This window comes from Syngnathus typhle, linkage group LG2 (genome assembly GCF_033458585.1).
Source record: "Syngnathus typhle isolate RoL2023-S1 ecotype Sweden linkage group LG2, RoL_Styp_1.0, whole genome shotgun sequence".
Taxonomy (NCBI): domain Eukaryota; kingdom Metazoa; phylum Chordata; class Actinopteri; order Syngnathiformes; family Syngnathidae; genus Syngnathus; species Syngnathus typhle.
The window spans coordinates 2,180,470-2,316,326 of record NC_083739.1 but is presented as its reverse complement, the minus strand read 5'-3'; the positions used below and the strand labels follow the sequence as shown (position 1 = coordinate 2,316,326).

Below are 135,857 nucleotides of genomic sequence, written 5' to 3'. Positions count from 1 at the left end.
GAGAATAAAAAAATAAAGGATCTAAAAAGAAGAGGGAAATAAAGCCTCAATTTTTTTATCTATTCTGAGACGGGCTGTTGTTGAGTGAAAAATAGAATCCCGCCAAGCGCCGCAAATGCATGTGACTCACTCGCAACCAGTGTGGGAGACTTGAGAGATCTGGTTTTAATACCCAACTTTGGGGCCCATGAAGGCATCCAAGTTAGTCACAATCAAGCAAGTGTCACTATCGACCAACTCCATTTCAAATATGCTCATTAGTAATTATTGATGATACCCATGCTGGTAATCATTTTAAAATGTAATTAATGACACAAAGGTGGTCGTACTTTTTCTTTTAACTCGATTAGTGTTGGGATGAGTGGAAGGAATGGGAGTTTTTTCTTTTAAACAAACTGCTTAAATACTTGAGTAGTGAAAATATTGTTTGTCTCTACAGATGGATAACCAATTGAGGAGCGGGTGCTCGATAACCTACACATTCATAGAACAGAAATCTTTGGTAAGGTACTGTTTTTATTTTAGGTGGAGGCTTGTTGAAATGGGTATTTGACCAAATCAACATTACAATGTTTTTTTAATCCTAGCAGAGAAATATCAACATGTCAGTCCAGCAAATAAACACCCGTTGAAATAATTCAGCGATACTAATTTCATTAGCCAGAATAAATTTCCTCGATTCCAGGGATAGGGAAGTCTGGTCCCACGGGAGCTATATCCTGCCTGTTTTCCATGTCTTCCTACTGCAGTGCTTCTCAATTATTTTCTGTTACGCCCCCCACTAGCAAGAAGAAAACTATTCGCGCCCCCCCCTTCCCCACCGTGACTATCCTAACTTGTCTTGTAAGTCGTAAAATGTTGCACTTTCGCAAACGTCACAGAAGTAACAATGAGAGCGCCACTGCTCCCTGCTGTGAAGATGCGCAATTACACTTTATTCTAGTACTGCCCAAAAAAAAGCCTGTTCCCCAGGGTCACACGCGCCCCCCCAGGTATAGCAAGGGGGGCGCGCCCCACTATTTGAGAAGCACTGTCCTACTGCAACATCCAATTCAAATGATCAGGGTCGTTTCAGGTTTCGACAGAACTCGCTGATTGTTTGGATCAGGAGTGTTACAGCAGGAAGACAAATAAAACAGGCAGGATACAGCTCTTGTGGGATCAGGCTTCCCAACCCTTGCTCGATTCAGTCGAGAGATTGGAGACTCTCTTGAGAAAGTTCTTTACTCTGATTTCTATATCAATGTTGAATTGAGCAAAATAAAGTCATACTAGACATCTGTGTGGATGCGTCCTGTCCCGTCCCGTCCCGTCCTGTCCCGTCCTATTCCATCCTGTCCCGCCCCGTCCTGTCCTATCCCGTCCTGTCCCGTCCTATCCTGTTCGGTCTTATCCCGTCCTATCCTATCCTGTCATGACCGGTCCTATCCCATCCAATCCTGTCTTATCCTGTCCTGCCCGGCCTTATCCCATCCCATCCCATCCCATCCTATCCTGTCCCGTCCCATCCTATCCCGTCCTGTCCCGTCCTATCCTGTCCGGTCCTATCCTATCCTATCCTGTCATGTCCGGTCCTATCCCATCCAATCCTGTCTTATCCTGTCCTGCCCGGTCTTATCCCATCCCATCTTATCCTGTCCCGTCCCATCCCATCCTCTCCTATGCCGTCCCATCCTATCCTCTCCCGTCCTGTCCGGCCTTATCCTATCCCATCCCGTACCGTCCTGTCCCGTCCCGTCCCATCCCATCCCATCCCATCCCATCCTATCCTGTTCCGTCTGGTCGTATTCCATCCTATCCTATCCTACTGAGGCTGCAGATTAGTTGAGATTTAATCATCAGGCAACATTTGGTCTTGATTGCTTCAAGATGATTTTTTTTTTCTCATCCAACGAACAGACCTTATTTACACTCACTCCTGCGATTAAGCCCATCCTTGATTTTAATAGTCCTCCTCCCTGACAGTGTTTTTTCAATTCTCCACCTGCAGAGCAAGTGTTGCTTTGTGAAAGCTGCCTTACCCTGGATATTGGAGCTCCTCACCACCCACTTCAAATACAACAGGGGTTCCGTCAACTATCGCTACGTTCAGTCTTTGAGAGCTCTCATCCTCAACATCTACTCACAAAAATGTGTTCCTCAGATCAACGAGGAGGTTGAGGTGAGTAACACTAGAACATCCATCACAAAAAAAGCTTGGAGGAACCAATCTCAAGAACCATGCAATGTTTCCTGTTCCAGGACAAGCCCGAGAGTTTTGAAGTGCTTTATAGAGGGTCTCCCACAGAGGCGCTGCGGAGAGCTTCGAGGGTGCTCTCTGTTTATTTGGAGTTGGTAACAAAGAGCGACGCGCCGCTGGACTGGAATTGCCAGTACGAATACTCCAAGATGTTCGGCTCCAGCACGGAGCAACCGCGAGGGTCTTCCACGGAAGCCTGCACAGGTGGGATCATTGATCTTTTCGGGGCTTCTCCCATATTACTCGGAGATCACAGACTGTGTGTAATCTTCTACAGACAGTTATGTTACGAGGTCAGTGAAGGCCTCTCAGAGAAGACCACTGAGAGACCTGTACAAGCTCGGCTTCATCATCACCTCCATCTTCGGAGCACTACTGCTCATATTTACTCTCGTCTGTCTAATCACACAAAAGGTACCGGTGCTTCTCTTTTGCTAACCCAAATCATCTGATCCACTCCAATCGGCAACGTGACCCTCTCGTGCCTAGGCGTGTCGGTTGCGCTCGTTGACAAAGGCCTGTTGAGGAACGCGGCGGAGCAATTACACAGCGCATTCCATATGAAGGGCTTTTCGGAGACGGCTCATTGAAGATAACGCGTACCATGCTACAACAGAGCCCGAATGTACTTTGATCTTTTGCTAAAAGCGGAGAATCAGAACTTAGTCACGGTCTTACAAGATGTAATGGAAGCTGTGCAAGCTGTGTCACATCAAATGAAAGAAAATCCGCAGCTGCAGTCAATTTATATTTTGTTTTTTGTAGACGGGCGGCGAAGAACCAGAACACGTAATTACACTAAACGTTGCTAGTGTCAAATCATGCATTGGCTTGAAATACGGGATCTGGCTGCAGGGTAAAAAGACCCGAAATGTTCTCAGACATTTTATGGTCAAGGTGTAGGAGATTGCGCTGTTCAATTTGTCAAGTTGAGTAAGCTCTCGCGCTTGCTCTTATTGTTCCCTGGAGGGTTTTTGAAATCAGTCTTTTGCATTTGCGTTCTGCGTCTGGCAGTGTTGTTTTTGGCAGCCGTTTTAGTTTTCATCTTTTGAACAAAAAGCGCTTATTAGTCCCAGCCATCTCTATTTACTCCAGTTTTAGTCACATTTTTTGTTTAATTTATTATTTTTATTATTATTATATAATTTATTTATTTATTTCTATTTCAATTATTACTATTTTTAATGAATAATAATTTATTACATGAGATTTATAATGAGTCATAATAGTTCCAATAACGACCTCAACTATCAAACAAGCCAGACAAAAATTGGATTGCCAAAATAAAAAATCCATGTGATTTTTTATTTTGGCAATCATATTTTTAATCATAAAAAATCCATGTGATTTTTTATCTTGGCAATCATATTTTTGTCTGGCTTGTTTGATAGTTATTGGAACTATTATTACAGAAATTATGACTCATAAATCTCATGTGATAAATTATTATTACTTAAAAAAAAATAGTTTAAATAAAAATAAATACACTGATTTTTTTATCACTTTGTTGTTAAAAGTTGGTTCTTTTATACATGAACTACATAATGGAAAATGAAATATATTAAGAGCACATCATTTTGCACATATTTTGTCCATATTTAAAATATCATTCTTGTCATCCAGCGATCAAATTTTGTGTGCCCCCTCCTTCATTTCAACTATTGTTCGACAGCTTGGATTCATGAGTCAAAAATCATCTTAACTAACTTCATTCCGATATAATTAAGACCTCATCTCTGTTCATACTTCTTGCGAGGAATGTTGTCAAATTAGATTTACTTGATCCCATGGCCGCACATGGCAAGTGTTTACTGACACAAAAAAAAAATCAAATCCTCTCACTGTTGCCTGTTGATGACATGTGGCAGTTATTTTACAATAATAAAAGATTGAAAAATGAAAGAACATTCGGGGCATATTTTGGCTTGAATCCATCCTCCCAACTTCCACAATCCCATGTGCAGCCCTGCTTGAGTCTCTAATGAATGATGTTTGGAGCGAAAGTTCAACTTGGGACTCCCGTACGCAAACATATGGTCAGAATACACTTAAATGTGCTCCCAATAAATGATTGCAGCCTAATTACGAGTTCCCGTCTTTTATCGCTCAGCTTGGCTTGAAATCATCGGTGAGATCTGTGAGGTCTGACCAACGCTACCTTCAAAACTTTACAGCGGCATTGCCCAGAACAGCGTGGAAATCCAAACATATGGATCATTTTAGAATCTAAATAGAGCCAAAGAAACAACGGCTTTGACTCGCTCTGTTTTCCCATCAGCGAGCCTGTCTTTCCCAATGGGCTCACCCGGGCTGGAGCCCGGGGGCCAACAAGAATTACGCATGAATTAACTCCTTTTTGTCTCGACGACTTTCTTGGCATGAGTTAACCAGGTGATTTTGTGTTTCAATCAAAAGGTCTTTTTAGTTTGATAATATTCTGTTACGTATAGAACTTTCAAGATGAAGCCCGCTCCAGCTTCTGACCAGGATTCAATTCGACATTATTGTCATGTCTGGGCTGGGTTGTGGATCCAAGTGAAAAAAAAAAAAAAAAGGCAGACAGTGACCATTATTCTGCCATTTGTTTGTTTTTGAATGTGATTTTGCACATTTGTATCGAAACGATAACATTCCAAAGAGATGATACGAGACTTACAAACAACCGATTGATTTTGGGTTCCTCTCGATATTTTGCTTCATCAACAAGCCGCAAGAGAAACATCACCACCCGTGTTCGGTCATTATCTTTATAAAGGCTTGTTATTGTTGCCTGAGGGCTTGTTTGTTTTTTTATGTGTGTTTATGGCTCCACTAATGAACCTACAAAAGTAAATATTTTGCACCCCTCCTGCTGTAACGTTTATTTAGGTACGCTCGTGAGCTGTAATAAATAGAGGCATAACTTAGTGTCTTGCATAATTTCTAAATATTATATAGAGCTCACGCTCGATGAAAAATGGTGTGGTGGAAATCTGGCCAGTAGTCATAGCCCCTGATTTACATTGGATGAAAAGTGTCTACCACACCCTTGTTCAAGTTTTGATATGTATGAATACAAAACAAAAACTCGCCAAGATAATTCATCTTGAAATGTTTTCCACCATTGATGTGACTTATAAGTTGCAACTACTTCTATATATGCACACACACACACTAAATCTTGATAATGTGGGAAAATGTCTTCTGATTTGATGAAGCCAAAGTTAAAGATGATTTTGGCACTGCCACGGATTTTTGCAACCGGATGATCTAACTTGTTTATCTTTTTTTGTCCTCTGGCAGAAATATTGATTTATTTTCTCCCCGAGTTGAATTGCACAATTCATAGGTAACATTAATGGTGAGAAAAGTTATAAATGATTTGAACTGGGGGTGTGTAGACTTTTTTGACTTACCGTATGTTTGAATTTTGATGAGGTGGTTCTCTGCGTTGTATTGAAAGTCGTCGCATTCAACTAATGTTGTCCTTTTCGTCACAGAGAAGCCACGTTCGTCACAGATTGGCATCTTATATGACTTCTAGGTAAGAACACAATGCACAGTGCCTTGATTACATCCCCCCTTTTGCTTACCCCATTCATCTTGTCATTTCATTTGAAGCAGAGAGCAGCGAGGCACAGAGATGGAGCTACAATAATGTAAGTAGATATGACTCCTCCCATAAGACATTTACAGTGACCCCTCGCTACTTCGCGTTTGGTTTATCGCGGCTTCACTACATCGCAGATTTTTTTTTTCCAAATTAAAAAACTATTTAAAAGTCAAAATAAAACGAGGAAACGTGTCAAACCTTTAGGACAAATGTCCAAATGTTTGTTTACAAGTCCATTTTCGCGTGTTAGCACGATCGCGAATTAGCATCTTTCCGCTAACTCGTTAGCCTGCCCAGTACCGTATTTTACGGACTATAAGGCGCACCGGACTATAAGGCGCACCTTTAATGAATGGCCCATTTTAAAACTTTGTCCATATATAAGGCGCACCGGACTATAAGGCGCACCATTAATGCATCATGTCAGATTTTTAATCCAAATCAAATCATTCTCCATTTTATCTTTTTTATTTCAACTTCAGATGCAAGAAATGACTTTATAATCACCAATTAATGATCCATAGTCTTTTTGATTCATGACTCGTAGTCTTCAGCAGGCCACTTATGCTTGATTTCATGACACAATCCTTCCGGCTAGTTTGAATTTAGGAATTTAGTCCATATATAAGGCGCACTGGACTATAAGGCGCAGTGTCGGCTTTTGAGAAGATTTTAGGTTTTTAGGTGCGCCTTATAGTCCGGAAAATACGGTACTTCTTGTTGGTGACCGTACTTTGCGGATTTCACTTATCGCGGGTGGTTTTTGGAACCAATTATCCGCGATGAACGAGGGATTACCGTATATGCAAAGGTTTTATCTTAAACGAGTGGGAAAACATGAGTTTTACAATTTAATGTCGAGTTGTTAAAGTAGTTTGTGGGCATTTTTGACAAGACATTTTCTGTAATGAAGGAGTTGGAATGATGGCTGAGACACGTTCCAGTGCGTGAGAACCCACTGTCCTAATTTTCCTCTATGGATTTGATAGATTGTCTTAAATGTAATCGTCGGCTTTTATCCCTCCCGCTCCACCTACTTGGCGGCTTTTTCTTTACCAGCTCCATAAATCTTTTATTTCAGGGGTCTCAAGCTCCAGTCCTCGGGGCCGCATTCCTACATGTTTTCAAAGTTTCCCTCGTTAAACACACCTGATTCAAATTATCAGTTCATCCTCACGTTCTGCAGGAGCCTGATAATTGAATAGGGTGTGTTTAACGAGGGAAACTTGGAAAACATGTAGGAATGCGGCCCCCGAGGACTGGAGTTTGAGACCTCTGTTCTATTTGGTCTTTCCTGTTTCCTAGCTCCATTGCCAGCAACTAATTACCGTAATTTTCGGACTATAAGTCGTGTTTTTTTTCATAGTTTGGGTGGGGGGGCGACTTATACTCAGGAGCGACTTATATACATATACATGGTTTTTTTTTCACTTTTTTGGGCATTTTATGGCTGGTGCGACTTATACTCCGGTGCGATTTATAGTCCGGAAATTACGGTATGTTGATTTGTAATACGGATTTAACAACTGAAATATTGACTTTGAAAGCTGCTGATGAGACAAAGGAATTTACCACTGACCAAGCCTGATCCAAAAGCAACATGTCATTCTCTCAGACATTTGAGCCAAATACTTCAGAACAGTGGTCCCCAGCTACCGGGCCCAAGACCGAATGGCTGGCTGGCGGCCATTTTGGACCACGCTGCAGCAGACCACACAGTTAAAAGAATAATAATAATAAAACAAAACGCTTACGGTTTATTTACTACCCGAGGCTGAAAAGTATTTTATTTGGAAAAATTACTGGGTTCGATCGTATATGACGGACACTTGACGCATGACTAGATGCTAACTGTTTCTGTCGCTAAAGCACAAGCTAGAAAAAAAGAGTTTTAAAAAAAACAGGCACATTTGGAAAGTTTGAAAGGGGGAAAAAAAACAATAAAGAAAAGTGCATTTTCACCCACAATAGGGGAGGATAAAAGTTGAAAACGTTTGAAAGTATTAACGGGAATGTTACAGGAATGCTTTGGTTATGCACCTCACCCTCGTACATCAACGCAGAAGTATGTCTCTGGCAGAAATCATTTTCCAATACCTGAAGATCTTAAATAGTCAAACAGCGCAGGGCATGCGATGCTTCTTCAGTGTGATCTATAGCTGCCGGGTTGATTTATTTTTATTTTTTTGTATTTGCAGTGTTGCCAGCCCGCAGCGGCAGATCGAGCCCTCGTGAGGACCTGCGGTTGACTCACAAAGAACAAACATTTCATTGCAGTGAATCTGCCGTGCTGACTAATTTAACTGAACGTTTCCCTTTGACGGGGAACAATGACGGACATTTGTTGAAGAAAAAAAAAATACTGCGTATATTATGTGTATGCATCCTATCACAAATACATTTCAAGCCCACTAAAAGTATTTCTCCACTCCACATGTTGACTAACGTATCTCTGTTTATCGTCTAATCAATTGTTGTTCAAAAAAGTTATTTATTAGTTTCATTCTATACAATTTCTGTATAATAAATGCAAATCCATATTGTACATTTTATTTACAAATCCATCATGTCTATTTGGAATGAGAAGAACACATGATTCGCTTCACGCATTTTACAGCCTGATTTGACAAACCCTGGAGAACATTTCGTCTTTGGTTAGAAACACTTATTTGAAAATTAAAATTAAAAAAAAAGAGGTTTCTACCAGTTCCATACAACGAAAGCTCAGTTCTAAGGGCTTGACAGGATTTGGTAGGAAATTGTGTTTGTATATACAAGCATGAAATTTTACTAAATGGTGCAATGAGTGAAAATGACTGAAAGGCGGAATAGACGTGTTGTACAAGTGTTGCACTTGAATTCCCAAACGTTTTCTTGACTTGGTCTGTTTATTTATTTTTAAAAATGTGTCCACAAGGATTAGAATGAATCACTACGCGTCACAACTGAACTGGAACATTCTCACATATGTGTATGAGAGAGCAAAGGACGGCGATGGGAAAACACGCGTCTAGCGTCCAGCTTCTACAAAAAGCCAACACGTGCATTATAAAATATGATCTACAACACCACTTTATCACATTTGTCAATTTTCCAATACACAATCAATCACATCGCTCATCAACTTTCTCCTTTAACAGGCATATTTTATGATTTCTAAGGAGAAGCTGGGGAAATGGCCTCGATTAACCATGAATCACATTTTACTCATGTGCAACCAATGGACGTGATCAAATTATGGCATGTGATAGATACAAAGCAGCTACACCTAGGTGTACATAATCAAATAAAACCAGCCCAAATAAAAATCAAAATAATCAAAAGCGCACTGGTAGTCACTTTGAATAAAATAATTAAATGAATAAATAAACCGGTAGGAGACCCCGGGGACGACCCAGGACGCGCTGGAGAGACTATGTCTCTCAGCTGGCCTGGGAACGCCTTGGGATCCCCGGGATGAGCTAGATGAAGTGGCTGGGGAGAGGGAAGTCTGGGAGTCCCTCATGAAGCTGCTGCCCCCGCAACCCGACCCCGGATAAGCGGAAGAAGATGGATGGATGGATGGATGGATGGATGGATGGATGGATGGATGGATGGATGGATGGATGGATAAATAAATAAATAAATAAATAAATAAATAAATAAATAAATAAATAAATAAATAAATAAATAAATAAATAAATAAATAAATAAATAAATAAATAAATAAATAAATAAATAAATAAATAAATAAATACCTGCTACTAAGAGGTAAAATCAAAAATATATTTTTTCCACTTGCAGTGAAATTGGATGAAACTAGCCAAAAAAAGAATGAAAATAATCAAAAGCGCACTGGTAATCACTTTGAATTAAATAAATAAATAAGTAAATAAATCAATAAATAAATACCTGCAACTAAGAAACTAAATAATCTTTTTTCACTTGCAGTGAAATTGGATGAAAAGCTACTTCAGGAATTCTCTACGTACAAAGATAGAAACCTTTAGCAAACTACTGGTTAAACAAAAATGGAATGATTCAGTGCTTTTTTTTTTTTTCCAAGTGTGTATCATCCAGACCAAAAAAAAAAAAAAAGTCACATCCTCAATTTGACCTTTTTGTTTGACATGGTGCCACATGATGGAAGCAATGCTCACACACGCAAACAAGACGTAGGGCCGAGCCTGACCACAGTAAGAAAAAAAATGTCAGCACTCTTTGGTGATTTATTCATTGTGAATGACTTCTATGACTCATAAAGGATCCCCACTGTGCAGCCTGTATGAGACACTGGAGAATATACAGCTGCGGCATTTCCTGTTGTCGGATTCTGGAACGTTCCATTCAATGGATCAATAAGAGAAGCCCTGAAGGAATGTGCCTTGGTGAATCACTGACCCTGGTCCCGTTTAAGGACAAAGGTGGTGTTAACCACAAACTATTCCAAAAAAACGACTTTGCTCTTTTATGGTTTCTTAAATGTAGGTCAAACTCAAGTTCACATTAAGTGAACTTCCTTAAGTTTGAATATTTTTGTTATGTCAATAAACACTACATTATGGATAAAATCTTTCCAGGTCATGTCATTTTTAAGCTTATGAAAGGTAGTTGAGCAGGTAACTTGAGTGCCAAACAATTAACTGATTAATAATGAATGTCACTGATTAATTAAAGCCCTAAAAGCTACACACTAATGTTAATATTTCATATTAATTCATGAATACCTACAAGCAGATGTACGTATACTATATCCTATTAGTTTTTTAAGCAAGATAATAAATATTAATAAATAATAATAATAACTTGAGTTTATACAATACTATGAAGCTCTTCTTCATTTAGTTTTGATGTTTTTATCATAATAATAATAATAATAACTTGAGTTTATACAATACTATGAAGCTCTTTATTTAATCAAACCAAAGCTCAGCATGGAATTTTGATGTCTCTTGGTTTGGCTAAAAAAACAAAAACAAAGTAAGGACTTAAGAACAAAATGTTTTTGAAGCTCGACTTAGCTGGGAGTCATTAGTGGGAAAACATCAGGGAGCATCACGCAGCAATATTTGGACTCTCACTTGACAAACATTTTCTCTTTTCAGTGCTGTGTCTGTTTATGTATCTATTCTTTCTAGGCATGGAATTTAATGTTAATATTACCCCCTCCCCACCATAAAACATTTTCAACATGAATTATTTTTTTTATTATTATTTTTTTTTTAATCAAGCGGCCACTCATGTACGCAGTAGTCATGGCTTTCTGTGAATATGTAAGATTTGTGTTCCGTTTAAGGATGAAACCATTCAGGTATTGGAAACACACAGATTTAAAATGAAGTCAGGATTTTGTGAGTAAATTAAGATGAAATTTCTGTCATTTTGTTTTTTTGCTGGTGGGCTGAGATATTTCTTGCACAAAATGGTTGCCTTATCTCGAGTTTGGAAACAACATCTTACAAAACTAACCTTGAAGAGCAGGTTGGATTCGTAAAAATACTGGAATGTTAGACAATTTCGCCAAGTGTCATGCTGATATGATTCTGGATCACTCCGTGTAGTTCGAAGCAATATAGAGGAAAGGACGATTTCATTGGTTTGCACATTTTGCAAGCAGTCTGGAACAATAAAATATATCACAAATAATCAAGAAAAAATGTTCTTTGATAGAAGCCAAGCACTGGAGCTGTTTTCACAGACACTGGCACAAGCTAGCACCATTTACTTTAGCATCGTGCTTAGTTGTCTATTTACTGTTCTTGGTCTCGGTTTTGGTCAAATGAATGTTCCCCCAAAAATACGATACTTCTTGCGTGACTTATTGCGGTAATCCCTTTAGTGGAACAAAACATGGATTGTGAGTGGTCTATTTACTGTTCTTGGTCTGTTTTGCTTGGATAAACCTTTCCCCAAAATGCGCTACTTACATTCTGGAGTGATTTATTGCGGTAATCTCTTCAGTGGAACAAAGCATGGATGGTCAAATTGAGTTTTGTCATGTTCCAAGCCATAATGGTGGAAGAACTCTCCGAAATATTCATACCACATTTTTAGGAACAAAATTCACCTGCTGGGTAGCCAATAAATTCAAGTTCATTTGGATAAAGCTGCCTCATATCTCAAGTTTCTCTCCTGTCCACGTTTTGATATTTCTTGAGAACACACACCTGCAAATAAATATGCGATCATGCACAAAATTGGTCCATTTCCTGATTGCTGCACTGAACAGCACAGATAATGCCCCCTGCGACTCCTTCCATGTGTGCTTCCCTCATTGAAGTCGAAAAGCAGACCAATAAAATCTGGACCTGAAGCAGATGTGGAAATTTACAGGGTCCATGGACACGAAACATGGAAAGCTGGTACTGATCCAAACCTGGCCAAAAGAGATCTGCAAGAAGAATAGAAGCTGGAAGACGCCCGATTGAGTAGACAAGTACTATGTTCAAAAAGAAAAAACACTAATGCATCCCCATTTGTGAGGGGGCTTCCCTGGAGAGGATTAAGCACTCCAGCGATCTTCCTCACTGACCCCCATAGAATAAATAATGCGTATTAAAAGGGTCAGTGACTCTGTGCAAATTGAGATTTCACAGCTGTTGTTCCAATCCATCTTCTAATGACATAATCAAATCTCATACTGTATAAAGTACAAGGCCATTTTGACCCACACATACACATGCATACTTTTACAAAGAATTTTCAATCTCTCCTAAAACACTGGACCTATGATATGTTCTTAAAGGTCAAGACTGAGATGTGTTTTTATCAGAATATCTGTCAGAACTTTTCTTTTGGTCATCTGTTGCTCATTGTGAGATCGCATGACAACAAGATGCTAATTGATTTTCATCTCCTGTCATGAGCCAAGTCATTCATCAACACATCTATTTCAGCTTTGGTTAATAAAACTATTTGTTTCTAACCACAATAAAAAAGAAGGAAAAACATCTTTTTACGAACTAACATGCACACAATAAACATCTTCATTTTGAACATGAAATAAAGGGAAAAGACTTCATCTTAAATTGTAATCTATTTTGGGATGAGGCAAGTCACAAACTTCCTACTGAAGCTTAAAATCAAAACTCAAATTCACAGAAACATAGGTTCATCTCATGCATTAGATCCTTGAATTTTCTAGTTGTTTATATTTGTAAACCTACAATATGATTGTTGAGTTTTACCATTACAATAATACAATTAAAATATGTCAGGTAAAATAAAAAATATATATACATTTATTTATTGTCCGTGTAGTCTACAAACACTATTTCCAAAAAGTAGATCATTTATGTTTGGTAAAATCCAGAATTACTTTATTTTAAATAAAAACAATTATGTTATCTAAAAAAAAGAACACCCTGACTATTTTTTTAAACCAATATCCTTAAATCAATAAACACACCGTTGTATTTTTTTTTATCCTAGCAGAGTTGCTTGTTTGTTGAAAGTACCTTACAAAGTTTGAAAACAAGTCATCAGTAAACTGACTTTTAAACGTAACTTTTCAAATCAAGTCATCAGTAAATTGACAGTTACTTTTTTAGGATAACAGTGGCAACACTGACTACGTTTGACCACATCTGGTCGCAAATTTGTTTCTCAAAACCACTGATGCCAATTTAAATTATATGCAGATTAAGCACCCATGACTCATTCCACAAGTTCTTTTCTCTGGAAGCGTTTCTGGTCAATTAGTGCTCTATTTATAGCCTCGGCGTCAGGACCCATAACTCGGCGGAACTAAACATCGTGCAATTGTTTCACAACGGAAGTAAATACGCAGCGGACAGTTAAACGGAACGCACCAGCATTTGCAATCTGTTTTTATTGTTATTATTTCAATTATTTCCTTACTGGCATGTAATATATTCTACGGTATTCTTCCCCCCTGCCACATATTTCATTTTTGATAAGATGTTTGCCAAACCGTTTCGTGTTAAATCCAACATCGTAATGAAAGGATCCGACAGGTGAGTGACAGCGACAGACTGCTTGTTGCTAATCTCAACTGCGTGACCAAAAAAAGAGCGAAAAATCAGTTCATCACTCACCCTATTTGGGAAATGCATGACTAATCTGCTAACGATCTTTAGCATGAATTGTAAACTACTGGCTTCTCCCACACAACTAACCCTGTATTTAATTCAGGAGGAAGCTCAAGGCTGACATAGCAGCAGCCTTCCCCTCTCTGTCCTCTGATGAATTATCAGAGCTAGTCCCAAACAAAGAAGAATTCAATGTTGTGAAGATTTATACACACAAGGGAGACGCTGTGACAATATACGTCGGTCATAAAAACCCGCTCTTCTTCCAAATGGAAAAACAACTTTATCCCACAGGTGATTAAAAAGCCACAAGATGGAATGCTCAAAGTGATGGAGCTCCGTTAAAATGTGCATTTTCAATATTGTAATAGTCTATATGCTTTGGCGCTACCCGGCTGCCCTGCCTACATTCAGGACGTGGGCCCCTGTTCTTCACAAGTTGGTCGGAGGAGCTGGTAGGTTTCATTTTGAAGAGCTTTTTTGTTGTTGTTGTTGTTGAAGGTTCAACAAGTTACATCCATCTTCCTGCCCACAGATCTTATGCTTCCTGGTGTGGTAGTGTCTTTTGATGGACTCCCGGATGTAAAACGGGGTGACTCCTGTGCTGTCACACTTGTGAATAATAAGTATGTGTTTTTGGATTTGTTGGTTTTCTGTCGAGCTTATTTGACAGAACTTTATGATTTCAGAGCTCCTGTTGCAATTGGCACCGCTGCGGTTTCCAGTGCGGAAATGCAAAGTTTGGGCATGAAAGGAAGAGGAGTGTGTGTCTTGCACTCGTACATGGATCATCTCTGGTGAGCGGCTTCAAGCCACTGCTTCAGTGATTGCTGTCGGAATTCTGATCATTGATAGCATTGCTGATGGATTATTTCATCCCAAACGCAGTTTCGTGGTAATGCAATTGACTGGATTAAATACTCCGATAATTTAATTTTTTTTGTTGGATACATTTTAAATTGACGTCAGTTGTTTTAATTCAATCGGAGAGGAAATTGGAATTTTAACATGGGAATGTTTCAAATTTGCAAATCGAACGCAGCCATTGGCTGCATGATGGTTGGAACCTTTCATCGGTGGTTCACAAAGCTTTTATTTTTCTGGGCTGGGGTGAACACCCGAAGAGCTTTTTGAGTTGTTTTTACGACCAGTTCTTTTATTGCACTACTTTTTGACAAACCAAATATTTCACTCCCTGATCAAACATGAAATTAATGTTTTCACTTAAAAAAATGTAGCTAAAGATAACTGAATAAAGATGCTAGTATCTTGTTTGATCTCCCTTGCCCTGAATCCAAAACAAGATCAGGCAACAGATGTTGTTTTTCTGATTCTCGCTCTCCTTTGTTCTCTTGACACAACTCACTGTCATAAGACTGCAGGGTCTTCATGCTTGTTATGTAGGCATTATTAATTAATAAAGCTTCAAACATGCCTTTGGCCCCTGGTGGTTGGGAAAGTGCTTGTTTTGATATGCAGCAGAGCTGAGGACGCAGTTGGAATGAAAATAATCAATTTGTGACAAAATTGTAATCTTGATTAAAATTCGATTAATCGTGGAGCCGTAAGTCTGACTCTTTGCCGTACACAAATGAAACTCTTATCTCAAGGCAGCACTGCATTAATTTTATATTAAGTCACGTCTTATTTAATTTGTTATTCAGGGCTTTTGGAGAAAAGTCCAGTCCTCCCACGTTACGAGATGCCGAGGGTGGAGCACCTGATCTGAATGGTGACCAATGTCTGGCTGAGGAACAAGAAGAAGATGAGGAGGAGGAAGCTGAGCATCAAGCAAGCCAGCTGGTCAAAGATCAAGCCTGCCCTGCTGTTGCTGAGCAGGCGGAAGGAGAAGTTGAAAAGGCCAATGAGGAAGGGGAGCAGGCCCACCAAGATGAGAAGTCACCACAAGGTATCAGATTGAGGTCCAAAAAAAAAACTTCACTGCCCAGTGACTATAAAAACTCACGTGGGAGTCGGCTCACACCTGCTTTAAGCGCCTCTGAGTCAAACCAAATATAGGTCCGATGTTCTCGTGGGCTTTTCTAGTCCGTTTTGTGTTATTTGGAACTGTTGATCATTCCCATCTTTTGGAATGAAGATTCTCCGTTCTTGTTTTAACGCGCCTCATCCTCTTGCGAGATTTCATTCAAAATCAGAAAGCCGCTAATTGCTTGCAGGCCACGCTGTGAGGCACACAGAGCCGCTTCATGAGCACATGATCGAGTTTTGTCGCTCAAAGTGGATAATGCTATTTGCTAATGCACTGAAAGGGAGGGTGGGGGGGCAAATAATGTGACCCTTTTCGTGTTTTGTTTTCACAGAGGTCATGGATGCTTTGCTTTGGCAATGCTTCCTCCTGGCACTCAAAAGCAAGGTGAAGAAATCAGAGCTCCCTCTGCTGACAAGCACTTTTCTCCGCAACCACATGGTCTCCTGCTGGTAAAGAGCTCGTCATTAATCACAAAGTGCGAATTCTCTTACTTACTTTCCCCACATTTTTTTCTCTTCCTCCCAGCCCGAGTGGTAAACACTTAGATATCAAAAAATCCAGCTATAAAAAGGTATTTCCGAATGTGTCAGCTTACTGCACATGAGTCATTTTATGAGTCCACTTGAATCCCGCAAACATTTCCTCTTGCTCAAATCTTCAAAACAGCTTTCCAAGTTCCTCCACGTCATGCAGCAGCAGCACAGCCTCGTACGTGTGAAGGAACTGACGAAGGGCGTGGAGAGCATCGTAGAGGTGGACTGGAAAAGCCCAGAGTGAGCTTGCCAACTACAGACGCGCTCCACTCGGACCCCGGGAAAACCAACTTCAATTTGTCGCTTCTCCGCGTGTCACTCGTAGACTCCGCTTCTCCGCTCCCGTGGAGACGGAAGCGGTTCCACAAACGGAAGCACTGTATCATCCTCCCGAGATCACCGCTTTATACTCGGTGCCGGCCCGACTGCAGCCTCTTTTTCAGGACGCAAACAAAAGGTGTGTGCAAATGTGTGTTTTCACTGCCAGCCACCAATGTCAGGGAGCCTCCACGTGTTTTGCATTTCCTCGAATTAGGCCGTGACTCGGGCGGTCGGCCTGGGCGGCGCTGTGGTAGACCTTAACCTCACCACCAGCTCAGTGGCCTAGTGGTAGAGTGTCCGCCCTGAGGCTGGAAGGTTGTGGGTTCAAACCCCGGCCGGGTCATACCAAAGACTATAAAAATGGGACCCATTGCCTCCCTGCTTGGCACTCAGCATTAAGGGTTGGAATTGGGGGGTTAGATCACCAACTGATTCCCGAGCGCGGCACCGCTGCTGCTCACTGCTCCCCTCTCCCCCAGGGGATGGATTAAAATCACACGGGGATGGGTTAAATGCAGAGGACAAATTTCACCACACCCAGGTGTGTGTGTGACGATCATTGGGACTTTAATCTTTAATCTTTAATCTTTAACCTCCCCAAAACACTCAAGGGGGATAAAGTTACCACCGCAACCTCAATTATTTGATTTTTTTTGCGCAAGGTCTCTTAATCACTCCCCATTCCGTCGGATTTTAAGCGAAGCTCTCGGCAAGAGGTCAACACGATGATTGACGCTTCGAAGATCTCACCTTTTGTCTCTGACCCACAATGTTCTCTGGCGCTCCCACAGGAAAGGAGTGGCACTGCAGCCCACGGAGGTGAGAAGCATCGTCACGGAGTACGTGAAGAACAACGACCTGGTGGATGAAACCAATAAAAAGTAAGAAGCGCATCCAAAACTTTTCACGTCACACCATGCTGTTTATTTGATTTGAGCAAGTGAATGATCGAAAAGTATTTGCATTCCATTCCTTTAGTTAGCAGGCAAGAGTGAAACAAAACTTTTGTTCCTGGCAGTCCATAATAAACATTGGCAGAGTTGAGCCATAATAAGGCCACTGCTTGCTTTGGGGGTTCGGGTTCAGTGAAGGACAACAAAGTTCACGTCCCCGGGCCAAGTGATAATCGCTTCAATCGGATCAAATGCTACAATGTGACTCGGACTCTGAAGAGCCACTTGTGTTTTTTATCAGGCCACGTGTCTTTTGATTTCATGTGCCACCTAAATCGGCGCTACGAGATGATAGCGATTAGACCCAAGCCGGCCGGACATGTGCCCTGCATCCAGTTGAACGGCAGGCAATCATTTTTTTGCGGGTTTGTTATCTTCCAAACAGTTACGTGAGAATCAACCCAACCCTGTGCGACTGTCTGCTGGAGAAATCAGAGTACCAGGACGTGGAGACGCTCAAGTGGGACGAGCTTTTCAGCAGGTATTTTACATTGCTACAACTAAAGTCTCACATCCACAGTTTTTTTTTGTTTTTTTTTCCCCAAAGAAGACAAAGCAGGCCACATAACTGTCAGTAAAATGGCAGCAAGGTATTTTAGCCCAGCTGGGTGAAATGCCACACATTGCTGCCGTCACTATTTATTGTCCCATTATTAAGATGGGAGCAGTTTGCATTGTGAAACAAATGCATGTTTTTTTTGTTTGGGGTTTTACTAAAAACATCTCCCCTCTTAACTGTCTCTGAACCCATTTGTGGGTCTTCATTGACTTTGTTGATTTACAGTGATGCAGAACAGTCTACTTCTTTGGACAATGTTTTAAGATTTCTGCCACAAGAAAAAAAAAATTTGATTATCAACAGATCCAGAATCGGACGGACTTCCTGGATGGAAAGCTTACCACTATATTGGTTGCTGATTTTTCTTTTGGGTTTGTTTCAAATGAAAGTGAACAAAAAAAAAATTCACCTAGTTACGTAGAAATTCCAGGCAGCAACAGTTGCCCATTAGTTACACAAATATAGACTCATAAGACGGCCTTCTACTTCATGTAAGTTTTATTCATTCAGTCTCCTGCTTTTGTTGAGTTGAATTGCTGTGAACATTTTCGTCTCCGATTTTTGCTCACAAGACAAAGCGACAAAATCGACCGAGCGAGGGCTTGTATTTTCATTTCACTTTACAATGAAAAAATTAATCCCATATAGACAATCATTCACTTTACAATGAAAAAATTAATCCCATATTGACAATCATTCTTAAATCCTCTTAAACAAACAAGATCTGTAAGTAATAAAACAATTCTTGCTTGCCAGACTCTCTTAAGTGAAATTGCATTTGAACTAGAAAAAAATGTCTGTCAGCAGTGAATAATGCATATGAGATGAAAGTTCACAGCCTGAGCATATCATTTTAATTAAACTCTAGATAAAAAAAAAAAAAAAAAAAAAAGATCTACTCTGCTTCTGAATATGCGAATAAACAAAACATAAACCTCTCTTTCTTACAGAACCTTGGAGAGAATGCAGGAATGCTACCAAATCGCGTACCCTGGACAAACACCTCAAATAAAGAAGGGACATATTGAGCCCATTGATGTCTCTGTGGCTTCCCGAGGATCCAATAAGAAGGTGACCACCATCCTTGAGATTCCAGTTCATTGATACCCTTTCATTATGTCCACGCTTGAAATTCACTGTTGTCGTTTGCAACTGTGGTCAAGTTAAAATAGACTTGTTTTGGTCTTAGAATTTCCTCTTCCAATGCCTTCCCCTGGAGATTGAGTTTGACATCCGTGCTTTATGTTTTCGAAACACTTTCTCAGTCTACATTTTTGCTGCTCTCAGCTGTTTTTTTTTCGTTTTTGTTTTTTTTAATAAACTGTTTCCCTGATTGCTTTAACTCTGATGGTTTCCATGTGCTGCATATAGGTGACTGTAATAAAAAACCTGGAGGTATACGCTTTGGACCCTTCTGCCGTCGCCATTGCATTGCAGCGCAGAGTTCAAGCCAGTTCAGTCCTCCAGGCCGTCCCGGGGGCCAAAGACAAAGTCCTGGTCCAGATTCAAGGCAACCAGATTCAACAAGTTGGACATTTACTGCTAGGTTTGGAACATGTTCTACAGCTTATACAAGTGTTTTGTTCTTGTGTGTAAATAGTCTGGCTCATCTGTCATTTCAGATCATTATGGAATTCCTCGCAAGTACATCCAAGGATTAGAGAAAGCTTCGAAAGGTGGAAAGAAGTAGCAGGAGTTTAACGCTATACCTGATATACTGTCTCCATGGCTTACAAAGACGCCACACTGTATGTAAACATTCCTCTGGGCCTTTTGTGTACGGTCGTCTTTTCACAGGACTCGACATCGGCTGGTGCTCCGTTTACACATTTAGCGCCGTCTTAAAATCGGGCAGCAAGTCATCCCAAATGTCTTTCAAGTGTTTCATATCATGCGAACAGATTTTAGCCCCCCAAAATAATCAGTCATGTAATCAGTATTTCTGAAGGGGAGAACCATCACTATGTAAAATAAATATTTTGTCAACGTGGAATGTGTTTTGCATTTATCATGTCAGTCGGGGAGACGGTGGTGCCAAATAGAGGAGATGAGGGGAAAGCCGTGTCGGGAAATGTTCGCCCTAACTCAGCTTTTGGATAAGATAACTGGAGACGTGCTATACTGTAGCAAATCGTGACCCTGGGCCAATTTTTAAGACATGCCGTTTTTTTCCATGTATAATGCGCAAAATTTAACTAATTTATTGTCCTAAAATCTGGGGTGCGCATTATATATGGGTGCAATATATAGATATATATTTTTAATCCGGATATCATACGGAGGCCGCCATTACAGATGCGCTTTCTTCTCTGCTGTTCACTTCAAACACAATGCTCTCGTATCAGACGCTTGCACGATCGCCTGCTCGTTTGCTGTCACAATGTACCCTACACAAATCCGAAACATTTCTTCACTATCGAGTTTGCTAGCGTATGCGCAGTGATACTGGCCGGCAGAATAACATCCGGTTGTTCCCAAAGATGATCTTTTTTCTGAAATAATTTTACGTTTAGGGACTTAAGTAGGAGTCAAAATTTGGGTGCGTGTTATACATGGGTACAGGCTTTTTTCCAGCATCGACATGCCATTTTTAGGGTGCGTATTATACATGGGGGCGCATTATACATGGAAAAAAACGGTAACTCTAAGTTTTTAAACAATGCACTTGGCACTGGTTAGCGCGTCCATTCCTTTGTGGAGTTTGCATGTTCTCGCCTTGTGCCTGCGTTCATTTCATCCAGCTGCTCCGGTTTCCCCCCACATTCCATGCGTAGTAGGCCAATTGACCACTTCAAAGTCCCCCACACAGATTGAGTGGCTCTCAAAACAAGATGGATATGATCATGGAATGCATGTGGAACCTCGGGTCTTTATGAAAAATGATGACACTGATTAATGCTAAGAGTCTTAGGCTGTCTTGTATTAAGTGGTTCAGAATTATGTCACATGGAAACTAGGAGTGAATGTACGGAAGCCAGGACTGAGGGCCGTCTCAGATAACAGTACTTGGCACGCAGTTGAATTGTTAATCAAATTCAAAAGGATTCAAAATTGAGTCCAGATTCCGTATGCTCAAAAGAGAGTTGGGTTGGCGATTGCTGTACGAGGCGGCCATTTTGCATTCACATGATAGCAGCGTGTTTCTGAGATACTGGATGTAGGGATTTGTCAAACGATTTTATTTCTTTATTCCTATTACAATCTTACAAAAACAAGTGTAATCGCTTGTGTAGTTCCGATCATTTTCTCAAAGTTTGAAGGGTACCTAAGGGCTCAACATCACATGACCAAACCCGGACATCAGGTGAGGTCCTGTGATGTCATTTTCAGTTGATAGCTAGTGACAAACTGGCCACCACCTGAGATGGATGAAAACAGGTGGATTTTGCTGCATAATTCCAATTCCGCAAACGCAATATTTGGATATTTGTTGGTTTATTTTTTGTTTGTTTGTTGTATGGACTTATGTGGCACTTTAGAGTGTTATTTGTTTTGGATGTTGGAAATAAAGAAATCAATCAATCAATCAATATTAATCAGAATACTCTGTCAATACTAGTGGGAGCCCATGTATTATTGTCAAGAAATCTTTTGACGCGACTTCCCTTTTAAATGTTTTGTTGTTGCCTTTGGGCATTTCATTACCTGGCTACTTGTGCTTTACTTGCTGACAAACTATTTGCCCCCCCACCTATTTCTGGAATGATGGCTATGCCCCGTGAGGCTCATGAGTGTGAAAGCGTGGTCTTATGATGAGACTGGAATTTTATAGTGACTTGAAGATTTGGCAAACCTTGGTTGGGGTTGATACAAGGACTCCTTGAAGTGCATCATCAGCACAAGATCGCTCCTCCTGGCGGGCTTCGCTGGCGGCTGGTGGGGGCCTGTTTTGAAACAAGGAATGGAGAGAAGGAACAACATAAATGGAAAGAAAGGAAAGGAAAAGAGTAAACTTTTGATGACGATAACTGCCGAAAAGACATAGCCGAGCAGATTAGGTGAGTATGAATCAAAATTGTGTGAATGGTTTTCTGTCAGTCGACATCAAGTGGCAAAATGGCCGCCCCTGAGATAGATTTTGCTGCTTATATTTAGGCCAATGTCGGTTATTCAAGGTGCATTGGAAGACAGAAATTTTAGATTTTGATGAGAACTATGAGATGCAACGACTGTTAATCAGCTTCAAGTGCAGTACTGTACAGTAGTAGGGATGTGTCATCTTTGTCGCCATCTATCGACTACTTTATGACATTACAACCACCACACCGGGTGAAAAGGCTTGACCTGTCTTTTAGCGGCCATTTGATGTCTACTTAAAAGCTAGCTTTAGCTGTGATACATTTATGAACAACTTGAATGTGGAAAAAGAATGCCAAAGTGGCCCTTGCTTCCATTCTTTTTTTTATGAAGTCCTTAAAAGAAATTGTTTCGACACTGTTGATTTCATTTCATACACTCGTCACAACATGGCACTTCAAGTAAACTCAGCAGATGTTACCAGCCGAGCGATGTCATCATGCCGAGAGGATTTGACTCCTAAAATAGGATTACACCATTTGATGTTTTTCCTGATCAAAACTGCTTAAGCACTTTGATTAAAGACCAAAAAATATGAACTATTATGAATATTTTTAGGCTATAGTTATATCACAGCAAACGTGACATGGCGGAAAGATGGTGGAGCTAAAGTTGAAGGCCAATACAGCAACATATATTATTTATGGATAGCCACAAATAAAAAAAAATGCGTGGAAATTAAAATGTTAGGTCGTGGAAAGGTGCACGCCAAAATTTATGTTTGCTTACTGGACAGTATACACTAAAAAAAAAAAAGTACGTTATGTTTTTCAATACTCTTGTACTGTTTGATACAGACAAACTGGCAGTGATGGTTGGTCAGTAGAGGGCGCACTGGCAGTGGTCATCACGTTAAACACAGAGATCATAAAAATGAAAATATTTTGAAATATACGTAAGTGTATGATATATAGAAGCAGGATAAAACAAATATTTGGATAATGATTAGTATGTCGAATTGTTCATCTCTGTTGTCCGTATTAATGACGCACTTCCTTTCCACTTCCAAATTGTGCATCAAATTCCTGTGTCATTACTAGACTTGCAAATTGTCTTCACTTTTAGTAATATATATATATTTTTTAATATTTGACCAGTTTCTACTCATCTGATTTAAAAACGAGTTATTTGTCACTTTGTTTTGTCGCTTTTACTGTAATATGAGGAGCTCGTACATTTATTTGGGTTAACAGTCATCATGGCCCTCCGAAAGAATTTAATGCCAAAGCCCAGACACGCCCAGTCCACGTGTGTATTATTTTTAAAATGATGATGATATGAATAATCGTCTTCTGTGTTTAATTCATTGACCTCAAGTGTGCTATTTCCGGTTGTTTAGATAAGATCCAGATGTTCAATGACCGGCATGCATCCATAGAAATTTTTTTTTTTCTCAAATAGCAGCTCACCAACAACATACCATGGTGTCAATAATGATGATTTTTTTTCATCCCAAGGAGAAACTTAATACCGTACAATCCTCCCATGCAGACTCCCCAATAAACTGACTAAACTTGAACCCCAAGACAAACATGCTTACTGTCAAGATTAGTAACAAGATATCAGGTGGCATCACTACACACATGGGCACACCACAAGGATCCGTCCTCAGCCCCATCCTCTTCCCACGTTTGCAGAGGCTGGGTTCAAATACATTACATTTACTCCTTTACATGTACTCAAATAACTTTTGGGATATCTAAAACTATCCTAGAGAACAGTAAACAAATAGCGGATTTTCCAAGTTCTCGCACAATAATTAACCTTGAATGACTTGCATATTCATTACAAGTGGGACTGATTGCAATTTAATGACTATTTTCATCATGATGGGAACGACTGATTAGTCTTTAATGAGTATTTGAGAGATATTTTTTTAAACATCCCCAAACTGGAATACAAATGAATTATTCATACTAACAGTCACATTGTTTCAGAAAAGATGGCCAAAAGATGATAAAAGAGCCTAATGTGGTAATCATGTGTAATTCGAATAAACCAAGCACGGAAACTTGTCTTTGGGTGTCCTGCTTGGGGCTGAAGTCTTTACACAACAATATCTCGAAAGAGTCATAAATCTTCCTTTTTATTAGAGTGCTGCCAATAATGAAAAACAGCATTTTGACATGCTGCAGTCTTAAGACTTAAACGGTCAGTCCTGGTTTATAGGCGTATTGAAAATACATTTTGGTTTTCACTCTGGTTTGAATCCATGTGGCAAGCACATGTGCCTCATGGGTCACAAAAGGATCCGGCTTTCAATCTCAAATTTAGCTCGTGTGTGTGTGTCTTTGGCACATTCCAAACACTCACAGGCGTGAATATCAAATGGGCTACTTAGACGTTGGAGTGGCTCAGAAGGTTTTGTGCTTCCCTGGATGTAAGACGTGCGTGGTCCCCCAGTACCACTGGTAAAGAAAATTGTAGCCCCCTCCAGCAACAAAATTTTGAATTCATGAACAAAAATCAAGTGCAAATGAAGTGGAACAATATTTACAATTATTTGTCATTTCTTTTCTGTGAATTCAGGGATCGCTTTAATGCCGAAGGAGCCCCCAATAAACGAAAGATTCTTTGTTTTGCACCTGTCCACATTTTCGTCCTCTTTAGAACTGAGTCAAAGTGTCAGCTGTAATTGGCAGCTACCGCAAACATTTAAAATGATCATAAACACAAAATGAGCAATTATATACATATATATATCTATATATGTATATATAGATATATATACACATACACGTACATATACATATACAACATACACACTGTATATTTTTTAAATTATATATATATAATTTAAAAAAATATATATATATAATATATAAATATATATATTTTTTTTTCTCTTACCCATTAAACATCTTTTTTAGGTGTGACATTGCAGTTTAATGTCTGCAAGCCGCCAGAGGAGCTGGATGATCATCTGAAAGCAGAGTCTACGTTTGATCACAAAAAAAAAAAAAAAAGTGGATTCCAGCCCAATGCTCCATGGCCTTAATCTGCAGGATTAGCACATCGGAAACTTCCCTGCCGTGTTTTTATTGTCTTTATGCCGTCGCCTTCGTGTGAGTCAAAGGTCTTACATGGCTTGCTTATTGCAATTGTACGATTCTACGCCGCATGTGTTGCAAATGCCTCGGAAGCGGCACAGGTGGGCTCGATGGCATGAACGGCAACGTCCTGAGCCACATGTGCCGCAGACGAGTTAAGAGCTAAAGCGGCTTGGCCCAGTTGAACACGGATCTCGGGCTCTCTGCCAATCAAAGGCCAGCCAATAACCCACTCTGGCTGACACGCTGAAGAGAAGCTTGGCCACACGCATGGTTGATGTACTTTACAGCTGTAAATGTTGCAGACAGAACCCCGACTTTAGTGCTATCAAACCGCTTTAGAATAATTACCTCGCTGCAAAAACTCTTTTGGCTTCGTACGTTCTTCTGGATGAAACAAAAACACAAACACACCCCAAAGTCTTCCCATGGATGAACAATATTTTTTATTTATTGGTCTACAAGGGTTTCATTCCTCAACAGGGAAGTATTTTCCGGGAAAAACAATCTTTCTCTGGCAAGTTGTTAAGATGAGCAGGAGTGGAAAAGAAAGTGAAAGATTAGACCCGTCACCTGTTGTACTCTTTCAATGGAATGCTCAAAGATGCTTCTGTGATGATAGCGTTACGTTGCACCCTTCTAATTGGTAAAGAGCCAAGTGTGTAGAAGGCGAGATGAAAAGTCACAAAAACACGTTCAATGGTAGCAAGTTGTTCCACTCCAGTCCTGTAGGCGGCAGCGATGCTGTTGCAACTCTAAGCAAAGCCGAGGTTTTTTTTCAACGATAAAGATTAGAGGCGCAAACAATTAAATGATTCAAATAAAATTTTGGAAAACAACCACAATGTTTGCCTATTTTCTCATTTGAGTCATTCATCATTTGTTGGCGCATTTTTCCCATTGCAAATTTGAGATTGTCATGTTTCTGAATAAAGGGATGGAAATTAAAATGTGTTTTTTTTTAAATTCAATTTAGCGATGAGTCGACAAAATCATTAACAGCTACAAGCTGATTAACGATACTGTCAGGTTTTAGGATTTATTTTTTTTTCTTTCCCTGTGCCGCTCTATTTTACCGTAAATTCCGGACTATAAGCCGCGACTTTTTTCCAAAATTTTGAACCCTGCGGCTTATAGTCAGGTGCGGCTTATATAAGGATTTTTTTCGTGATTTTTGTGATGACTTGATCACTTTTATACACTGCGGTATCTTGAAGAAAAAAACAACAACAACAAAATACTACTTCTCTGGTTCTTCTATATCAAACAAATTTGTTTTAGGTTCATTTACCTGACATGTTTCGGCGGAATCTTCCGCCTTCATCAGAGTGTCACTGATGTGTTTGATGTGTTTCCGCCGAAACATGTCAGGTAAATGAACCTAAAACAAATTTGTTTGATATAGAAGAACCAGAGAAGTAATTGAAAAAGAAAAAACAAGATGAACCTAGTACAACAACAACAACAAAATACTATTTTGAAACACTACTATGGCTGCTGCTTATTCTGGCTGTGTTGCTTGTGACTATTATGAGCTTTAGTAGGAATGCACGCTAGGTGACCTGCGTCAAAGGGCTCTAAACCCTTCATCACAGGCAATGTTTAGAAAGACATGTTAAAGTATGTTATAAAAACTTTAAAAAGGCTTTCTGTGAACGGTCTTTCTTTGCAAAAAAACGCGTGTGCACGTGCGGCTTATAGTCCGGTGCGGCTTATATAAGAAAAAAACTCAAATATCCCCCAATTTTAGCTGGTGCGGCTTATAGTCCGGTGCGGCTTATAGTCCGGAATTTACGGTAATCAGTCATGATAAATTGATGACCAATTTTAGCACTTTTCCGACTGGAGTTGTTCCCGCGAATCAGCTTTGCGTTCATGTTGTCACAGAGGAGCAGGAGGACTTAGTAACATAGAGAACGTCAGGAGGGACCGAGGTGGGTCATTGAGGATAATGGCAATGTGGACATCTGCCAAAACTAAGAGATCATCTGACCACAGCAGCAATGGCTGCAATGTGACGTAACACACACATGCTCATGGGGCGAAGGGGTTTTCATCTTTCTTCCATCTAACGTGTGTTTTCAAGAGATCTTGAGGCATCATTTTCCCTGGAGCTTCACAGGTTCCTCTTCAACACCTTGCGCTCCTCCAGCTTCCGTTTGAAGTTGCCTTGTCGGGTTTAGACCTGGAGACCTGCTTGGCCAGTCCATCACCATTCTTCTTAGTTTCTTTAGGAGGGCAGTGCGTGGTCGTTGTTGTTGACACAGAAGGAGCAAGATTTTCTGGAGTTATACAAGCACTGCAGCCTGCAGCACTTCCCACAGACAATCGTCAGGGCCGTGCACGGAAATATGAAAAGAGAGATTTGAGGTGGGGGTCGAAATAACAAATGAAAAGGATGCATAACAAGTGATGTAGCAGGGAGGGGGGGGGTTCTTTTCTTCCCTTTGAAAAGACATCAAAAGCAAAGTCTAATCTCGGGAGGCGGCGCCCTGTCGTCTGATGCGGCTCTCTTTGCATCCCGTCCTCATGGTGACATGGCTGACCGTGCGTGAGCGAGCCAAAAGAGAGGACGGGGAGGGAGAGGGATAATACCTTGTGAATGCATGAATGTAGTGCCTGGGCTTAAAGTGACTTGAGGGCGAGTGGCACACGGGAACAGGGAGAGCGCATGTGTCATCAAGCCGGTCAACTCGCCCCCGTTGACTCCCGCTGCCCCCCTCAATTGTCCTGCTGAACAGCATCAAGCAAGTCCGAGGGGATACAAAGCCGTTCTTTAGGACTGAGACGTGTGCCACGGAAAGAAGATGCTCAACAACATCACAACGGATGGCGAGGAAGGAGAGGGGAGTCCTAACAACCAGGGTGAGTGACGCTGGTGAGAGTCCTGTGAGTGCGCACGTGTATATATATATATATATATATATATATATATATATATATATATATATATATATATATATATATATATATATATATATATATATATATATATATATATATATATATATATATATATACATTTTTTTTGTTAAATTAAATATTATTATATTATAAATTATTAAATTATTATTTATATACATACACATTATATATATTTATATACATACACATTATATATATTTATATACATACATACACATACATACACACACACACACACACACACACACACACACACACACACACACACACACACACACACACACACACACACACACACACACACACACACACACACACACACACACATATATATATATATTTTATGTATATATATACATACACACACACACACACACACACACATATATATATATAATTATTATGTTTTCCCCATACTTCATCCAAAAAATGAATGGGCCCTTACATCATGTCTATTTTTCTGTATGCGGCCCTCAGAAAAAATAAGTCTGCACAGCCATAATGCAAACTAAAGCATGTGCTGGAGGAGAGTTAATCACATGACTCAAAACGAAAGTACACATTTGTTTTGTAAAGTAGCAACTGACCTGGTCACGGGTTCAAGCACATCACACCAGGTGCAGTGACATGCGGGTGGATCGCAATCAGTCTTCGGAGGAGTAGCCAACACGTGATGAATCCCGCCAGGGAGAAGGCCCTTGATTATTTCCATTCATTCCTGAGTAAAAGAAGCAGGAGCGATAAAAAGTCGAGACGGATCCCACGAGAGGCTCGGGTGATTGGTTGCAATCAATAAGATTGACTGGAGCGACTGCACGGTTAAGTAAGCAATTTGTCAGAGCTGAACCAACGGCACTTCAACAACCGACTGCCAAACTTTCATTTTACCTTGACTTCACCCTCAATTATGCTGCTATGCGATACCAGATGAATGGAACACCTACCTGTCCATCCATAATTGCACATCATTTTATTTAAAGATACTTGTGGTACAATAGATATTAAAAGTCTACACACCCCTGATCAAATACCTCTTTTATATAATGGCAAAAATGAAAGCAGAACAAATCTTTATTGAACATAATAAAGCAAAAACCTGAACAAATGATTTCTAGCGAAAGAGTGAAAGGTTGTGGGGTTTATTTTTATTTATTTTTTTTGCTAACATTCATTTGGAACTTTATTTGTTTTTATTTTCACTTTGATTTATTTTTAATACTGGCTGCTGTGGTTCTCAATACATCGGAATGACCTCAAGGCTAAAAAAAAAGTTTCAGGATTCAAAATAGTGGAGTGAGTGGAGGTTAAGGCCAGTGAACCTACAGTATATGGCAAAACTCCAGACGATAACACAAAAAAAAAAAAAAAAACAGGTCCAAAATTGAACATCACGACTGCAAAACTTGACCTTTCACAAAAATTATAGATCTTATTGAGGAAATAATCCTCAGTTTTTTTTTTTTGTTGTTGGATCACCAATAAAGCCGTAGTCCGTAAGAACCTTCATTTTAGTGTATTACCAATTTTTCAAAAGGTTCAAAGCCCCTCAAATTATCTGCAGCAGCTTGTGGAAGAGAGCAAAGGTCATTTCAATGACAAATATTTGTCAACGTTTATATAAGAGCATAAAATGGCAGCATGTGCACTTAATGTAGGATCAGGGGTGAGGCTTTGCTTCACTGTTATGCAACTCATGGAAATGAAGAAATGAATTGAAAATATATTGTATACACAAATGTTTCCAAATACCGTTTTTTTCCATGTATAATGCGCAAAATTTAACTCATTTATTGTCCTAAAATCTGGGGTGCGCATTATACATGGGTACAAAAAAAATTTTTTAAAAAAATGTTTTTTTTAATTCGGATATGATACGGAGGCCGCCATTACAGACCCATTTTTAGGGTGCGTATTATACATGGGGGCGCATTATACATTAAAAAAAACGGTAATTATACAAACACTAAAGTTAGAGTGAAATACACAGCCATTTTCTTACACAACCTACAGTTTGCTACCACCCGCTGCTTTAATAACCTCAATGGTCTGAAACCGTTTCCAGGATTCAACTTTTATTTCAAGGAAACAAACTCGCCAGGCTGTCACAAGGCTATCCACGAGCATGTGAACAGGAGTCCATTTCTCTGATTGCCCAGTAATAATTTTCATGAATGAGGAAAAAAAGCCCCATCAAGCCTCATCACTGTACTTGACCCATTTAGCTCAATGCTATCAAACAACGCTAACCAGCACAAGCTAACGAGTAGCATCTGTGTCCCAGTGTTACAACATTAACGAAATGGATTTGAAAATTACCCACACATGTGCTCAAACATTTTAACAACAATTACAGGTTTATTTTCTTTAACCTCTGCGATAAAAGAGTCATAAAACTGCTGCTTACCAGAGGTGTCAAGTCCGGGTCAAGAAAATCAAAAGCCAGTTTAGCCACAGGTGCTTGTAATCAAGCTAGCCAGCTGGGAATGCAAAATTTCATCATGGAATGTGCGGAGAATAAATCCTGTCAGAGATGTTCAGTAATCCTCACAATGTGTTTTATTCCCTCTTCAATGTGTCAAATCGTGACTTTAATCTATGTCGAGCGAGTAGGTCAGAAAGTTAAAGTAAGATTACAGAGGTCTTGACATATTCCCTTCATTTACACAATCCATTTCGTGTATGGTGGATTAAAATTTGCCTCACAGTTTTGAGGTTCTGGGTTTGAATCTCGGCATGCGAGGTTGCGTTGAAGATTATATATATATATATATATAGATAGATAGATAGATAGATAGATAGATAGATAGATAGATAGATAGATAGATAGATAGATAGATAGATAGATAGATAGATAGATAGATAGATAGATAGATAGATAGATAGATAGATAGATAGATAGATAGATAGATAGATAGATAGATAGATAGATAGATAGATAGATAGATAGATAGATAGATAGATAGATAGATAGATAGATAGATAGATAAAATAAAAAATGGAACGACTCATTCATTTAAACCACTGGTGTCAAACTCAAGGCCCGGGGGCCAGATACGGCCCGCCACATCATTTTATGTGGCCCGCGAAAACAAATCGTGCATCATATTCGTGTGTCATTACTAGAATTGTAAATTGTCTTCACTTTTAATCAAAAAAAAAATTCAAATATTGTACCGGTTTTAGTTGTTTGTCAGTTTGTTTCGTAGCTTTTACTGTATATATTATTTATACATTTATTTGGGTTGACTCATAATGGACTTCCGAAAAAAATGAGTTATATAAACAAATTGCCCAGTCATAAATCATGTTTACTTCTGTGTTGTCACTTGGGTTTCTGTCCTGGTTTGTTTCAGTACTTGAGAATATGGCTTGGCCTCGCTTATATTCCAAAGTCGCTCCCAAGTCTCTGGGATCACTCATCTGAGAAAGTTTGTCTGCCATCCAGAAGGAAAGCAATGATAATCCTCACACTGAGCTACGACACCAGCCATTTTGCATTTCAATGGTTTCCATTGCATGACAATATTCTCTCAACAGACGTGAAATTCGATGAGGTATTTGTGGATCTGACGTCACTGATCTAATATTGATGTAAATCAAGCTTGCCGATTGGTTCATTTTTTGCTCACATGCAAATGTCGAATTTTACTTTACCCTGCGGCCTCGGGCAGCTGCTGGATAATCCCCCCGGGCCGACGTCCTATTAAGCTTTTAAAAGCTGGAATAAAATGTCCATTTTGTAAGCGCCGTGTCAGATGAAGGTTACAAATCTGCATCGCATTTTAAATTCAAACCTGCGCTATCACAGAAATTGTTTTAACTTGGGGCGCTCTGGACTTGGTCAACGTAAGACCATGTAAGGTGTTGAAGGAGCATCCTGCTGGAACAGAAGATGGCAAAGGTCCATCCTCCCACTTCATATCGTTCATGGCTGTAGACTTGATTCCAATTTTGCAATCTTCGTTTGTCGGCCGCTCACAAGCATTCCTTCCAACCTAAAAGCCAAAATAGGATTGACAAAAGGCAGAGATGAAGTCAAGGTCATGCGCATGAGAGCGTAATCAATATATATTATATTCCTTCCATTTAAAGACATATTTGTCATTGATTGGTGTCTCAGGTGATGGAAACCCCAAGGAGAGCAGTCCTTTCATTAACAGCAATGCCTCTTGTGATGTGGAGAAGAGCCAGCAGTACGACGGCAAGAACATGGCCCTCTTTGAGGTCGGAGACAATTTTGGCCCGCAAAAGTGTCACCTGAGAGCATACATGGATAGCCGTGTGTGTGTGTGTGTGTGTGTATGCGTGTGTGTGCTTGCAGGAGGAGATGGACACCAGTCCGATGGTGTCCTCGTTGCTCAGCAGCCTCGCCAACTACTCCAACTTGCCAACGGGGAGCAAAGAGCATGAGGAGGCAGAGAACAATGAGGAAGGCGCACGTCCGTCCAAAAAAACCGTCAAGGTAGAGAAGCGAATGCAAACCGCACAGCGAGAAAGACAAATCTAAATTTGTTAGTTATTAAAATGCATTCATTTTAATATTTTTTTATTTTTCGATTTTTTCATTTTTTCATTATTTCATTATTTCATTATTTATTTATTTATTTATTTATTTATTTATTTATTTATTTATTTATTTATTTATTTATTTATTTATTTATTTATTTATTTATTTATTTATTTATTTATTTATTTATTATCATCATTATTATTATTATTAAAAAAAACAAAAAGTGACCATTATTTTCCTTTCACGTTGTTTGTGTTTGTCAGGCGCCACAACTGGGAACTCTGATGGGTGTTTACCTGCCATGTATTCAGAATATTTTCGGCGTGATCCTCTTCTTGCGAATGACCTGGATGGTCGGGATTGGAGGCGTGCTCGGTTCCTTCATCATCGTCTTCATGTGTTGCTCCACAGTGAGTGGACGTGCACATCGAACATTCTTAAGCACGAAATGATCCAATTTGACTCAATTGATTAAAAAAATTATTTACTGACTTGAAGTTATGTATTTTATGAATTCATCTATGTCTGTGAATTTTAGGCCAAAATATTCAATTCACATTTTTTGATAAATAGAAACTAGACACATCTCACCACTTCAGTTTTGTAAAATTATTTTTTTGGCTGAGCTACTGTCAATATAAAATACGTGCCTTGGCTCAATATTGATCGGCAAACACTGCTCCACATTTGGGTGATTCATGTCAGCTTTGAATAAATCATTTGGATTTATAACAGAAGCGTGTTCTCGACACAAGATGACGTTTTAAGCTACCGTGCATGATTTTAACGTGCATCATCCCGATGCTGAAGGTGACCTGCTAAATCCGGATGTAAAAATATATTTCGCCACTAAAGCCAGCAACAAGCCCACCGTGTCCTTCTGCTACTTTGCATCTGTCGCAGGCTGCTGGTGTAAAATGAAGGTTTTTGTTTATCTTCTATAAAGTTCTTGCAAAATAGCAATATAACTGAGCATTTCCTGAAATTCCACTCAAATCCTTGCAATCCAGGAAACGTTGAGAAAAGAATGTCTCCCGCAATGTCTGCGGTGGATAGAAATGGATTTGTCGGGAATTGCGAGAGCAGATTCACTCACGTTTTCTGTTATGAGTTACCAGCAAGCATTATTACCGTTTTTTTCCATGTATAATGCGCCCCCATGTATAATACGCACCCTAAAAATGGCATGTTGATGCTGGAAAAAAGCCTGTACCCATGTATAATACGCACCCAAATTTTGACTCCTACTTAAGTCCGTAAACGTAAAATGATTTCAGAAAAAAGATCATCTTTTGGAACAACCGGATGTTATTCTGCCGGTCAGTATCACTGCGCATGCGCTAGCAAAAAAAAAAAAAAATTCTCATTTTTTTGTACCCATGTATAATGCGCACCCCAGATTTTAGGACAATAAATTAGTTAAATTTTGCGCATTATACATGGAAAAAAACGGTAGATAAATGAGCAGAGTAAGCTAGACAACAGAAAGGGGTAATTAGTCGGTTAATTGTCATCAGGGGCGGAACTAGTGAAGGGGGGGCCGGCGGGGGCACTGCCACCCCACCCGCCAAAATCAACATCATCGGTGTTTTCAAAAAATGTTTAGGTTTGTAAAAAAAATAAAAATTTTGAGTGCCCCCTGAGATGTCAAAGTACTTTCCTTGAATCGACTTGTTCTTCTTGCTCCAATTAAATTATTTTATTGTGTTTCAGACGATGCTCACGGCCATCTCCATGAGCGCCATTGCTACAAACGGAGTGGTCCCGGGTGAGAAGATGTATTTGAAATGGCTGCTACGGATTTCACTCTGACTGACTGAGTTTTTGTTATCCTAGCTGGAGGTTCCTATTACATGATCTCCCGCTCACTCGGGCCTGAGTTCGGTGGAGCTGTTGGGATTTGTTTCTACTTGGGCACCACGTTTGCCGGTGCCATGTACATCCTCGGTTGTATCGAAATCTTACTGGTAAGTCAGCAATGATGATGCTATGATCATTTGTAGGAGAAAATGACCTTGTGCCACCTTTCTCCTCCATTCGCCTTGAACCATCTTCCCATCTGTCAGATTTATATTATTCCTCAAGCAGCCATCTTCAAGATCGAAGGTCTGGAAGGTCTGGAAGCAGAGGCGGCCCTCCTCAATAATATGCGGGTGTACGGAACCATTGTTCTAAGCTTCATGGCTCTGGTGGTGTTTGTGGGGGTGAAGTATGTCAACAAACTGGCGCTGGTCTTCCTGGCTTGTGTCATCCTCTCCATCGTGGCCGTCTACGCAGGAGTCATCAAGACCGCCATCGACCCGCCGGTCTTCCCGTCAGTCTAATGGACATTTGTGATGATGGATTTTGTGCGAGCGTGTCGTCCATCTCCTTGACTTTGCCTGCAGGGTTTGCCTCCTGGGAAATCGCACTCTTGTCTCCAAGGGATACGACGTCTGCGCAAAGGTGATTGAAATGGACAACGAGACGGTCACCACCAAACTGTGGCGCTCCTTCTGCGATTCCGAGAACATCAACGCTACTTGCGATGACTACTTCAACGACAATAACGTCACAGAGATACAAGGCATTCCGGGGGTCACCAGTGGGATCCTGGCAGGTGACAATTACCCCCCGACCCCTCTCCAAAAAATTTTTTAAAAATCCAAATAAGGAGCTTTGTTCATTCCTCTTCCAGAAAACCTGTTTGGTAATTATTTGGAAAAAGGGATGATCGTAGAGAAGAGAGGCTTGGCATCCCAAGTGGACCCTGACAGTTCTCCTTCCGCCACCAACCGCTTTGTGCTGGCGGACATCACCAGTTTCTTCACACTCTTGGTGGGAATTTACTTTCCATCTGTCACAGGTTAGACGCATATTCATTCATATTAACAGATAATTTGAACAGAAGTGCGAAGTATAAAGTGGCATATCTTGATTTTTGTGATGGTCCAATTGTTGTTTAGCGTCTTTAGGAATTTGGCAGGTTTGGTGGCTGAATTTTAAAATAGCTGGTCTAAGTTGTGGCGCAGGTTGATCTTAAAATTGCATGCCATGGCCCAACATGCAGTACAAACCCAGTTTTTTTTCTCAGGTATCATGGCCGGTTCCAACCGCTCTGGAGACCTACGTGATGCTCAGAAGTCCATCCCCATCGGCACCATTGCAGCCATCACCACCACATCTACTGTTTGTATCCTAAGCAGCCGGAGTTTATTGTTGTTATTCGCTCAACATTTCAAATCATATATTCCTCAAGAGACTTTTGAATCAGATATTTCCTGTGTGGTGCTCTTTGGTGCTTGTATAGAAGGTGTGGTCCTGAGGGACAAGTACGTGGCGCTTGTTGGACGCAGTCCTCCAAAGTGGAGGTAAACCCGTAAATCTTTTGTCTTCACCTTTCAGGTTTGGCGAAGGAGTCAACGGGAACCTGGTGATTGGGACTCTGGCATGGCCGTCTCCTTGGGTTATTGTTTTTGGATCCTTTTTCTCCACCTGCGGAGCGGGACTACAGAGTCTAACCGGAGCGCCACGCCTCCTCCAGGCTATCTCCAGAGACGGTATCATCCCATTTCTTCGAGTGAGTAATTTGAGGTCCGACACTACGATGTTTATTCTGCGAGATACGATTTTCCAATGTCTCGTTATTTATCCCTGCAGGTGTTTGGACACGGTAAAGCCAACGGGGAGCCCACCTGGGCCCTCCTTCTCACGGCTTGCATTTGTGAGATCGGCATCATCATCGCCTCTCTGGATGCCGTCGCACCCATCCTCTCGATGTAATTTTGTCTTCTCGAAAAACATAGAGCACATAGTTTGTGCTAACCAGGTCATTTTTTTCTTTTTCAGGTTCTTCTTGATGTGCTACATGTTTGTTAACCTTGCCTGCGCGCTGCAAACTTTACTGAGGACACCCAATTGGAGGCCCCGTTTTAAGTTCTACCACTGGTGCGTTACATGTTTCAAATTGATTACAATAGTATTTGAGTTCTGACAAGAATCTGCCCAGTGACAAGGCTACAGTGGTCCAAGGTCACATGGGATTTAGTTACCAAGCCGTGAGCAAAATTCCAACGATAAGAACAATTTGATGAAAAATGCAATTTATTTTTCCCCGCAGGGCTCTGTCGTTCCTGGGTATGAGTTTGTGCCTCGCGCTTATGTTCATCTGTTCCTGGTATTATGCCATGGTTGCCATGGGAATTGCCACCTGCATCTACAAATACATTGAATTTTGTGGGTAAGTAAAAGCTACCGTTCAAAGGTTAAGGGTCACTTTGAAATATCCTTATTTTTTTAGATAAAATCTCTATTTTTTTCAATGAGGATAACATTAAAGTAATCAGGAATCCATTCTATACATTGTTAATATGGTAAATGTCTATTCTAGCTGGTTTTTAATTCATTAATATCTATTATAATTCACGATAATTATAATAAATACAGTGACCCCTCATTTATCGCGGATAATTGGTTCCAAAAACCACCCGCGATAAGTGAAATCCGCGAAGTACAGTCACCAACAAGAAGTACTGGGCAGGCTAACGAGTTAGCGGAAAGATGCTAATTCGCGATCGTGCTAACACGCGAAAACGGACTTCTAAAGGAATGTAAACGAAGATTTGGAGCAATACTACATACATTGTCCTAAAGGTTAGACAAACGTTTCCTCAATTTAGAAGTTTTATTTTGACTTTTAAATGTTTTTTTAATTTGGAAAAAAAATCCACGATGTAGTGAAGCCGCGATAAACGAAACGCGAAGTAGCGAGGGATCACTGTATTGATATCTACATGGATGTATAAAGGCCCATTTCCTTCCAGTGTTCTAATGGTCTATTGTGTTAGCTAATTTTGATGATTAGAAAATCCTTGAAAACCCTTGAAACCTCTTTTATGGAAAACACTAACTTGTCTGGGTGACCCAAAACTTTTGAACAGTAGTGTCTGTGTCTTCAATCAACCTTCTCTACACTCTCCAAACGCCATTTTACATTTCATTGACTGGGAGTTGGAAACGTCCGTCATGAAATAAACACGCTAAACGAATAAATGACTGTGTAACAGCGCCGAGAAAGAGTGGGGCGACGGGATACGCGGCATCTCTCTAAGCGCTGCTCGATTCGCTCTCATGAGGTTGGAAGAAGGTCCACCACATACCAAGAACTGGAGGTCAGTCCCAATCAAGTTGGCATCATTTGGTGAGAATGATCCTCAATGTGTTCATCGCTCCGCCCAGGCCTCAGATCCTGGTCCTCGTCAGCATGGACGCCGAGCAGAATGTCGAGCAGCCTCGTCTGATCTCGTTAACCAATCAGCTGAAGGCGGGGAAGGGCCTGACTATCGTTGGGACCTCGGTCCAAGGAAAGTTCCTTGACAACTATACAGAGGCCCAAAGGGCAGACCAGGTCTTTGTCACTCAAGACACATCCCAGCAAGTAAACACAGAATCTGTCTAACGTAATTTTTTTTTGAAGTCTTTACGTAAGCTGATGGAGACAGAGAAGGTGAAGGGCTTCCCCCAAGTGGTGGTGTCCTCCAATCTGAGGGATGGGACCTCCCACCTGATCCAGGTTGGAGGACTTGGTGGCTTGAAGCACAACACCGTGATGGTCAGCTGGCCACGTAACTGGAAACAACCCGAGTTCCAACAACAATTCCGAGATTTCATTGGCAAGTCGAATTCCGAGCTTGAACGTTTCGGAACTTTCTGGAACGCCATCTCCGTTTGCCCAGTTGCTCTTCATTGCTGTCTTTTCCTAATGTTTCTGTGTAGAGGTGGTCCGGGAGACCACAGTAGCCAGCTTGGCCTTGTTGGTTCCCAAAAATATCTCCAGCTACCCGTCCAACGGCGAGCGCTTCACCGAAGGCCACATCGATGTGTGGTGGATCGTCCACGACGGAGGAATGTTGATGCTTCTGCCCTTCCTGCTGCGTCAGCATAAGGTGACACATGCAAACCCACCATTTTTTGTAAGGTCTTCATCTGGCACTCTTCTTTCTCCGCAGGTGTGGAGGAAGTGCAAGATGCGCATTTTCACCGTGGCTCAAATGGACGACAACAGTATTCAGATGAAAAAGGACGTTCTGACGTTCCTCTATCACCTGCGTATCGATGCTCAGGTGGAAGTGGTGGAGATGGTGAGATGGTGGTCTTTGTTTTTTTTGTGCTATTATATTGTCCTCATCTTTCCACTCGCCTTCCAATCCTAGCACGACGGCGACATCTCAGCCTACACGTATGAAAAGACGCTGGTGATGGAACAGCGTTCCCAGATCCTCAAGCAGATGCATCTGACCAAGAATGAGAAGGAGCGAGAGGTAAGACAAAAAGCTTTTTTTTTTTGTGTGACTTCAATGAACTGAATTGTTAGGCTGGAAAGCTTCCGTGGCATTGCTTCATATCGTGACAGATCCAGAGTATCACGGATTCGTCTCGCGGGTCCATCCGGCGTAAAAAATCCTTGGCCTCGCGTTCGCAACACAGCACCGACGAAGGAGCCAGAGTGGCCGAACATCCGGAAGAGGAGGTATAGATGATCTTCTAGCTGTCGGTTTCTTTTTTTCATTGGGTGCGTGTCCCCACCAGGCGCAGCTGATCCACAGTAAGAACCCCTCGACACCGGCCAGCCCCACCGGCTTGACTGCCCCTGCCGGAAGCACCTGGACCGATAATAAGGGCAAGAATCCGGAGGCGGGCAAAGACCCATTCAGCATGAAACCGTGAGTGGGTTGTCATAGAAAGTCAATTGCCGACCTTTGTTGAATTTGGACTTCAATTTTGTAATATGACAACTTTTTATCTTGGAGAAATTTTGACTTAATAATAATAAAATAAAGACAATAATAAAAATAATAATAATAAAATAATTAAAAATAATAGAAATAATAATAATAATAATAAAATAATTAAAAATAATAGAAATAATAATAATATTGACAATAATTTAAAAAAAAAAAAAAAATAATAATAATAATAATAATAATAATAATAATAATAATAATAATAATAATAATAATAATAATAATAATAATAATAATCGTTGTCATCGAAAGTCAACTGCTGATCTTTGTTGAATTTGGACTTCAATTTTGTAATCTGACAACTTTTTATCTTGGAGAAATTTTGACTTAATAATAATAATAAAAGAATAAAAATAGTAATAATAATAATAATTTAAAATAACAATAATAATAGAAATGATAATAATGATAATAATTAAAAATGATAATACATTTAATTTATAATGATATTTAGATTTCAAAGAAATCTCAAAGGACATCAATTTCAAAACATTATTTGTCTAACCCAACATGACATACACATACATAAATTAAAATTGTAGTGAACTACACATCCATTTCATTTTATAAGCATTATGCAATAAATATTTGATATTTGACTTTAATTACATCCCACTTGAAACGTTGGTTAAAATATGAACATTTGTGGTGAAAGTCATAATTCCAACACACAGACAAGTGATTGTCTCAAAACAGTTCAAATCGATCTTTGACCTCCATATCCCTCAATGGCGCTGAATGAATCCACACTGGTCACCTTACGCCATTTGGTCCCTGTTAAGCCTACGACGGAGGCCAACCTCAATTCGGTATCTCAGCTTCTCTTCTTTATATTTCAACCATTATTTTCTCCCATGCCGCTGCAGGGAATGGGAAAACTTGTAAGTATGAGCGTATCCCACCGAGACCAATTCAATCCCAATGGCCGATGTACGTTGAGTGTTATCCTCCGTCTCAAGGAACCAGACGGACGTGAGGCGCATGCACACAGCGATGCGACTCAACGAGGTCATCACAAAGAAGTCCAAGGAGGCAAAGCTCATTCTGCTCAACATGCCCGGGCCCCCGAAAAACCGGACAGGGGAAGAAAATTGTATCCTTGCAGGGTTCTACTCTGTTCTTCCATATGGATGGAATCAGCCTTGACCCAGATTGCCTTCCAGACATGGAGTTCCTAGAGGTCCTGACGGAAGGTCTCAATCGGGTTCTACTCGTCCGCGGAGGAGGACGTGAGGTCATTACCATCTACTCCTGAACATCCCGAATATATTTTCCTCGAGTTCTGCCCTCGCAAAACTTTCCTCAAGGATGAAGCGCGCAGGCGGCAATTTCTTTACCGCTCCCGTTCCCGTTCCTCAACGACGAATGTTTGGTCTTTTCTCCGATACAATCGTGTTGTTTGAATGTTTTCAATATTTAGTCATCTAAAAATGTTTCTTCCTTTTTGTTGTCTTGAAAGGTTCGTATGGCGGCACACAAGTCACGTGACAATAGACACAACGTGAACTTCGTAGTCGTTTACTATATAGTCGAGAGTTGGCAAGCGGTCAGACAGCGTTGTAAAGTTTATCGATAAAACCTGACACACTGATTAAAAATCAACAGTCGACAATATTAATAATGTCGTATTATCTGAAGGAAGGTCATTTTTTGGTAAACTTTGAGCTTGCGATATCAGAATGTTGCATCACATTGCCGTGTGTGTGTGTGCGTGCGTGTGTGTGCGTGTGTGTGTGCCCAAGTGAGAGAGAGAGAGAAAACCCGTTGTGTACAGAAAAGTAAATTGTAAATAAATAAATACGTCATGTTAGACTTAGAAATACAAAACTGAGTGTGTGTCAAATTTTTTTGTGTTATTTTATTTAATTAACAGTTATTGAGTTAAAGATGAAGGAAAGGAGTACAGTCATTAGATTTACTGTGAAAAAAATATTAAAAGTCTGTTTAATGTACAGACGTATTTTTTTTTTATTTCTTTTTTTTATTGAATTTGACTTTTTTCTTTGTATTGAATTTGACTTAAGGTTCAAATGGGGTCGAATCAACTCCGTGATACAAAGTGGGAATTTTGTTAAATACAGAGTTTGTAATAAAAAACTACTGGGTTAAAAATTGAACTAACCCCGTCATTTAAACGTCCCAACTTTGGGTTGTATTGCAAAAGAAAAAAAATCTAAATTTTTAGGATGTTTTTTACAATTTTTTTTCTTTTTTTTTTTTCCACAAAGAAATCTCCATAAACAAGCGTGTAAAAAGTGCAGCCATTTTTATTAGAGGGAGTCAAAGTTCAAACTCCTGAATAGCTGCACTTGTTTGAGCAGGTGCCGACTTGAACGTTGTCCTCTCTTATCTGCGCTGACGATCGTCCCGGCTTAAAACGAAAGAAGCGTCATTCCATCCAAGACCTCCGACGATGAAAGCGACGGGCGCCAGCGGCCTGCGCTTCAGGCTGCCCGTGTTTGTTTTTGCGGCCGAGGCCATGATGGTGGGCCTGTTTGCCGCTTTTGTCACCTACGACCCCCACGCCGATGCCAGATTTCAAAACAACCAAACCGAGCCCATGGACAACGCGTTATACAAGGATTATCCTTTTTTCGCCGACATACAGGTGATGATATTCCTGGGCTTCGGATGCCTGCTGGCCTTTTTCCGACTTTACGGATTCGGCGGGATGGTTTTCAACTTTCTGGTGGCTACCTTTTCCATCCAATGGGCCATTCTGGTGCAGGGCTACTTCCAGTTCAGCCACGACGGGAAGATCCAACTTGGCGTGATCAACCTCATCAATGCGGAGTTTGCCTGCGCGGTGGTACTCATCTCCTTCGGGGCAGTTTTGGGGAAGACCAGCCCGCTGCAGCTGCTGGTCATGGCTCTGCTGGAGGTGCCGGTATTTGCCGTCACCGAATGGGCGGTGCTAAAGTATCTGAAGATAAACGACGCTGGGGGCTCCATCCTGATTCATCTCTTTGCTTGTTATTTTGGCTTGGGGGTCACCTTTGTGCTGTACAGACCAGGCCTCAACGAAGGTCACGCCAAGGAGAACACCAGCTATCAGTCGGACATCTTGTCTCTGATGGGCACCTTGTTCCTCTGGGTCTTCTGGCCCTCGTTCAACTCGGCGTTGACCCCGAAAGGCGACGACCAGCACAGGGCCGTCCTCCACACTTTCATCGGCCTCTGTTCCTCCACCATCACGGCCTTTGCGCTCTCTGCGCTCCTCAACAAAAAGGGCAAACTCAGCATGGCCGACATCCAGAACGTGACCTTGGCCGGAGGGGTGACAGTCGGGGCGTCCGTCGATATGATGATTTCGCCCGCAGGAGCGTACGTGCTGGGAATGCTGGGTAGCATCGCGTGCATGCTAGGCTACAAGTACCTGAGCCCCCTCTTGGCACGACGCTTCCGAATCCAGGACCAATGTGGAATTCATAATTTACACGGTCTAACGGGACTCATATCTTGCGCCGCTGGTATTTTTGCAATAATGATGGCGAGCGAGGAAGTCTACGGGCCGAGTTTGTATGACACTTTTAGGCACAGAGCCCCAAAGGAGGGGGACCCCAAGTTGCTTGAGCTCCAGGCATTAATTCCCGGTCTGCAGCCAGGTTTGGGTCGCAGCGCTCAGGAACAGGCTCTCTTCCAGGTGGCAGCCATCTTCTCCACTATAGCAGCGGCAGCCATCGGAGGCATAATCACAGGCCTAGTTCTGAAAATCCCTTACCTCACCTCACCTTCGGATGATTTATGTTTTGATGACCGAGTATATTTTGATGTGCCGCTTTACTTTTACTCACCACTTAAACTCAGTAAAGACACAGATAAAGAGGAAAGTGTTGCCTAACACACAGTACTGTTATTGTGGAAATAATGATAAAGAATTTGTAAGTGTGCAAAAAAAATAATGTTAGGGCATGAAAAAATATACCGTATTTTCCGCCCTATAAGGCGCACCTAAAAACCTAAAATTTTCTCAAAAGCCGACAGTGCGCCTTATAGACCGGTGCGCCTTATATATGGACCGAATTCCTAAATTTAAACTGGCCCGAAGCATTGTGTCATGAAATCAATCATAAGTGGCCCGCTGAAGACTATGAATCATGACTCAAAAAGACTATGGATCATTATTTTATGATTATAAAGTAATTTGTTCCGTCTGAAGTTGAAATAAAAAAGATAAAATGGAGAATGATTTGATTTGGATTAAAAATCTGACATGATGCATTAACGGTGCGCCTTATAGTCCGGTGCGCCTTATATAAGGATAAAGTTTTAAAATGGGCCATTCATTGAAGGTGCGCCTTATAGTCCGGTGCGCCTTATAGGCCGGAAAATACGGTATATATATTGCCGTAATAATGTAATATTTATTTTCAGAGTCATGCTAATGTGTTAGAATAAAATTGAGACAATTATGCGTATGAGTATTCTGTTTGTCGTAGCGACGTGTCACACATTTGGATCGTAAAAAAAGAAATAAAATGAAGACGTTACTATGTGTCCAGCTGTATGTGCCCGAATGGAATGCTTCCTTAATGCGATTATGAAGGAGTAAAACAAGAAGCATTTGGGCCAGATTGTAGTTATTTGTTCAGTTGCTTCGATTTACATAATTACACCCCAGAATTTGATTGGTTTCTTTTAAAGAACAAAAGTAAATGTTTCATCAAAAGTCACAGCAGCTTTAGCAGCCAAGTGGAACTTGTATATGAGGCCAATGAAAAACGAACATGCTCGCTCTTAACTGCTTACTGGTGTCAGCATTTCTGAGGAATTGATGATATTGATGATATTTAATTAAATATCATCAATTAAGTATCATCAATTCCTCAGAAATGCTAGTCCGACTTGTGCAAAATGATATTCCAAAATGTGTCTAAATAGTTCCATCAAGTAACCATCCTGACGCAAGCTTGCCAGTTAATAGACACAACAGTGACATCTAGTGGCCAATATCCGTATAGCTGCAGTATAAGTCTCAAGAGCCATTAAAACGATACTTTGGTGGCTGTTTACAGTCTTAAAGTTCAACACTTATGACAGCGTGCGTGTGCACGTGAGTGCGTGCGTGCGCGCGTGTGTGTGTGACCAAAAATAAATAAAAAGGGGCAGAAAACAACATCCAGGCAATTTCCACAAATATTCATTCGGGCCGGATCTAAAACACAATTGGGGAATATTTTATCGTTGTCAAATTTCAAAACAGGTCAGATTTGACCCGATTAATCGAGATACGTTGATTTATTTTACATTTTATATATATATTTCATTTTAGAAAAGAGCCGCTGCTAAATGAACGAACGAACGAACGAACGAACGAATGAATAAATGAATGAATGAATGAATGAATGAATGAATAAAGCACCCCATTGACAAATGTGACGTGTGAGGCAAAAACGCAGTCCTATCCGGTAGGTGGCGGTAATGCACCAAACGTTGATTTACCAAGCGCCCAATAAACTAAAAACAAGGCGAAGAAGAAGCACGACGCTGAACAGGCCACGACCGTGCCTGTCTTCTCGTTTTTTTTTTTCGTGTACTAAAGCAAAAAAAAAAAAAAAGTCGTCTTACGTAAGGCATTCAATGAAATTATTTATGCCACTCTTAGTGGGATCCATCAAAGAGGAGCTACCCAGAAGATCATCTACGCTGGCGTTGATATTTTGACTTTTCCTCTCATTTTCACCAATTCCACACGGTAACGTCATTGTCTGCTAAGCGAGCTAGCCAACAGCAGTTAGCTTCTTGGTTTTTTTTGGTTTTTTTAACGAGCATCTAGAAACCGTAGAATCTTGTAAGCATTTACGCTAGCTGTGTTGCTTTCATCGCAATATACGTGTACGTTTATTCACATTGGTGTCGCTATCCAGTCGTAAACCAAAGCGAGGTCGTTGTCACAACGGGCCCCAAGCAGCTAATTAGCGTTAGCATCTAGCTACAACCGCCATTGAGCCTCTCTCGAATCTGTAGCATGTGTTCGGCGACGCATGCTCAACGTTCGTGTTTACTAAATGGATAGACATCGTTTAACGTTAAGCGCCACACCCTGATGTGGACTTTTTCGGCGTCTACAAGTAATATTAAATGAGTTGTGGTGCATGTGTGCAAACGAGTAAACGAACTTACTCTGCTTGTAGGATCGACATGGCTGATGATTTTGATGTTGAGGCCATGCTGGAGGCGCCCTACAGAAAGGTGGGTTGAGAGGTCAAAGAAATAATGTTCTTACTCTTGAGCCGTTCATAATACTGTGACCGTTTACATGAATGTTGTGTGGTGTGTTTGAGTAAAACCGCTGTAAGTTTATAAATAAATCCGCATCTATCTCTCTTTATAGACTCCCCTAATGAATATCTCACCTCTACTCCCATGAATCCATCTTTGATTCCACTGTGAACTGTGAAAAAAAGGAAGGTAGTTATTGTGCATATACTGCTGTACTGTGGTTCACCGTAGGACTTAAAAGAGATTCAACCTAAAACACCCAGGCCCTATTCGGTTACAACAAGGTCAATACCGATGAGCGATAGGCCCGTCTTACCAGGCCAGCAAAGTTGGCAGTATTCAGCTTTATAATGTGCAATTCAACAGAGGGTAAGATTGTATCACCGCCTTGAAACTTTCGGAAAGAAGTTGGTCGGAAGTCGTACACCCGTCCCTGTAAATCAGCAAAGGATTTCTTACGAATTGTGCCAGTTCCATCTTGATTGAATGTGTTTCTTTTGCTTATAAATATGAATACTGCCTCTTTGCCCCATTCAACTTGAACGTGTATCAGCATCTTCATTTTGCATGCTACACAACACCAGATAGCAGTGCTTTCATTTATAGAGTGGCTTGGCCGTACATTAGTCGAGACGCTATCAATGGCACACCTTACGATAACAGTATCTTGTGGAAGATTTATTTATTTTTTTCCTTTTTAAGTATCAATTTCTTTTTCTTGGGCGTCAATATTACTAAGAAGTGTAAATCCCTGTTTGCTTCAGGGCAAGATGTGTGACAGAGGTGGCATCGAGCTCTTACAGTCCAAGACTGAAAATGGGTGAAGATCACTGGACTGACACCAACCTCAAAGGATCTCTTTTAGCCCCCCCCCCCAACCCCCGCATCATGCGTGGTCACATGATTAGGCACAAATAGTGACATTGGTACGACTTGCAATTAAGGGGAAAGGGTTGAGAAGAGCTGCCAATTGTCAGAGCCTCCCGAACTTCGCTAAAAGTTGTGTTGGGTCCCCCTCCATCTTTGATTAAGAGTACTTTGCAGCCAAGTTAAGAACAGAAGGGGGTCGAAATTGGGGGGGGGGGGGGGTGGACACCTGTCCAGGCACAGCAGAAGGACATTTGGAATTGTTATTCTTAATTGTAATATTTCTGCATTTCTCTCTGCTCCCACCCCTCCCCCTTTTACCATGACGACTTGAAATGTTACGTCTGCGTCCTCACGATGTTCTTCTATCGGCCTTGCTTAGGATGAGGTCAAGTCTTCTCATGCAAACGGACACGATGGACAGAACAGGAAGTATGTCTCTCGCCTTTGCCGCTTTGAATTGACCGAGCGGCGGCGCGGCATTAACCCCATTCTCTGTCGAATGGCTCGCAGGAAGAGGCGGAGCAAAAGCAGAAGCCCGGCCTCCAAGAAAAGGAGGAGCCGGAGCCGAAGCAAAGACCGAAAAAAAGCCAAGAAGAGGAGCAGGAGCCGAGAAAGAAAGCAAAGCCGCAACCGGGAACACCGGCGCTCTCGGAGCAAAGAGCGAGCTGGCCGCTACAAAGCCAGAAAGAGCCCAATGTAGGTGACCGGCAACAGTACGGGTCGTAAAAAAAAAAAATTTGCAACTCACTGACATCTTCAAGTAGCAACTCTGACCGACATGATCTTCGTTTCAGACGGAAGCGTTCCAAAAGCCGCACTCCTCCTGTCAAGAAAGAGAAGAGTCCCATCAGGTACAAAGTCCTCCATTGTTTACGCTTATGCTCAGGTGGGCTTCAGATTTCCGCAGGAGTCGGGGGATTTTTGCCTTGGTGTCATCCAAGCCCGTGGCTCCTGTTTGGTATGCCGGCGCAGGAACATTGGTAGAACTCAAGACAGCCCGAATGATATTTGAAAGGCTGTAGCGAATTGAGGTTCTTGTGTGTTTTTAGACAACCTATCGACAACCTAACACCAGAGGAGCGAGATGCCCGCACAGTTTTCTGCATGCAGCTGGCCGCTCGAATCAGAGCTCGAGACTTGGAGGATTTCTTCTCGGCTATTGGAAAAGTGAGTTACCTGGCGTTTTAAATTTGGAGGGGGAAATTGAGGTCTGGAGCTTTTTTTCCTTTCGTCACGTAGGTAAGAGACGTGAGAATGATATCAGACCGCAATTCCCGGAGATCGAAGGGGATCGCCTACATTGAGTTTGTGGAGTCGTCTTCTGTGCCCCTGGCCATCGGACTGACGGGCCAGCGGCTTTTGGGAGTGCCCATCATTGTCCAGGCATCTCAGGTAGGGGGGGGTCCCACATGTTGCCGTCTCCAAAATGCTCCACGGACACGGCTAATATTCCACATGTGCGTTGGCAGGCCGAGAAGAATCGAGCTGCCGCAGCGGCGGCCAGTAATCTTCAGAAAGGCAGCGCGGGTCCCATGCGGCTCTACGTGGGCTCGCTGCACTTCAACATTACGGAGGAAATGCTGCGAGGGATCTTTGAGCCCTTCGGAAGGGTCAGAACGGACTCGGACGCACGTGTGAGGCGGAGCTTGGTGTGTGAGCAGATAAATGACGCTCCTTCTCTTGTGCCGGTGCAGATTGAGGGAATTCAACTTATGATGGACAGTGAGACTGGACGCTCGAAAGGATATGGCTTCATATCAGTAAGTGGAGGCCCTTTTCACACCTAGGACTTTCACATGTTGGTAACTGTGACGGCTTGAGTTTCAGAGAAACGTGCGCGGGATTGAGACAAAGATCAATACCGGTCTCCATTTCCAAGTTTGCAGATGCCGAGTGCGCAAAAAAGGCCCTGGAGCAACTGAACGGCTTTGAGCTGGCCGGCCGGCCGATGAAGGTGGGCAACGTCACGGAGCGCTCGGACGCGTCCACCGCCAGCTCCTTCCTGGACAACGACGAGCTGGAGCGGACCGGCATCGACCTCGGCACCACCGGGCGACTGCAGCTCATGGCGCGACTCGCCGAAGGTTTGAAATGCAAGATTTGGAGTTTGGGTTGTGATTTTCGCCTCGCATTGACTGCGTGTTTTGGTCCTGAAGGAACTGGTCTAAAGATTCCCCCAGCTGCTCAGCAGGCACTTCAGATGACTAGCTCGGGCTCTTACGGGAACGTGGCGCCCCCATCAAGTAAGTCACAATGACCGCTTAGATGAATCGGATCACACGATTGGTTGCTCACCGTGAAGCTTTTGCAGCGCCTACGCCAAGCCAAGCTTTGAACCTTCCCTCTCAGCCGCTGGCCACGCACTGCCTTCAGTTATCCAATCTCTTCAACCCACAATCGTAAGCCTGTCAAAGCGTCACAAAATATCGACAATGTCACCACCGACTGCTGACCTTGCGTTTGTTTTTTCTTGTTCTTCTTAGAGAAAATGATCCCAGCTGGGCCGTCGAGATCCAAGACGATGTCATTGAGGAGTGTAACAAGCACGGAGGAGTCGTTCACATTTATGTCGACAAGAACTCCGCTCAGGTGTGAATATTTTCTTTTCCCCCCCCCACACGGACTTACTGCACACACACCTCCATTTATGGATGAGACAAGCCAGGTGGAAAAGGTCTGCAAAAAAAAACATCCGTTATTTTACAAAAGAGTAAAAGCCAAGCTAAAGTGGCGTCCCACGGCAGCTAATCGACAATTAGCAGAAGTCATACTTGGTCAGCTTTGTGTTCGATTCTACAAGACATTTTAAACCGAGATGAGACAGTGCTAAGCCGTCCATTTTGTTTTTGCGCAGGGTAACGTGTACGTCAAGTGCCCCTCCATACCGGCGGCCATGGCCTCTGTAAATGCGCTTCACGGACGCTGGTTTGCAGGTACGTGCAGCGGCATGACGTTTGCATCCAAATGAGCGCAAGTATTCCCGACGGACACGTCTTTTCCCCCCCGTTTGTCTCGCAGGTAAAATGATCAAGGCGGCCTACGTACCCTTACCGACATACCACAACCTTTTCCCGGATTCGGTAACGGCAAAGCAGCTTCTAATGCCGACACGTCGATAGTGAGGCGTGCTTCCCATCTTCAGTGTAAACGTTTTTTTTTTTTTTTTGCATTGATTAAAACTGTTTATGGAAAGGCCTAATTGAAATTGTTTGGCTCAAGTTCATTTGTACGCCGTTTGCTTTCAACTGTGTGGCTGTGTGCTGTCAACTACCACCGAAGAAATCTACAGGTCTGTTCTTTTGAAATATTCCTGTCATCTGCTTGTTACCTTGAGTACATGTTGATTTAAAACAAATAGTGTGTTGGAAATTAGGGTCTCAAATACCAAAAGTATATTAATGTCTACAATAATGCTTTGTAACTTTTTACAGCCATAAATTCATTTTTAGTATGAAGGCTCTCAATAAACGTTTTCAAAACTCACTTGCTTGATGTGTTCTGTTCATTCAGGATTGCAATTGACTTCAATCCAAACTTTGAAATAAAGTTCAGTGTGGCTAGAAAAGAGTAACCGTGTACAGCTTGAAATTCAAGGATTAAAACCTGAATAGGTCGAGTTCCATCACATGTGTCCAACTCAAGAAAATATGGATATTTTGAATATGAAACACTATTTGAAACTGTTCCACCCGGACCTATCACCGATACAAATTGTACCTGTATTTTGTGATGCAATTAGTTATAAACAAAATTTCAAGCCATTGTCAGTTTTTGTTCATTTATTGCAAATGATCCCTAAATCGGAGTGAATTGTTTTACTTTTGAAACTCAAGTATTTGTCATAAATATCTGTTTAATAGAAATATGCATCAAATGTATCTTGTTTGGTTTGTTTTACACTCAGAGTGCTGCTGTAATGTGTTGAAATGACCCAAGACAGGTTTAATGCCTATATTGTGAACTTTATATTATAACAAAAGACGTTACAAAAAGAAAACAGCTTGCCAGTTCCAGCCCTCATACATTTTTCGTTCCGTTTTGAAATGAATTTTACTCCTCGAGAAACTTGTCAGCACCTGCGAAGAAAACTACAGCAGTTAGCTTTTAAATAAACATCCAGATGAGCAAACGGGCAAATCATTTGATATCAAAATTTGTTTTGAAGCGGACTGAATAAATAACATTCGTTGATGTTTAAGGAATTGCACAGAATTAGAATTAATACTGTATAAATCAGACATGAGGAGGAAGTGGGGGCGGGGTCACGTTAGCATCCATCCACTTTCACCGAATGAACATGGCTGACCTTAAATGATTCCTCCCTTTTTTGGGGAGCAGACCTTGGCCTGGTGAGCTTGCAAGACAGCAATGGCCTCCTCCACCTGATCCAAAAGAACCCAGAAAAGAACGTTTTGAATGGTGCGCAATCAGGGAGCAGTGCGACTTTTTTGCCTTGGAGTGAAGCGATTCCGGTGATTCCAGCATGTGGAGCAGCTCCGAGTTGTCGATCTCCAGCAGCATTCCGGTGATTTTTCCCGCCAAGCTTGGGTGAAGGGCATGGATCAGAGGGTACAGACGCTCACCTGGAGCACATTGCACAATATGCTGGAAAGCAATTTTTCTCCAATTCAGTCATTCACAAAATGCTGAGCAATTGATGGCGAGGAACTGGAACCTTTTCCCAATGCCAAACCAACGTGCTAACCATAATCCATCTTTTGTCATCCATATTTGTAGTGATAGCACATAAGCAATCACATGGCATTTTTGTTTGTCTATTAGCGATTGACTACCAAAAAGCTGCTTCTGGTCCACAAGCGGAGCTGTAGCCAACATTGAGGTGGTTAGTGGCGCCAGTCCTTGAGCATGCATGGGGGGCTCCAACACAGGGGCGGGAACAGCCTAAGGAAATTTGTACATTTTGTATTTGTGAACAGGTGAGACGAAGAAATGAATTTGGTTGATCGTCGGCCAATTATGGAAACGAGATGTTTCAGGGCTCGGTGACCTGTAGTCTGGTTATGGCTGGCATAGAAACCACCCGCTGTGGGTTCCGCATCGCCGGCGAGTACTTGAATTGACCGCTCCTTGACCCGGCGGACGGGTCAGCTCGTCCACATGCGGTCTGGGTTCCGATGTTATCTGCTCAAAAGAAAGGTGCGTTTAAAAGCGCCCCACCCGGCACACGGGAGATGCTGCGACCGACTCGTCTTTTGCGTGGAACTGCAGACACGCGGGGCCTGAGTCGAAGCCTGTCTCATCGTGGCGATGGGGGTGGAGCCCTGGCGAGGGGCGGAGCCGCCGATATACTGGGATGAGGAGTACGGACCTGAAAAGATGCGGGCAGCGGCGTTTGCGTCGAGCTGCGCCTTTGGCGTTTCACCAGCCCGAGTCGTCGCCTCACCCTGAACTCTCGGCGGCTGTCCTGTCCAGCGAGGCACGAATCTCATGTTGCTGACGGCGTTTTGCTCATAGAAGCCGCGCGTGGTCGTCTGCTGCGAGATCAATTCGGGTGAAACCACCCAAAAAATAACATCCAAAGAAACCAACGTGGGCCTACCTGCGGCACAGTCATGTAGTAATTGGTCTGATGGTAGGAATCAATGACGGGACTGTTCAAGCTCCTCAGAGTGGCCAGCCTCTGCATGTACTTGTTGGTGAGGATGGCTTTCCGTTCCTCCCGCCGCTGGGCCAGTGCCACGTACAGGGGCTTGGTGGCGATGATCCTTCCGTTCATCTCGGTCACCGCTTTCGTGGCCTCCTCGGGTGAAGAAAAGCAGACAAAGCCAAAGCCTTTGCTTTGGGAGCCGTCGGTCATGACCTGCGGTGAGCGAGAGGTCGAGCACAATAGAGGACCTTGGCACTTGGGTTGACGTACTCATCTCAGCGCATACCTTTGCACTGGTTATGGTGCCGTAGGGGGAGAACTCCTTCCGGAGAATCTCATCGTCGATGCTATCGTCCAAGTTCTTCACATACAGGTTGACACCCTGAAAAGAGACGGTGTGCCTCTATTTAACACGTCAAGTTAACGGCCAAGGCGGATGTGATGGCGATAAAGGAACTCGTCAACTGTACCTGATAGCGCTGGATGCGGTCCTGCTTGATTTGGTCAAACCTGCGCTTCAGCTCTCCCTGACGTTCCAGCCGCTTTTGAGCCCGTCCGACGTAGAGGAACTTGCCGTTGAGCTCCTTGCCGTTCATCTCCTCCACTGCCTGGCGGAAAACGAAAACGTTTTGCTTCAACAATCACACAGCAGCCGCTTTGCTTGCGTCCGTCGAGTTGTGGTTTAATCATGATGTTTCGTTTCATTTGGTGAGCTTCACTTTTATCACCTTTCACCATTGATTAGAGTCTTTCAAAAGACTGGATGCATCAGCTTCTTCTCATTTTCCTCAAAGCCACAGGTTAAAAAAAAAAAAAAAAAAAAAGGGAACTCTGGCAAAATAGCGACATGGAACCAGAAAAAGCAAATCGTCTCCATCCATCCATCAGCTAACGAGTCGAAATCTTGCTAACCACGTAGCTTATTATTGCAGTCTCACCATTTTTGCCGAGTTGCTTTTTCCCTGTTGACGTTTGAACATACCAGCACAATTGAACAACCAACCAAAAAGCCAGCGAGAAAGTAAAATCATGGACATGAACTGGCCACACAAACTCGCCACGCTACCTTTTGCGCATCCTCGTGGTTAGCGTAGTTGACGAAGCCGAATCCGCGCGAACAACCTTGCTCGTCCTTCATCACGCGTACACTCAGAGTCTTCCCTGAAAGAAGGCCTCCAGAGATTGAGCTCATTTAAGCAAGCGCAAAAGTTACTTTGGACCCTCACCAAATGCAGAAAAGTCATATTTTAGATTCTCATCTGTGTAGTCTTCGCCAAAGTTCTTTATGTAGACGTTGGTGAATTTCATGGCTTTACTGCCGAACTCCTGCTCTCGGTCCTTGCGGGACTTGAAGTGGCCGACAAAACTGAAGAGAAAAAAAAAAAAAAAAAACAGCCCGCTCAAAGTGAACTATTACAAAGCTGATAGATCAATGGAAGTCAGCTATTATTGTACTCACACTTTTCTATCATTCAACAACATTCCATTCATGGTCTTAATGGCGCGGTTTGCGGCTTCTTGAGTCTCAAAGTGAACAAAACCGTAGCCTTTTGAACCTTTTTCATCGCAAACAACCTAGACGGGAAAAAAAAAAACAGCATTTAAGACTTGGACAATTCATCAAAATTGAAAGGCAATTTCAATTTTAGCTTCTCTCCATTTTAAAAATCACAAAACACTTTAGGAACACACACAGGCAATATAACAATACTAAAGGGAACAAAATTATTTCCAATCTGTGAAAAATGCATTTCATTAATATAGCTTAATTGCAACATTTTGAGCTCAATGAATAATCGCTTTTGTTAGTCGTGACAATCAAAATAATTGCGACTATTATTTATTCCAATATCGCCCAGCCCTACAACGTATCAATTCAACCCGGCACTCACCTTGCAAGACAAAATATTGCCAAAGGCTGAGAAGGTATCATATAATGCCTTGTTGTCAATAGTGTCATCCATGTTCTTGATGAAGATGTTGCCCACGCCAGACTTTCGGAGGCCCGGGTCACGTTGAGACCACATTATTCGGATCGGGCGTCCCTTCAGAACATCGTAGTTCATTGTATCCAAAGCACACTCCGCTAAAAGTCCAAAAAATGTTGGATCGAAATGACATCAAATACTGAATTTGCAAACCGTTTGAATTCAGTATTGTTTTCAGACATTTCTGTCAACTTCATGGCTTTGTTCTTAAGAGATTGTTAAGGAACTAAGAAGAAAATTAAAATGGAACTTCACCATCCGCCGGTTGCTGGAAGTTTATGTAAGCGTATCCCAAGGACCTCCGCGTGATGATATCACGACACACACGGATTGACATGATTGGCCCAGCAGGAGAAAACTTTTGGTACAGCATGGCCTCCGTAACATCTGGATGCAGGTCCCCGACATACAAAGAGGCGAGGGGATAAGTCGGTCCACTGTTGTTCATTGTAGATGTTGGCTGGTTGGAGAGAGGAGGAGAAAAAACAAGCACCCAGTTTAACAGCCACATGCGTTTTAGTCAAGCAGAAGATTTGGTGACACACAAGCAACATGTCTTTATTTTTTTTTTCATTAAAAAAAAAAGGCGAATAACGACAGCCTAACAAAATTAAGTTGTAAATAAAGTAGATTCAATGTGATATTTTGATTAGCCTGTTTTTCTCCATCACGTGATCGCAAACATCCATTGTCATCAATATCCATTTTGGCCTCTTTTTATACTTTTAATAACTAAAACTAATGATTGCCTTTTGTCACCGATATTGGCCTAAATCAAAATTATGGTGCGATGGGAGCAAAATTGTAAAACTCAAAGTATCTTGATGCGGTTATACAATAACAAACGACACTTCCGTTGAACTTTGCTAATAGCAACAAAAAAAAAAAAGTCAAATTTAATACTAAGGATTTGGTTTAAAACTAGGTGCGGATTATTAGAGTGCTTTCAACAATTTATTTCTTCAAGGTTAAAATAAAAAAACTAGCGTTTTAAAAATGCCGCGCCCGAACTAAGACTACATGTGCTAATCATCTGTTAATGATACTTGACGTATTTCGGAGTTCGGAGTGTCTAATTCGTAAATAAAAGGATAAAACCACAAAATGTGCTGTTACTTACAGCTTTTAAAGAGCCCGAAAGTAGGATTTCGTTGAACATTAAGAGTTTCTCTGGTCGAGACGGAGCACATTTCCTCAAAAGCGGGAGGTTATATTCGTTTAATTGCTGCGGAGGTAACACCTGCACCAGTCCTCAAAGTCACTTAATATGGCCGCCTACTCCGCAAGAGAAAGTAGTGCTTGAAAAAGCGCCATTCAAATGAGGCCCCCTAGTGGCGTTCACATGCAAAGCACAACTATGGCCAAAGTTCCGTTTGGACTTGCTTCGACCACATTATATAAAACGACAATGGATTATCTTAAACGAAACTTTATTTCACTGAATTGGTCTTTGACACGTTCCTATGTATTACATGTATAGTGAAACTAGAATGGTTTTAAGATACATAAACACAAAGCTAGAGTTACACCAACCATTGTTTATCTCCAAGTCATCGTTGCATTTTAAGAACTATTCTAAATTTTCACAACCACGTGTGTGCACTGGGTAATAGACTGTTACAGAAGCAATTTTTTTTTTTTTTTTTAGCCATAAGACTTGTCAGTAAAAACAAAGCAAGTAAATACCAGATATACAGACAGGCTTCGTTCCACATTCATTAACTGCATTTTCATCAAGCATAATGAAATGGACTTTTTCTTTCTTTTTTTTTTTTTTTTAATGAACAAAACATTTCAATTCCTTGGAGCATTGTCAGAAGAAACAGCGTAATAACGTGGAATGGTGTCTTCAACTACAAGATGTGGAATGTAGTGGTGATACACAGTATTGTGACACTGAGCCTCTTTCCAATGAGATGAAATTGCACCTTCACGTGATTTTCGCGGGTCATCGTTCCGACTTTGTCCGATCTCAACTGGTATTTGCTAACGCCGATGGTAAAAATAGAATCGAGAAGCATTTTGTTGCCGAGACAACGCCTGAAGATGTCGTTCTGAAAGCAAGGTTGATTAAAGTGAGGTCAACAACTAGTTTCCTGTGGATATTACACACAAAGGATAAAATAACCTGCAGCCACATTAGACGGTACGCATCACTTACGAGTGAGTCAATCTACTTAAGTTTGCAAAAAGGGGGGGGGTGGGGGGTTAATGCCTTTTTTTGAGAGGGAGCCTCGCGATGCAAATGGCTGAATAATGTGAAACGTGATCATTGAAGGGGGGGTCCCTTTCGGTTTGTGAAAACGGTCGAGGCGCTTTCCACTCGGATGTCAGTGTCACAATACAGCCTGCCTCCTTTCTGTATGAGCCCACAGCAGAATTGCAGTTAAGTCGAATACGGGATTGGACGTGGTTCCGGAAAAGTCAAAAAAATTGCTCTTGGGGGGGGGTTGTGAAGCAAATGGAACACCTACCATCACAGTGTTTGCCAGTTTCATTACCATACAATAAAACCCATACAATAAAACCTGTAAATACCATGATGAATCACAATAATAAAAGTAACAAAAAGAAGCAGGGGAGGGGGGAAAATGAGCCGCAAACGAGCCGGGACAAAGGAATTTGGAAGGACGATTAGAATTCACGACCCCCCCCCCCCCCCTACACAAGATGTCTCTCAAACAAGTGCGCGCACACAACTTTTTTTTTTGTTTTGTTTTTTTTACACTCTCACCCGCTCCCCACGAACGTGCAGACGTACACACAGAGCTAACGAAAAACAATACGGATTTCTACAAAATGACTGAACGTACTAACAACTGAAAATGACCCTGTCGCCTCGCAGTGAACTGAGAGGGGTAAACTAGTTGGTCAGGAGCAATTCAGGCTGCTTGTCATACAGAAGAGGGAGGGGCTGATGGAGTGGAAGGAGGAGGAGGAGGAGGGAAGGGCAGGGGGGGGGGATGTATATAAGCTGTCTGTGTTTTTAAGATAAGAGTGTATGTGGATTAACAGTGCAATTCCTTTAGTTTTCCCCTTCTCCGGTCTCCCCCTCGTCGCCCTGATTTTCTGATGTCCACAGCTGCAAAAGAAACAAGAGGCACAGTTGAAGTTGTCATGTCAAGAGCCGCGGAGTGAACGACGAGGCGCGATTGGACTCACAGTCAAGTTGTCCCTTAGTAGCTGCATGATCAGGGTGCTGTCTTTGTAAGAGTCCTCGTTCAAAGTGTCAAGCTCGGCGATGGCTTCATCGAATGCCTGGAACGGAAGAAATGGTGAATCCGGGGATCGGTTTCTTAAAAGGCGAGCAAAGAGTATGTCGTACTCGATTGGTCAGACTTTACGCTGATATAGTTCAAATGTTATTATTTGTAGGGCATAAGAAGTCTCATTTAATATACTCAGTCTTTTCCCCATTCAAAGTTGTTAACAATTTGCATTAACAACTTTGTGGTGTGAGCATATTTGCCTGATCAAACATGGCGAAAAATGGGCGAGACCACAGCCAACCTTTTCCTGCGCCCCTTTCATTTGTATCGCATTCGTTTGCCTCAGTATGTCTCACTTTTTATAAGTATAACGTTTGTTTTGAACACTTATCACACCTCTGTACGATTATTGTGTTTTAGCTTTTAAAACGAGTCTCGCCTTTGGAGTCACTCGTCAGGCTGCCAACGCTGCCCTCTGTTGGTCAGAGTTAAACATTGCATCCTCTTAACCAGTAATACTGCACGTTAATGTCCCCCCCTCGTTATCATTTCTTTTTTTTACTTCTCTAGAGACATTTTGCCTCAATAGACGGCAGAGGGCACGTGATGTCATCAAAAAAAAATAAAAAATTCACACCGTCTTTGCCAGACTGCAGGCCTTTTCTGGGTTGTTCTGGATCTCATAATAGAAGACAGAGAAGTTGAGGGCCAAGCCAAGCCTAATGGGGTGTGTTGGCTGCATATCCCCCTTGCTAATGTCGAAAGCTTGCTGGTATGCTTGCTGGGAATTATCGACGGTATCTGGAGACATAAAAAAAAACATTTTTTGTTATGGTCATTGAGTTTTACCAAACAATGCTAACAATCGCGTCCTTCCTTACCCTTCTTAGCATCTCCGGATGCCACCTCAGACAGGTATCTATAATAGTCGCCCTTCATTTTCAGATAGAACACCTTGCCTTCGGAACTCCCGGCGTTGACAATAAGGTACTTGTCCAGAAGCCCCTGAGAATCAGCGTTTGAGATTGTCAGAGCAAATGAAAGGTCGAAAACCGCATGGGGAAAGTCGAACTGTCTTACCAGCACATCGTGGCAGATTTCCTGCAGCTCAGATTCGATCTTCTCCCGATATTCACGAGCCATCTGCTTCTTCTTGTCATTGCCTTCAATTTTCTGCTCAATGCTGGAGATGACGCGCCAGGATGAACGGCGCGCTCCGACCACATTCTTGTAGGCAACCGAGAGAAGGTTGCGCTCCTCGTTTGACAGCTCCATACTTTGCTCCGTCACACTCTTCATGGCTGCGGCCATGTCGTCATAGCGCTCAGCCTGCTCGGCAAGCTTGGCATTCTGTACCAGGTCGTTCTTGTCCATTTTCTAGTTTGGAGGATAGAAAATGTTAGTCATGTGGAGACTGTTACAAGATCAATGTAAAGGGCATCATGATAAATTAAATGCTTTTTTATTATTGTAGAAGTGTCTGCTGTGGAAACTGAATGCTTTATACTTAATTGCTGTCAAAATTATTACGTATTAAGTATTTTCAAAACTGGACACTTTATATTAATTAGTGACTTTGTACTTTTGTATTCACTGCGTGTTTTTAAAAATACTTGGCCAATTAAAATGATTCTGGTAGTATTCCCTTACATATTGATTTCGCTTAGATTTTTCGCATGGGAAAAATATGTGCACTGCTCTACAGATTTAGAGAAGCACTGATTTGTCGAACCCATCAAAAAAAATTGTACATTCAAGATGGAAAATTAGGGAAAATTGTCCAGAAACGGCGACAATATAATTTGCGAAAGAAGGCATTTGGTCGAAGAGTACGGATGAGCGCCGCAAACTGGGCCCCTTGGCAAGTGGGTCAACCTTGCATTTGCTCAAGTTAGCCTCAAGCTAATTACAAGCGCACTACCCAACGGTATCCGTTAGCTCAATTTTGGCAGGAAAAAAAAATACCAGTCTATAAATAGCTACTTATCCCGATATCCTCTTTGTAGGAAATACTCGCACGAAGAGCTAATTAGCCTTTTACCACTCAAAAATTAAACGCATTTCTACAAGCACCCGCATCCATTTTACTGCTGTTCAAAGCTAATGTTGCTAACGGCGCTAGCGTAATGACACATTTGATTAACAGATATTAACGACGTAAATCCGTTTATTACATTTCCATTGCCATCGAGGATTTAATAAAGGAGACCCGATTCTAACATGGATAAAAATCGTCCGATACATGTCGTTCAGCTAACGGAGCGGCCTGATGTACCGAATATCTACAACGATCCGTTAGCTAGGCCACAGAAATAAGGTGGATTTAAAAAAAAAAAAAACTAACGCAGTCACGTTCTTGACAATTTGTTACAAATATGGAGATAACGGTGCACGGCGCTGCTTGGCTGAGGAGTTAAAATCACAGCGGTGGTTTCATTTTTTTGAAAATATAAAAACCTTTTTTTTCCCCCGTCCGCTATCCAACACAACACGGCCCGCTAAACGAGCGCCCGTCAGTACAAAGTGTCACGGAATCGGATGGTGTCGTTGGCTGCTGGCGAGCTAGCCAATAGCATTAGCAGGCTAGCTAGCGTTAATGCTAGTTAGCCTTTGACGAAGCCCAAGCTAGGTTGATGATGATGGCTCCTCAAAAAGGATTCAATTGGCCGCGACGGGGGGAAAAAACCAGCGTCGGAAATTGGCATCTGCACATTAGACTGTGATTACAGCTACGGTCTAAAATGAAAAACATCTTCCCCGAGTTGGACACACTTACAATATCGGCGACTTTTAATCCTGATTATTCTCAACTCTCCGTTAGACGTTTTAATGCCTCCGTGCTCCCGTCGCGCTCGGCGTATATCTCAGGGCAGAACCACTTCCGTTATGCCGCTACTTGCATTTCCTCTTTTCTCGCCACACATCTGCCTTACGTAAGACATTACGACGCTCATGACAAGAAATATAGAAATCGGATTGTCCAACTCGTCACGTTGTGTGTAATTTTTAAAATCATTATTATTCGATTGCCAATCTAATTTTTTACTATTGTCTTTGTACCTTAAAGTGAGAGCGTTTATTGGTCACAGCAAAGACATTTCAAAGGTCAAGGTCAGCAATCAGATGTTGAATTAATCTTCTTTTGGGGGAGAGTGAGAACCAAGTTTGTTTAAATCGGAGGACATTTCTGCCTGCCGCCCCAACCGTGCAAACACGCTTGTATAAATGATACCGTTTTTTTCCATGTATAATGCGCCCCCATGTATAATACGCACCCTAAAAATGGCATGTTGATGCTGGAAAAAAGCCTGTACCCATGTATAATACGCACCCAAATTTTGACTCCAACTTAAGTCCGTAAATGTAAAATTATTTCAGAAAAAAGATAATCTTTGGGAACAACCGGATGTTATTCTGCCGGTCAGTATCACTGCGCATGCGCTAGCATACTCAATAGCGAAGAAATGTTTCGGATTTGTGTAGGGTACATTGTGACAGCAAACGAGCAGGTGATCGAGCAAGCGTCTGATACGAGAGCATTGTGTTTGTATGGAGCGTGTTTGACGTGAACAGCAGAGAAGAAAGCGCATCTGTAATGGCGGCCTCCGTATCATATCCGGATAAAAAATAAATAAACTAAAAAATTGTACCCATGTATAATGCGCACCCCAGATTTTAGGACAATAAATTAGTTAAATTTTGCGCATTATACATGGAAAAAAACGGTAGTTGTCCCGAGTAATAACATCCATCCATTTTCTACATTGCTAATCTCCGCTGGTTTCAAGGGTGACTCTTGACGAGAGGTAAAGTACACCCAGGACTGGTCGCCAGCCATTCACCTCGGCACGAATAGAGATGAACACAGCTACATTTGAGTGAGATCATTTACTGACTTCATTGTTTTTTGAAAGTATCCAGCAGAAACCCTCATAAGAGACAGGGAGGATTTGTTAATTCCACTCAGGAAGCCCTGAGCCTGGATTCAAACCTCCAGTCTCAGGCAGCTGTGCCACAATGATCACTCAATATTGTGTAAAATATCAATATTTGCTTGTCCCTCCTATCATTTAATATGGGTCATTCCTGTGCCAATCTGTACCCATTTACTGAAATGCTTACTTTGATTAACCATAACACAATATATTACCTATTTTTCTATTGGTCATAATTAACTTGGTTTTTCCCACCCAGATGTCCTTTTAAATGCACATTTTTACTTTCAGAGATATATTTTAGTGATGGTATAATGAAGCTTTGAATTGAATTCTTTGTTGTATTTTTTTTTTTTTACTTCCATTCCTAGAAAACCATGAAACGTTATTTTAAACATACTATTCACAACAATTCAGGCTTTATCATATATATTGTTGATCACAAGAAATGACCCCCCAAAAAATCTAATTTGTCATGCACTTTATTATAGACAGTCACACACCAAACACACACTTTGGGGTCTTTGCAGGTGCATTTTGTATTTAAAATCCGATCAACACACCTCATACGTGATTATAAACATACAGCGTCATTCATTTAAAAGGTGAACGACATCAACTCTGCATAATCGTCCCATAACTTCATGGATTTGCTCCTGTGGCAAAATTCCAAAGGATGTGTCCATGATGAAATGTATCAAGTCCACACAAGCATCCTTCACTCGGCTGAGGGCTTATTCACGGCTGTGCCACCATCTGCTACTTTTTGCTGGTACTCCCTCTCGGATTGTTTTCTTCGGTAGACGTCATCTGATAAGAAAAGGATGTAGGTGAGACAGCAATCAATAATGTTCAGGTGACCCCAGGACATTTTCTGCTACCCACCTCATGAAATTTCAAACAATTTATGCACAAAATGCTACCGTTGCAACATTATAGTCAGCCTAAAACAAAATGTAGCTGAAGTCAAAGTTATTATTTGAAATTCCAAATAGTTTATGTGTGGTTTTTCCCCCCTCTTGCTCCTCTTATTTGTGTGACCTTGCCAAGTTGCACTTACAGAACGTTTCTTTTCCTATTCTCACGTTGATCATGATCCACTCCATGACACCTCCAATGCAAAAAAAGACTGGAAGAAATCTATACAGACCAAAACGACGTTTCCCAGGAAAGAGACCCAAAAAATAACGCAGTGTTGTACTCCTTTGAAGCATCCCGAACAACCATATAAGTTTAAATAGATATAAATATGGTATTGCAGTATGGTCGTTTCGTAAATGCGCTTCCCACAAGAACCTATGGTGCGCTTGTTTTAAGATCTGACCAAAAAAAGAAACACGGGCGGTTTAGCGCTGATTGTGAACGTGTCTTCGAACCGCAGCAACATTACGCAGAAGCAAGCGCACCCATAACTGACGTCATATCCGGCAGCGCCGTGTTTATTTTCCGCTGAAACTAAACTACTAATATCCAAGGGTGATGAATTTAATTATTGACAGTTTAAACTGTTATATTTAAAACAACCTGTAATATATTTTATTCGTTATTGACTACATTTTATTGCAAGTGACAACTGAATTGTGGTTGCACAAATTAAAAAAAAAAAAAATTCAACCTTTGAGATACTGGATTTATTAATGGCAAGTGTAACAGCATGACACAAAACTACAAACATACATCTAAACAGATGCATTAAAAACATGCAACAACTACACAGGACAGAAGTATCATTAAGAATATAAACAGCTAAGAGCACCATGGGCTCACCAGAATTGGCTTCCAAGGTAGAGTATATATATTTATATACAAATTCTCTTTTTAGACGGAATAACTCATGAGGCAAAATGCTACATTTCAACAAAGTGCCACTAGGAAGAAGTTTCCAAGAGCCCTCAAACACGAGAATGTTGCCGAAGCCCAAAGCGAGCATCCAACACTTCCTATTTTTGGCTTCATCAAAAGCACCGCACAGCAAGACAAGGGCAAGTCAGACGTATAAAAACATACACACGCAGGCAGGAGTCGGCCATTCCAACTTTGCGGGGTAATAACTGTGGAATGTATTGCTCATTTCAAAATGTAAAACATACAAACATTGGCATCACATATTGACTCATGTCTTTATCATGGCTCATTTTGTTTCTTCCTTTTTCTAAAGGTCTCCTTTATTCATCTTCACTTTGTCCTCAGTCATGTCTTTTTGAACATCTTTTAAACTATTACTCGTTTGATACATCGGAATGGATCGTGGCCAAACCAAACAAAAAAAATACATACTCCCTTTATGATGATACGTGCATTTGACCCCATCTTAACACGGCGACAACAAATCAATCTTCCACTATTTGAGCCGGTCGACAGAACGTCCAGTGATGCTCCACCGTGTTCTCGTTGGCCCGCTCGCTCATGTGGTGCACACGCGTGTTACGAATGGTAAAGCCTTGTTTCATGATGTAGTCCATGAGATGAACTCGCAGGGACACCTCCTGGTGATAGTCACACGGCCCGAAGGTGAAGGACACCTGGCAGTCTCTGGTGTCCATCATGTGTTTGTTCCACTTGGTGAAGTTGTTGGAAATACCCTCGAGCAAGGCGTGGACCTTCGTGGTTATGGTCAGCTGTGTGATGATGACGGCGACTGGGTTGGAGTACTTGGACAGTTTGCGTGTGCTGGAAAGCTCCACAACCTGCTCGAAGATGTCCGGAGGGTACAGCGGCTTGGGATCGCTCAGGCAATGGATCAAGGGTTCAATCTGATAGAAGTCGGCCTCTTTTCTCAGAAGGTCCGTCTCCGTGAAGTCAGCCGGGAGGGTGAGCTCCGACGTCCGCAGGAAGTTCAGGATGTACCTGAAAAGCGTCCCGTCGCGATCAATGAAGTAATTGCCCTGGGAGTCGCGGGCTGTTGGGAAGTCTCCCCGGAACATGGCGCCCAGCATGGAGTCGGGATAACGCTGCAGCGTGGACAAGCTGGTTGTGTACAGGTGACCTCCGACGTTTAAGGTGACGGGAGTTGTCATCTGAAGCAAAGGTGAGAGAGGGAAGACCTTTTTGATGCATTTGCACAAGCTAAGGGAATTCAATCAGAAGGGCTGCATCGATACGAACGCCAATGTCGGTCCCTGCGTCTCGGGGGCAAAAAAAAAAAAAAAAAAGATCCGGTGCTGAAACACTAATACCACCTTACCTTACAGAAAGGTGGAGTAGAAGCCATACCAGCTGTGTTGAAGAACTTAAACCAGGGTTGGGCAACTGGTGGAGCGCATGCACGACCACACTTTGAGTGGCCCCTTAATTAATCCATTTAAAAAAAAAAGGGGGGGGGGGGGTTGAGTTTGTTTTTTACAACTGTAACTGCGTGATGTAATGTCAAAGTAGTATCTGGTCTAGGTATCGGTACGTACTCAAATGTAAATACTTGAGTTTGAATAAACGTGGTATCTGTGCATCCCTGTTTTATCTCAAATCGACTACATTTTGATTTCTTGTAATGATAACAATAATGCAATTTATTTGGAGGTGCACAGTATTCGATCAAACAGTAAAGTCAAGAATGGAAAGAATGCTTGCAAGTCTCACTTACCCTATGGCCCCAGTCTCCATTATCCATTTGTAGACAAATACCAACTTGGTCAGGACCCGAAACAGAGCGACAAACGTGCTTTGGCTCAATTCACTTCCACCTGTAAAACAAAAAATATAGGCCGGTTGAGGAATGCGGGGCCTGTTAAATAACGTCCATGTCAATTAATGTGATGTAGCTGTATGTCAGTTCAAATTTGTGTCCAATTGAAATGTGCTCATGACATCACATAGCATCAAAAGACAGTAAAACTGTGATATCAATACGTAAATATGCTTAACCTTGTTTGAGTAGAGGGTGAGAATTGGTTGTCCAAAATTAATTTGACCCCCCCTCCCCGAAAAAATAGATTAATAAAATTATTTGAGATGATTTTATTGTATTTTTTTTTAAAACATCATAATGTTTATTTATTTTTTCTTCCTCTGCACTATTTTTTATATATATTTTTTTATTGCCACTGTATATTGTACATTGTGTATATACTGTCCATATTTTTTTTTAATTATATATACCTTTTACTTTTTTAAATCCTTTTCCCCCTTCCCCGCACGTGTGTGTGCGTGTGTATGTTAAGTGTACTGCTGCTAACACAGGAGTTTCCCCAATGAGGGAATAATAAAGGATTATCTTATTTTATCTTATGTTTTTAATGTTTATTGTAAGGCACTTTGAATTGTCTAGTCGACTGCATGACATGAAGTGTGCTATACAAATCTGTCTTTCCTAGTTTTGGAGCTGAAACACATTAATCACATTTCCATTCATTTCAATGGCAAACAATACCTCGGTTCAAGTTTCAAACGGGCCCATGGACTTCTTAACTTGAGGTTCCACTGTTTATAATTTAGATGATTCAATAATCTAAAATATGCGTGTTTTGGTAATACGAGAGATCATCCACAGAGGACGGTAGGGATTCGAACCCCCGTCCTCAAAACCTCAAGACGAATAATCAAACCACGAGTCCACCATGTCGCCCACAATCTCCCTTTGCCAATGCAAGCGAATGCTGTTTCGATTTAAGCGCAAAGCATTGCAAATGTAAACTTTTATTGCTAAGGCTACTAGCTAGCCTGCTAGCTCGTGAGGCTAGCGAGCTGATGTTACGGACTCCGAATTCAAGTTGCTCATTTGAAACGTGACACAAACGTTGAAATTCGAGCTCACCGACAGGCTCTTTTCGATTGCGTCCTTTCGTCCCAACAGAGGAGCCCGGAGCGAGGTCAAAGTTGAGCGGTGCTGATGCCAGTCAGTGAGTGATGTTCACCGCAGCCAAGCGGACATGCACGCGCAGTCGCCTATGCACGCGCACGGATTTGTCCTGCCCGTTTACACGCAGCTTTACGGTAAAGCCGATTTCAAAATAAAAGCTACATCGTACCGTATTCTCCGTGTATTACAAGTCAAATGTAATCAGATGACTTATTCATTTCTTAGCAGGAATTAATGAATTATCTACTTAGCATATTTAGACAAATTTTGGAGAGCTTTGCCTTTATCCATGTTTGGAGGTCAGGGTTCACACCTGGGCTCCAGCTTTCCTGTGTGGAGTTTGCACATTCTCCCTGTGCTTGCGTTGGTTTTCACCAGCTCCTTCCCACATTCCAAAAAACATGAAGGTTCCCTGTGACTTGCTGGTGGACCACTCCAAGTCTGAAGCTGACCCCAGAACCCAGAACCGAGAGGCACTACACTAACCACTCCGACAATATTTACCCAGTTACTAAAACTGCAAAGCAAACAGGAGACTATGTATATGGATTTTATAAATTACCGTAAAGCCCAAAATTCTCGACGACTGCGCAAAGTTCTGCGGTCAAATCAAGCACAGTAACTTTACCCCCCACATTTTCTTTCTATTATTTATTATTAACTACACAAAACCCCAATTTGATTTAGGATGATTTCTTTGCGCCTCCTCTCGCTTCTTGCTGCAGGATGATGAACTCGAGGATGAGTTTGGCTGTGCGACGAGGCTTCTCCATCACCACAGAGTGGCCACAGTTCTCCAGCAGGTCCACTCTGCATCCTGGCAACATTTCTGCAATGACAGTGGCTCCAGACACATCCACCACCTGAAGAAACACCCTTAATTGTAATTACCGTTTTTTTCCATGTATAATGCGCAAAATTTAACAAATTTATTGTCCTAAAATCTGGGGTGCGCATTATACATGGGTACAAAAAAATATATATATATTATTATTATTTTTTTAATCCGGATATGATATGGAGGCCGCCATTACAGATGCGCTTTCTTCTCTGCTGTTCACTTCAAACACGCTCCATACGAACACAATGCTCTCGTATCAGACGCTTGCTCGATCACCTGCTCGTTTGCTGTCACAATGTACCCTACACAAATCCGAAACATTTCTTCGCTATCGAGTTTGCTAGCGCATGCGCAGTGATACTGACCGGCAGAATAACATCCGCTTGTTCCCAAAGATGATCTTTTTTCTGAAATAATTTTACGTTTACGGACTTAAATAGGAGTCAAAATTTGGCTGCGTATTATACATAACGGTAATTGTAATTAATTAATTGCCTGGCAATGGATTTTCTAAATCTTCGATCAGTGGCTCATTAAGCCTCCAAATAGAGTTTAATACGACTTTACCTACCTGGTCCCGTTTGCCCCATATCACCTGCACAGGCGCAATGATGAGATGTAAGTGTTCCTGTAAAGCATATCTGGATTTCTCACTCACAATCTCAAGAAACACTGTTTAACAAAAGGAAAATGCAATCACTCCTGTGTTTCATGAAGACACCACAATTCCAGACCATTCAAATGAACTAACCTTCTTCATAAAAAGAGTTGTGAGGCTCTCGGACATCCACAAGTCCTTGGAGAATCTAAAGAACATGATAGCTTGAAATGATGCAAGTATTGAACACGGTTTAAAAAAAAAAACCCAACTGAATCTGACCTGCTGAGGTATTTTAAAGCGAACATGTGAACATAGCCTGAACATGTCCTGCATCTCCTCAGGCGTGGTTGGGATGAGTGGAATATTCAGTGTGTAGTTGCTACGCTCCAGATCTTGCAGATGATTATCAAACTTGGTCTCACATGGATGTTTGATACCTTTAGGAACAATGGACATCATAAATTTTGATACGAATGGCTACACTATATGTGATTGTTTTAATGGGCCGCCCAAGAACAATTCAGTTGCCATGACAGAATTCGATTCAGTGGATCAAAAAAAAAAATTTGGTTTAGCACAAAATGATGATGAAGATGTCGTGCTTGTCTGATTGGATCTCAATGCAGCATTTGATGCAATGGCCATGACATGTGTATATGATTATTGGCACATACAACATACTTACCATCTGGACATATGAGCGTCATGCTACAAATTTCTCTTGGGTAAGTGGCGGCGTACACCCCGGCGACATTTCCCCCCATGGAGGTCCCAACCACATGGAAAGGTTTCCGGTTCAAGCGAATGGTTTCCACAAACTGAGAAAAAAATGATGCAGCAAAACTGACTTTTACAGTGAAAACATGTCATCAGCCAAATATATTGCGCTGTATATTTTTTTCCCAGTGTATACCTGATGAATTCTCCTGGCCTGCCCCACGATGGTGTAATCCTCTGCGTTGGTCCGGGTCGTACCCTCGTGGCCTGGCATGTCCACGCATACGATGTGTAGATGTTTTGGCAGGTACTGATAAAAAGAGCATAGCTCAATGTATTATGGATTATTTTTAACCAACACGATATTCCCGCACTCTTCAAACCTGGTAACACCCTGAGACAAAGGCCGGGATGCCTCGTACCGTATTTTCCGGACTATAAGGCGCACCTAAAAACCTAAAATTTTCTCAAAAGCCGACAGTGCGCCTTATAGTCCGGTGCGCCTTGTATATGGACCAAATTCCTAAATTTAAACTGGCCCAAAGCATTGTGTCATGAAATCAATCATAAGTGGCCCGCTGAAGACTATGAATCATGAATCAAAAAGACTATGGATCATTATTTTGTGATTATAAAGTAATTTGTTGCGTCTGAAGTTGAAATAAAAAAAGATAAAATGGAGAATGATTTGATTTGGATTAAAAATCTGACATGACGCATTACTGGTGCGCCTTATAGTCCGGTGCGCCTTATATAAGGACAAAGTTTTAAAATGGGCCATTCATTGAAGGTGCGCCTTATAGTCCGGTGCGCCTTATAGTCCGGAAAATACGGTACTTGCATTAATTTATATGAATTGTTATTGTATTAATTAATTAATACTTGTACTCTAACTTAGGGGATAAATATTTGGCGTTCGACATGAACACTCCAGAAGTGTCCTATGTAGCATGTGTGCAAGATTCTTTAAGATGACTACCACCATGCTACTATGCTAACTGCTATGTAGCCCCGAGTTTTTCTTTATACTTTTAGTTTTATTTCCACTTGTCTTCACACTTGTTTTAACACGTTATTATGTCAACCATTTTTCTGTAAGATGACTCTCAACATGCTACCATGCTAACCGCTATGTAGCCTTGAGGCTTGTCACTTGTCTTCACACATTGTTAAATCAACTTTTTAGCTTTTATCTCAGCAAAAATAAACAAACAAAGCTAACAGCTCAGGTTGATGCAGACAAAATAAACAAAAACAAGTTGCGTTTTAAGCATTACTTGTCCTTGACCTCCAACATGGCGGCTCAACAAATACATCAATCACATTGCCACCTCACTTTTGTCTGACCTTGACAAGTGTGAGCCAAGTGTCTTTGTGAGTAGAGAAGCTGTGCAGCATCAGAATGGAGGGCCTCATTCCGGGCTTGCCTCGACAGGAGTAACAGAAACGGTAGCCTCTGCAATCTGCATAGTGGACCTGGAGACCCAGAGTCCTCCTCCAGTACCTTCACAAGAGCATCAGAATTTCATACAACATGACTGACACAATTTTAAGCATCCAAACATTCCGATCTGCATTGGCCGTGACCCCTTTCTCAATTATACCGTAATTTTCGGACTATAGGTCGCACCGGAGTATAAGTCGCACCAGCCATAAAATGCCCAAAAAAGTGAAAAAAAACATACATATGTAGTCGCTCCTGAGTATGAGTCGCCCCCCACCCAAACTATGAAAAAAAACGCGAGTTATAGTCCGAAAATTACGGTAATAAGAAACAAGTGACTTATCGACCTTACCAATGGTAGACTTTAATGAGTGCCGAGGGCCACAAGAGGAAGGAAGCGACGAATGCCAAAAGGGGAATAGCCAGCGTTCCCCCAGCAATTATCAACAGATTCACAAGGTCTAATTCGGCTGCCATGTCTTTCCTGGGTTAAACACAATGATTAAGCGTGTGATTTATCGTAGGACTGATTTCACAAAGCTTTTCAAACGAGGCTCTAAATCAAAACAAAAAAAGCGGACTTACTATTCTGTCGATTTTCCTTCCTTGATTATCGTCACAGGGCAGACGTAGGATGAAATCGTAACAATTTTCTGATAGCTTGAAATTTGAATTCCAGAAATGTAGAATAGCTTCATCCCTGCGCCAGGCAGTTAGCCCTCGCAGATTATGCCGGCTCTAGATAAACTTATTGATTAATAGTCATCGCCGGGGAAGAAAACTGGGCCACTAGAATATTCGCTCGTTCTTTTAAAGTGAACGCACGACTTTACAAATGATCGTGGTGCCAACATTTTGCACTTCACAACTTCTTCATGATATATGGACTTGTGTTTGATTGGGGATTGTTGGACCATGAGTTTAGGATTCAAGTACTAAATGCACCACTGGGTGTCATGAGTGTGCATTTTACTGATGAACTGTCCCTCGAGGCAACCAGTGTGCTACCTCTATCCCACTTGAGCTATCAAAATAATGGTTTTACAAAATAGTTTGGAAAAAAAACAATACGTACATACTTGCATAAGCTATTTCTAATAACGCTTGCTTCACGCTGACTGAATTTTTGAACGCGTCTCGTTTAATTGACGATCAAACAGCAAATACAATGTGTTGCGTAATAGACGTGGAGTTCAAATAATCCAGTGTATTGTTGGAAATCGTTGTAGTCGAGCTACACGGCTAAAAATTAGCCTGCAATTTGCTGATGGCGTGCAGAACTGACATTCTGCTGCAACCCTGGACCTCTACTGATGACCTACATACAGAACAAACTGGAGCAGAATAAATGGAGGGATGCAAGCCCAGCATAGGAATTTGTTCTTTTATTTTGGTCTGTCTAGTTTATTTTGTTTGTTATTCCACAAAGTGAGCTCCAGCCACAATCTGGCTGTCACGTGACAGGGATTAATCAAACTCAGGCTGCTTTGCTAACGTGCATTGTTGCGACATCTAAAATTCAGCAAGGCATGGGTCATTCTGTTGAGAAATGTTCGGCTCCCTCCTCAAGCGGGAGTGCTGCCCACTTTGCGAGACGGACCGCACCAAAAGCATAGCTCGGTCATTTCGGAGCAAGGCTTCATATCGGTACAGCCTGTTGCGTGAACATAGTTTGTCGAACTTTGGATAGCAACCAGCTTGCTGATTGGACTTAGTGGCACTGCTTTTAATTGTCTGCCAAGTTCCAAAACATTGTTGATGAGGGCAAAGAGGCTAAATATTGACATATTAGAATTTGATAAGAGAAGCATAGCAATCGTGTTGTTCTTTAAAAGTGTTTAATTCACACAGCATTTTACAACAGTGAGAACAAAACAACAATGCCTGGAGATGAAAACTAGTCAGATATTCCATCAGCTCTAAATGGAACGAAGGGTTGCGGCCGCAGTGTTCTAATGAGCTCGCTAGAAACTTTTAACAAGTCCTGAAGTGTGAGTCACCGTGTTAAAATATGAGGCATCTAAATATAAACCATTGGTTAAGAAAAAAGGCTTGCTCACTGGCTTCTTACAAATTCCCAAAATGTGCAGAGGGGTGGCTTAAGTCCAGCCAGGTCAGGTCAAGCCAAAGATTTATGCTAAATTCATTCCAAGACAAATTTATTGCTTCTTCCAGCTGTCCATTATTGTTTATTGTGGATTGGATGTTATGGCAGATATAATTGACAGACGGTTCTGGAACTTTTCTGACTTCCCGTAAAGTTTGTGCAAAGTGCCCAGTGCTTATTTTTTCTGGCCCATTTGAGATGTTGCGTCAATTTGTCCTAGCATGTTTAGGTAAGTGTGCTAGCTAATGCTATGCTAGCGTGTGGTTTAGGTACGTATGATAGCTAATGCTATGCTAGTGCGTTGTTTAGGTGCTATCTTTTAATACCATACCAAGATTCTGTTCACATTAACAAACCTGTACACTGCCCCACATCGAGTTTCTCTGACTTAGCAGTTAAGCTAGCTTTGACATTTTCAAGCTACCTCGTCAAAGCCGAACAGTAAGCAAAGCGCCGCTATTAGCATAGATTGGTTAGCTAATAGCGCTATCAGCATTAGCCTCTAAAAGCTGGCAAGATGAACAGATCTGTGACATTAATTGACAAGTGTAAATTGAAAGTGTTGAATGTGTTGGTTAATTCTTTATTCTTTGTGTATTTTTGATTGAAGAATACCAGCAATCCTTTTGAAAGACACCGTCAACTCTTTTAAATTGTGAACAATAAATCTCCTTTAATGGGCTCATAATTGGTGCATGAGGTCAATAGGTCACTTTATTGAGTGCTTATTGCGTTGACAACTACACACACGATCTTATGAGAGGGCTTGAGCCGCAAATTCTTCTTCTATAGAACTACAATTAGTCTGTAGACAACATTTACATTCATTAATGGGCAACTTACAGCTCAATATTTTCCAAAACGGTCCAAAAGATAGACCACTAGTACTTTGCAAACATAAACATTTATCGAACTTTCTTTAAAGAGCACAAGTGCTATGTGAATAAAAGTTCCAAGATGTTGTGTTACATATGACACCTTCTAATTAACAGTGCAGATAATAGTACGTGTCGCGCATGTCAGTTTCAGTGCGGAGAAATCTTAGGACATTGTGAGAGCCATGTTTGTGTGGCCCCCTCAGGTCTTAAAGAGCGCAGCAGCAGTCACAGCTGTTAGAGCCACAGCAACCAAAGGCCCCCAGATCATCCACGGCTTCTGAAACAAGAATGGGAAACATCAGCGTCACCATGTGAAAGCCGCCCTCTGGCACAAGCATCAATGGAAGGCGACCGGGGCGGTGCGACAGAGAATCTCAGTTCAGAAAAAAAAAAAAAAAAAATGAAGATGAGCTCATCCAAAAGACACTGGGAGAAAAGCTTGTTAGTATCCAGACGTAATTTCATTTCACAAGCTGAAAGGTTAGATTGCTGCTGCACAGATTGTTTTGTTTTCCCCACTGGAAGTTTTTTTTTTAAAGGAGGAGGGAGCAAAGGGGTTGCTTATTAAGCCATGCGATGATCTGGAGGATGAAAATGACAGACGTGGGCTAGGAATAATGTGTACCTTACTACCACAATGCGCCGAAGCACCATAACAGCAAAGCCAGGACAAGGCCGATGACTATGGCTTGAACGGGCAGCATTAGGGGTGTCTACAGGAGGGAAGAGATATGATCATAATCAACTACCGTTTTTTTTCATGTATAATGCGCAAATTTAACTAATTTATTGTCCTAAAATCTGGGGTGCGCATTATACATGGGTACAAAAAAAATATATATATATATTATTATTATTTTTTTTTTAAATCCGGATATCATGGAACATCCGGTTGTTCCCAAAGATGATCTTTTTTCTGAAATCATTTTACGTTCACGGACTTAAGTAGGAGTCAAAATTTGGGTGCGTATTATACATGGGTACAGGCTTTTTTTCCAGCATCAACATGCCATTTTTAGGGTGCGTATTATACATGGGGGCGCATTATACATGGAAAAAAACGGTAACTATTAATCGAGGAACACCCTTCGGTAAGTTGTGCCTTTTTTATGGGATTCACACGGTTGTCAATGTTGTCAAGCAACGGGAAACACACCGGATGAGTGAGAACGACATTAATTGAATCATACAAATGATACAATTCTTGGAAATAATGAACTAAATCAATTTATATTTGGTAATCGATGTCTCGATCGACCTGAGCGAGATGAAGCAACCTGAACGCACCTTTGTTCCTTTCTCTTGCAGATCCTTCATGTTGGCTTTACACTCCTCCAATTCAGTCACAAGTGACAGCTTCTCCTGCTCTGTCTTCTCGTAGTCGTCCTTCAGGTCAGTCAACTCCGTCTTGGTCGCCTCATACTATAAAAAAATGGATTTGAATTCAACTCAATGGACAGGGATGGGAAAATAGCTAGAATATTTTAGCTACAGCTAATTCTTACTCGCCGAGACTGTCTGGCTGCTTTTACAGCCCAAATGACAACTTGGGTTCAAGTTGTTTATCACTAGCTCTGCTTAAATGACCTTTAATGGGGCTCGTTGAATGTGTTTATACCATCTTGTGTTTGATTACGCGCCGCTTGTGTTTTATGTGCGTACTTTTGTAAAAGGTGATATCAACATCTTTTTACATAGTCATTATTACATTTTCAAATCGCATTTCAACCAACTTTCCATCTCGAGCGACGATATATTTATATTACCGTATTTTCCAGACTATAAGGCGCACCTAAAAACCTAAAATTTTCTCAAAAGCTGACAGTGCGCCTTATAGTCCAGTGCGCCTTATATATGGACCAAATTCTTAAATTTAAACTGGCCCGAAGCATTGTGTCATGAAATCAATCATAAGTGGCCCGCTGAAGACTATGAATCATGACTCGAAAAGACTATGGATCATTATTTTGTGATTATAAAGTAATTAGTTGCGTCTGAAGTTGAAATAAAAAAGATAAAATGGAGAATGATTTGATTTGGATTAAAAATCTGACATGATGCATTCATGGTGCGCCTTATAGTCCGGTGCGCCTTATATAAGGACAAAGTTTTAAAATGGGCCATTCATTGAAGGTGCGCCTTATAGTCCGGTGCGCCTTATAGTCCGGAAAATACGGTACTTCAAAGCCTCGATGATGCAATCACATACTCACGTGCCAGAATGACAAATATTGTGATGAGTGCATGTGACAACCTATTATCATTAAATACGTTGGCGGACGGCAGTCTGTTTCTGGAGATGGTTGCGGAAAGGTTACTAAGGTGGTGAGAGTTTTGCGTACACACACATAACTGGTTTCTCCTGATCAGCAGGGCACTTGATTGGCTGATCGCAACTAAGACGGTTCACCTCTTTGTGCTAGTCTTCCTTTTTTTGCAATCACTCAAAACAACCCGTTAGCTTTCTGCTAAACGTATCGATGCATTCGTCCGGACGAGCACTCCGACTGCCTGCTAAACCTGCCGTGAAAAATCCCTGTCTGCTTGTCTGCAGGATGTTGTCACAAGATGACAAAACGAGTCGTGCCCGTTTGGGACATCAAACACAGCGCACGTTAGCCGCGTTAGCACAAAACTGTTGCGTAACCCGGTTATCATAATACGATTTGATCTTGATGTCATCTGAGGCTACAAGGCTCCTTTCACACGTTACATTTTCTTTTCATTTCTGGAAAAAAAAGTGATTAATTATTTTTTAATTATTTATTTTCTTCTGGTGTCAAGAACAGAATTTGCCTTGGCTTACTAAAAACCTGAGAAGCTGATTTCATCCTCACCTGTCTCCGCAGGGCCTCCTTGGAACGATCAGCTTCATCCAGTTGGCTTTGTAGCTCGCTGCTATCCCGTTGGTGCTGAAGCTCCAAAGCTGCCAGCTTCTTTTCCAGCTCCTGCTGAGATCTCTCCAGAACTTTCAGGTCGTTGCTCAATTCTGCATTCTGGCCACGTGAACTAGGAGCAAACACCAAAAAAAAATAATCATTTCAGCAGATGGTGGTTATGACCTTTGTGACGTCAAAGAAACCAGACAGGTGATCGTATCCCAAAACATGGTTGCCTTTATGAATTCGGAATACTTTTAAGATGCTGAGAACATGGAGAAGGGGAACCTCTGGGATGGATTCAATTGGCTACCTCTCATAAGATGCAGTAAAAGCATCCTTAGCACTGACCTGACAAGTTCCTTCTCCAACTGCTGCTGTTTCTGCTGCATTGCTTCATTTTTAGCACAGAGTGCTGCACTTTCTTGCTTCTCTTTCTTTTGGGCCTTCAGGAGTTCCTCTTTCTCTGCCCTGAGGGAAGTGCACTCACTTTGCAGATTGCCCTTTTCTTTCTGATGCTTATTCACCAATTCCTGTTTCTCCGATCGCAGACCAGAACACTCCTTCTGAAGGCCGTTACACTCCACCTGCATGGACTGCACCTCATTTGCTGTGAAAAAAAAAAAAGACCCAACAAATTTTATTCATGTCCATAAGTTAAAATTTACCAACAGATCTGCAAAAAAATTAGGAACTAATAATTAATATAAATAATTTAATAATTAATAATAATAATTCATCTTTAATTAACTTAATAATTAATCATTTAAAAATAATAATTTTTCACACTCCTCCATAACGATGCAAAGCTGAATCAAAACTATCCTAAATACTGTCATGCCTTGAGATACAAGTTAATTTGTGCCATGACCACACACACAACTCAAAACGGTCATATCTCAAATCGTCGATCACCATTGAAACAAATGGAAATATTATTAATCCGTTCCTGATGCCCCCCCCCCCCCCAAAAGACATACTTTTATGTTTTTGCTGTTTTAATCAAGAATAAAGACACTCTACAATATTGCACTTTATAAAAACAAAGAATAAGAACATAACTACAATGTAAAGCATTAAGTAGTTTGTGCCCGCAACTATTGATGCTAACCTTAGCTTGTCAATGGGAATTTACATGATAAGTCAGCATCATGCTATTTGAGGGGAACAGTTTTGTCGTTTTAAATACGCGTGCAATTCTTTTTGTTTTATGTTTAGTCTGACGGTAAATTTAAACCGGGCATGTCATTGAACAGCTGAAAGCTTCTTTACTGCCAGCAAGCAGCGCTCGTAACTCATGCTTGCGCTAGCAAGTCAGAGCAAAAATATCATTTCGGAAATGTGTAGACCGCAATAATGATCATGAGATTGTCCGGATTTCATTTGTCCAGCAGCCAATGAGAATTAACCAATGGATTATTTTAAGGAATAACAATACAAAAAAAATCTCGTATCACAAAGTGCATTTGCAGCCGGAGGCACCTTGAATTTCTGCCGTTTTCTGCCACTGCTTGCCCTGCTGCTGGAGATCCCGCTGCAGGTCATCAATCTCACGCTCGTACTTGCTGGCGGTCTGACGCCATTTGTCCAATTCCTTGGAAACGGTTGCCAGGTCGAACTCGACGGCGCCGACGTCATGGTCCCGCTCGGCGGAAGCAGCCTCCAGGAGGCGTTTCAGCGACTTCACCTCGTCACGTGAACTTTCCAGCTCGTCACGTAAACTGGAGGAGACGTCTGTCTGCTCTCTGAGGATGTCCATTTCATCTTGGAGCCGCCGCAGTTGCCCTGTTTAAAGTCAGCTCATTATTTCCAACAGCGGTGGTAAGAAGCTTTTCAAAATGTCATATTTTTTCTATTGAGTAGACTGCAAAAAAAAATTACCTTCTAACTCCATGCATTTGTGTCTCTCCATGTTAGCCTGATCCTGGGCCTTCCCAAGTTCATCATTCAAGCGCTGGATTGTTTTCTCATAGTCGCTCGAGGAGCTCATATTTGAGCGGGTGAGATCATCTGCGATAAAGAACAATGGTTCATCCAAAATCAAAAGCGCTATTCTAACAAGAGAGCGGTCGGCCGTTAATGTAAACGTTCCTATCTTCCCACAGACGCTGCGGAATGTCGAGGCTGAACATTTGTCGCGGGCATAACCAGGAGAACACCATGGCGTTGGGTGTCATCATAAAAATAGAAGGGTAACTTAAAGGCTCTCTTTTTTAATCTGCTCCAGTCCCAAATATGAGAATAACCAGGGCTGACACGCCAGTTAATTTCCCAAGCCTATTACGTAAGCTAATTGGCAACCCAGAAAAGAATAAAATGTTGCATTTCCTATCGGATCGAGTCCGTCACTCATTATGTTTGGTATTGGACGAAAACAAGCTCCGCGAATGCTTAGCGCTTTCCGCTTCCCGGCGAATATCTTGATCCACTAATCTGTGTTGGCTAGAAAAAGAGATGACCTCATCTTGGACCGAGCATTTTAGGCAGGGGGAGGAAAATGAGTCACAACATTTCAAAGCACGCACGCCATAAAAGGATGCGTCCGATGAGTGCGACGCAGGATTTGCCAAAGCGGGACTCGTCGTCTTAATGTACCGTTCACAGAGGCGCCGACGGATGACACCGATAAATCCGTGACAAACAAGGGGGACTACTGGAGGCTGGTGGCACCCTCCGGCTCGAGCGCATGACCAGCCTGCTTGTGCGCCAGACAAAGGCCCGGCCCGGGCATGCTGTGTTGCGTCCAATCTGTTTGTACGTTCCGACATGCTTGCATATTTATGAGTGAGAAAGTAAGTGGGCTCCTTGTTAATAGGGGTGGTCTTTGTCGAGCTGAGAGAGAGAAGCATGTATAAATAAATAAATAAATAAATATTTTTATTAAATATATATATTTAATATTTATTAAATAAATTAAATATTAAATAAATAAAAAAGAAAACCAAATGAAATTAAAAAAGAAATAAAATCTACCACAATAACATTAGCTGACCCATCATGGCTTGAGTGTCAAGCCAATCCAAGTATTAATTGGATTAGAATGTATAAAAATACCTTTTGGTGAGATAGGATACTGAGCATCGTGATGACACACACACAAAAAAAAAAAAAGTAGAGGAATTTCTTTTTTTAGCTCAAGTGCTGAAAGCTAAAGTCATGGCGGCTGCCCAGCTGCCCTGTCGCTTTCCACCCCAATGAATGACACGGCCTGTTTTAACATCTATAGAATGAGACTAATCGGTAGACAATGCCCATCATATGGGCAAAGAAGGTTATATAAAAAATGGATTCCGGAAAGACAAACACTGCGGTGAGGATGTCACAAACGTTCTCCATGTTGTGCAGTGAAGCATTGCAAATGCAGTGCAATCCTCAGGCCAAAATGAATCCACTCGTGAATTCTTGAAGGTGGAGTCATAATATCACATTATTCTATGATTTTTCTTTTGTAAAGTCATTAGTTAGTCTGCTGAGATATTCTCAGGTCAAGGAGACTCTTCTAATAGGGTGTTGACACATGAGACATATCAGATTGTAAAGTCATGGCACTGCCTTTAATTGACGCTTCAGAATGACTTATAATTTTGCTTTTCGTGATTACTCAATGTCATTATTTCTTGTCTGGCCAAAGATAACAAAATATTACCTTTAATTCGTGATATGTTGCTCATTGGGTCACTCATTTTCTTTTCTTCCGTGATTTTACCTGCATTAGAATGAGACAAAATCAAAATAGGGAAAAAAAAAAAAAAAAGCACAGGTGGTGGTTAAAGATTTGAAATACATTAACAACAAATCCAACAGTGCATGTTTTTTTCACGAGCAAGTTGCACCGTGAGGATATTAATTAATCGCAAGGAAATTGTCAAATTTAGTTGAAATAGTTACCTCAATAATCCAGACAAGGTTAGTATTGCTCTGCGGCTCCAGCAGTCCTTGACATGAAGAACTCTTCTCCAACTATCCGATTTTTTTCTGATGCTCAACGGAATAGTCCAAACGGGGACCTGGGGCGGGGGGGGGGGGGGGGGGTTGATCTCTGCACTTAGCACCAGATATCGCTAATTTCGTAACAAAAAAAACACAAGCGACAAAGTTGTGGTCCACAATCTATTCTAAAGCAAATAAGTTAAGTCTGATTAAAACGAATCGCTCGTTAATTGGTCAAATAAATCCCCCGACAAGATGGCACCCCTCTGTTTTGTTGTGGCGTTGGCCTGCCCCTCCACACTAGGTCATGCATCTGAGTCCCGGCCGGCCGGCATCACGGAAGCTCCAGCTGCATACTGACACTAAGAGGTTTTGTTTCGAGTGGCCTGCTGATGATGATGCAGAACGTCACAGATGTCCTCCATATATCGTTCAACGCAAAACTATCCTAAATCGGAGATTGCATTTCATTCTGTTGACATACACTTGCAAAAAGACGCCTCCAGACGGATGTTAAATTTAGTGCCATCTATAGCAATGATTTGCTTTGCTATTCATTTAGGCAACGCCAAATCATGTCGATTTGTTGATCTATTTTTGCTCACTGCATATATTGTGAGGCAGAACAATTTAATATAGTTCCACTAGATGGCAGAAGTGAGGTGATGAAGCACTTTGCAGGCAACTCAGTTGAGTTCAAAGCAAACATGGTGCATTAGCATTTAACTGCTATGCTGCAAGCTAATGGAACAATAAGATGCCATCAGATTTGAAGTTAGCCCAAAGTTCTTTTAGAGCATTTCCATAAGCAACTTTTCCAACATTTCATTTGTCTACTTTGCTTTCAATTGTCTTCAATGTTTCAGTTTTTTAAATGTCTTCCATTCTTTAAAAGCTGTATGTTGTCTTTAAATGGATATTTGCAACTACTATGTGAAGCACATAGAATAGAATAGATCTTTATTGTCATTGTCACACATGTACAACGAAAGTGCCAACCGATCAGTGCATAAAATAAAAAATAAATAGAATAAAAAGATTAAAAAATACAAGCTAAAAACCTACAGAAGAACATACACATTGAGTTTGAAGCACATTGTATGAATAAAGCTGTCTTGCTAATTAGAATTGAAAGAAACCAGAGACCATTTGAGCTAATAGGAGCACATTCAAAAGTTGACCCAGAGCATGACCTCCGAAACAATGTCAGATGTTGAGCGGTGATATGTCATCCGATTTTACACACAGACCTTGCCCTTAGTTGGACAAGATCCTCATGAAATGGAGATTTAGGATGAGACGTTACTAATCATTGACATATTTCGGTCAATCATCAACTATTGCAGCCTTCGCTATTTTCGGTGGATTTGCATATATTTGATTTCCCAAAACCTTCCTGCTAATTTAACAAACAGGATTCTTCCGAAGAACATAAAAAGAGGTGTCATTTTGCGAAACGGTTCTGCGTGACCTTTGGCCTCACATTGATTTGTATTGTCGTGCACCAGATTATTATCCTCACTTGACTAATTGTTTGACTTTGCTGCTCTGCTCGTGCTTTCATTAAACGTCACCAACCTGTTTGCGCACCGCCAAATCGACTGCTTATCCAACCGAGCAAAGATTCTCTCTTCACCTTTAGGATCTAGTTTTTGCAGGTTCATCTACAATCAGCGACAGACATGCACCCCCAAAAATGATCATCGACGGTGGGGTGAGGGGATGCTCTGTCCAGTAGCTACACATTTCAATTAGCCACAGAATCACAACGTTAGCCACTGTTTTACTCGAGTCTATGCTAGCTAGCCTACGTTGCAGCTTTTTACTGGTGATAAAATCCTGATATTCCAGTTTGGCCCCAGGCTCCAGTCAGATTCTAAGTTTCATCCTCGGCTTCAATGGGTTCCTACGGCTACAACCTGTCGGGAGAGCGGTACTATGCAGCCGTATTGTTGCGTTTGACTATTTGCAGGATCATCAAGATTAGATTCTAATATGTTGCTACAGTGATGGAGGAAACACTGCACGTGACCTTTCTTGTCTGTCAACTTGGCAGAAGTAAGGAATTTATTAGGCTAGACCAAGGGTGTCAAACTCGTTTTTGTCACGGGACGCACTTCTTGTCATGGTTTCCCTCGTAGGGCCATTATGACTGTCAAAGTCGTCTATATACATACGGTACAGGCTACACAACTATCTGATGAATACCTTTTTTTCCGTGTATAATGCGCAAAATCTAATTAATTTATTATCCTAAAATCTGGGGTGCGCATTATACATGGGTACAAAAAAAAAATGTAATTAAAAATTGTTCAAATTGTTTAAAAAGATGAACGGTAATCAAAATTTATGGCAATAGCTCCATTTTTAAAAAGTGAAGATAATTGGTAATGACATCAATTCGATTCAAAAATTTGTCACCATATAAAAATGATAAGGCGGGTAGTATCTGGCCCCCGGGCCTTGACTTTGACACCTACGGGCTAGACCAGGGGTGTCAAACTCGTTTTTTTTCGCGGGCCGCATTGTAGTCATTGCTTCTTTCAAAGGGCCATTATGACTGTCGACCCATATAAATGTATGAGCACCTCATATTATATGACGGCTACAAAACAAACTCGTTTTCAAATCAGACGAGTAAAAACTGGTCAAATATTTAAAAAATAAATATTAAAAGTGAAGACAATTTGCAATTCTATTAATGACACACGAATCGGATGCACAATTTGTCTTAAAATGATGTGGCGGGCCGTATCTGGCCCCCGGGCCTTGACTTTGACACCTACGAACTAGCTAGACACTAACAAAGTAACAAATGAACACTGCAACCCAGCAGCAACACACCGTATAACTATTTGCGAGCATTTTTTTTTTTTTTAGATTAGCTAAAGCCTGTACTCGTCAAAACATAGCTAGCTTAGCAAATAGCTAAAAGCAGGTAAGGCTAAAGCTAGCCGGCGTTTAGCTTGGACGGTGACTTGGCGGAATGGGCGGGGCGAGCGGCTTCCGGCAAGCTTGACTTCGATTGGGGGGGGCGCGTCATTGAAAGTTTTAACTGTGGGTGTCGCCTTTTACGTGTCAAGCTAGCCGCCCTGCACACTTTACTCTTCCAAGTTAAGCGGCGGTAATGCCTACTTAGCGCCCAAGCTGATCTTTTTAGGAAGGGAGGAGGAAGCGTAACTTTTCCCCACTGAAAACGCTGCCTTTACTCGAGTACAACTGCTGCTTCCCCCGATGACGTCCTCGTTGTCCGCTTGGTTTTGGAGCGAGAAATTTTGGCTTCCCCAAAATGTTTCCTGGGCGGATCTGGAGCATCCACCACCTGGCGTGGATTACCCTCGAGTGGGAGACTTGCTGTACGCCCTTCCGCTATCCGTGGGGATTTTTGTGCTAAGGATCTTATTCGAAAGGTAAAACTCGAGACTTCCGTCGACAGCTCATTAAACAACACTCGAAAAGGGAGCACAACACAGGTTAAGTCCGCGTAGAGCTATATTACAAATCTATATTTAGATAACACGGGTGAGATGACATGAGGTCAACTAGATCTACAGAAAATAGTATCTAACAATGTGTCAGTCACGTGGTCCATTCGGGCGTCTCTTGAAGAACATGTTATGATTGAGAATCCCGCGGCCTGTTGAACTGTTTTCTTTTAAATTGGTCAAAGTTGAGTTAACGATCAGGCCCAAACCCTGACTGCGTTTCTCCCGAATCTGGGGGAAACTATAAACAACGTGGGATTAAAACGAGTCGGTTGAAGCAGATCGTCTTGTGACATCCATCAAGTTTTTGGGTCCAGGGAGATCTTCCCGTCTCTATGCTCACATGACAGCAGGTCATTAGGTGCAACATTCCCAGGGATTTCTTGTTTCCCATGCCTTCCCCAAATGTTCTCCTTCTAACACCATTTTGTAAACTAGAGGCTCACCAGATTGGCTAAAGGTTAAACTAAGTAGTTAACTCTTGCCCTGTTTGAATGTCTTGCTTAACTACAGCATTTCTGTGTCCCTTCCCCCACTTTTTTTTTTTGGGCCTGTGTGTGTAGGCTAGTGGCCAAGCCCTGTGCCCACATACTCCAGATTCAGGCGGGAGTGCAGCGACAAGCCCAGCCCAATGCTGTCCTGGAGAAGCTGTATCAATCCAAAACGGTAGTTATTTCGACTAATGTTATGATCCCGTGGTACCGCCCCTCCGTTGGAATTTTGGGACTTTTGTGGTCATTCCTGTCTGGTCCTCGCTAGTGTCCAGATGCAAAGCAACTGGAAGGACTTTCCAAGCAACTGGACTGGGATGTACGGAAAATACAGAGATGGTTTCGCATCCGGCGCAATCAAGACAAACCCAGCATGCAGACAAAGTTCTGTGAGAGCATGTAAGTTTTAAAATGTGGACATTTTAACCACCGTAATTTTCTGACTATAAGTCGTGTTTTTTTTTTCATAGTTTGTGTGGGGGGGGCGACTTATACTCAGGAGCGACTTATATACATATATATATTTCACTTTTTTGGGCATTTTATGGCTGGTGCGACTTATAGTCCGAAAATTACGGCATTCATAAAAAAAACAAAAAAAATACTGTTTATTTTTTTCCCCCCCTTCAGGTGGCGGTTCACATTTTACTTGGGGATTTTTATTTATGCCATTCATCACTTATGGAGGGTAAGTGAAGCTGAAATGATTATCAAGCTGTTTTATGGCATTAACCCCGATCGACGTGTTTCTTTCAGTCGCCCTGGATGTGGAATACCCGACGATGCTGGGACACGTATCCCTTCCAGGTTCATATTAAGTTCTTCCACATGCTAATCTTATGGAATTATTAAAGGTCTTTTTTTATTTGACCCTTTCCTAGCATCAGAGTCATCAACAATTGAATCACTATGTGGCCGAGCTGGCTTTCTACTGCTCCCTGATGTTTTCCCAGTTCACTGACATAAAACGTAAGGTGGGTCAGCACAGGCACGAAAAACTCCTACCGTCACCATTTCTGCCATGTCATTTCATACGTAACCTCCGTGTCGATTTTCGTTATTGTCGGAGTGTATTGGAATAAGCCGATGACGGATTTTCTGGTAAAACAGGTTGGGCGACGGTAGCGCGTGGTCGCTCGGCATTTTGCTTCTCGTTGGCCGTTAAGCAGAGGTGGCGAGTCGTGCTTCCTTTAATTGGTTACATTTTCTCCAGGAACTCGTGGGGACAACTTGTTCTTGTCAGAGTTTCTTAAATGCAACATTGTTTGGACTTGAGCATCTTCGTTAAGAAGTAACATGAGCGACCGTCTGCTCGCTATTTTTAATCTGTTTTTTTTTTTGGTTTGTTTACTTTGTCTTGTCGCCTGAATCTGTTTCACCAATTAACTCATTCAGTACCACTGACGACTATAGACGTTAAAATTCTATTATAACAGGGCTGGCTCCATGCATGCCATATTTTTAAAAAAAATCAATCAAAAATTCACACGTTTTATTTGAATCGTGGATATTCCCATGAAGGGATTTGTGTTTTCGTATCATTTTCACACGTTCCAAAGTGATCCACCCATTTTGTCTTCATTTCATCCACGTCAGGATTTCTTCATCATGCTCGTGCACCACCTGGCCACCATTTTCCTCATCACCTTCTCCTACGCCATCAACATGTTAAGAGCAGGCACTCTGGTCATGTGTGTGCATGACGCATCAGACATCTTCCTTGAGGTAAAGAGAGGATTTTGTTGGAGCATATTTTTGGTGGGTTTTTTTTTTTTGAGTCCGTTTACAAATGTAGTCTGTTTGCCAATTTGGGGCAGATCTATTCTGACAAAGAAAATTGTTTAAAAAGTCCTAAAGCATACAAATTTGGAAAAAAGTACCGTATTTTCCGGACTATAAGGCGCACCTAAAAACCTAAAATCTTCTCAAAAGCCGACAGTGCGCCTTATAGTCCAGTGCGCCTTATATATGGACTAAATTGCTAAATTCAAACTGGCCCGAAGCATTGTGTCATGAAATCAAGCATAAGTGGCCTGCTGAAGACTATGAATCATGAATCAAAAAGACTATGGATCATTATTTTGTGACTATAAAGAAATTTGTTGCATCTGAAGTTGAAATAAAAAAGATAAAATGGAGAATGATTTGATTTGGATTAAAAATCTGACATGATGCATTAATGGTGCGCCTTGTAGTCCGGTGCGCCTTATATAAGGATTAAGTTTTAAAATGGGCCATTCATTGATGGTGCGCCTTATAGTCCGGTGCGCCTTATAGTCCGGAAAATACGGTACACATCATAAATGTTTGAACTCGACTGTGCTTGGTCTCGGATTTTGTAAAAAAAAAAAAAAATGAAAACGCAAATTAGTCGATTAAAGTATGTTTCTTTTTTTCATCATCATCAAGCATTTTTATACGACTTTTACTCCCGAGCGACGTTTAATCCGAAACGTACGATATCGTGGACATTCCATACGACTGAATGGTTCAATTGTTTGAGCTTAACGTGATTGTTCCATTGGTATGTTTGACCGCTGAATCATAAAACCTCCGAATTCTCTTCTGATAAGTTTTCACGATGACTGCGTGACTCCGCTCCCGAGGACACCGACTTTATCGTGATACTGATAGCATTTCATTGCCTACCAATAAATTGTGATCTGTGTCATTGAGGAACGATACGAGTCTCCGCGCTTACATAAGCACTTTATTTTTCTTCAAGTGAATCCTATGCTGCTGTTTGCTTTCTGCCTATCACTGATGTTACTATTTCACACAGGCAGCCAAGCTTGCCAACTACGCCAAATACCAACGGCTGTGCGACGGCCTGTTTGTGGTGTTCAGCATCAGCTTTTTCATCGCTCGCCTTGTCATCTTTCCTTTCTGGTGAGACAAATGTTTTGTGACAAATTATAGCGATGAATCGGCGCCCTATTGATGGATGACATATTCAAATCAATATCTGTACGCAGGATTATTAACAGCGTTCTATTTGAGAGCTGGGAGATGGCAGGCCCATACCAGGCCTGGTGGGTGCTGAACGGTTTACTTTTGGTCCTGCAGACTCTTCATGTTATCTGGTTCTACCTCATTGCGCGCATTGCAATTAAAGCCATATTTAAGGGAAAGGTGAGTTGGGCTCAACATCACATCAGTCGACATCAAGTACCGTATTTTCCGGCCTATAAGGCGCACCGGACTATAAGGCGCACCTTCAATGAATGGCCCATTTTAAAACTTTATCCTTATATAAGGCGCACCGGACTATAAGGCGCACCATTAATGCATGTCAGATTTTTAATCCAAATCAAATCATTCTCCATTTTATCTTTTTTATTTCAACTTCAGATGGAACAAATTACTTTATAATCATAAAATAATGATCCATAGTCTTTTTGAGTCATGATTCATAGTCTTCAGCGGGCCACTTATGATTGATTTCATGACACAATACTTCGGGCCAGTTTGAATTTAGGAATTTGATCCATATATAAGGCGCACCGGACTATAAGGCGCACTGTTGGTTTTTGAGAACATTTTAGGTTTTTAGGTGCGCCTTATAGGGCGGAAAATACGGTAGCTTTATGTTTTTTTTTTTAATATTTCCCAGCGCTGCACTTTTCTTACGTACGCCACATCGAAATGCAAATACTGATCTCCGCTGCCCCTTTGCGACGTCTCAGGTGGCTAAAGACGAGCGCAGCGACATCGAGAGCAGCTCAGACGAGGAGGTTCATTCCAGCGGCGGTAAACACCCCAATCAGGCAAGAGGGCCCAGCAGTAACATCAATGGAGAAAAGCGTGACCGCTGAGGACAAAGTGTGGGAATTCACTCGGGTGGATTGTTCACTTCCATTGTGCCTTTGCAAGTCACCATGTCACCTTTTTGACCGTCGTAGAAGATAACCAAAGAAAAGACTGTGTGCGGGATACAGCTGATCCTTTTTACACGTTGTGATGTTTACACCTGCTTTATGCTTGCAAAAGTGACCAGAAAAAAATGTGGGAGCAAACAAGTTGGGTTTGCCTTTATCGTTGTTTGCGTGTGTGTGTGTGCGTGTGTGCGGGCTAGTGTTTGTCAGAAATTGCGAAACAGATCGACACAAACTGTCAATACCATTTCATAAAATGAATTACATTTTATTACAGATTGTATCTTTTTTTTTTTTTTCTACAGCTAAGAAACAAATCCCAGAATCTTCCTTAACACTTCAGACTTTCAGGATTTCCAAATACAAAATATATTTGCTGTATAAAACACTATTGTACCAAATAAATAATGTTTTAGGAATTGTTATAATTTTTTTGTAAATGTTCAGATGAACTTGACTTTCCAATTTCAAAAAAACATTAAATACATTTTGTGATTTGCAAGCCCTCCTTTTGTTTGGTATCATACACATTGCACTCGATTTTAAGATTTGAATTACTTTCAAAGTATTAACACATTTATTTGTTTTAAAATACATATCTTGTAGCTAAACGTCCTGGGTTTAGAGCAGACAAGTGCTTGGCAGAGCAGCAGTGCCCCCTGGTGGCCTAGATTATTTTACAGCTTCAGCCATTTCAGCGTCAAGGAATATCAAACTATCAGACCTTTGTGTTTGCAAACAATAAATATATTCGTCAGAGTTCTTGCGGGTAGCTGAAAATAGTTGCAATCACTACTAAAACTAAACTAGAAGCTTTCTAAAAATAAAAACTGTCACATTTTGTACCTCCTTATGATGACGAAATGTTTACGATTGTCATTTTATGATTTTTTTTTAATGAATGAAAATTCAGCGGCGCACTTTGGACTATTTGCACCTTTTTCGAGTCTGGTTTAGTACTGCTAATGTAAACTAAACTGAAATTTTATTTCATATCAGAGATTCACATTTCGTAATGAAAGGGTAGACTTGCGCATGCGCATATTCAGTGTTTGGCTTTCCCGTCCCCTCTGAACCTGACAGCCCGTTAGCTTCGCTTAGCTTAGCTACCGCTGCTCGCCGGTTGGCAATGATACAGCAAACAAGGACTCCATAGGACATACGAATTGTGCATGACAACGCTTTTTCACACAGGCGCCATTTAGTTATCTTTGTCACTTGATCGCTGGTGGAGTGTAAAAATCGCCAAGTTTGTTTTGGGGAAGAGGAGGACGTCTGCGACTCGGCGACCGATTTCATGCGACATAGGTTGGACAGCTCGGAAGCTTCGTAGACCACCTGACCGCAGCCAAACTATTTACGGCTAAATCTTCTTTCTTGCATTTGGCTCCGTCTGTGTGATATAAAAGATGCATTAAGGTACGATAACTGTGTTTAGTGAAAGGAGTTGTTCCCGCTGACCTAACAGGGCTAACCAGTGGCTAGCAGAATTTCAAATCCATTTTTTCCAATCTCTTTTGTGAGGAGCTTCTGAGTTAGCACATCCTAACTCGAAGGACTTTACAGATGGATCTTGAGCATCATAATCTAGCTAGCATGATAGCTGAGCGTTAGCTACTAGTTAAGAGTCAAAAGCCCACCGGTAGTTCTCCAAGGATCCCCCAAAACCTGAAGCCTCCTGTTGGCAGGGATGCACCATCAGGACTTTTGTGGAGACCCACCCCCTACTGGTAGCAGGAAAACTGTGTTTCATTACCGCAGGGGCAGCGGCGGCGGCGGGGCACCTGCCTCCTCCACTGGTTCTGGAGTCAATGCGCTTGAAGACAGTCCCCCTGCCGGAGCCTCCTCTCCGGGACCCCATCAACAGCCCGCGTCCCAAATGCCTGGAGCTCAAGTGAAGAAAAAGAGTGGCTTCCAGATAACAAGTGTCACGTCTGCTCAGATCAACGTAAGCGGCAGTAATAGTTTGGCCGACGACACCGAGAGTTATGACGACCTGGACGAGTCCCACACCGAGGACTTGTCCTCTTCTGATATACTGGATGCGTCAGCGTCCCGAGCCACAGACACCGGCGTACCGGAGAGAAGTTCATCGGACGAGACATTAAACAGTCTCCATGGTGTTGACACCCCTGGCCTTGTGTCGCCCAATGAGCCTCCGTATCCACATTCCGGCCAGGGAGCCCAGAAGCATCCCACCATGGTGAACGGGACAGTACCCCATCATTTGTATCCTCAGCAGCACAGTCATCAGGATCCCTCTGATAACCTGGGAGGAGGTGAAACGTCATTGTCAGCACCGTTGGCTACCTCAAGCCAGCCGCTTTCCAAAACCGGAGCGACCCCATCCCAGAGACCACCGGGGTTGGATAGCTCCAAACCCACAGGAGCAACAACACAACCATCAGCCCCTGGTGTTGGACGGACAACTGCGGACGCACATCCGAGTCTCCCTTCTGTCACTCCGCTTCCCCCGTCCGGCCAGTCGGGTTCTGACCACACCGGCGTGAGTGGACCGCCAGCTTCCGTTGGCGGCGCAACAGGCCAGTCGGCCAGCGCGTCCAACGCTCAGACGACTACCGGCTCTCGTTTCAGAGTGGTCAAACTGGACACCAACTCCGAGCCCTTCCGCAAAGGACGATGGACATGTACCGAATATTACGAGAAGGATATCCCACCGGCGGCGGCGACCGCTGAGGCACCCAAAGCTGCAGAGTCGTCCGCAGAGACCGAGCCCGCTAATGCGGGAGTAAGTCCGAGTCTTCCAGCTGTCCAGCCGCCTCACACACTGCAGCCTTATCAGCTGCCGAACCAGGACTTCTCCGGTCCTCATACGATGCAGAGCCCACCGCAAGTTCCGGCCCAACCCAGCACCCTCGCCTACGTGTCACCCCAGGAACTAGTAGGTGCAGCTCAAACGAAGATGCTCGGGGCAGCCGCCCCACAAGTCGGAATGAACCACCCCCCCTCCCTGGTGTCTCCTTACGCCGTGGAGCAGCACCAGGCTCAAACCACGGGAGGTTATGTTGCGCCTCAGCTGGGTGGTCTACAGCCAGACTTTATCCAACCCACTGCTCCGTTCCAAACCCAGGTGCAGCCTCCCGTGGCGCACGTGAGCGTGTCACCGGGTTCGGCGGTCGCGGCAAAGCCGCTTGGCAGCCTGGCACAGCAGTCGCCCCGTCAAGGTCATGTGGCTCCATCTGCCGTGGAAAGCTCCGTCGCCGGCCCGCCGCCGCCTCGTCCCCTACATCTGGCTCCAGCGGCGCTGGGGGCCCAGTACTTGCCTTTGACTGCACTTCAAGCCGACCTACAGCCCCTTCTCACCCCAGGCGGCGCCCTCTACTCGGCCCCTCTGGCAGGAGGGAGCTCCCTTAAAACATCTCAACTGGAAGACGCGCAGAAACTTCTGTTTCAGCACCAGGCCCTGCTCGGACTTCCCAGGTTGGGCGCCGCCGGAGTCGGAGCGACGGCCGCCGACGCCGGCGTCACTGCCAGAAGCTTGGCCCACATGGGGATGTCCGTGGAGGCCAGCGCTTTTGTCGCTGCTGCCGCCGCCGCTGGCTTGAGGACTCAGCACGCTGAAGGGGAGGAGGACAGGTGAGATGAGATCTACCGGCTTCTTCAGATTCTCTCTCGAAATAAATCGCTGTCGATGAGAAAACGAAGCTTCGAATTGGCTTCATGAACCACTTTAATGAATTCAGTTGAATTAACCACAGCTGTTGTCTGCAAGTCGTCTGTTGTCCATATCGTCCGTTTTTAAAAATCTCTCATTGTATTTGTCTGGTTGTCTGCTCAGTTGTTGTTGTTTTTTCTTCAAGTGGGCCGCAACAGACCATCTTTGGTGTCAGCCTTTTCATCCAAACACTCGGGAATTAATTTTGTTTTCTTTGCCACCAAAACATCATTGGGATTTTCCGCCGTTCGTCTTTGCGTGAGCTTGTATTGCTAAGCTTTTATATTTTGATTCCTTTTTTTGCTTTGGCTCCAGATTCTTTGGATGATTGCCACTTATTCTATCGGATTGCTTTGAGCAAGCAGGCATGTTGGCACCTTACTTGATATTTTCTGGGAATTGAAAAACAAGCGTGTTTGAAAAGCAACAGGCAAGGGTGCGCCTTGTCCTTGGAAACTTCCGCCGACTGACACGTGCTTATGTATTGTGCCTCCATGTCGTCCTCAAAATCTGTTGGCAGGAATTTGAACCCGCGGGTGGTGATATTATTATTCTGATATACCGTAAATTCCGGACAATAAGCCGCGACTTTTTTCCAAAATTTTGAACCCTGCGGCTTATAGTCAGGTGCGGCTTATACAAGGATTTTTTTCGTGATTTTTGTGATGACTTGATCACTTCTATACACTGCGGTATCTTGAAGAAAAAAACAACAACAAAAATACTATTTTGAAACACTACTATGGCTGCTGCTTATTCTGGCTGTGTTGCTTGTGACTATTATGAGCTTTAGTAGGAATGCACGCTAGGTGACCTTCGTCACAGGCAATGTTGAGAAAGACATGTTAAAGTATCTTATGAAAACTTTAAAAAGGCTTTCTGTGAACGGTCTTTCTTTGTAAAAAAAACGCGTGTGCACGTGTGGCTTATAGTCTGGTGCGGTTTATATAAGAAAAAAACTAAAATATCCCCCAATTTTAGCTGGTGCGGCTTATAGTCCGGAATTTACGGTATATTATTCTGATATTATTTTGAAAAACTGCCGCACCACGTCACAAACATCATTTTTACCGACGAGATGTTTGACAGCAGTTCATGGATGTATCAGATAGCAAAGTCCGCCTGCTGCTATCAACCATAAAAGGATCCATTTGTCATTTCTTTTGTCACTTTTATGACCGTGGCCATTCACTTGCGTGGAACAGTTTCGATTGAGCGAGTCATTGCACAAGCTGTTGTGTTGGCTTCACTTTGTCATCAACGTTTACACCGGGCTGAACAAACGAGCTTGTGTATGTTTGGCGGCTTTTCCCTAATATCGTTTCTTTATTTGCTCGTTTGACTGGTTTTGGGGAGTGTTCTTTGTTTTCTGCGTTGGGGATCATTTTGCATTCTTGGGATTCTCAGTTTGGGGTTTTGGCTAGTTGTTTTGGAACACTTCTTAGGCCCCAATTAATTATTTTCTTGCTGTCGCTTAATTACAACATAATTTATACTTACGACGTATTCGAACAACTCGACAAAATGGCGAGCTCGCTATTAAAGGACACAATAAAAGCGGAGCCTTTGATTCCCTTCCACAGCCATGTTATTCCAGGGTTCGCCACACGGGGGCAGTGTCGGCTTGCAATGCTTCCACTGTGCTTTATATAATCATCTTAACGTGTTTTTTTTTTTTTAAGAGTTGCTTACCTAAATGTGCTTTTCTCACCACTTTGGGGTCTCTTCCCTGCACGCAATGCGAGAACGAATCGGGCGCTTTGAAAGTGTTTCCATCTTACTGTCAAATAAGTGCTGATTGATTTTAAAATCCATCCTTGTGCTTAGAAAGACTTGCCTCCTTAAATTTGGCTTCTTAAGTCGACCAAGAAAATTGGTGGTACTTCACAGATTAAGAAAGAAAAGCAAGATGACATTCACGTTTGCGTGCCTCTCCTTCCTGCTTCTCCTTCTTTCTTCATGTTGATGCACTTGGTGCTTTTGGATGTTAAAAAAAACTAAAACATCAATTTCTCTGTTTTAAAAAAAAAAAAAAAAAACACCTTTCTCTAAAATCAATACTTTGTGTTCTACCTGTTCTAACCATCTCAAACTCTCCCTCTTCCCAATGGGCGTGGTTCCAAATGGAGTTCTAGCCACAGAAATGCATGAATTATTGATCCCAAATTCTTGGCACGACAGCTTTGTTGGCCTCCCTATAAATCGAATGTCTCCTCTTCCCTCTAAGATGGAAATCCTCGCATGGTTTCACTAAAGGGGCGAAAATGTTGGACTTTATCTCTCCTCCGGTGAACCATATGGCAGCGGGCTGCTTACGTAAGACATTGCGTGCTGGCTCCGGAGGCTCTCGTGAGATTTGGGCTTTTGCTTATCTGTCTTTAGTGCGTGTCTTGCCAACGGCGGAGGGCGGGCTTGATCCTCGATTGCAAACGGAAGCTTCCTCATCTGGAATATCGTTCCCGTGTCCAAGCGCTCGTGACTTTGTGGCACATCATTGAATATCATCAGGACTTGAGGACAAGTTATGGAGAAGTTGACAGGGGAGTGAGCTAATCACACGTAAAAAGGAGAAAAAAAAAATGGACGCCAGTGTGAGCTCCATTCTTCACCCTCGAACCATATATGGGTCAGCCCTTTATAGTGTTTTGGACGGATGGGCCCGGAATGAAAGAGTCCCATCTGGGCTTCCTCTGAATTCACGGCGTCACGGTCTCACCGTATTGGTTGAGCCGAAGCACCAGCGCCGTCTACGATTGGCTGAAAGTGGACCTATCTCAACATGGCCAAGATCTCCCTGAAACCGGTTTATAGCCTTTTGTTCTGACAACCGTCTCCTCACCCTCTTTGAAATAAACAGCACGCAGTAAACTCCTACTGTAAATAGAAAAACATTAATTTAATTATTAATTGAATTATTCTCACTTTGCTGCCACATTTTGAGGCAAGCTAGCTAAACTCTTGTCTTGGCTTTAGTCTTTGTCCGCCCTGACTCACATGGAGATGCACGTGAGGCCAGCGGAGCTGTGTGTGTGTGTATGGCCAATGTATGTGCACTAATGCCAAGTGACAGCGCAGCCACTGGTGCACCCGCTATAACTTCAACGTCCTTCGCGTTTTGAACATCCGAGCTGTTGTTTCCTCAGTTGGCTTTTCCCACCCAAAACCGCTTGGAGCGTTGCAGGCTTGGAGTGTCTCGCTATTTCTTGAGAGCATCTTGTTGGAAACGCTGGGCGGGGCTTGATGACGCTAAGTGGGTATGTGGTCGAAAAGGGCTCATCCCATTGGATGGATTGCTCTAATCTCTCCTGACAGTTTACATAACAACACAAGGGGAGGTGATGTGAATCTTACTGGAGTGACGTCACACTTGAGCCTCTCACCACGCTACTAACCAGTCTTGGATTCAGACACACTCCTTTCCCCCCCGTCCTCCTCGGGCGCAGTCCCGGGACTACGTAGCGGGTCAGACTCCCCCCAATGTGAAGCGCCGAGGGGGAGTCAGGGGGGTCGGGTCTGGAGGAGGCGCAGCGGTGGTGCTTGTTTTGGGTGAGGGGTCGGGGCGGGGGGGCGCCGCATGGACTTTTTGTTTTTACTCTGAGCATCAATGAGAGAGAAGGGGCTGGCCCGGGCCGGAGGAGCGCAGGGTCGCGACGCCATGGCCGTGAAGCTTCTTTTCTGGGAGCTGGAGAAGCATCTGAAGAGGTAACGACGGAGTTCTTTTGTTGTGCGCTGGTGTCGTTCAACTGCAGTTATGTCGGGCGGGCTTTCAAGTTCGACTCCCTGTCGCAATGTGTCAAAACAACCCCTCAGCAAAACGCAGACCCCGACCTGTCTGATCTTCTCTCTGTTTGCACGTGCAAGCCGAGGTCCCCGTCTTGGTCAATGACTGGCACAGCTGAACATCATGTTCAGCTCTCGTGTTAGCGTCCTTATTGCACTGCCCCCTAGTGGCCCAACAAAGCATGTCACTCATCAACATACAGTCAAGGCCCTGTCTGCTCTTTCATGGTATTCATGAATTGACCAAATTCATGTTCATCACCAATTATTTGTGTGGAAAAAGTCAATTATTCCCCCAATGTTTAGTTTGAGCTATTTCTTTAGAATGCCACAAGATGGCGCCCAACACCTAGCTAATGGAAACGTAGTCATTGGTGGCAAGTGGAGGAGCCTGGGTTGTTAGCAGATAAGGGAGGAGGTGTTGGAGGCTCTGATGGGAGTATGTGGTTTAACTGGATCCTCCAATTAACTATTTGTGCTCTTTGTCAAAAGTGTTGCCATAGTGATGGCATCAGTCCTCCTAACTAGTGATTGCTGCAGAAGCACCTGCGGTGATGTCATCATGTGTTTTTTTTGTGATTTGATCAGCTCCTTGGGAAATTGATTGTTTGCTTTCAATTCCGTTCATTTGCCATTTTCAGTGGCAACAGCAAGTGGCAAAATGGCCGCCACCTGAGATGGATCAAAACGGGTGCATTTGATTTGATCCTGGATTCATATTCCACAAACGCAATATTAATCGGAATATTGCATTGAGTGGGGGTGCATGCAACATATTACTGTCAACAAAACATTTTGATTAATTACACCTTACAAAACAATTTGATTTCTTTACACTTTAGCACTTCGAGATTCCCCCGAATGTAAAGTGCGTTATAAATATAATTTATTATCATTATTACTCGAATGCTCTTTAGATTTACAACACAGCGCTATTTATTTGCCAAAAAGGTGTAACAAGAAAATGTTTTGAAGAGGACACGAACTGATTTTCACTTTCTTTCAACGCGAACAATTTCTCATATCCGATTAAATTATGAGCAGGACTGACCAGAAGGTGGCGACATTTTCTTTCAGTGTTTCTTTTCAACACCATCAAATGCGTTCATGTATTTAAAAAAAAAACCACTATGTGTCACAATATTAGGCTATTATAACTGCAGTCGGTATCTCTATTAAAATTCTGCTTTCCCCCAAACTGATACTGCCGCGGATATTGTCATGCAAATGAGCCTTGCTTGCAGCCAATCAGGCGGCTGCTAGCGACCCCCGTCCTCCCCCCCCTCCCTCCCGCACGCATTCGTCAGCCCTCCCTCCTTCGCTTGCACCTCTCAGTCTTTGTGCTGATCTCGGCGGCCGCGGAGCTACAGAATGCGCTCCGGTTTGACATTTCTTCCGCCGGACGTCTTGTGAGCCGGGCCGAGCCGCGGTGGCGCGTTGATGGACCGGATAGCATGAATTCGCAGTGTTACACGGTGGCGATGGACCTTGGCGTTTGCCAACTGCGCAATTTCTCCATCTCCTTTCTGTCCTCCGTACTCGGCAAGGAGAGCGCGTCGGTCAGGCTTGACAGGAGGTAATTCTTCTTTTGCGCTAAAACCAAACTCTTTGCGTGCGCTATTATTTTTTTTTGTGTGTGTGTGTCTGGCTCCTTTGTTGCGTTACCTGCCGCAACAATCGTCCCGTCCTGCACCATACTAGCGCCTTGCAGACCATCCAGTTGGTTCACGATATGCTTTGAATTGTGTTTCAGCTCTTCGGGTGCAAGTGTCGTGGCCATTGACAACAAGATTGAGCAAGCCATGGTAAGTAGTTGTCCTCATCCGCACCATTACCTCGCTCGTGTGAGCTTCCACTGGCGTTACGTAATGCCGAGGCAAGTCCGGCCATTTGTTTCCTCCTAGTGTTTTTCGCGATACAATTTTGGGGGTAGTTAAATGGATTATTTAGAATCGTTATTTTGAATGAACCTAGGCCGCCTTAATAGGGAAAGGGCGTCAAAAGTCGGGAAGGTAATAACTTGATATGAATAAGGCTCGTCCATAAACCGGGATGAAGAATAAGATTGTGGCCGTGCACTGTCACGATTTGGACGGATGATGTGGGCCAAAGTGAGATTCACACGCTACATCCCCTCCTCCCACATCCCCATCCCCATCCTCTCCTCAGCAGCATGTTGCTAGGCAGGCAGCGGCCTCCCCTCCTGTCGGTATAAATAACTTGGCCAGCGATTGGCTCCTCCCACTCGGCACGGGAACATTTTGTTCCGTGGCTGCACAAAGAAGAAGGGATGCTCAGATTAAAACGTGCTAATCCCCCTTCGGCCATCGTCGTCATCATCTCGGGGACGCTGGGCGTACAGCGTCCCGGGTCAAGCTCGCTCGGGATGTTGCGAGACGTGGCCGAGTCATTTTTAGAAGTTGAAAAGTTTCCAGGGGAATGAATAGAAGAAAAAGTAGGTTTTGTCAAATTGAGGCCTGGCTCTTAGGGAACGTAGATATCAACCCATCCATTGTTGGGTGGCGTGTGCATTATTGATCACTTTTGAATGAGTTTCAGTCAAATTCATATATATTTTTATTTTTTTTTGCAATGAAAGAATTGATTGTTCAATAGAATGTGATTACCGTATTTTCCGGACTATAAGGCGCACCGGACTATAAGGCGCACCTTCAATGAATGGCCCATTTTAAAACTTTGTCCTTATATAAGGCGCACCGGACTATAAGGCGCACCATTAATGCATCATGTCAGATTTTGAATCCAAATCAAATCATTCTCTATTTATCATTTCTATCTCAACTTCAGACGCAACAAATTAATTTATAAGCACAAAATAATGATCCATAGTCGTTTTGATTCATGATTCATAGTCTTCAGCGGGCCACTTGTGATTGATTTCATGACACAATGCTTCGGGCCAGTTTAGATTTAGGAATTTAGTCCATATATAAGGCGCACCGGACTAAAAGAGAGAATTTTAGGTTTTTAGATGCGCCTTATAGTCCGGAAAATACGGTAGTTTCTAATGTCAGGCACGTGGATATCGTCTCAGTGTTCACTGTGAGAATAAAATTGCACTATCTCAAAGTCACGGGCCGAGGTTGTTTTAACGAGTCCCCCCCCCCTCCCTCCCCCTCCCTCTCAGGACCTGGTGAAGAGTCACCTGATGTACGCCGTGCGCGAGGAGGTGGAGGTGCTCAAGGAGCAAATCAAGGAGCTGATGGAGCGCAACACTCAACTGGAGCAAGAGAACAACCTTCTCAAGACCCTGGCCAGCCCCGAGCAGATGGCTCAGTTCCAGGCCCAAGTCCAGACGGGCGGCTCCCCCACCGGCGCCGCTCTGCCGCCTCAGGTCCCGAGCTCGGCGGGAACCGCGCAAGCCCTCCCCTCTGCACAGAACTCCGGCTCGTCCGCCTGAAGAGAAAGGATCTCTGTACTGTGAACCACCAACTATGCCACCATCCCGAGGATCCCCATCAAGTTTTTTGTCGCACATTAATTTATTCCGCCTTGTCTCGTGACTTTTACCTGCTTCGACAATCGCGGTTGTCATGGTGATGGTGGGGGGTGGAGCACCAAGCGGGCATGAATTGAAGCCCGGTCAGTGTGGAACATGTGCCAACGTCAGCCCTCCACCTCGACCCAGCGCACACATTCCATTTTTGTTCCCCCCCCCCCCCCCCCCCTACATGCACATGTCGCTGCTAACGTTAGATGAACTTTACCGGAGGACTTGCCAACCCCCCCTCGGTTTTGGGAATCATTTCAAGTTGTGATGCTCCGGGATGGACTGCATTACGTGTGTTGGTGCCACTTGACTTTGTACTTGGAGGGCTCGGTGTTGTTCTCTGGTGTCACGTTGCCCCCCCCCCATCGCCCCCTCCCCTGTTGGAAAATGAATTCAATATTTATGCAGGGAATCAATGTTGTTGTTTTTATAGGGTAAACCGGGGTTTTACTTTCCGTTTGCTCTCGTCGATGTAATTTAACGTCCCGGTGATGTAGAAAAGAGGAATAACGGAGAAGGAGACCATCGGACTCTTTGTACAGATCAAACATACTTCTGCAAAAGTGCCTGGTTTCTAACCATAGATACATATATAGTCTCTTTTCAGTTGGTGTCAATATATTTGTGGATATATCTATCTATGGTTCGCCAGGTGATGAAGTACCTGTGATGTCAGCTTACCCAGGATGGGAACAGATGAGGATCGTTGACCTCGGCGCTGAACGCTGTCTCTCCTGCGGTGACTGTATTGTCACTTTGCTCACTCAAAACAATAGCGACTGTTTCTCTTTGCCGATGTTTGTCTCTTACATTGTTTTGTTGAAGCGATGGAGGATGTTTGACTTTTTTTTTGTGCAGCCAATTATTTGTGTTGCTACCTGGACTCAGAGGACACACACACACTTGGCAAATGGAGGAATGCCTCGTAGAAAATATGTCAATGTTTTTGTGCATGTTCCTCAGCCCATCACAAATGTGACGTAACAATTTGCACTAGACAGTTGCACCTCAAATAAAAGTGAAAACAAAGAAAAAATGGACTGTCTTGGTTCTTTACTGGTAATATAATAAAACAAGCTAAAATCCAGATTTTAATTGCTGAATGTAAATTTATAAACTGCATCAATGTGTGTTAAAAGCCTTTTTGGACGTTCAAGAGTTCATCCTTTTTTTTTTTTTATCTATAGATTTGCAAATATTTAGTCAATTTCACTTTGTCATGGGGTGTTGTGTCTAAAGGGGGATGAATTTAATCCATTTTGGAATAAAGCAACACGAATGGATGGATATGTATATTATTATTTATTTATCCATTCATTTATTTTTAATATTAGTAGTATTATTGTCTTAAGTCCAATTTCTTTGTCACCGACTCTTCTGTCTATGCCGTGGTCCTTCTTACGCATGCGCATCACACACCAGAACGTTGAATTTACGTACTCAGTCCGGATGTCTGCGATTGGCTCCATAGGAACAAGCCTCCGTACAGATCGCGTGTTGGCCACGCCCCCAGCTCGCTCAATGTCACGTGGACCGTGCACGCTTATGTCTTGATCGGGAACGCGCCTCAGCGCGCGGTGACGACATTTGGATTCCAATGCACACTTAAGATTTGATTTGATCTATTTCGACATCATTCAAAGCCTACAGGTCATTTACATTTGATAATAATGTAATATAATATATATATATAATATAATTTTCTTAAGATGTATGCCATAATCAGCAATAATAAAATAATAAAAGGCTTGCAATATTTCAGTTGTAATGAATCCAGAATGTATGACATTTTTCTTTTTTCATTACATTACAGAAAATAAAGAACTTTTTCACAATATTCTAATTTTCCGAGACAGTCCTGTATAAATGAATCGGGAACTCTATTCCGAGTCGAAAACTAATAAAAAAAAGAAACATTTGTCAACCCCTGCATTGTAATAGAAGATTATGCAAATTCCAAGATGAGTAATATACTGGAGAACAATTGCTGACTTTGGTCTACCCTGACACAGACTTTTCTCTCCATCTTGGTCTAATCTGCTCCAAGGATCATATACTGAGGGGGTCCTGCTCTCCTGTCCAGCTGGCACTTTCGCAAATCCCATTTCATTGACAAGGGGTGTTTTCTTGAAGTGTGCTGCAGCCGTGGATTATCCCCAGCTAATGCTCGAGACACAAATAACATCGTTGACGATGCATTGCCGACCTGAACATATTTTAAATGAACAACAAATTTCAGAAAACGTCACAGGCACCTAATTATGTCATTATTTTGGTTGCCTCAATATGTCACTGGAGATGAACATTAATTGGAGTAAATAAGATCTTTTTCAGATCATTTCCACACCTGATAATCTCTCATGACACACTGTATGACCTATTGTATGACCAAATAAAGATGTTCTCCCAAAATCAGCTTATCATCCATCGCCTGGCCCCGACCTCCTGCTATGCAGTTTACAATGCTGAGCGAGCAGGTGGCTTTTCTGATTCCAGCCTGGACAGACCCCGGCGAAGACAGATAATCCCAACCCGGGTCAGCGCATCGCCAACATGCTCCATTTATGCACAATGCTGGAAAATACACATCAAGTAATACTGAAGTTGATTTAAAATGGCCTTAGTGGATACAAAGTGGATTGAATTTGAATTAGAAACAGTTTGGAACACTTTACAGATTCAGACAACGGCAAAAAGAAAAAAAAGATAAAATCCTCATTCAAGTCATTGATCCTCTTTTCTGAATGGCTACCGAGAAAGTGTTTGTTTACTACCGTAATTTTCGGACTGTAAGTCGCACCGGAGTATAAGTCGCACCAGCCATAAAATGCCCAGAAAAGTGAAAAAAAGACATATATATGTATATAAGTCGCTCCTGAGTATAAGTCGCCCCCCCACCCAAACTATGAAAAAACAAACGCGACTTATAGTCCAAAAATTACAGTAGTTGTGCCACCGGGATCATATCACGCCATTCCGGAAGGGAAAAAGTCGATACCCATTATCGTTAAGGACAGCGAATGCTGAGTCACTAGAGGGATGTTTTTATTAACAGCTCCATGCCGAATTAGCATAGCAAGGATGTCAAGGTCAGCTCAGAACTGCGACACTAATTAAATCCAGTTCATCACGTGTCAGATTTTTGGGGCCAAACCGCTCGCAGATGGCCGACGAGTCGATTCGCCGGCGTCGTTGCTGTGAAAAGCGTGCGAGCCACACAAGTGCAGAAGAGATCCGTGACTGTAAATACGCTGAGCTGACGATGTGTCGTAATGAGAGCTTCAAAAAAAAAAAGTCCTTCCTCGGCGTCCGCTCACGCAGGAACAAAGTCTAGACCTCGCCACCTCCAAAATAGCCTGACCTCCACTCGGGCTGGAAAAGTTGTGCCATTCTGAAGCCATGAGTAAATTGATTCCTCGAGAACTTGCAAAGCCCGTCGGAGAATCTCTCAAAAGCGACCTCCGACTTGTTTGCCGGGAGGGAAAGTGCTTTGTGGCGAGATCATTTGACACAAGCGAGTGAAAACAAATGCTGACTTTCCTTAAAAGTATATTTGTTCTGGAATCATGTTTCAATTCCGCAAACAAGCCTGCTCTCAATAGATTATTTTTCTCAGTTGCTTCCACTGGTTGATAACGACGAATACTAAACTCTGATCATTAAAAAAAAAAAGTTTTCTTCTCTCTTTGAAACCTTCCTGTTCTTGAACTGGCCCGTGAGTCCCACCACGCAAATATAAACATTGGCTTTCACTGCTTCCTGTTTGTCAGCTATTTTTGATAAATAAGTAAACAAGGATATCAAAATGTCCACCTCCATATTTTGGAATTTAAATTCTATGTGGCTATGACTTACAAAACTGGCAATAAGCACGAAATTGAAAAATCATGAGCATGTTTGACAAATAAGCCCCAAAAATATTGCCCATCACACGTTTTCATGGTGGCTTCTTCTTCTGGTCATAAAAATACTTCTTTGACCTAGTGGAGGTTTATCAAGTCTTGATGAGTCTGGTTAATCAACACATGCTGAGTCAATATTTAGGTCAACACCACTGTAGACAATGGAATATGGCAATGGCCGCCCCACCCGACCCACCATAAGCACTCACACTTAAAGCTTTGAGAAGCACAGGATGTTCCAGCGCAATCCGGACTCACACACACAAACACTCATCTGACTTGTGTTTGCTGTCTGGATTACACATGAGCCATAAAAACACATGCACAATTGTATTTTCATGCTTTGTGTGGCAAGAATTTGAATGACATGCCAATTGATACACTGGCATTTGTATAAAGTTTAAAAAAGAATATATCATCAGTGTTTTCTGGAAAAATTAGGATGTGTGTGTGTGTGTGTGAAAAAAAGTCAATGTTTTGCATACCCACAGAGATATCATCGCCCACGGCCCCCCCAAGGAAAAAAAAAATCCTAGCTCCGCCAGTGACTGCGACATTTGCAACAATGAGCTGTTAATAAGTTAACAACATCCCAGAATTGTCACAGTTTCATGCACCCCAAATTGGAAAACGATCCCATCAATGCAAAATATTAGGACTCAAGGCGCAATGCAGAGATGCAAACCCAGATTGATGCCTCAAATTCCTTCAGAATTGAGCATATCTCTCTGTCAGGCAGGAAACAAGCTGTTTTTTTTTTTTTTTGCTTGCTAGCTCAGACAATCCAGGAAGTGATGCTCCTCCCACTAGCTGTCCTACTTTTTGACATCAAATGATCCTCTTCCTAGTTTGTGGCATGAAAGGCATCCCACTGTTGTCTGTTCCTTACACCCGGCTGTTCCCCCCCCCCCCCCCCCCCAAATTATATATTTGTGAACCCAGTTCTGTTTATTTCCAGTCAGAGTTCACCTTTTAATGATACATGTTGGTTGCAAAATTTCTGGCTCCATTCCTTTATTTCTCTCATCGCCATAGTGAGTCAGCAGAAGGGATAATGACTCTCACAAGAAAGCTCCCTTGTTGGTTCACAGGTGAGGCCTTGGCAGGCTGCAACCAGCGGGAACAATTAAGTCCAGTGCTTACCGGAGCTGCGCCCGTTCGAAAAATCCAGCTGATGCGGTTTCCGGGCATGAAAGCAACGGCCAACCCTCGTTGACTGGGAAGGTCAGTGGCGGGATTAACAAAAATAATAGCACATATTAACTCATTCAATGCCAGCTCAGTTCAAATAGATTATTGACGTCTAGAGCTGTCAATGGCAGTGAATTAATTAATTGAACAATGTTGAAGGTATCTGGTGTAATAAGGGGAAATTGTGGAATTGGACGAGTTGGGCCTCAACGGGATGGTGCTGTCGGATCTGAGTGCTTTAATGAGGGCAAGCCAAGAAGCGGCACGGTATATAGCTAGCAGCTGGATCCACTCCAACAATGCACCATTCAGGAAATGCCCCCCCCCCCAAACGCTTTTTTTCTAGAATAAGATATTAAAAGCTGCCACTTGTGTTTATTTACACAACTGGCACATTGACTGTCCTATTAAAGCTGCAGGTGCAAGAGCAATAGATTTTTTTGTATTCTTTTTTTTTAATTCAATGTTATACCAGGTAAGCCAATTGAGAACATTTACATCTCATTTACAATGGTGACCTGGATAATTGATTGTGATTCAATCTAACATCAATTCTTGATTAAAATATGTTGTGTGATTAATCCCTCTCTGATATGGCAATTACACTTCTCAATTAAAAAAAACAACAACAGCATGAATACAATGTGCATTAAAGTACCGCTGAAACTTTATTGTATTTTTACTGAACAGGACAAAGAACCCACATAACCGTTATGTGCAGAAAACGCCAATTCGACTAATTATTGCAATTTAGTTTTTGCGATATGCTCGACGTGGCACAATCTTGTTAGCCTGCAGTGGGACTGTCACTTTGCCTTGGACCAGGCGAACCATTCAGGCGGAAGGTGGAACAGTGTGTACCAAAAACATATCGACAGTTGAAGCTTTTGTTCGGATGAGCTGATGACAAAAAAAAAAAATCCAGCTCAATTCGTTCAGAGACAAAATGCATTCTATGCATATCGATGTTAAACAATATTCAGCAATAACAAGCAAATAAATATTGCAGATATTTAAACGCGATCGAATATTAGTCACGTCAGGGTTTTGGCCGTTTATTTATTTGACATTACTGCCCTCTGCTGGTTGGTTGTAGTAACAGCTCGTGCTACATGCCAAATTTGATTTCGCACTGAGCAGAGTCATTGGACAAACCCAGCTGCTTTTGGAGCTCAGCTTTCCGTCTCTCCATGTGGTTGATGTCTCTGGACATTAGCCTGGATGGATCAGGGACAAATCGGTGAAACTCCAACATACAGGCGAAACAAAAATTATATAAAAAAAAAACTTGAAAAAATTCCACAGACGTGCATGAATGTGGTGGTACCAAACAATATTACCGTTTTTATCCATGTATAATGCACCCCCATGTATAATACGCACCCTAAAAATGGCATGTCGATGCTGGAAAAAAGCCTGTACCCATGTATAATACGCACCCAAATTTTGACTCTTACTTAAGTCCGTAAACGTAAAATTATTTCAGAAAAAAGATCATCTTTGGGAACAAGCGGATGTTATTCTGCCGGTCAGTATCACTGCGCATGCGCTAGCAAACTCGATAGCGAAGAAATGTTTCGGATTTGTGTAGGGTACATTGTGACGGCAAATGAGCAGGTGATCGAGCAAGCGTCTGATACGAGAGCATTGCGTTCGTATGAAGCGTGTTTGAAGTGAACAGCAGAGAAGAAAGCGCATCTGTAATGGCCTCCGTATCATATCCGGATTAAAAAAAAATTGTACCCATGTATAATGCGCACCCCAGATTTTAGGACAATAAATTTGTTAAATTTTGCGCATTATACATGGAAAAAAACGGTAAGTCTTTACCTGCGGGCAGCCTGGGTCTTGCTGATTTGACAGTGAAGGTGCTTGCTGATGGCGTCAAAGCGCTTGGTTTGCCCCTAAGACAAGTGCAAATACATTGAATACATTGGGTAGGCTCGAATGTTTCTTTGGCCCTACCTCAATGTCTTGCTTGATCTGAGCATGGGTCTCCAATTCTTTCTGAAGAGTTTCCCTCTTCTGCACTATATTTTTCATCATCTCTTCAATCTCCACTCTCAGCGCAGCAATTTCTCTCTGGAAAGATAAAATCAAGCTGTGTGGAAATAAACCCAATTGTACAAATTTACCTTTGCCGATTGGACATGGACTCCATGTGGGTTTTTTAAATCCTCCTTCAGCTCCTCTTTGGCCTTCCTTAGTTTCTGGACAAGTGTCCTCTTCTCTTCGCAAGTACCGGTCTGGCCCACCACACGCAGAACCGCCTGCCTGTGGTCCTCCATCTTTTTTCGATAAAGGTCAAACTGAGCCCGTTGCATGCAGGCCTTCTCCTCCCCCTCGTTTATTTGCTCCAGGAGTTTTGTGTTTTCCACTGTGATGGAGACACATTGGTCACGTCCAGCCTGCATCTTCTGCTCTAAATGTATCATGTCATCCTCCATGATAAGGAGGTCCCTTGCTGTACGTTTCAGCTTCTTCTCAGCCTCATCGCTTTTCTTCTGCACGTCCAATAGAGTCACCTGATAAAACCGAACTCTACTCAAACACATCCAGATATATTCTTTTATTTATTGCAACTAAAATGAATCATTTTAATTATCATGATTGACTGAAAACAAATATTGAGAGGAAAAAATACTACAAATATTTTTTTAAAAAGGTCAACCTGTAGGGAGTTGAGAGTTTCGTTTTCTTTTTGTAGGATTTCGGTCTCTATGATGTTTTGTTGGTTAATATTTTCCAGGACTTGGTCAACTGACAATTGACTCTGAACTCCTGAAAGTTAGATCGGAACAGAGTATTAATTCCTTTGTAAATGAAAACATAATGTCCATAAAATGAACAATATCAAATTTAGCATTGTGATTAGAAGGTAAAATGAGCTAGTAGATAGCGATGCTAACATTGAAAAATGACTTCTTTTTTTCTTAAAGAAGACAGAATATTGATTAAATTCTCAAAATGTGTGTGTAATATTCATTTGTATTTCATCCCGTACCAGTACTGCTGGAAGGATTTGACATTTTATCATCAGCTAGGTGAGTTTTTCTCTCAAGGGCTCAAAATTGCCGGTGAAACTACGTCCGCGGTAAAACTACAGCTCCCAGACTGCTTTGCGGTGACACGCCCCTTCATTTGCCAAACTACTTCCGGGTTACCAATGCCATATTTCTGTTTTGTTATCGAACCTGTTGTGATTTTACTCATCGCTTTCATGTACGCTAAAAACTATACTGACAAATGTTTTCTTGTAGTTTGTACCGCCTGCGCACCGTCTTACCCCGCGTAGTTTACAACAACCTTAAAAGAGGACGACGGAGGACAATATCAAGTGTGACACTTGGAAAGACACAACGCCATGTTGGTACATTGGAGACAAGGCGCTTCTTTCACGGCTTGTACGAAAACGATTCTGTTCGAACTTACGTCCGACAACTCATGGACTATCACAAAGCCCTTGACCAGAAGTTGCACCGCTCAAACGTGAACGAAGCTGACAGGAAATTGATGGTGAAGAAGTATACAGAGCTGCTACCTTTGGCAAATGTCTTTTACAATGTTGAACAAGCGGTTAAAGATCTTGATGAAGTTCGGTCCATTTTGCATTGTAAGTCGACCCACCTCCCCCTTTTACAGTTTTGGGGAATTCATTAATATGTATACATAGGGGTGTCAAACTCTGTTTAAATAAAAAAAAAGAAAAGATTTTATTAAAAGTGAAGACAATTTGCAATTCTAGTAATGACCCACGAATTTGATGCACAATTTGTTTTCGCGGGCCACACAAAATGATGTGGCGGGCCGTATCTGGCCCCCGGGCCTTGACTTTGACACCTGTGGCTTAGTAACACATTCCTCAGTGGCAAATGTACTTTTTCGACGATATTAACACAACATTGTTTCTCCCTATAACTGCAGCCCCGATTGGGTCCAAAGATGAAGAAGCAGAACAGTTTGCTCAGCTGCTGAAAGAAGAGGAAGCTCTCATCGCAGACAGGATTTCAGTCTTAAAGGAAGAGGTACAGTAGACTGATCAAATGTACTACTGCAGAATATTCAATGCTTGAGTATCTCGCTTTTGCTCTCCAGCTAATCAAAGCTCTCTTACCGACTGACCCTCTGGACTCGAGTAACGTTTTACTGGAAGTCGTTTCAGGGCGAACAACTGGAGGTTTGTGAATTCTCAATTACGGCTCAGTTGGATTTATTAAACATATTTTTTTTCCTGTGTGTGTTTTTTTTAGGTGATATATGTCAACAATTCACCAGAGAAATGTTTGACATGTACCAGGGTTTTGCCGCTTACAAGAAGTGGGATTTTGAGATGTTGAATTACACTCCGGCAGAATACGGTGTGTTTACTACCGTAATTTTAGGACTATAAATCGCACCGGAGTATAAGTCGCACCAGCCATAAAATGCCCAAAAAAGTGAAAAAAAACATATATATGTATATAAGTCGCCCCCCCTACCCAAACTATGAAAAAAAACGCGACTTATAGTCCGAAAATTACGGTATATACTGTATATATTTCGCATGTTGAGATACACCGAAGAACTTTTTCTCATGTCCTCAGGTGGTTTGCATCACGCAGCCGCACAGATAGCCGGGGAGAACGTGTACAGACATCTGAAGCATGAGGGGGGGACGCATCGGGTGCAGAGGATTCCCGAGGTGGGCCTTTCCTCCCGGATGCAGCGCATCCACACGGGAACCATGACTGTTATCATCCTGCCTCAACCTGTTGAGGTAACTCCTCAGTAGCTCTCAACTTCAACGACGGATTGATGTGAACGCTAACGTGCGCTCCAGGTTGATGTCAGCGTCGACCCGAACGAGCTGCGCGTGGACACCTTCAGATCTCGAGGTGCCGGGGGTCAAAGTGTCAATACGACCGATAGCGCGGTGCGCATCGTTCACCTTCCTTCGGGTACGACATTACGACGACCGCCGAGCTTCTCCGGACTTGCAATTGCAGTATTTCCTTTTCAGGTATTACAGCAGAGTGTCAGCAGACCCGCTCTCAACTGAAGAACAGAGAAACTGCCATGCGTGTGCTGAAGGCCCGCCTCTACCAGAGCTTGATGAGTAAAGAGACGGAGCAGAAAAATTCTGCACGGAAGCAGCAGGCAAGCTAACTCCAATTTCTCATTAGGGCTCTGTCGGACTGAATGAACTTAATTCAAAGCTACCGTATTTTCTGGCCTATAAGGCGCACCGGACTATAAGGCGCACCTTCAATGAATGGCCCATTTTAAAACTTTATCCTTATATAAGGCGCACCGGACTATAAGGCGCACCATTAATGCATCATGTCAGATTTCTAATCATTCTCCATTTTATCTTTTTTATTTCAACTTCAGACGGAACAAATTACTTTATAATCATAAAATAATGATCCATAGTCTTTTTGAGTCATGATTCATAGTCTTCAGCGGGCCACTTATGATTGATTTCATGACACAATACTTCGGGCCAGTTTGAATTTAGGAATTTGGTCCATATATAAGGCGCACCGGACTATAAGGCGCACTGTTGGTTTTTGAGAAAATTTTAGGTTTTTAGGTGCGCCTTATAGGGCGGAAAATACGGTAGTTTGTATTCGTAACGTCTAACGTGTGCCGCCTCCACGGCAGGTGGGAACACGCTCGCAGTCGGAGAGGATCCGGACCTACAACTTCAGCCAGGATCGTGTCACGGACCACCGCAATGGCTACGTTTGCAGGGACATTAAGGTTAGCGCCAGACTTTAAAAAAAAAAAGTCACCGGAGCGACGGTGTCAGTCACGTTTCTTCATGTTCTTCACATCCACGTCAGGAGTTCATGCGAGGGGGCAAGGCGCTCGATGATCTCATCACTGGCGTACTGGAAGAGGCAGAAAGGGAGGCGCTTCTGGACCTGGTGGCCGACAGCAGAAGCAGTGCTTATCCTTCTGCAGACTGACCCACACCGCAACTTGCTGGGTTTGTTGTTTTTTAACAATATCGAAAAAGTGAGACTTGTGGCGTCTTTTATTTTTACATTGCAGGTCTTGCTTGTGGAAATTTGTATTATTTGCAGTTGACTGTACACTGATTATGCCTGTGATTAAATTATTCTCCCTAAAATAATGTGATTAAATTATTTTCCCTAAAATATTATAATTAAGAACCTTTTCTCGGTAAGAAATGGTTCAAATTAATATTTGGGAAGCCTTTTTGTGTAAAAGGTGTCTTGTTTATTATTAACCTGCCCCAATTGGTCACAAGCTGCCAGCTGATCTGTACATCTCCAAAAGTAAGTCAAATGAAACGGATAATTAGACTCATTTACAATTCACCGAAACTGAAAAGAAAAAAAATGGTGGCTAGTCATCATTGTCTCTCTGTCGAAAGCTTCTAGACTTTCCGTTCTGTGTTTTGCTTTTCTTGAAAGAAGTGCTTCCGCCTTCCATTCCCAGCGACGTGATGATGCGCTCCTTGAACTTGGGTTTCGGTTCCGGCGGCAACTCCGTCACTACAATCTCCTCGTCTACTTTGGGCAATTGTAAGTCCACGTTGGCGCTGGAGAGAGAAAAGGAGAACAGATGAGGTACTGAAATGATTCATGTAAAAGTCAGGTCCAGCTGCTGAGTACTGAACGGCACACGTACTATGGATCCTTCTCCTCCTTGATCCGTTCCCAAGCCCCGTAAGGGTTCTGCGATTTTGGCCTCTTTGCTTTTGTCACCTCTTCCTTTTTTTCCACTATGGGTTCACTTTGGAGCTCCTCTTGCTTCTCCTCCTTGACATCCTCTTGAGGCATATTGTTGCTTGTTTGGTCATCTTCTCCCTCTGCTTTCCTTTTCTGAAAGAGCCCATCAAGAAATTTGACGACAAATTGAATGTTCTTCATCGCTATTGTTCTTACCCTAAAGCTATCTTCTGGGACGACGGAGGGCAAGCTGGGTTTTTCAGTCACTTCTTCGCTCTGCGACAACTCAGCCTCCTTACAGTCGGCGTCTCCAGCGAGTTCCTCCTCAAGTGTTTTGTCACTGCCAGATGCCAAGGTGGATTCGGGAATTTCATTGGGGTCTTTTGGCTTTTCCCATCTGGACTCTTGAGAGGTGAGACAAATGAGATGAAAATGAACTGACCGTTTGCTACGTCAGTAAAACATATAATAGAAAAGTGAGTTTAAAAAACAAATATACAACCTCCTGTTTGTGTGTTGTACCAATATGCATATCCTTCAGGGCTGATACTTTCCTTCCAAATACTACCTGAAGCGCTCTAGAAAAAAAACCAAAAAAAAAAACCAAGAGAGCAATCAGATAAAATGGCATTTATAAAGAATGTTGAAGCAGAATATAAAACCTTAAGCACCGAGTTTGAGCTGCCCCGGTAACCTTTGGGTTTCTCCCACTGAGAGTCTGTGGCCAAATAAATCAATCAAGAGTTACAGTGATAGGACATGACCCAAAAAAAGACCTCCGATCATGCTCACCTCCAGTTATGGTGTTGTAATAGTATTTGTGTCCGTCATCTGTCTGTATGTCAACCCAACACAGATTTTGCTCCCCAGATGACTTTTTGGGTTTCTCTGTGTTCTTCTGATATTTTTTCCAGTATGGTGGTGGCTCGCACAATACTATGGGAGGTGCTTTGGGCTTTGGCAGGACTGCGGCTGAGGCACAAGGACCTGACACAAGAAAACACTTTTTGAAGATGTCTTTGATATTTTCACCATAATTGCACACACACTTACCTGACTCCATTTCCAGTCTTTTCAGGTCTTCCTCATATGCCTTCAGTGCAGCCTCCTCCATTGCTGCAAACTGTTTGGATTTACGGTTTTCTTGCTTCGCTTGTTGGAGACTCTTCTTTTTAATCTACACGCACAGAAAGTTAATGTAGCCAATAAGATGTAAGACTTCTCCGTCTGATCTCTTCTGCCAGTGATGATGCTAAAATTAATTTTTCATAGCTGCTGGTATGCCAACAAAGTTTACACAAATGTCACTTATTGATCCAGTAATCGTTCAAATACAAAAAAACAAATATAATACCTCGGAAATTTTGGCTGCCACATTTTCTTTGTGATTCTTCCCTCTTTCGTGAAATTCGATGCTCTGCAATACAAAATACACATGAAGACTTGAGAGCATCTCATGGACACTGTCCTCGCCAATACACAAATCAAATGAAGATCACTTACGGGCTTATTGTCGGCAATCCAACACTTGCAGTATTGGCAAAATTTCCTCGGTTGTGACTTCCAGTAGTCAGCCCTGAAAGTAAAGGAAAGTAAAGGCATTAACACCCTACGCTTGAATATAGCCTTGACAGCTATGTGGCTAATTGCAAGAATATATATAGATATGCTTCCCTGAAGCCTAGCCCTGGATTATTTTTTACCATACACGTTGAATATTCGACAGTTGGTACTCACATTGTCGTATTTGAGTGTGACTGTAAGGCAGGAATGAGTTAAAACAAAGAAAACGAGACTTGTGCTGTATACATTTGAACAACACTGTCCATTGCTGATGACGTCATCACACGGCGCCTCTACCCTCTTTTACGTTTACGGCATAGTTCGATATATGTATCTGCGTGTGATATTACATAGACAAATTAGTACGTAGGTACAGCTTAAAAGATAAAACGATTGAGGATTCATTTTCTTTACTTTATAGTACAAAATGAATCAGTCAAGCTTCAACGTCCCATATGGTCTAGCGGTTAGGATTCCTGGTTTTCACCCAGGCGGCCCGGGTTCGACTCCCGGTATGGGAACACGTTTCTTTTTTTGTCCATTATGAAAATGATCAGTGGAATAATGTTCTGGCCTATTGAAATTAATCTCAAAACGAATTTTTAAAGTAATGACGTTGTGAAAAGTACGCAAATATATTCGAAATCACCATTATAACGTGGCATCATGGTAACTTCCGGTCAGCGTGTGAAGTGGTTATGCAACATGACATTTCCGGTCGGCATTTCATTTCCGGTAGGAATGATTAATACGTTGCCGAGCAAAATGCTCAATATGCAAAAAAAACTTAACTATAATTAGACATGTTTAATTATTGTACATATTTTTATCTATCCATCAATTTACTCATCCAGCCATCTATCTGTGATTTACAGTATCTGCAACAAACAAACCCAAACTGTTAGGGCTCTGACGTCATCACCAAGCGCCGAAGAGACGCAAAAGGTCGGTGCCTGACTGACTACACGCCCTTTTGAATTGTCCTGTAGCTGGAGTAGGGCAACCGGCTTTGGGTCCAACTGCGGGGCTTCGGTGCTGCGGGGCTCCCCATGATCAGCACCATGGCTGGGTCGTCACACCGCGTAACGCTCGGACCGCTGGTTGCTGCCATCGACCAGGGCACCAGTTCCACACGCTTCTTGGTAAGACTGACCAAATGACAAGCGGACACGAGTGGCTCAATCGACGTTAACTTTCGTTATTTTTAATTCATGTCCGTACGTATCAGATAAGGCACAGGTATCAAAGTCAAGGCCCGGGGGCCAGATACGGCCCGCCACATCATTTGATGTGGCCCGCGAAGACAAATTGTGCAACGAATTCGTGTCATTACTAGAATTGCAAATTGCCTTCACTTTTAATAATATATATTTTTTCCAAATATTTGACCAGTTTTTACTCGTCTGATTTGAAAACGAGTTATTTGTCAGTTTATTTTGTAGCTTTTACTCTATATAATATGAGGTGCTCATACATTTATTTGGGTCGACAGTCATAATGGCCCTCCGAAAGAAGCTATGACTACAATGCGGCCCGCCAAAAAAATGAGTTTTATTTTATTTTTTATATTTTCAACCACTTATGTCATAAGTGGTTGAAAATATTTTAAAAAATATAAATAAAATACCCGATGAGACGTTCGGCAGTGTGCAACAAGCGTAGCTCCCAGTCCAAATGTTTTCCAGGTTGCTGGGGCACTAAATGTGTGCTCTTTTGGTAGGTGTTCAATTCCAAAACGGCAGAACTCCTCAGCCATCACCAGGTGGAGATAAAACAGAGCTTCCCCAAAGAAGGGTCAGTGTGTGCTCAAATCCTCCAGAGTGAAGACTTCCAAATCCTGAATTGTGTGTTGTTGTTTTTTTGGTGCCTCTCAGATGGGTGGAGGAAGACCCCAAAGAAATCTTGCAGTCTGTGTACGAGTGCATGGAACGTACATGTGAAAAGCTCACACAACTCAATATCGACATCGCAAATATTAAAGGTGTGTAGCGCTGGGACTCTTGTGGTGACATTTTGAGTGACATTTTCATTTGGTTTCTTCCCAGCGATTGGAGTGACCAACCAAAGAGAAACCACACTCGTTTGGGACAAAGAAACCGGGGAGCCGCTGTACAACGCAATCGGTAACGTTTCTATCCTTACTGTGAGAAAAAAAAAAGAAATTTATTTAATTTCTTTCTTTAATTTAATTTATTTTATTTTATTTTATTTAATTATTTAATTTATTTTATTTAATTAAATTTAAAATTTATTTCTTATTTTCCAGTTTGGCTTGACCTGCGGACTCAATCCACAGTTGAGAGTCTGATCAACAAAACACCCGGGAGGAATAAAAACCACTTGAAGGTGAAAACCTCACACAGTTGCCGTAGCAACTTTGAGCCAATTGAAACGCATGAATGAAAACATTTGGCGTATCGGCATTATCCCACCCATCCCTAATTATGAGGATGATATATTTGGTTCTTAAAAATGGACCCAGAGACAGAATAGATGTGTTGCAAATGATTGTTATGAAAAGGCAGAAGAATGTCAATTGATCCGACCTGCCCCCCCCCTTTATTTTTCACCGTCTAGCATAAAACAGGCCTCCCCATCAGCACTTACTTCAGCGCGGTGAAACTTCGCTGGTTGATGGACAATGTCGACGACGTTCACAAAGCCGTGCTTTGTCACCGCGCCATGTTTGGCACCGTGGACTCTTGGCTCATTTGGGTGAGACGTTTGTCTGTCGCTTATCTTTCTTTTCTGGTTCAAAGAAGTTGAGATTACTCCCCAGTGTTTAACCGGAGGCAAATCCGGAGGGGTCCACTGCACCGATGTGACCAATGCCAGCCGGACCATGTTGTTCAACATTCACACAATGGACTGGGACCCGGAGCTGTGCAAGTATGACACCTAGTGGTCACCCGTGTAAGTGCAACATTAGACCCTTCACTTGTGCTTTTTCTTGATCCCAATCAGATATTTTGGCATCCCAATGGAGATTCTGCCCCGAGTGAGAAGTTCTTCTGAAATCTACGGCCTCATGGTGAGCCATCGTCACAATTATTATTATTTTTTAATATTGCCAGGCCGCTTCCGAAATAACCAGAGCTGTTGCGAGTGCATGAATGTTGACTGAGAAACTCTTGTCGGCATTATTTTTGTGTGCCATTGTCTCCCCTCTCTCACCGGTAGAAAATAAGTTCTAGCTGGGTAAGTCATTTTGTAACTCGCCACTTCCCTCATCGGGCTAAAGTTAGTCACCCGGCCGCTTCCGTTCCGCACGCTCATTTCCAACTTCTATTGCCGAACAAGTTTGAAGAATGCAAAGGCAAAATGTGCCGTTCTAATTGAATGTAAACATTCTTACGCTGCCATTTGGAAATGGGCTGTTTGGCTTTGCTTCTCATGTGACCTGACGCTCGCCATCTTCTGCATGAATAAATCTCTTCACTCCTTCAACGCGCCTCACAAAGGAGTGAAGACATTGATCCATGTCCACTTGAACACTGCTCTGTTTAAAAATGTATCCTTGTCCCTGCGCTTTTTTTTTTTTTTTTTTTACAAGATGATATTTTTGTTTATTTGTTGAATATTTGACAAGAATTTGTTTTGCTGGGCGAGATATTCCTTGTTAAAATTGAACATTATTTGTGGGGAAAGCGAGAGCTCATGCGACCTGCGCTATTTAAATCAATATCACCATAAGGTGCCTTTGAGACGTCACCAAGAACAACCCTTTTCCATTGAACTTCATATTTATTCGATATAGTCGATGTATTACTGTTTGAATTGCATATCGGTAAAACACCCCATTCACTTGAAATAAATGAATCAATGCACCGCAAGTGGAATTTGCTGACATCCAACTACACACAAATAATGGCAAATTATAAAATGGTGTCTTTTTTCCAAACTCAAAAGTTGTATAACGAAAGAATTGCGATGAGGACACCAGTGGCACCTTATCGGGATATGAAGGTGTTTAATATTGCTTTATGGCAGCTGTTATTTGCCTCAATGTGGTCAAATAATCTGGGCAAGGTGGTTTCACATGAGCACCAAAGTTTTGTGTTTGAGCATTTTCGCAATAGAATCTACTTGGGCTTTTCATTCAATGTCACCCGTGAATGTACTTTTGTCTATTATTATTATTATTATTATTATAAATTAGTGACAAGAAATAAACGACAGTCCACCCAATGAATGTTCTGTGATCGCTTGGCAGAAATCAGGAGCGCTTTCCGGCATTCCCATTTCAGGGGTAAGTATTTCTCCATTTTTTTTCAGCCCGTGCAAATGGCCGCAAATGTGACGCTTGTGTTTTTCCTCATTAGTGTCTTGGCGATCAGTCGGCAGCGCTGGTTGGACAGATGTGCTTCCAGGACGGGCAAGCCAAAAACACGTAAGTGCGCGCGCCATGTGGCTAAGATTAAAAAAATATATATACCGTAATTTTCGGACTATAAGTCGCACCGGAGTATAAGTCGCACCAGCCATAAAATGCCCAAAAAAGTAAAAAAAAAAACATATATATGTATATAAGTCGCTCCTGAGTATAAATTGCCCCCCCCCCACCCAAACTATGAAAAAAAAAAAAAAACGCGACTTATAGTCCGAAAATTACGGTATATTTTACCCAAGTAACATGGTTCCATTTTTTTGTTTTGTGTTCTAGGTATGGAACAGGCTGCTTTTTGCTGCGCAACACTGGCCCCAAGGTGTCGCCACTGAGCCGCAAATGTCTGGAGCTTGTCGTGTTGCCTTCAATGTTGAGCCGCTGTGTTTTTTTCTTTTTTTTGCAGCCTGTCATGTCCGAGCACGGGCTTCTCACCACCGTGGCTTACAAACTGGGTCGAGACAAACCCGCCTGCTACGCCTTAGAGGTACAGCACCAGGAAGACAATTGTTCGGTTTTGCAGCCTCGTCCCACACCGTGTGTCGTTCCCGCCAGGGTTCCGTGGCCATCGCGGGAGCCGTGGTCCGTTGGCTGCAGGATAATCTCGGCATCATCGAGTCGTCCGAGGAGCTCGGTATGTCGTTTGATATCGTGTATCGAGAGTTTGTCGTACAACCCGTGTAATATTTTTGTGCGCAGAGAAATTGGCCGCATCGGTTGGGACATCCTACGGTTGTTATTTTGTTCCTGCTTTCTCGGGCCTTTATGCGCCGTACTGGGAGCCCAGTGCGAGAGGGTAGGACCCAGTTTGGAACACGTTGAGCCAGACTTTTTGGTGACGGACACTTTCTTTGTGCCACAGGGTCATTTGCGGCTTAACCCAGTTTACAAATAAGAGTCACCTCGCTTTCGCCGCCTTGGAAGCGGTCTGCTTCCAGACACGAGAGGTGCCCACGCACACTGGAACCCTTTTGCTCCTGCTTTTTTGAAGTCGAGCGCCCATTTTTTATTTATTTTTTGCAGATTCTGGACGCCATGAATCAGGACAGCGGCATCCCACTCACCCAGCTGCAGGTGGACGGGGGTATGACGTCCAACAGGTTGCTGATGCAGCTACAGGCCGACATACTCTGCATCCCTGTCGGTAGGCCTCGCCTTCGCCCTCCACATCCTCGTCGTCACTCTTTGACCCCAACCGTGTGAATGTTTTTTGTAGCAGAATTTTAAAAAAAAAAAATTGTCTTTAGTTTCCAAACAATCCCCTTTCTTAATTTTCCCTCAGTGAAACCATCCATGCCGGAGACTACCGCTCTGGGCGCAGCGATGGCGGCCGGCGCAGCGGAGGGCGTGAGCGTGTGGAGTTTGAACCCGGACGACTTGAGCGAAGTCACGTCGGAGAAGTTTGAGCCTCAGATCAACCCCGAAGGTATGTTTTCAAAAAGCCCACCCCGCTGTCCATGATGTGACGTTTTCCCACGTCCGTGTCCGGCAGAAAGCGAGTTTCGCTATGCCCGCTGGAAGAAAGCCGTTCAGAAGTCAATGAACTGGGAGACCACCGAGCTTCCCACGAATGGAAATGGTAGGGCTTCACGATCGGGAGGCTCCTCACCGTGACTCGAACGCTTGTTATCTGGTGGTCAGGTGAATGCAGCATCTTCTGCAGTGCCCCGCTGGGCTTCTACATCATGGGCAGCATGCTGATGCTCATTGGAGCCAATTACATTGCAGGTGAGTGTCCGTCCGTCTGTTTTCATCATGAGAGCAATCGGGGAAATTCATGAGCTTTTTCTGTCTTATCTCAAGGGCACAACTAGTCTCCTGGCAGAGACCCCCCACCCCCCCCCGTCCACTCCACAACTGACAATTAATGGTACCTTCCCTGGATTTGATTTCTGAACTATAGCGGGATTACGCATGCAGTTTGTGTTTTTCTTACTATTTTATGAGCTTGCTTACTGCCAGGTGACTCTTGAGCCAGTTTCTGTACATGATGAATTCTGCTTTTTCATAGTTTCCCCATTTTTCTTCAAGGTATTTTTTGTGCACTTTATACGGTCTTTTAGGTTTTTTGGGGGGGGTACGAAGTCTATATGTTTTTCTATTGGAAAAATTCTATTTATGTGGAATCCTCTCGTGAGCGGAACGGAATTCTTTTGTAGACTTGAATCCCGTCGCTCCAAAACGATGAACAGAAAGCACTTGTTGAATGAATGTAGGTCAGTGTTTGTATCAAAAAAAAAAAAAGTAAAGAGTAAACACTGTAGACTGGGCCCCAAAATGGAACAAAGTGTCAGGAGGGTGGACAATACAGTCATGTCTCACTTTCCCTCACTATGATCCGAAATCATAAATAAAATTGGCTCTAACTCTCTCTGTGTACATTGAAGTCAGTTGATTGGAAAATTATAACATACAAATGAAATGAGTAAATATTCTGGCAAAATGTGATTTCTGTTATTGAAAACTCTAAACCTAGAATTTTGTAATTAAAATCCACCGCTACCACAAAGCCCTCCTGCTGATGGAGGGCCTCTCCATGCTTCTCACCGAACAGGAAGACATACTCAGCGTGAGCAAATGTAAGTCAGATGTCAATGCGGAAAATGCTCACCCGCTCCCTTCAACCCAGCTTACATCTCTTTTCCCTTCCGCGTGCAGGTAAAGAGTGTATCGAGCGGCGCCTCACCGCCTTGCAGTCCGGGCTCTGCGTTTGAGAAAAAAACGCGTCACCCCCATCGTTGTCGACAAACTTCATCTCAGCACATCACGTCCAGTCAAACATCAACTTCACCTCCCTGAAAGAAAAAAAAAAAAATACAACTCGAGCTGCGGACATGGGCATGCCTTTCTGTGAAACTGATGTCGGTCAAGATGCACCTCGCTGCATTCGGACTCGTTTGAGAGACCCCACCTCAGCCCCAATTGAGGCGACATGCAGGAGCAGTTATGGCCAAGTTGTCATAAATATACACACATATGTACTCCAGCGTACATTTTGACGATGGACAAGTCAAATGCAGCGGACAACTGAACTGTCTTCACGCTTCACCTTTACAGAAGCTGCACCCCGACACGGAGCTACAGTAGACAAAAAAGCTGGGCGTGGCCAAGTATCATCCTCATCATGTTATGTATGTTCACATGATACCACTTTGAGTGCTTGTTTCAAACCCGTTCGTTACTCGCTCGCTTACATTGTACGATAACATTGCGACAAACTGGAGAGGAATTACCGCCAAGATGAATTTAAAATCCTTTTTATAATATTTTTCCATTTTAGCTCCCACCGCTCAATTTGACACTTTACCGACTTGCTTTTCCATGAAGAAGGCGATGCAAAAAATATTTCCAACATTGCGTCAAAGAGGGTCCAAAAAAAAGGCAGATGTTAGAATCTGTGGTTGTCATTACGCTAACGATGCTCCGCTAACCGGTGCACGTTTGTTTGTCTTTGTGTGCAGTTCCTAAATCATCCTTATTTCTTTCTTTGACATTATTTGTATTTTATCAATCATCGCCGTGAAGCAAGTATAATCAAAATGCGGAATGTACGGGGACAGGAGAGAAGCCGCGTCAGGCTGCCTGAATGTTTTTGCACTGTTGAAGTACCGTACAGAGTGGAAGGCGCAACAAACGTCAAATATTGTTTTGTTTGTTTGCTTGACTGACGAGCTCATTTCGATTCCTACTGCCGCACACACACGTTGCGCAATTGTATCATAGTTACTGTGTGTTTGGTGTGAGCGTGTCCATTAACGGAGGGATGCTGCAAACGCAGAGAACGTTTTTCTTTAAGAACATAACGGAAAAAGCTTTATGGTGACGAGGGTTTCAAAAAAAAAAAAAAAGATATATCGCGTTTTCTTTTTTGGGCTTCAGCGTAGTCAATAGGCGACAATTCTGTCCTGAATTTGAAATGTGTTTGCAGTGCTTATTTGAAATATTTGATCTGAATTATTGCTTGTTTTCTTTTTAATGAACTCCAGGCGTAACTCCGAATCCCAATCAGATTTTTAAAAATAATTTGGAGATGGTTGATGTCTGTGTTGCCTGCGTTCAAAGGTGTACATTGTTGTATGCATGCAAGCATGTGTGGGGGAGGCTTGTGAGAAATGTTGAACCTGACCTAATCCCCCCCCCCCCCCCTCATGAAACGAAGTAATCAGATCGGTGACGAAGGAGTAGGGCCACAATCATGAAATTGAAACTTGCAATTTATTGTAAACATACAACATTAATATTGTGATTTTGAAGTTATAAAGATGTTCATAATTCAAAAAGCTCACGACAGTTTACAAAGATGACCAGAATGAAAGCTTTTTCCTCCTCCAGAGGCCTTTTGTCATATGAAAATATATATTGGGTATATTTCTTTCCACGAGCATGTGTCAAATGATTGAGTTGTGCATTCCTATTTTCGGCTCATCCCAGCCCTGCTCAGTCAATATACACCAGTGAGGGCAAATTATTTTTTTTCTCCCCCCTACAATCATTGCTACTGGCCATCCCGATTATTCGCAACTCTGGTCACCATGAAGAGAATGCTTGCATGCATTGAGGTAACTTTATGGCGGGGGGGGGGCTCATGTATTGTATTCTGCTGTGATGTTCTTGAGCAGGATGTTGACAAGGTTTGCGCTCTCCTGCAAAGAGTCCAAAAGTTTTGAGTCTGTGTGTAAAAACCACGCCCGAATGTTGTCATTTATTTGTGTTTAGTATCACTTCTAGGAATTGTAAATTAAGTTATTGCCGTCATGGTATTTATGGATCTGCGGGTGCGGAGGGGAACAGTACCACACCATTTAATATTGTCTGTTTTTCCAAAAGGCTTTCTGCTGAACTTGCAGCAAGGCATTTTCACATTGTCACATATGGCAAGACACTATCTCAATGTCCCTGTGTGTAATATAACCCTTACTGTTGCAACATGAATAATTTTAAAGGAATGGAGATGATGTGGTGATTTTTAAGTATCCATTTATTGATGTCATTTTGTTTTGCCTGGGTTCAAAATGCTACAGACTTATGTCATATTAATTTAGTGTATAGTTAGGAGGCGTTTAATGACTCAAAAAAATCGGAATTAAGGGGTTTAAATCTCAAAATCGATTTAATAAAATCAGAAAGATTAACAATTAATCTAAATGTCCACAATTGACGAACCATACGCCATGGATGCGTTTTTTTTTTTTTTCGTGTCTGTCTGTATAGAACACCTTGTACTTTGTGTCGTTAACCGCACGTCAATTCTTTGTTGACGAAAACAACCATATCGCCACAGATGCGTTTATTTCGTGTTTGTCTGTATAAAAGACCGTATACTCTGATCTTTGTGTCAGACTTTAACTAACTTTAATTTAACCGCACGTTAGTTCTGTGTTGACGAAAACAAGAGGGGTTCTCGTCAATCCGACGTCACAAGAACGCGGCATAAAAAGTGGTGGAGTGTCGCCGTAGTAACTAACAGGCGTCTGAGCAGAGGGCAATTTAGCGTTTTATTTGGTTGCCTTGAACTACTTTTCTTTTGCCATGAATTGTATTGATGAGGTAAGTGATTTTCTCTGTTGGAGGTGGACATCTGACCGCCGGGGTCATTTCACTAAACAGGTCTCTCATTTCTCTGAAACGAACCCTGATCTCTTTTTATTTGAATGTTGCAGAATTAAAGTACCAGATGATCATGGATGCACCCAAGCAAAGCCAAGTAGGTGTTGGACCTGGCGTTCAAATGCGAAGGTGAATATGTCCCCAAGTTTCCTGTTATGTGAAATCGAAGTGAACTAACATGAGACTGTTATTGTTGATTAGAAACATGGGAGACTATGCCGAGGTTCACGGACCCTACAGAGCCAATCGCGGGTATTCAGCCTCGCTGCAGCCTCTCCAAGTCCACAACGGTCTGTCTAATCCACCGCGTGCGTCCACCCTGAGGGAATGTGAGCTCATCATCCGTCAGTTGTACAACACCAACAGTTTACAGTCCCAGCAAGTGAGGCTCACATTTCAAAGCCTTTGCCATGCATTGTGTGTCTCAACTCACGGCAACATTTGTGCGTCTTCCAGATTGTGCGCTACAAGGAGTTGCTGAAAGATATTGTGCTCAACAAGAGAATCACGCCCGAAAACTACAACCTGACCAAAGCCTTCCTTGCGGATGATATTTGGTAAGGTATCAGAAAGCGTCGCCGTGTTAGCCGTGACGTGGAAATGGTAAATTTCCAATCGAAGCGATTTTTTTTGCAGCAAATTCTCTGACAACACATTTCCGAAACTGGATCTGAAAACAGAAAAAACGTAAGTGATTCTCATTTTATTTGTCCTTACATGTGTATTTGAATGAAGGGATAGGAATTAAAACTTGTTTTCTTTTTAAATACAATTCTTTGATGAATCGACAAAATAGATGACGTTACTTGATTATCAAAATGATCATTAATTGCAGCCCTACTTGACTATATTTGCAAACACTTCAATGCACCTTTCCATATCCAAGTGTGGGAAAAAAAAAACACTTTGGTGTTTAAAAATATCTCTTAAATACTTTTGTAGACAAGTCAGGTACTATTTTAGTCAAGTGGAAGCCTGAAAAAGAATCAGCGACTGTTTTGGTCTTGCCATCTGCCTCCAGTCTACGTTCTAGTTAGGAATTGTGTTTTTGTCCTCCCCCAGGACCGCCATTGCCCTCCCGGCGCTCACGCAGGGCCTCAACTCATCTGTGGCGGAGCGCCAGAGACGGAATCGCGCCGTGCGCAGAAGCCACATCAAGGGCGCGGTGCGATGAGATGATCCAGATGCTCACCTCTCACCTGCAACTACGGGGACATGCAAAGTCAGTGTCCGTGTGATGTCACAGATCAAACAGCCAATCAAAAAGCCGTGGAAGAACCGAGAGAAATGTTTTCGCTGGGTAGAAGCTTGTAAACGGCAGGGATTTACAGTACCTAATGTCACCAAAGACACATATATATATATCATTGTCAATTATTCTCAAAGCATCCCCTGATCTTAAGCCCCCCAAAAGAGCTACGAAAAACTCCCAAAAACCCTACTAAAAAAAATCCTTTTATTTAATCGTATTTATATATTTATCATAAATGTATCATTTATTCATATTACCTTACCATACGACCATATAACCCTAACCCTAAATATTTCTGACACGTCACCGGTCCGTAGCTTTCCATTCGCTTGTGAGCTACTCCATAAAGAAAGTTAAAAGTCCCAATGAGCAACACACACATTTGGGTGGGGTAAAATTTGTCCTCTGCATTTGACCCATCCCCATGTGATCGAGGCTTCTGTAGTGTCGTGGTTTTGTCTTCTGGGCTCTCACTCCAGCGACATGGGTTTGAGTCTGGGTGCAGCCTAAAGAATAAATTTGCAACACAGTTGATCGTGTATTTCCCCACTTAACCATCCACCTCCCTGAAGCTTAGGGTTGGGTTTAGAGCTAAGGTTAGGTTTAGAGCTAATGTTTGGGTTAGAGCTGGGGCTAGGGTTAGTGCTAAGGTTAGAGATAGAGCTAGCGTTAGGATTAGGGTTAGAGCTAGGGTTAGGATTAGGGTTAGAGCTAGGGTTAGAACTAGAGCTAGCGTTAGGATTAGAGGGTTAGGGTTAGGATTAGGGTTAGAGCTAGGTTTAGGGTTTGGGCTAGGGTTAGGGTTAGGGGACCTTGTATAATGCGCAAGGTCGGGAACCTTTTTGACTAAGAGAGCCATGAAAGCAAAAAATTGGGAAATTTATTTCAGTGAGAGCCATATAATATATTTTAAAAGTGAATTCAACTAAATGTCAGTATAATAAGCCTCTTGAATTTATTCTTTTAAATAATGTTGTTATAACACTCATCATTACAGAACAGTTCTTGCCGACAGAGGCATGTCTTGTATCCGTTTCATTATCTTGTCTTCAAAGTCCGCTTTATTGTCAATCTCTTCACATGTCAAGACGCGCAAAGAAACCGAAATTACGTTTTCTCTATCCCACGGTGACGAGACATATTACACGATAGACATACAAGTAAACGACACAATACAAAAACAAGAAGGCACAAACATTAAATAATAAGAATGTTGAATAAATAAACAGATAACACAATAAATAAGAGGAGCAAAACGGAGCCAGTGTGCATACAGCAGACAGTAAGCGTAGCGCAAACGTACAGGACGCTTTGTTCGGAAGATCATGAAAAAGTTCATTGGCTACATCCAGCACGAACGTTTTAGCATACTCGCCAATATTTTATTTTATCTGCGAGCCATATGCAATCATCAAAAGAGCCACATCTGGCTCGCGAGCCATAGGTTCCCGACCCCTGGGTTAGTGCTAGGGTTAGCTCGCCATTTTCTCGACTCGTACTCGCACTCTTAGGGTTAGCTCTAAGCCTTACCCTAACCCTAGCTCTAACCCTAACCCTAGCCACAGCTCTAACCCAAACACTAGCTCTAAACCTAACCCTAGCTCTTAACCTAACCCTAAGCTTTAGGGAGGTGTGCCGTTTTTTTCCGTGTATAGTGCGCCCCCGTGTGTAGTACGCACCCCTAAAAATGGCATGCTGATGCTGGAAAAAAGCTTGTACCCATGTACAATTTTTTTTTTTAATTTTTTTTTTTTTTTTAAGTCCCAATGATCGTCACACACGCAGGGAGGCAATGGGTCCCATTTTTAGTCTTTGGTATGGTCTTAACTAGGCTGGATGTCATTTTTTTTGTTGGCGTTGATTTCTCCGACTGCCCGTAAACGCACCACCGCGTCTGACACGAGAGCATTGCGGTCGCATGGAGCGTGTTTGAAGTGAACAGCAGAGAAGAAAGGAACAAGGCAAAGTGTTGTGAAATAAAATATTACCTGTAATACGGATTTAGGTAGAGAACTGAACTCTCGCTCTTTATATAGCTGACGTGTCTTGCGCATCCGTTCTGCGCATCTGTAATGGCGGCCTCCGTATGATATCCGGTTTGCGGTGACAGAGCCGTCGCTGAAATTTAGAAGATATTTTTAAAGTCCTGATGTACTTTCTAAAATTTAAGTGGACCTCAGTGCGCACTGCGCAGGGAGCTTAATTTGGTGCAGCGCGCCGGGCGCTCACTGTCGCATTGCTTAAAGAGCGCCTTTGTGTTTTAGGATGAACAGCAGAGACCAAAGGAACAAGGCAAAGTGTTGTGAAATAAAATATTACCTGTAATACGCATTTTGTTATTTGCTGATTGAAACTGCTAATTAAACTGTGAATTGAAACTAATAGGAAGAAAACAACTCTCGCTCTTTATATAGCTGACGTGTCTTGCGCATCCGTTCTGTGCATTTAATTTCACAACACTTTGCCTTTCTTCTCTGCTGTTCACTTCAGACACTCTCGTATCAGACGCTTGCTCGATCACCTTGGGGGGCGCGGTGCTATTCTTGGGGGGGCGCGTGTGACCCTGGGGAACAGGCTTTTTTTTTGGCAGTACTAGAAGAAAGTGTAATTGCGCGTTTACTACAGCAGGGGGCAGTGGCGCTCTCATTGTTACTTCTGTGACGTTTGCGACAGTGCAACATTTCACGACTTACAAGACAAGTTAGGATAGTCACGGTGGGGAGGGGGGGCGCGAATAGTTTTCTTCTTGCTAGGGGGGGGGCGTAACAGAAAATAATTGAGAAGCACTGGTTTACGGGCAGTCGGAGAAATCAACGCCAACAAAAAAAATGACATCCAGCCTAGTTAAGACCATACCAAAGACTATAAAAATGGGACCCATTGCCTCCCTACGTGTGTGACGATCGTTGGGACTTAAAAAAAAAAAAAAAAAATTGAAAAAATTTTTGTACCCATGTATAATGCGCACCCCAGATTTTAGGACAATAAATTAGTTAAATTTTGCGCACTATACACGGAAAAAAACACTATGGTTAGTTATATGGGGCACGAGCCACTAGTGTTGCAAATTTATTTTTTCGGCCACACCCAGATTCAAACCTGTGTCGCTGGGGTGAGAGCCCAGAGGACTAACCCACTACACTACGGAAGCCTCGATCACATGGGGATGGGTCAAATGCAGGGCATAATAATTTTTTTGGGCCCCACCAAAATTGAAACCCGTGTTGCTGGGGGTGAGAGCCCAGAGGACCAACAACTCCACTAAGGAAGCCTGGCTCTCAATACCCGGAATGAATATGGTTTGATGGAGTAACTCACAAGCGAATGGTCAACCTTTATTTACGCCAGGGAAAAATCATGGCCAAAGCTTAATTGAAAGTGAAAAGTGCCACACCCGCCCTCACCCCCACTTTCTGTTTGATCTGTGATGTCACACGGACACTCCTTTAGGTACGTCGCCATTTTCAAGCGTACCTAAAAACACGTCAGTTCATTAGAGAAAAATGATGGCCAAAGCTGAACTGAAAGTGAAAAGTGCCACACCCGCCCTCACCTGTTGCTGTAACGTCACACAGTTAACCAAATGTCCAATTTTTGCTATTTAAAAACTACTACAAGTGTTATAAAATCAAGATCACCCAAAGAGAAGCATCATCTCCCCGTTGTTGCATCCCTTATGTAATAAAGTTAGCCGTGCATTAAAGAAGTGTTGTTTCAGTGAGTTGTTCTTTCTTTCCTTGGCAAATGGCATTTCGACATTCTGACTTATATAGTTCACGCCAGGAGGGAGACGCAACACCTTCACTGACTAATCCGTTGATGCACAAGAAGGCATTTCACTCCTTGACTCGTCCGCAAAGTCCGGATTCGTTCCCTCACTGATCCGTTCTCGCGATGAACTGGAAATGCAAATCACACACGTTACGTCACTGACTCGTAAAGTCCCTCCTCCATCTAACGCTCGCTGGCGCTGCTGATTGGCTGATTTTCTTCTTCGTTTTGTTTTACGGCGAGGTAGCACCAGCTTCAATGGGCATCACTTTAGGAAGTGATTCGTTAACTCTCGTTCACTGAAAAGATTCGTTCTTTTTGAACGAGTTGTTCACTCACAAGCCAACACTATTTGAAATCTTTTTGACATTTCAGCGAGCTTACATTAAGAGAGGGAGGAAACGCAGCAAACACCTCACGTGCAGAGGTGCAGGTGTTACCTCGAGGAGGCGGAGCTCGGCAAATGAAGTTGATAGTAATCATACCAACTTTGACCTTGCCCTTTATGTTTTGCCGTGAATGTTTGAAGGGATTCCTTTTGTTTGTAGCGCATTTAGTATTTGCATTAGGTCCATCAACATGCACTGAGAGCTGCACAGCTGCAGCCACAAGGGAAATGATGACTGAAACCTCGAAAACCAAAGGAGCCAGCCACATTTCCTTTTTTTTTTTCATCTTCTATCTGGCATGCGATTAGATGGCATGTCATGCTATTTCACTTATCTAACGTGTTTCTTTTCAGCGCCGGTTCTATTGGGTTTTTGGATTTTTTCTCGACACCATTTGTTGGAATAATTTAAGTAAAGCCTTGTCATTTATGAGTTTATGGCTTTCCTTTCATCTAGGTTCTTTCTCTTGAGTGACTTTTGATCTCTGTCAGCCATATGTGTCCTTCCTGTCCTTATGTTATCTGTGTGTTTTTGTTCCTGTAAGAGGTAAACACAGTTTGACGTGGTTGCGTACAAGTTATCCCATATTTACTCAAGTCTTGTTCAAGGGTTTCGGACAAGTCACTCATTGTTATTGCGTGTTAATTTACTAAGTAGATCAAGTCTAGCCAAGGTTTAGTTGCATTGTTCCACAGGAGTTATCTGATCTTGCTCGCGGACGACTCGGCCATGACAACTGGAGAAGAACAGATGGACAAACTCTGCAGGGGTCACGGGCCCACAATGAAGTGCTAATTCACACCACACTACATTCCTTAGCTAATCAGCGTTGCTACAGACACAATCGCCCCTCCCTTTAGTGTAGCAACGCCTCTGTAACCAGGGCAACCAAAACATTAAATAGAGGAGCACGTGGAGGGAGAACTCAGAATGGATGGAGATTGTAACCGAGTTTCCTCTCTATCGTTCTCCTCGCGAGAAAAGGCTTAATATTCTGTCTCACTTGTGGTTTGTTTGCGGTTGCTCTTCTCTTAATAGTTATTCAGTCATTGAAATAAACCTGACAGCATTCCTGCAAAAATTCCACCTTTCTGCATATTAAGTTGCAGATTTGTTAGGATTTGACAACAATATGTAATTGAGCTAGACACTGCCTCCAATAGAATTGGAACTCGTTTTTATTTTTCCAGCAGACCAAAATGAACCTAATATTTTTTTTGTATTTTTATTTTTTTAATATATCATTGCTGTGTCATGGCAATATGATTGACAGCTCACACCGGCGGTGTAGGGGCCATTCCAGCTTCGTCACCCGCCCACTCTCCCTCCCTCTCTCCTTCCTTCCTTCCTTCCTTCCTTCCTCTCTCTCTTTCTTTCTCTCTTTCTTTCTTTCGTTCTTTCTTTCTTTCCATCCTTCTTTCCTTCCTTTCTTCTTTTCTTTCTTCTTTTCTTTCCTTCTTTCCTTCTTACCTTCCTTCCTTCCTTCCTTCCTTCCTTCCTTCCTTCCTTCCTTCCTTCCTTCCTTCCTTCCTTCCTTCCTTCCTTCCTTCCTTCCTTCCTTCCTTCCTTCCTTCCTTCCTTCCTTCCTTCCTTCCTTCCTTCCTTCCTTCCTTCCCCTGCGACTCCCACCTCCCCCTCCGGGCGTCAGTGACGTGCACTTTGAGAGCGGGACCTGCCCTCCCGTCGCCATTTTTTCGACTCGTACTCGCACTCTTCGGCGGGCGCTCACTGTCGCATTGCTTAAAGAGCGCCTTTGTGTTTTAGGATGAACAGCAGAGACCAAAGGAACAAGGCAAAGTGTTGTGAAATAAAATATTACCTGTAATACGCATTTTGTTATTTGCTGATTGAAACTGCTAATTAAACTGTGAATTGAAACTAATAGGAAGAAAACAACTCTCGCTCTTTATATAGCTGACGTGTCTTGCGCATCCGTTCTGTGCATTTTATTTCACAACACTTTGCCTTTCTTCTCTGCTGTTCACTTCAGACACGCTCCATGCGACCGCAATGCTCTCGTATCAGACGCTTGCTCGATCACCTTGGGGGGCGCGGTGCTATTCCTGGGGGGGCGCGTGTGACCCTGGGGAACAGGCTTTTTTTTTGGCAGTACTAGAATAAAGTGTAATTGCGCGTTTACTACAGCAGGGGGCAGTGGCGCTCTCATTGTTACTTCTGTGACGTTTGCGACAGTGCAACATTTTACGACGTACAAGACAAGTTAGGATAGTCATGGTGGGGAGGGGGGGGCGCGAATAGTTTTCTTCTTGCTAGGGGGGGGGGGGGGGGCGTAACAGAAAATAATTGAGAAGCACTGGTTTAACCGGAGGCAAATCCGGAGGGGTCCACTGCACCGATGTGACCAATGCTAGCCGGACCATGTTGTTCAATATTCACACGATGGACTGGGACCCGGAGCTGTGCAAGTATGACACCTAGTGGTCACCCGTGTACGTGCAACATTAGCTCCGCGACCCTTCACTTGTGCTTTTTCTTGATTCCAATCAGATATTTTGGTATCCCAATGGAGATTCTGCCCCGAGTGAGAAGTTCTTCTGAAATCTACGGCCTCATGGTGAGCCACCGTCACAATTTTTTTTTTCTTTTTAATATTGCCAGGCCGCTTCCGAAATAACCAGAGCTGTTGCGAGTGCATGAACGTTGACTGAGAAACTCTTGTCGGCATTATTTTTGTGTGCCATTGTCTCCCCTCTCTCACCGGTAGAAAATAAGTTCTAGCTGGGTAAGTCATTTTGTAACTCGCCACTTCCCTCATCGGGCTAAAGTTAGTCACCCGGCCGCTTCCGTTCCGCACGCTCATTTCCAACTTCTATTGCCGAGCTAGTTTGCTGGGGCAGTTTTGAAGAATGCAAAGGCAAAATGTGCCGTTCTAATTGAATGTAAACATTCTTACGCTGCCATTTGGAAATGGGCTGTTTGGCTTTGCTTCTCATGTGACCTGACGCTCGCCATCTTCTGCATGAATAAATCTCTTCACTCCTTCAACGCGCCTCACAAAGGAGTGAAGACATTGATCCATGTCCACTTGAACACTGCTCTGTTTAAAAATGTATCCTTGTCCCTGTGTTTTTTGTTTTTTTTTAAAGATATTTTTGTTTATTTGTTGGACAAGAATTTGTTTTGCTGGGCATTTTCCGAGATATTCCTTGTTAAAATTGAACATTATTTGTGGGGAAAGCAGAGAGCTCATGCAACCTGCGCTATTTAAATCAATATCACCATAAGGTGCCTTTGAGACGTCACCAAGAACAACCCTTTTCCATTGAACTTCATATTTATTCCATATAGTCGATGTATTACTGTTTGAATTGCATATCGGTAAAACACCCCATTCACTTGAAAGAAATGAATCAATGCACCGCAAGTGGAATTTGCTGACATCCAACTACACACAAATGATGGCAAATTATAAAATGGTGTCTTTTTTCCAAACTCAAAAGTTCTATAACTAAAGAATTGCGATGAGGACACCAGTGGCACCTTATCGGGATATGAAGGTGTTTAATATTGCTTTATGGCAGCTGTTATTTGCCTCAATGTGGTCAAATAATCTGGGGAAGGTGGTTTCACATGAGCACCAAAATTTTGTGTTTGAGCATTTTCGCAATAGAATCTACCTGGGCCTTTCATTCAATGTCACCTGTGAATGTGCTTTCGTCTATTATTATTATTATTAATTAGTGACAAGAAATAAACGACAGTCCACTCAATGAATGTTGTGTGATCGCTTGGCAGAAATCAGGAGCGCTTTCCGGCATTCCCATTTCAGGGGTAAGTATTTCTCCATTTTTTTTCAGCCCGTGCAAATGGCCGCAAATGTAACGCTTGTGTTTTTCCTCGTTAGTGTCTTGGCGATCAGTCGGCAGCGCTGGTTGGACAGATGTGCTTCCAGGACGGGCAAGCCAAAAACACGTAAGTGCGCGCGCCATGTGGCTAAGATTAAAAAAAATATATACCGTAATTTTCGGACTATAAGTCGCACCGGAGTATAAGTCGCACCGGAGTATAAGTCGCACCAGCCATAAAATGCCCAAAAAAGTGAAAAAAAACCATATATATGTATACAAGTCGCTCCTGAGTATAAATCGCCCCCACCCAAACTATGAAAAAAAACGCGACTTATAGTCCGAAAATTACGGTATATATTTAAATGTTTTTTTATTTAATTTTTTTTTACTAATTATTAGTATTTTTTATCATTTTATCTACATTTTTTTTATAATTATCATTAAATACTATTTAATACGAAAATTACGGTATATATTTACGTATTTTTTTATTTAATTTTTTTTACTAATTATTAGTATTTTTTATAATTTTATTTACATTTTTTAAAATAATTATCATTAAATACTGTTGGTGATATATTAGTGAGAATGACTTATTTGATGATTTTTTTTTTTTTTTTTTTTTAAACCTCTCCAAATGCCCAGGCACATCTGTACCTTTAAGAAAAAAAAAAATCCAGCCCTTGAGCACAATACAATGCACTTGGAACTGGCTCCCTAGAAATTGACCAACAAGGAAGTACAGTGTGGTGTGGCACCCTTTGGACTTATTTCCTCATTACTGGGACCAGGCATAGACAAAAACACAGCTTGACAGCCAAGGTAGGCACAAATGGAAAACAAATGCTCAATACTCAACATTATGCTTCTTATATTGAAGAAATGTACTTTTGTTTTGCTTGGCATATCCAAGTTAATCACTGCACAAGAGCTGCAGATGAGGAACCGGCTCTGTCAGTTTTTCAATACAATCTAATCATGCAGCCTCAAAGTGTTGCATCATTCAAACATTTCCTATGGATTTCTTTTCTTCTAAATGCTAAATATAAATGGGAAAGCGAAATCCAAATGTTAAATCAAAATCCCAAGTCTTTGGGACGGGAGCAAAAGTAACCAGTAACCAGTTGGCACCAAAATAAAAGCTCAAGGTGGTCAGAGTCTCTTAAAAAAACTTTGTATGGAAGGATATCTGTGCCATCAGAGTTTTAATTCCAATTTCTAACGCAATTTTTTTTCAGCATTGAAATTTCTAATATTGAATTTTTCCAGCATCAAAATTCAATGTAAAAAAAAAAGGTCAACATCTCGAAATGGTCAACTGTAAAAATATTTAACCTAAAATAAATCAGTATAAAAGTCTAAAAAATTTACAATGAAAAAAAAAATTAAACTGGAAAAAAATTTTGCTAAAAATTGCCCGCCAAAAAATCTGCTAAAAAAATCTGCAAATTTAAAAAAAAATCTGCAAAAAAAGAAAATCTGAAACATCTGGGTACTGTATTAAATGTCACTTTTCAGCATCAAAATTCAATGTAAAAAAAAAAGTCAACATCTTGAAATGATCAACTGTAAAAATATTTAACCTAAAATAAATCAGTGCAAAAAAAGTCAGTCTAAAAAAATTAACAATGAAAAAAAAATTTAAACTGGAAAAAAAAATCTGCTAAAAATTGCCTGCCAAAAAATCTGCTAAAAAAATGTGCCTGCAAAAAAAAAAAAAGAAAAAAATCTGCAAAATAAAAAAAAAAAAACAGAAACATCTGTATTAAATGTCACTTTTGTAAAAGTTGTGGGACTTCAAACAAAGTTTCTCCAAACACAGGTAGAAAATTCTCCCCAAGTCATGTCTAGGGCTGACCTCCAGAAAAGGAAACGTTTGCCGGATGAAATCCCTGTAAGTCCACCGAAGATCCCTCCTTGCACCTACCTGCCTGGTCCTGAGCCACCCCCTCCCCAGGAGTATCAGCTCACATTATTTCAGTGGCAAATCCAACAAGAAGCGCGCAAGTTTGAAGGAGTCGCTCCCGAGTTGCTGAGCAAACAAGATGGAGACGGTGACACGTAAGTACACCTTCATTTTTCTCCAGCCACTTTGATAAGATGCATTCCAGACCACTTTGGACATGTTGTCCCTGTTGCAGATGTCTTCACATAGCTGTGGCCCAAGGCAGAAGAGCTCTGGCCTACATGCTTGCTTCCAAGATGGCCGTCTACGGTGCTTTAGAGGTGAAAGAGCACAATGGGCAGGTAGCGGAGCTCCTCTTGGTCTCCATCAAGTCTCTTCACAATCTTACAAATGTGTGGTAAAAATGAACAGCGTTGAGGTACGAGTGAAAATATGCATGCCACCTTCTTGTTCGCTTCAGACGCCGCTTCAGGTGGCCGCGGCGGCCAATCAGCACCTCATCGTAGGTGACCTGCTAGAGCACGGAGCAAATGTCAACACCGCAGACCTGTGGGGCCGCTCACCTCTGCACATTTGCGCTGAGAAAGGATTCCACCTCTGTCTTCAGGTTTGGAGTTGATCATTTTGGAAAAATGACTTTTTATATCGTGAAATTTAGGGCATGCCCTTTTATTGACCTGAAAACTAACCAGGGCCCAAAGAGTTGCCTCATATAGAAAACTTTGTCCAAAGAATGTACTCCAAATAGTTGCAACTCAACACCCTTTGCAGATTTTTCCAATATATATATATTTTTTCTGTTTTAAACGTTTTTGGAGGGAGGAAACTCAGTTTGAAAAATGTTTGTTGGAATGGGTGTCAATTAAATGCAGGTTTATATAATGCATATAAATTACCTCAATTCAATTTTTCAATTAAACAAACAAACAAACAAAAACAAATCCCCCTCTACCAGCCACAAAAAAATCTAAAAACGCTGTAAATATTGAACACAAATGACGACTTGAGTCAATTTAGTTTTCTTTGCGTTTGCGTTGTTGTATTATGCTGCCATCTAGTGGTCAAGTCATATACACTTGAGCTGCAATGAATTAATCATGACACAAATTGTCTAACTCTTTATATTGTACCTAATATTTTTGTTATTAAGTTTGTTATTGAAAACATAACAAAAATGTTTTATTTTTTGGAAGCTGGACACAAATTATTATTATTTTATGTGAGATAATGAAGTGCGAATGAGTTGCCTACACTGGTCTGCATTTTTGATACTTTGTGAATCCACAGATCATCTGGAGGACTTTCTCCGGATGTTTACAGATGATTAATACAGAAATGTGGAATTTTGAGGGTAGGTTCTTTCTTTTTCCATCACTGAGCCACAGCAGCACAAGTGTACACTTCCAATTCTTCTTTGTATTCCAAAGGTCAAACTTCGCTTCATGTTGCCGTGTTGTCTCACAATGCGGTTGAAAACGAGTGGAGGACTGGCGCCGGGGACTGGCACCAGAAAAATGAGTTGCTGCAAAGAAAACACATTCATGTTCAATGTGTGGAGGCCCTGTTGTACATGGGGGCCTCCTGTGGGACTCAGGTAAGTTGTCCACAAAACACAAACTAGATCCACTTCTCACTTGAGTCACATGACACCGGGAAGGGAAAATGGCTGAGGGTGTCATTTTACTTCCGACAGGACTTAAAAAGCGGTTATACATGTTGGCACATGGCAGCCGAAGAAGCCAATTGTCAGCTGTTGAGCATCTTCCTCCAGCGGCCGTCTGCCGTGAGCAGCCTCGACCACAAGGTGACACCAAAGAGCGTTAAGCGCGTCGCATGGTATGATGAGGATCCAAAAAGGAAATACCGTATTTTTCCATGTATAATGCGCAAAATTTAACCAATTTATTATTTATTTATTAAAAAAAAAACAACAACTCTACTTTGAAACCCTAACCTAAGTTGGAAACACTCGTTAAAAACCCTAACCCTAGTTGGAGACCCTACTTTGAAACCCTAACGCACACACACACACACACAGACACACACCTCCCAGGTCAACAATTGTGAAGAATGTCTCACTTTGTACTCATCACAGAGCTTCAGCGGCAACACAGCCCTACACATCGTCAGCGCCTTACAAAACCATCCCACTCAGCTTCAGGCGTTGAAGCTACTGATGGCAGGTGGAGCCGACCCCACCGCCAGAAACTTGGAGAACGAGCTCCCCTGGCACCTGGCGCCTGCAGGTCACGCTGGTGAGATGGTAAGGTCAAAACAATCTTCAAGCCCAAGCAACCATTTCAGAAGAACATCCACGGGCACCTTGAAAACATGCAAATCAGTCCCCCTTTTGTTTTCTTCTGCGTTTCCATTCTTTTTCTCATGTATTTATTTCTATCTTCAGGTGCGTCAGATCCTGAGAGGCCAACACCTTGATGCTTAAAACAGAACACTGTCAGTCAGACAGTCGATCATAAAATAATATTTGCCTCACAAGGCAGATGGCGGTTGTTTCAGTGAAACAAATCATTTTGATGTAATACTCAATGAGCTCAAAAACACACACACACTTACAAACACACACACACGACGTATATATAACAATAATAATGAGTGGCTCGGTTATTCACACATTTCTTTCTATAATACACCTACGCTAGTGTTGGCTCGTGAGTGAACGGTTTGTTCAAAAGAACGAATCTTTTCAGTGAACGAGAATGACCGAATCACTTCCTAAAGTGATTCGTTCTTTTTTCAGTTCACATGACTTCAACCAGTAGGTGTCAGTAATGCCCATTGAAGCTGGTGCCACCTTGCCGTAAAACAAAACAAAGAAGAAAATGACGTCACTTCCCGTTCACGAACGAGTAGTGAATTGCTTTTCTTGTTCACCAACGAAAGAATCTGTCAGTGAACGAATCAGTCAGTGAACGAATCAGTCAGTGAACGAATCAGTCAGTGAACGAATCAGTCAGTGAACGAATCAGTCAGTGAACGAAT

General features: G+C 42.2%; 19 protein-coding genes and 1 non-coding gene across 37 annotated transcripts in view; 12 read left to right on the top strand and 8 right to left on the bottom strand.

The window, feature by feature from the left end:
* The window catches only part of csf1b (colony stimulating factor 1b (macrophage)), a 17,490-nt gene extending 9,114 nt beyond the window's left edge, over nt 1-8,376 (top strand). For 4 of the 7 annotated variants that reach the window (XM_061272206.1, XM_061272208.1, XM_061272207.1 and 1 more), the window contains exons 3-9: nt 440-502; nt 1,991-2,161; nt 2,242-2,443; nt 2,517-2,653; nt 5,719-5,762; nt 5,840-5,877; nt 8,030-8,376. In XM_061272206.1, the coding sequence (XP_061128190.1) occupies nt 440-502; nt 1,991-2,161; nt 2,242-2,443; nt 2,517-2,653; nt 5,719-5,762; nt 5,840-5,876 (654 nt within the window). In that variant the 3' untranslated portion in view covers nt 5,877; nt 8,030-8,376. The remainder of the gene's footprint in view (nt 1-439; nt 503-1,990; nt 2,162-2,241; nt 2,444-2,516; nt 2,654-5,718; nt 5,763-5,839; nt 5,878-8,029) is intronic. The other 3 variants (XM_061272205.1, XM_061272210.1, XM_061272209.1) reach the window with 3 other exon arrangements.
* A 5,189-nt stretch (nt 8,377-13,565) lies between these two features.
* eif2d (eukaryotic translation initiation factor 2D) lies at nt 13,566-20,210 on the top strand. 3 transcript variants are annotated; one of them, XM_061272483.1, is made up of 15 exons: nt 13,567-13,786; nt 13,965-14,155; nt 14,233-14,316; nt 14,397-14,487; nt 14,551-14,658; nt 15,526-15,770; nt 16,183-16,300; nt 16,377-16,422; nt 16,518-16,624; nt 16,710-16,841; nt 17,497-17,586; nt 18,044-18,139; nt 19,168-19,288; nt 19,589-19,763; nt 19,840-20,210. In XM_061272483.1, the coding sequence occupies exons 1-15, from the start codon at nt 13,731-13,733 to the stop codon at nt 19,905-19,907; spliced, it is 1,728 nt and encodes a 575-aa protein (XP_061128467.1). In that variant the 5' UTR covers nt 13,567-13,730; the 3' UTR covers nt 19,908-20,210. The 3 variants fall into 3 exon arrangements, with proteins under 3 accessions (XP_061128466.1, XP_061128467.1, XP_061128468.1); XM_061272482.1 differs by having other exon boundaries at nt 13,566-13,786; nt 14,397-14,658; XM_061272484.1 differs by lacking the exon at nt 13,965-14,155 and having other exon boundaries at nt 13,580-13,786; nt 14,156-14,316.
* Nucleotides 20,211-27,802: 7,592 nt separating this feature from the next.
* On the top strand, nt 27,803-41,321 carry slc12a5b (solute carrier family 12 member 5b). The gene is made up of 25 exons (XM_061270223.1): nt 27,803-28,209; nt 32,390-32,493; nt 32,591-32,731; nt 33,043-33,189; nt 34,493-34,547; nt 34,616-34,746; nt 34,846-35,093; nt 35,167-35,378; nt 35,457-35,624; nt 35,853-35,951; nt 36,033-36,090; nt 36,164-36,338; nt 36,419-36,537; nt 36,608-36,706; nt 36,879-36,998; nt 37,825-37,929; nt 37,997-38,165; nt 38,235-38,430; nt 38,534-38,703; nt 38,767-38,898; nt 38,971-39,078; nt 39,171-39,287; nt 39,347-39,480; nt 40,521-40,654; nt 40,725-41,321. The coding sequence occupies exons 1-25, from the start codon at nt 28,152-28,154 to the stop codon at nt 40,814-40,816; spliced, it is 3,291 nt and encodes a 1,096-aa protein (XP_061126207.1). The 5' UTR covers nt 27,803-28,151; the 3' UTR covers nt 40,817-41,321.
* Nucleotides 41,322-41,852: 531 nt separating this feature from the next.
* rh50 (Rh50-like protein) lies at nt 41,853-43,659 on the top strand. The gene has a single exon (XM_061270248.1). The coding sequence runs from the start codon at nt 41,975-41,977 to the stop codon at nt 43,400-43,402; it is 1,428 nt and encodes a 475-aa protein (XP_061126232.1). The 5' UTR covers nt 41,853-41,974; the 3' UTR covers nt 43,403-43,659.
* A 1,366-nt stretch (nt 43,660-45,025) lies between these two features.
* rbm39b (RNA binding motif protein 39b) lies at nt 45,026-50,136 on the top strand. The gene is made up of 15 exons (XM_061270233.1): nt 45,026-45,256; nt 45,696-45,753; nt 47,033-47,082; nt 47,164-47,349; nt 47,448-47,504; nt 47,703-47,820; nt 47,893-48,045; nt 48,123-48,263; nt 48,348-48,413; nt 48,533-48,737; nt 48,810-48,896; nt 48,965-49,052; nt 49,137-49,242; nt 49,508-49,586; nt 49,672-50,136. The coding sequence occupies exons 2-15, from the start codon at nt 45,703-45,705 to the stop codon at nt 49,770-49,772; spliced, it is 1,488 nt and encodes a 495-aa protein (XP_061126217.1). The 5' UTR covers nt 45,026-45,256; nt 45,696-45,702; the 3' UTR covers nt 49,773-50,136.
* A 288-nt stretch (nt 50,137-50,424) lies between these two features.
* Nucleotides 50,425-54,703, bottom strand: LOC133146474 (embryonic polyadenylate-binding protein-like). Its single transcript, XM_061270262.1, has 13 exons — nt 54,505-54,703; nt 54,154-54,347; nt 53,721-53,836; nt 53,488-53,627; nt 53,328-53,422; nt 52,732-52,869; nt 52,548-52,643; nt 52,214-52,474; nt 51,860-52,148; nt 51,662-51,795; nt 51,447-51,555; nt 51,106-51,236; nt 50,425-51,035 (listed from the first exon to the last, which is right to left on the bottom strand). The coding sequence occupies exons 1-13, from the start codon at nt 54,695-54,697 to the stop codon at nt 50,961-50,963; spliced, it is 1,971 nt and encodes a 656-aa protein (XP_061126246.1). The 5' UTR covers nt 54,698-54,703; the 3' UTR covers nt 50,425-50,960.
* Nucleotides 54,704-55,662: 959 nt separating this feature from the next.
* On the bottom strand, nt 55,663-60,375 carry LOC133146364 (14-3-3 protein beta/alpha-1). Of its 2 annotated transcripts, none has more exons than XM_061270059.1 (6): nt 60,235-60,375; nt 58,539-58,835; nt 58,340-58,463; nt 58,096-58,259; nt 57,412-57,507; nt 55,663-57,331 (listed from the first exon to the last, which is right to left on the bottom strand). In XM_061270059.1, exons 2-6 carry the CDS (start codon nt 58,830-58,832, stop codon nt 57,275-57,277), a joined length of 735 nt encoding a protein of 244 aa, XP_061126043.1. In that variant the 5' UTR covers nt 58,833-58,835; nt 60,235-60,375; the 3' UTR covers nt 55,663-57,274. The 2 variants fall into 2 exon arrangements, with proteins under 2 accessions (XP_061126043.1, XP_061126033.1); XM_061270049.1 differs by lacking the exon at nt 60,235-60,375 and adding an exon at nt 59,916-60,058.
* Nucleotides 60,376-61,859: 1,484 nt separating this feature from the next.
* LOC133146285 (ubiquinol-cytochrome c reductase complex assembly factor 5) lies at nt 61,860-62,728 on the bottom strand. The gene is made up of 2 exons (XM_061269803.1): nt 62,454-62,728; nt 61,860-62,203 (listed from the first exon to the last, which is right to left on the bottom strand). Exons 1-2 carry the CDS (start codon nt 62,605-62,607, stop codon nt 62,112-62,114), a joined length of 246 nt encoding a protein of 81 aa, XP_061125787.1. The 5' UTR covers nt 62,608-62,728; the 3' UTR covers nt 61,860-62,111.
* A 281-nt stretch (nt 62,729-63,009) lies between these two features.
* On the bottom strand, nt 63,010-66,301 carry kctd6b (potassium channel tetramerization domain containing 6b). The gene is made up of 3 exons (XM_061272775.1): nt 66,144-66,301; nt 64,974-65,073; nt 63,010-64,410 (listed from the first exon to the last, which is right to left on the bottom strand). Exons 2-3 carry the CDS (start codon nt 64,998-65,000, stop codon nt 63,724-63,726), a joined length of 714 nt encoding a protein of 237 aa, XP_061128759.1. The 5' UTR covers nt 65,001-65,073; nt 66,144-66,301; the 3' UTR covers nt 63,010-63,723.
* Nucleotides 66,302-66,871: 570 nt separating this feature from the next.
* On the bottom strand, nt 66,872-70,268 carry abhd6b (abhydrolase domain containing 6, acylglycerol lipase b). Its single transcript, XM_061272503.1, has 8 exons — nt 70,144-70,268; nt 69,695-69,851; nt 68,544-68,657; nt 68,316-68,448; nt 67,910-68,067; nt 67,781-67,835; nt 67,601-67,701; nt 66,872-67,051 (listed from the first exon to the last, which is right to left on the bottom strand). The coding sequence occupies exons 1-8, from the start codon at nt 70,266-70,268 to the stop codon at nt 66,872-66,874; spliced, it is 1,023 nt and encodes a 340-aa protein (XP_061128487.1).
* A 2,276-nt stretch (nt 70,269-72,544) lies between these two features.
* slmapb (sarcolemma associated protein b) lies at nt 72,545-79,643 on the bottom strand. 2 transcript variants are annotated; one of them, XM_061272428.1, is made up of 9 exons: nt 79,544-79,642; nt 79,302-79,361; nt 77,537-77,665; nt 77,138-77,440; nt 76,007-76,265; nt 75,614-75,785; nt 74,064-74,198; nt 73,402-73,489; nt 72,545-73,053 (listed from the first exon to the last, which is right to left on the bottom strand). In XM_061272428.1, the coding sequence occupies exons 2-8, from the start codon at nt 79,336-79,338 to the stop codon at nt 73,406-73,408; spliced, it is 1,119 nt and encodes a 372-aa protein (XP_061128412.1). In that variant the 5' UTR covers nt 79,339-79,361; nt 79,544-79,642; the 3' UTR covers nt 72,545-73,053; nt 73,402-73,405. The 2 variants fall into 2 exon arrangements, with proteins under 2 accessions (XP_061128412.1, XP_061128413.1); XM_061272429.1 differs by lacking the exon at nt 73,402-73,489 and having other exon boundaries at nt 79,544-79,643.
* Nucleotides 79,644-82,606: 2,963 nt separating this feature from the next.
* On the top strand, nt 82,607-87,938 carry LOC133149944 (ceramide synthase 5-like). The gene is made up of 10 exons (XM_061272180.1): nt 82,607-82,995; nt 83,634-83,736; nt 83,830-83,960; nt 84,192-84,249; nt 84,318-84,368; nt 84,443-84,535; nt 85,158-85,286; nt 86,344-86,450; nt 86,537-86,693; nt 87,248-87,938. Exons 1-10 carry the CDS (start codon nt 82,820-82,822, stop codon nt 87,374-87,376), a joined length of 1,134 nt encoding a protein of 377 aa, XP_061128164.1. The 5' UTR covers nt 82,607-82,819; the 3' UTR covers nt 87,377-87,938.
* A 536-nt stretch (nt 87,939-88,474) lies between these two features.
* Nucleotides 88,475-99,439, top strand: zgc:65895 (uncharacterized protein LOC393546 homolog). Of its 3 annotated transcripts, none has more exons than XM_061271862.1 (3): nt 88,475-91,033; nt 96,646-96,697; nt 98,041-99,439. In XM_061271862.1, the coding sequence occupies exons 1-3, from the start codon at nt 89,127-89,129 to the stop codon at nt 98,311-98,313; spliced, it is 2,232 nt and encodes a 743-aa protein (XP_061127846.1). In that variant the 5' UTR covers nt 88,475-89,126; the 3' UTR covers nt 98,314-99,439. The 3 variants fall into 3 exon arrangements, with proteins under 3 accessions (XP_061127846.1, XP_061127850.1, XP_061127849.1); XM_061271866.1 differs by lacking the exon at nt 88,475-91,033 and adding an exon at nt 91,040-94,814; XM_061271865.1 differs by lacking the exon at nt 88,475-91,033 and adding an exon at nt 96,202-96,468.
* Nucleotides 99,440-104,604: 5,165 nt separating this feature from the next.
* Nucleotides 104,605-106,525, bottom strand: LOC133149828 (coiled-coil domain-containing protein 122-like). Its single transcript, XM_061271990.1, is given in 6 exon segments — nt 104,605-104,713; nt 105,327-105,400; nt 105,462-105,589; nt 105,592-106,021; nt 106,138-106,277; nt 106,501-106,525. Coding segments are annotated over 6 exon segments (906 nt in total).
* On the top strand, nt 106,454-111,552 carry mtrf1 (mitochondrial translational release factor 1). Of its 3 annotated transcripts, none has more exons than XR_009713706.1 (11): nt 106,454-107,109; nt 107,421-107,521; nt 107,592-107,673; nt 107,747-107,854; nt 108,080-108,252; nt 108,316-108,433; nt 108,496-108,632; nt 109,140-109,238; nt 109,322-109,467; nt 109,944-110,588; nt 111,091-111,552. XR_009713706.1 is itself a non-coding variant. In XM_061272183.1 (10 exons), the coding sequence occupies exons 1-9, from the start codon at nt 106,743-106,745 to the stop codon at nt 109,445-109,447; spliced, it is 1,311 nt and encodes a 436-aa protein (XP_061128167.1). In that variant the 5' UTR covers nt 106,455-106,742; the 3' UTR covers nt 109,448-109,467; nt 109,919-111,552. The 3 variants fall into 3 exon arrangements, 1 of the variants encoding a protein (XP_061128167.1); XR_009713705.1 differs by having other exon boundaries at nt 106,455-107,109; nt 109,919-110,588; XM_061272183.1 differs by having other exon boundaries at nt 106,455-107,109; nt 109,919-111,552.
* Nucleotides 109,699-112,073, bottom strand: wbp4 (WW domain binding protein 4). Its single transcript, XM_061272184.1, has 10 exons — nt 111,914-112,073; nt 111,680-111,752; nt 111,531-111,593; nt 111,230-111,353; nt 110,969-111,163; nt 110,848-110,894; nt 110,679-110,754; nt 110,393-110,580; nt 110,136-110,329; nt 109,699-110,046 (listed from the first exon to the last, which is right to left on the bottom strand). Coding segments are annotated over exons 1-10 (1,158 nt in total). The 5' UTR covers nt 111,916-112,073; the 3' UTR covers nt 109,699-109,850.
* Nucleotides 112,074-112,188: 115 nt separating this feature from the next.
* On the top strand, nt 112,189-112,260 carry trnae-uuc (transfer RNA glutamic acid (anticodon UUC)). Its single transcript has one exon. It is a non-coding gene; the product is annotated as a tRNA-Glu (tRNA).
* Nucleotides 112,261-112,648: 388 nt separating this feature from the next.
* LOC133145496 (glycerol kinase-like) lies at nt 112,649-121,078 on the top strand. 3 transcript variants are annotated; one of them, XR_009710925.1, is made up of 23 exons: nt 112,649-112,881; nt 113,460-113,533; nt 113,614-113,720; nt 113,785-113,862; nt 114,006-114,085; nt 114,317-114,454; nt 114,519-114,628; nt 114,704-114,770; nt 114,920-114,937; nt 115,953-115,988; nt 116,062-116,129; nt 116,403-116,445; nt 116,530-116,610; nt 116,679-116,757; nt 116,823-116,919; nt 116,986-117,070; nt 117,147-117,267; nt 117,406-117,549; nt 117,616-117,702; nt 117,765-117,851; nt 117,927-117,993; nt 118,634-118,702; nt 118,782-121,078. XR_009710925.1 is itself a non-coding variant. In XM_061269060.1 (21 exons), exons 1-21 carry the CDS (start codon nt 112,789-112,791, stop codon nt 117,935-117,937), a joined length of 1,704 nt encoding a protein of 567 aa, XP_061125044.1. In that variant the 5' UTR covers nt 112,650-112,788; the 3' UTR covers nt 117,938-118,494. The 3 variants fall into 3 exon arrangements, 2 of the variants coding, with proteins under 2 accessions (XP_061125044.1, XP_061125051.1); XM_061269060.1 differs by lacking the exons at nt 118,634-118,702; nt 118,782-121,078 and having other exon boundaries at nt 112,650-112,881; nt 117,927-118,494; XM_061269067.1 differs by lacking the exons at nt 114,920-114,937; nt 118,634-118,702; nt 118,782-121,078 and having other exon boundaries at nt 112,650-112,881; nt 117,927-118,494.
* An 8,348-nt stretch (nt 121,079-129,426) lies between these two features.
* Nucleotides 129,427-131,735, top strand: LOC133150139 (glycerol kinase-like). Of its 2 annotated transcripts, XM_061272470.1 has the most exons (6): nt 129,427-129,568; nt 129,651-129,717; nt 129,868-129,885; nt 130,899-130,934; nt 131,008-131,075; nt 131,597-131,735. In XM_061272470.1, exons 1-6 carry the CDS (start codon nt 129,522-129,524, stop codon nt 131,670-131,672), a joined length of 312 nt encoding a protein of 103 aa, XP_061128454.1. In that variant the 5' UTR covers nt 129,427-129,521; the 3' UTR covers nt 131,673-131,735. The 2 variants fall into 2 exon arrangements, with proteins under 2 accessions (XP_061128454.1, XP_061128455.1); XM_061272471.1 differs by lacking the exon at nt 129,868-129,885.
* LOC133150138 (NF-kappa-B inhibitor zeta-like) overlaps nt 131,646-135,857 on the top strand; it is a 4,406-nt gene continuing 194 nt past the window's right edge. The window contains exons 1-9 of the mRNA XM_061272468.1: nt 131,646-131,773; nt 132,774-133,012; nt 133,093-133,198; nt 133,318-133,464; nt 134,145-134,208; nt 134,285-134,451; nt 134,551-134,661; nt 134,953-135,120; nt 135,262-135,857. The exon at nt 135,262-135,857 is cut by the window's right edge and continues 194 nt beyond it. Coding sequence (XP_061128452.1) covers nt 132,795-133,012; nt 133,093-133,198; nt 133,318-133,464; nt 134,145-134,208; nt 134,285-134,451; nt 134,551-134,661; nt 134,953-135,120; nt 135,262-135,300 — 1,020 coding nt within the window. The 5' untranslated portion in view covers nt 131,646-131,773; nt 132,774-132,794 and the 3' untranslated portion in view covers nt 135,301-135,857. The remainder of the gene's footprint in view (nt 131,774-132,773; nt 133,013-133,092; nt 133,199-133,317; nt 133,465-134,144; nt 134,209-134,284; nt 134,452-134,550; nt 134,662-134,952; nt 135,121-135,261) is intronic.

Coding starts and splice junctions, on each gene's coding strand:
- wbp4 (XM_061272184.1), bottom strand. Junction 111,354..111,530: donor TGGCAGCCAAAATTTCCGAG/GTATTATATTTG, acceptor CTGTGCGTGTAG/ATTAAAAAGAAGAGTCTCCA. Junction 110,047..110,135: donor AAGGAGGAGAAGGATCCATA/GTACGTGTGCCG, acceptor TTCTCTCTCCAG/CGCCAACGTGGACTTACAAT.
- slmapb (XM_061272428.1), bottom strand. CDS start 79,338: ATGAGTGACCCAATGAGCAACATATCACGAATTAAAG. Junction 75,786..76,006: donor TTGGAGAAGGAACTTGTCAG/GTCAGTGCTAAG, acceptor GTTTGCTCCTAG/TTCACGTGGCCAGAATGCAG. Junction 74,199..75,613: donor AGGAGGCCCTGCGGAGACAG/GTGAGGATGAAA, acceptor ATTTTTTTATAG/TATGAGGCGACCAAGACGGA.
- LOC133149944 (XM_061272180.1), top strand. CDS start 82,820: ATGACGTCCTCGTTGTCCGCTTGGTTTTGGAGCGAGAAATTTTGGCTT. Junction 85,287..86,343: donor CATCAGACATCTTCCTTGAG/GTAAAGAGAGGA, acceptor TATTTCACACAG/GCAGCCAAGCTTGCCAACTA. Junction 86,694..87,247: donor AAGCCATATTTAAGGGAAAG/GTGAGTTGGGCT, acceptor GCGACGTCTCAG/GTGGCTAAAGACGAGCGCAG.
- rh50 (XM_061270248.1), top strand. CDS start 41,975: ATGAAAGCGACGGGCGCCAGCGGCCTGCGCTTCAGGCTGCCCGTGTTT.
- LOC133146364 (XM_061270059.1), bottom strand. CDS start 58,832: ATGGACAAGAACGACCTGGTACAGAATGCCAAGCTTGCCGAGCAGGCT. Junction 57,508..58,095: donor CCTGCAGTCTGGCAAAGACG/GTGTGAATTTTT, acceptor CTTCCGTTCCAG/GCATTCGATGAAGCCATCGC. Junction 57,332..57,411: donor TACTAAGGGACAACTTGACT/GTGAGTCCAATC, acceptor TTTCTTTTGCAG/CTGTGGACATCAGAAAATCA.
- kctd6b (XM_061272775.1), bottom strand. CDS start 65,000: ATGGATAATGGAGACTGGGGCCATAGG. Junction 64,411..64,973: donor ATGGAGACTGGGGCCATAGG/GTAAGTGAGACT, acceptor CCTTTGCTTCAG/ATGACAACTCCCGTCACCTT.
- zgc:65895 (XM_061271862.1), top strand. CDS start 89,127: ATGCACCATCAGGACTTTTGTGGAGACCCACCCCCTACTGGTAGCAGG. Junction 91,034..96,645: donor GCTGAAGGGGAGGAGGACAG/GTGAGATGAGAT, acceptor ATTGTGTTTCAG/CTCTTCGGGTGCAAGTGTCG. Junction 96,698..98,040: donor ACAAGATTGAGCAAGCCATG/GTAAGTAGTTGT, acceptor CCTCCCTCTCAG/GACCTGGTGAAGAGTCACCT.
- eif2d (XM_061272482.1), top strand. CDS start 13,731: ATGTTTGCCAAACCGTTTCGTGTTAAATCCAACATCGTAATGAAAGGA. Junction 16,625..16,709: donor GTGGACTGGAAAAGCCCAGA/GTGAGCTTGCCA, acceptor TGTCACTCGTAG/ACTCCGCTTCTCCGCTCCCG. Junction 19,289..19,588: donor CCCGAGGATCCAATAAGAAG/GTGACCACCATC, acceptor TGCTGCATATAG/GTGACTGTAATAAAAAACCT.
- rbm39b (XM_061270233.1), top strand. CDS start 45,703: ATGGCTGATGATTTTGATGTTGAGGCCATGCTGGAGGCGCCCTACAGA. Junction 48,046..48,122: donor TCATTGTCCAGGCATCTCAG/GTAGGGGGGGGT, acceptor GTGCGTTGGCAG/GCCGAGAAGAATCGAGCTGC. Junction 49,053..49,136: donor AATCTCTTCAACCCACAATC/GTAAGCCTGTCA, acceptor TGTTCTTCTTAG/AGAAAATGATCCCAGCTGGG.
- LOC133146474 (XM_061270262.1), bottom strand. CDS start 54,697: ATGAACAACAGTGGACCGACTTATCCCCTCGCCTCTTTGTATGTCGGG. Junction 51,556..51,661: donor CAGCCATAACCAGACTACAG/GTCACCGAGCCC, acceptor AAATTTCCTTAG/GCTGTTCCCGCCCCTGTGTT. Junction 51,036..51,105: donor CGGAATCGCTTCACTCCAAG/GCAAAAAAGTCG, acceptor CTTTTGGATCAG/GTGGAGGAGGCCATTGCTGT.
- mtrf1 (XM_061272183.1), top strand. CDS start 106,743: ATGTTTTCTTGTAGTTTGTACCGCCTGCGCACCGTCTTACCCCGCGTA. Junction 107,522..107,591: donor TTTCAGTCTTAAAGGAAGAG/GTACAGTAGACT, acceptor TTTGCTCTCCAG/CTAATCAAAGCTCTCTTACC. Junction 109,239..109,321: donor ACGTTTGCAGGGACATTAAG/GTTAGCGCCAGA, acceptor CATCCACGTCAG/GAGTTCATGCGAGGGGGCAA.
- LOC133150139 (XM_061272470.1), top strand. CDS start 129,522: ATGTTGTTCAATATTCACACGATGGACTGGGACCCGGAGCTGTGCAA. Junction 130,935..131,007: donor CCGGCATTCCCATTTCAGGG/GTAAGTATTTCT, acceptor TTTCCTCGTTAG/TGTCTTGGCGATCAGTCGGC. Junction 131,076..131,596: donor GACGGGCAAGCCAAAAACAC/GTAAGTGCGCGC, acceptor CCAAATGCCCAG/GCACATCTGTACCTTTAAGA.
- slc12a5b (XM_061270223.1), top strand. CDS start 28,152: ATGCTCAACAACATCACAACGGATGGCGAGGAAGGAGAGGGGAGTCCT. Junction 35,379..35,456: donor CACCAGTGGGATCCTGGCAG/GTGACAATTACC, acceptor TTCCTCTTCCAG/AAAACCTGTTTGGTAATTAT. Junction 35,952..36,032: donor CACCACCACATCTACTGTTT/GTATCCTAAGCA, acceptor CTTTTGAATCAG/ATATTTCCTGTGTGGTGCTC.
- abhd6b (XM_061272503.1), bottom strand. CDS start 70,268: ATGGCAGCCGAATTAGACCTTGTGAATCTGTTGATAATTGCTGGGGGA. Junction 68,068..68,315: donor GACGCTCATATGTCCAGATG/GTAAGTATGTTG, acceptor TTGTTCCTAAAG/GTATCAAACATCCATGTGAG. Junction 67,702..67,780: donor CAACTCTTTTTATGAAGAAG/GTTAGTTCATTT, acceptor TTTGTTAAACAG/TGTTTCTTGAGATTGTGAGT.
- LOC133146285 (XM_061269803.1), bottom strand. CDS start 62,607: ATGCTTCAAAGGAGTACAACACTGCGTTATTTTTTGGGTCTCTTTCCT. Junction 62,204..62,453: donor AATAGGAAAAGAAACGTTCT/GTAAGTGCAACT, acceptor TTTTCTTATCAG/ATGACGTCTACCGAAGAAAA.
- LOC133145496 (XM_061269060.1), top strand. CDS start 112,789: ATGATCAGCACCATGGCTGGGTCGTCACACCGCGTAACGCTCGGACCG. Junction 114,086..114,316: donor GGAATAAAAACCACTTGAAG/GTGAAAACCTCA, acceptor TTCACCGTCTAG/CATAAAACAGGCCTCCCCAT. Junction 117,550..117,615: donor GCCTCAGATCAACCCCGAAG/GTATGTTTTCAA, acceptor CGTGTCCGGCAG/AAAGCGAGTTTCGCTATGCC.